This window comes from Hylobates moloch, unplaced genomic scaffold (genome assembly GCF_009828535.3).
Source record: "Hylobates moloch isolate HMO894 unplaced genomic scaffold, HMol_V3 SCAFFOLD_2, whole genome shotgun sequence".
Lineage (NCBI taxonomy): Eukaryota > Metazoa > Chordata > Mammalia > Primates > Hylobatidae > Hylobates > Hylobates moloch.
Window position 1 is genome coordinate 13,190,223 of NW_026652277.1, and position 144,179 is coordinate 13,334,401.

General features: G+C 43.7%; 1 protein-coding gene and 1 long non-coding RNA gene across 25 annotated transcripts; one reads left to right on the forward strand and one right to left on the reverse strand.

The window, feature by feature from the left end:
* Nucleotides 1-21,636: 21,636 nt before the first annotated feature.
* Nucleotides 21,637-22,627, reverse strand: LOC131382022 (uncharacterized). The gene is made up of 2 exons (XR_009211172.1): nt 22,099-22,627; nt 21,637-21,880 (listed from the first exon to the last, which is right to left on the reverse strand). It is a non-coding gene; the product is annotated as an uncharacterized LOC131382022 (long non-coding RNA).
* Nucleotides 22,628-22,819: 192 nt separating this feature from the next.
* BEND7 (BEN domain containing 7) lies at nt 22,820-109,578 on the forward strand. 24 transcript variants are annotated; one of them, XM_058431741.1, is made up of 10 exons: nt 23,798-23,931; nt 25,555-25,638; nt 27,719-27,846; nt 51,687-52,028; nt 54,895-55,017; nt 58,906-59,171; nt 70,618-70,843; nt 98,279-98,398; nt 103,381-103,434; nt 103,803-104,357. In XM_058431741.1, exons 4-10 carry the CDS (start codon nt 51,698-51,700, stop codon nt 103,994-103,996), a joined length of 1,314 nt encoding a protein of 437 aa, XP_058287724.1. In that variant the 5' UTR covers nt 23,798-23,931; nt 25,555-25,638; nt 27,719-27,846; nt 51,687-51,697; the 3' UTR covers nt 103,997-104,357. The 24 variants fall into 24 exon arrangements, with proteins under 24 accessions (XP_032014940.1, XP_058287677.1, XP_058287688.1 ...); XM_058431748.1 differs by having other exon boundaries at nt 23,821-23,950; XM_032159049.2 differs by lacking the exons at nt 23,798-23,931; nt 27,719-27,846; nt 103,803-104,357 and adding exons at nt 22,820-23,306; nt 107,268-109,578 and having other exon boundaries at nt 103,384-103,434.
* Nucleotides 109,579-144,179: the final 34,601 nt, after the last annotated feature.

Genomic DNA, 144,179 nt, shown 5'->3' on the forward strand with positions numbered 1-144,179 from the left:
CTCCAAGATGGAGTTTATCCAATAGATGTTTACTAAGGAATATCCTTGGCATCAAAACCTATGGGAAAAAGAAGAAAGTAAGAGTGGTCAGAAGGAAAAGTTCATCTGTGATGTGTGTCCTATAATAGTCTCAGCTGACCACGCGGGAAGATCTGGAGCAAGAACAGCCCTTCAGATACGTCTTGCCTTGGACCAAGATGGTCAGGCCCAATTGACTGATCCCTGAGTAGGCACCTCAGGAAGGGGTATGACCTAGAGTGAGGCAATTCTCGACAGCTGAGGCAATTCCTAAAGAAGCAGACAAATGAAAGTTATCTACTAACAGCACTCTTCACGGCTGGGGCAAGAAGTTTGTCACTGAAGGTTTCCTGGGTGTGTATCACAGTCTTCTGGCCCCATTGTTTCTGATGAGAAGTTGGCCGTCGTTTGTGTTATTGTTTCTGTTTATGTAGTGTATAGAGATGTTTTTTTTTTTCTTGGCTCCTTTCTTTTCATCTTAGGAATTCAGCAGTCTGCCACATCCTTAGTGTAGTTTTCCTTGCATTTCTTCTGCTGTGGTTAACTAACCTTTTGGATCCCTAAGTTTATGTTTTTACTAAATCTGGGAGGCTTTGGCCACTATTTCTTCAAATTTTTTTTCTTCCCTCTTCTCTCCCTGTTCTCTAATTCTGGAAGTCCAATTTCATGTGTTTGACTGCTTGGTATTATATTACGGTTCCCCGAGTATCTATTCACATGTCTTCTATCTTTTCCTCCTCTTTTCTTGAATTTGGATAATTTCCATTCATTATTTTCAGATTCACTGACTCTTGTGCCACCTCCAATCTGCCATTAAATATATCCAGTAAGTTTTTCATTTTGTTTACTGTATTTTTCATCTAAAATTTTGTTTGGATCTTTTCATTGTTTCCATTTTGCTGCTAAGATTCTGCATCTGTTCATTCATTGTATGTATTTTCCTGTAAGTCCTTGAACAGTCTTATAATAGCTGCCTTAAAATTCTTGTCTGCTAAGTACCACCTAAGGTTTGGTTCTCACTGCCTGGGGTTTTTTTTTCTTCTTTTGCATATGTATCATGTATCATATTTTCCTTGTTTCTTATGTGTTTAGTCATTTCTTAACTTATACCAGACATACAGAATGATACATTGTAGAGTCTCCGGATTCTGTTACATTGCTAAGAAGAGTGTTGATTTCTGTTCTAGTAGAGAATTAATTTTAATGTGCATATTTCAGTTTTCAGACAAGAATTTCAGCAATGTATATGCAGATTTTGGGGCTTGTTGCCTCTATGAAGCCCTCCCTTCTAGTCTTATCCCCAGCTTCCTAGCTGCTTTTCAATCCTGAACACTGTACTCTGACACCACAGTCCAGTAAGGCTGCAACTTTCTTCATCCTGAGCCACCTACATGATTAGTGAACATTTTAGGGCAAACACTACAAACTCAAAAATCACATTGGTATAGTTCCAACCTTTTAAGGGTAGACTTTTCTCCAATTTTTGCCTGCTTTCAGTCTCTGTCTGGTATCTTCCGATAGGTGATTTTTAATACTTTCATCCAGAGGTTATCATTGTCATCTGTGGGAAGGTTAGTCACACCAAGTTACATAATTATTACCAGAAGCCAAATTTCCTGATATTATATTTTGCTCCATACTGGAATCATGTCCCCTACCCCCACCCAATTTTTGTGTTAGAACAAAAGTTTTTCTTCAAATGTTAATCTTCCCACATATCTTTGGGGGTAGGTCGTGATTACGCTGTCAGTTGTTATAATTTATTGCCTTTGCCTCAGTCATGTTTAGGAAGGTTCATATATTAATCAGGAAACCAGAAGCTACTCTGTGTAGCCTAGATATTAAGGGTTTTGGTATAGGGAATTTGTGGTTTACACCCCAGGGCCCCCCACCCCAAAAAAAAACCTAAGGGAGCATTGGTAACAGAAGCTACCTGATATGGTTTGGATTTGCGTCCCCACCCAAATTTCATGTCGAATTGTAATCCCCACGTTGGAGAATGGGCCTGGTGGGAGGTAATTTGATCCTGGGGGCAGACATTTCCCTTGCTGTTCTCATGATAGGGAGTTCTCACGAGATCTGGTTGTTTAAAAGTGTGGGCAGGGCACGGTGACTCACACTTGTAATCCCAGCACTTTGGGAGGCCGAGGTGGGCGGATCACGAGGTCAGGAGATCGAGACCATCCTGGCTAACACAGTGAAACCCCGTCTCTACTAAAAATACAAAAAATTAGCCAGGCGAGGTGGCGGGTGCCTGTAGTCCCAGCTACTCGGGAGGCTGAGGCAGGAGAATGGCATGAAACCCAGGGGGCGGAGCCTGCAGTGAGCCGAGATCGCGCCATTGCACTCCAGCCTGGGCGACAGCAAGACTCTGTCTCAAAAAAAAAAAAAAAAAAAGTGTGTTGCACTTTCCCGTTGCTCTCTTCCTCCTGTCCCAGCCATGTAAGATGTGCCTGTTTCCCTTCCACCATGATTCTAAGCTTCCTGAGGCCTCCCCAGCCCAGCTTCCTGTACAGCCTGTGGAACTCTGAGCCAATTAAACCTCTTTTTTTTTTTTTAATAAGTTACCCAGTCACAGGTAGTTCTTTATAGCAAGAATGGACTAATACACTACCACTGACTTTCTCAACCTGAAGCACTCAAAGCAAGTGGTTCTTAAAACTCACCTTGACGTTTTCAGTAATATCACACCCATTCATACTTCTGACTGCAACTGATTCTAGAGAATGATCTCTTCATCACTATGGCTCAAGGGTGCCTCTCGTTGTTACATTCCACCCTGGAACCATATGACAAAGGGGATTCTGGCAAACATAGTTCCAGGCTTCTCTTCTTCAAAGCAGAGGAGACCTTAGAAGGGGTAGTGTCGAGGCCAGGCACGGTGGCTCACGCTTGTAATCCCAGCACTTTGGGAGGCCGAGGCAGGCGGATCACGAGGTCAGGAGATCGAGACCACGGTGAAACCCCGTCTCTACTAAAAATACAAAAAAAATTAGCTGGGCGTGGTGGCGGGCGCCTGTAGTCCCAGCTACTCGGAGAGGCTGAGGCAGGAGAATGGCGTGAACCCGGGAGGCGGAGCTTGCAGTGAGCCGAGACTGCGCCACTGCACTCCAGCCTGGGCGACAGAGTGAGACTCCATCTCAAAAAAAAAAAAAAAAAAAGAAGGGGTAGTGTCGATATTGAATTGAGAACAGATGATCCAACACAGGGCATGGGACCCAAATTAGCCAAAGGAACATGAGGGGAAGGGAGGTGGAGAGATTCTGGGAAAGACTCAGCTGCTAATAAACTGTACAATACAAACAGACTCACAAGAACAGTCCCTCTTCTTCTTCCACTGAATTCGTTGTTGTTGTTTATTTTTGCATGACTCTTGGAATAAAAGCATGAATCTTGTGATGATGAAAGGAGCTAGCTGAGATGGAGGCAAACACAGTGTCTAAAACCTATCCAACCTGGATTTCTTGTTGTGTGAGAATAAATATTATTTAAGTCATTTTCAGTTATTTTTTCTGTTACATGTAACAGACATGGCTCATTTTGATCAAGGGGGTAAATCCCAGAAGGAATGGTTTAAAGGGGTGAAACTGGTAGCCTTCAGAAAACCAGAATAGGAGTGAGGAGGTGTGGTACAGGGTACTTTGTTATTCTATGCCTTGTGCTATTTTTACATTATAAAGAAGATGTACCACATGGATTAAAAAATTAAAGAAGAGACAAGTCGACAACTTGCCTTCACATCATGCTTTTTGTTTTGTTTTGTTTTTTGTTTTTTGAGATGGAGTCTTGCTCTGACACCCAGACTGGAGTGCAGTGGCAAGATCTCAGCTCACTGCAACCTCCGCCTCCTGAGTTCACACCATTCTCCTGGCTCAGCCTTCCGAGTAGCTGGAATTACAGGCGCACGCCACCATGCCCTGCTAATTTTTGTATTTTTAGTACAGATGGGGTTTCACCATATTGGCCAGGCTGGTCTCGAACTCCTGACCTTGTGATCCACCCGCCTTGGCCTCCCAAAGTGCTAAGATTACAGGCGTGAGCCACTGCGCCTGACACATCATGCTTTTTTTTTCATTCACTCTGACCTACAGTGTAAAAGAAAATGGTAGCACTAATTCTGGTGATCATCCATTCTAGCTGCCTACTAAAGAGCTTCCTGAGTGAATCCCATTCTCATTCCCCTTAGTCCACTATCTATCTGCCACCAAAATAATCGCTCTGAAGGACAAATATGATCACATCCTTATTGTGCTTAAAATCCCTAATGGAACTCCAATTTTACCTCTATAGGATAAATTCTAAAGTCCTTAATATGGCATCCAAGACCCTTCCTGATTTGACCCCTGACATTCTCTTGAGTACTATTCCAGCCATTCCAAAAATCTTGCTTTTCTTAGACACTGCGTGCTCTCTCAGACCTCCATTCCTTTGCACATACTGTTTCTCTGGGGTGGAACCTCCTTCCTAATCCCTTCTACCTCTTTTTTGAAGTTTTCTTACTCCCCAGTCCTTCTACAGTCTCTTCTTCCAGACACATTGTGGATACCTACAGCCTTCATCAGCATAGATTATATAACAGTTCAAAAATCACTTATGAGAAATTCTGAAATCCAGAAAATCTCGGGGTATCTTTTGCATGACAAAAATATGTTTATTCATCTCATGACCACACATCATATCACACACATGTTTAACTTTATGAAGAGAAGGGGAGGAAAGGAGATAAAGAGAAAATCCATAATGTCATCAAGGCATGAATAGATAACGTCAATTTATTTTTTAATGTTGCTGTTGGGAATTGCTCTTTTAGCTCTTCCCAGGGAATACTAAAATATTTTTTGAGTAACTCATTTGCTGGCAAAACCTGAATTGAACTATTTATATGTATATTTATAATCTCAATGGATCCTACTTCAAGTGAATATTGGTTAATTTTGTTGCAGATATATTAATGGGTTCCATTACAGAGTGGAGCCTCGGGCCCCACAGATGGTATTATGTAGCTCATTTTTGGACTGGGGCTATAGATGCACACACTTGTACATGTAGAGTTTGTGTATCTGTGGCCCCACTCCAAAAATGGCCACTGCAATACTTCTCATCCCACAAATTCTTCCAAAACGTCCACTTCTCATCAAGAGGTGAGGCCTGTTTCTTCTTCCCCTCGAAACTGGGATTTTATGACTGTCTTGTTGAATAAAAAGCAGTGGAATAGACACTGCTTGACTTTCAACGCCAGGTCTTCAAAGGTCATATGGCTTCTGCCTGTCTTCCTTTTTCTCTTGAACTTCCTGCCCTTGGAACCCAGTCACCATATCCCAGGCCACATGATGAGTTCACATGGAGGTGTTCTGACCCACAGTCCCCACTAAGGTTTCAACCACCAGCCAACACCAACCACTGGACATGCCAGCAAATAAACCTTAATGTGACCCCTGCCCTGGGCATGCAAGCATCCTACCTGTTGGCCAAATGGAGCAAAGAAAAGCTGGTACATTTGGACCTGCCCAAAATGCAGATTCATGAGAAAAGTGAATGTTTTTGTTGTTTTATTAAAACCCACTAAGTTTTGAGGTAATTGTTATGCAGTCATAGTAACGAGAATACCATCATCTTACCTTAAGATGTGAACAATTCTGGATTCCAAAACCTACCAAAGGTTTTCAGATAAGATGTGTACACTATAATCATGCATTTGTATATCTATTTTCAGTGGAATTAGAAGTTCTCTGAAGGCAAGAACTAAGTCTTTTTATCTTGGTATTCTCAGAGCCAATGTCTAAGAGTTAGTAGGTCCTCAAGGCATGTTTGTTGAACTAATGAAAGAATACACCAAAGAAAAAACACAGTTCCAAATAAGTGGCTATTTCAAAATAATTATTTAAGAGTCTATACTTTTATTCAACTCAGTCCATTGCCCAAAAATAACTTAGAATGTCTTATTTTTATAATTATTTTCAGTTTATAAACCATAAAAAAGTTTCATTAGCTTTCTTATTTTGTTTTTATACTAAAATATTATCTATTATGATCATGTATTTTGTCTATCAAACTATGTTCCAAATTATCTTTGGCTGTTTCCAAAAATCAAAAGCATCATTAAGGACAAATGTTTTTCCATTACTGAGACTAATAAAAATAATTTGACATAAACTCTGAAGGTGATTCCAAAACAGGAGATTGCATTGTTTTTGAACAATGCAGTGCTCAAATGCCATGTAATGCAATGAGGTGTTGATGCAAAGACTTCAGCATCCATGGTGACACCTTTAGAAGAGACAAAAACCCCACTAATTTGGAGTGTAAATTCTACATTGCATGACAAAAATATAAGTTTATTCGTCTAATGATCACATATCATATCACACACATACTTAACTTTATGAAGAGAAAGGGAATAAAAGAGATAAAGTCCATAACATCATAAAGGCATGAATAGATAACATCAATTTCTTTGTTAATTTTCCTGTTGGCAATACCTACTGTATTAGTCCATTCTCATGCTGCTAATAAAGACATATCTGAGACTGGGGAATTTATAAAGGAAAGAGGTTTAATGGACTCACAGTTCCACATGGCTGGGGAGGCTTCACAGTCACGGTGCAAGGCAAAAGAGAAGCAAAGACATGTCTTACATGGCAGCAGGCAAGACAGCATGTGCAGGGGAACTCTCATTTATAAAACCACTGGATCTCCTGAGACTTATTCACTATCACCAGAACAGTCTGGGAGAAACCGCCCCCATGATTCAATTATCTCCACCTGGCCTTGCCCTTGACACATGGGGATATTACAATTCAAGATGAGATTTGGGTGGGGGACATAGCCAAGCCATATCACCTACTTTAGCTCTTCCTCGGGAATGTTTGAATGATGAAATAAATAAGGCGCTACTTTTACAGTTTTGCTTCCCAACATTGGTTTGGTTCGACTTTAATAAATCCTTGCTGCCCTGTTTTCCTCCTTCCTCACTTTAAGTCAAGGGCTGGAAGGGGTCGCATGTAAGAGCAGCTCAGCATCATCCACATTCACAGGAAACATCGATGTGATAGCAAAAAGAAAAAAAGTTATTGAAATAAATATAAACACCGTCTCTCAAAAGAATGTCAAAAGGGGGATGAATCTTCCAACCCAGAGCAGAAGTTCTTGAAAAGCTGATTTCACCTTTGCCTTCTCTCTGATGTGGCACAGAGCCCAGCAGGACACCCCCTTCTTTCTCTTCCTTTTCTTCCATAATCCCTCTCTCTACCCCTCTCCCTCCCACACCCCTTCCCACATACGCCCCACTGTGTCCTTCTTTCTGTCCTACCCATCTCATCTTCTGAATCTGTTCTTTTCTCCTGGATGACTAACTTGCTGCCTTTTCTCTATCAACTCAGCTGGCCTTGACTTCATTTAATTCCCTCTTTCTCTCATTAACCCAGTCCTGTACAATTCTGGGCCCAGGAACACAGCACGGGTGACAACAGAATTCTCTTTTTCAAGGCAACGAGTGGGAGAACCTGGAATCCTTAGGCGCATATACATATACATATGTATATGTTGTCATAACAACATCTTACACATGGAATTCTATTTCCCTAAATAGTAGTAGTAATATGGGTAACCTCATCTATATCTCTATAGTTAGGGTATCATAAAATATACCATGGTCTAGGCCCAGTGTGGTGGCTCACGCCTGTAATTCCAGCACTTTGCGAGGCTGAGGCAGGCAGATCACTTGCCATCAGGAGTTCAAGACCAGCCTTGCCAACATGGTGAAACTCTGTCTCTACTAAAAATATAAAAATTAGCTGGGCGTGGTGGTATGCACTTGTAGTGCCAGTTACTCAGGAGGCTGAGGTAGGAGAATCGTTTGAACCCGGGAGGCGGAGATTACAGTGAGCCGAAATGGCCGCACTGCACTCCAGCCTGGGCAACGGAGCAAGAAAAAATATATATATACCATGGCCTGACTCCAGATGAGCAGTTCAGGGACCAGCTATTCACTGATATATATTGCTGCAGATTTGGATAAATTGGTATTGATTTAAATGGATGGGTATCTCATCCAATTGAGAGCTGGCTCATCACTGAGGCTACCTTATTCCTGGGGTCCCCCTTGTTGGACCTGACATCTCAGCACCAATTTCATAGGCCTGGAAATTGCCAAGGACCTGGCAATGAGTGTCAAGTATCCTTTCTTCTATTCCCCAACCCCACTCCACTCTGAACTCTGAGCCCTGGGTGAAGTTCTGGAAAATGAAGGGTGAGCAAGCTGCAGGAGTAGAACTTCCCATTTACGATAGGGTTGCCAAATAAAACACAAGACACCTAGTTCAATTTGAATGCATAATTTATTAGTATAAAGCATGAACCAAATGTTGCATGGGACATACTTATACTTTTTAAAAAAGTATTCATTGTGTGGAATTCAAATTTAACTGGGTGTTCCTGTTTGATTCCCTCCCTAGATCTGGTAACCCTAATTTATGACCTTTGGTGAGAGAATATCAACCAGGAATACCTAATGCTTAAAAATGAGAATTCTCAGGTACACAGTGCCTCTTCAGTTGCCCACAAAAATATACCTAAGACATCAGAATACTTAAAAGTCAGCCTCTAAGTACAGCAGGTCAGACAGAGGCAGTCTGAAGCATAAAGATGCTTAGGTAGCTGAAAGTGTTTTATTGGTGTACTATAGACAGAGATCAAGTCAGCTTGTCCTTAAAGAGTAGATGAGGTTGGAGCCCTGTGAAAATTTACTTGTCAGCATTACTCGTATAGATGAGTTCAAAGTCTCTTCTTATTTCCTGGAAAAGGCGTTGGGAATTTCAAAGCAAAATACTTGCAGGAATGTTTTATTTTATTAATTATTTTTTGAAACGAGGTCTCGCTCTGTTGCCCAGGCTGGAGTACAGTGGCATGGTCTCGGCTTGCTGCAACCTCCACCTCCCGTGTTAAAGCAATTCTCCTGCCTTAGCCTCCTGAATAGCTGGTATTACAGGCACGTGCCACCATGCCTGGCTAATTTTTGTATTTTTAGTAGAGACAAGATTTCACCATGTTGACCAGGCTGGTCTCAAACTCCTGACTTCAGATGATCCGCCCGCCTGGGCATCCGAAAGTGTTGGGATTAAAGGAGTGAGCCACCGTGCTCAGCCCCATTTAGCTTTTAAATAATTAGTTACTCATATGAAGTTACACTGCTGTAGTTTCAATATCTGCTAAGAATTGGGGTGAGAGTACTTTTTTCTTTTTTTTCTAAGAGCAATCAGGATTGAAGATAAGAAAGTGAGTTAGCCACATTAGACTATATTTATCACTTTGAATATTCACTTTTCTACACAGTCTGTGTTAGATTTTCCAGGAAAAAAAATCATGAGCGTTTGAGCACTTTTGTGATGCCTATCACTCTTTAAATTTTCCTAGTCAATGCAGTTCGTTTTATTGTTGTATCTTTGGTCCTTAAGTTTTCTCAATTTGGCAATGTAGATTTCCTTCCAATTTTAAAACATTCGCCGGGCATGGTGGTTCACACCTGTAATCCCAGCACTTTGGGAGGCTGAGGTGGGTGGATCACTTGAGGTCAGGAGTTCAACACCAGCCTGGCCAACATGGCGAAACCCCATCTCTACTAAAAATACAAAAATTAGCTGGGTGTGGTGGTGCGTGCCTGCAGTCCCAGCTATTCCAGAGGCTGAGGCAGGAGAATCACTTGAACCCAGGAGGTGGAGGTTGCAGTGAGCTGAGATGGCACCACTGAACTCCAGCTTGGGCAACAGAGTGAGAATGAGAGACTGGTCCCCGCAGTCAGTCCAGACTAAGGAGTGTGCTTGTTCAGCTCAACAGCAGTCACCATGGTGCACGGAAGCACACAGCCACTCCCCATTGCCTGAATAGTATGGGGCCCCGAACAGGGAGTTTGGGTCAATGATGAGATGGAGCCTGAGTGAACTCAGAGCATCTCAGAGATCAGAGCAGAGAAACAAGAAGAGGCATTTCGGGTGTGTTCAGAGAAGTAGGGCAGGGTGGGGCTTCAGGGTGAATGTTCAGGCAGGAGCAGGAGAGGGACTAGCCTGCTTTTGTTTTCACTGAAGAATTCCAAAAATTATTTCGCATCTTCAACTCTCTGTTTGAAAAGAATGCTATTCTACTGAAATATGACTGCAGAGTTAAAGCAAGTCTGTTAAATGTCATCGAGGAAAATAAACCTAGACTCACCCGACCCGGCAACCTCTTCCTGCCTGTCCCCTCTCCCCATCCGCAAACACTGACCTGTCTGAATTCCATTCCGTGTTGCTTTTAGTGTTTTTGATGTGATGTCTGATGTGAAACACAGCAGGTCCTTCTCATCTTAACAGCCTGCTAACCTGTGCACTCACTGAATGCCGAAGCAGTCTCTTAGATACCCTCATTTCCTACAGGGGCTGGAACCTAGAACAAAGTGCTGTGGACGTTAAGTAGGCATTGAGAATGAATTAATGAATGCAATCTCCAAATTGCTAACATTTAAAAATACTAATTAGTGGCTGGGCGTGGTGGCTTACACCTGTAATCCCAGCACTTTGGGAGGCCGAGCCGGGCAGATAGCTTGAGGTCAGGGGTTGGAGACCAGCCTGGCCAACGTGGTGAAACCCCATCTCTACTAAAAATACAAAAATTAGCCAGGCATGGTGGTGCACGTGTGTAGTCCCAGCTACTCCGGAAGCTGAGACAGGAGGATCACCTGAGCCTGGGAGGCAGAGGTTGCAGTGAACCGAAATCACGCCACTGCACCCCAGCCTGGATAACATAGCAAGACCCTGTCTCAAAAAATAAAAATAAAAATACTAATTAGTATAATATGATTGCTCTCAAAAATAAAACAGAACGGACCAGGCGCGGTGGCTCACGCTTGTAATCCCAGCACTTTGGGAGGCCGAGGCGGGCGGATCACGAGGTCAGGAGATCGAGACCACGGTGAAACCCCGTCTCTACTAAAAATACAAAAAATTAGCCAGGTGTGGTGGTGGGCGCCTGTAGTCCCAGCTACTCGGAGAGGCTGAGGCAGGAGAATGGCGTGAACCCGGGAGGCGGAGCTTGCAGTGAGCCGAGATCGCGCCACTGCACTCCAGCCTGGGCGACAGAGCGAGACTCCGTCTCAAAAAAAAAAAAAAAAATTAAAAAAAATAAAACAGAACGGAATCACAGAGATTCTCTTGCCTTGACAGTTCTCACACAGACACCTTTAGAATGAGACTGAAGTGCAAAGTCAGGGAAGTGTATAATAGACTTCAGTCTCCTGAGTTATCAGTTTGGCAACCTCCACTAGAGTTAAATTAGCCATAAGAAAATGAATGAAAGTGCCAGCATGCTATACACATCAGGAAAAAGAACAAAATGAAACCATATTGACAAAATATGTCTGTCTTTTCTCTAGAATTGTTCATTTGATCTTTATCTCAAACCTTCCTCGACATGATTAACCAAAGATTGAAAATTGAAGATATGAGACACATAAAAGGTTATTTGAACCTGTAATCCCAGTACTTTGGCAGGCCGAGGTGGGTGGATCACCTGAGATTGGGAGTTCCAGACCAGCCTGACCAACGTGGAGAAACCCCCGACTTTACTAAAAATACAAAATTAGCCAGGCGTGGTGGTGCATGCCTGTAATCCCAGCTACTCTGGAGGCTGAGGAAGGAGGATCACTTGAACCCAGGAGGCAGAGGTTGCAGTGAGATGAGATCACACCCATCACACTCCAGCCTGGGCAACAGAGCAAGACTCCATCTCAAAAAAATAAAAATAAAAATAAAAAGGTTATTTGATTATCTACTCTGGTTTTGAGGCCACATGAACAATTACACATTCCCTACAGAAATATTTTCTAGAGCTCTGTCCATTCCATTCTCAGTACTCTAAATGTCTTGAAGTCTTTTTCTGAGGAGCTTATTCCAGTTAGGCTGAAATACCTGACAGTTTTTCTAAAACTTATATTACAATTTGTCTCATTTAAATTTTGCCCCATTACTCCTAGTTAGACCCTCTTCCCGTCACTGCCTTGTAGATAATTTTCATATTCCTTTTTAGGTATAATTTAACTGTGCTTCACACATTAACTTGAGTAGACAGTATATGGTATAAATTACAGAAAACAGCGATGTGTGAAGACATTCTGTGGTGAATAAATTAAGGCATTAATTTCAGACATATCAAACTAACACTTTTTAAATTTGTGGTTCCTATGATTTTCAGACCTGTTTCCAAGGTCTTTGGAATGGTGGAACTAAATGAAAGTGATTAGTCTAAAACTTCTACCTTTACTTCATAGGTTGGAGATTGGCCATTTCTGATATAAATATATTCATATTTAAAAAAGGAAGAATGTTAAAAAGAGAATGTAATGTGGAGGGCCCGTTCAGATTGAAGGCGATGTCGGCACAGGTGAAAAAGATTGGGTTTATCAGGAGGCTGAGGCAGGATAATCGCTTGAACTGGGAGGCGGAGGTTGCAGTGGGTTTAGCAGCGCATCAGATGTAATTGCCTTAGTTGGGCGGTCGGGAGAGAATAAAGATTGTCCATTGGGAGAGGACTTCATCACCCACCGGGTATTTGCTAATGCATCTGAATGTCCTGAAGGACTGAACATGTTTATAATATGAAGGAAAGATTTTTTAAAAGGAGAACCTCCCTCAAATTTAACCAAAATCTCTATGTGCAAAGGAAAAACTTCCCAGCACAGGCTCTCCGGAGATTCGGGAATTTCTGACTTCCACACTGACAGAGAATTACAGACATGGAGCTGGCATTGAAACACACACACACACCCCCCAACCACCACCACTACCACCACCACTACCACCACCCACATTCTTTTTCCGTAATGATGTTGCGAGAAAGGGGTCCGTATCCAGACTCCAAGAGAGGGTTCTTGGATCTCACACAAGGAAGAATTCAGAGCGAGTCCATAAAGTGAAAGTTTACTAGGAAAGTAAAGGGATAAAAAAATGGCTACTCCACAGATAGAGCAGCCCCAGGGCTGCTGGTTGCCTATTTTCATGGTTATTTCTCAATTATACGCTAGACAAGGGGTGGATTATTTATGCCCCCCCCTTTTTTCTTTTTTTTCTTTCTTTTTTTTTTTTTTTTTTGGAGACAGAGTCTTGCTCTGTCGCCCAGGCTGGAGTGCAGTGGCGCCATCTGGGCTCACTGCAAGCTCCGCCTCCCTCCTGCCTCAGCCTCCTGAGTAGCTGGGATTACAGGCACCCACCACCATACCCAGCTAATTTTTTTGTATTTTTAATAGAGACGGGGTTTCACCGGGTTAGCCAGGATAGTCTCGATTTCCTGACATCGTGATCCGCCCGCCTTGGCCTCCGAAAGTGCTGGGATTACAGGCGTGAGCCACTATGCCCGGCCATGCCTCCCCTTTTTAGACCATATAAGGTAACTTCCTGATGTTGCCATGGCATTTGTAAACTGTCCTAGCGCTGAAATGTAGCAGTGAGGATGACCAGAGGTCACTCTCGGGGCCATCTTGGGCCAGCTTCTTTACTGCAACCTGTTTTATCAGCAAGGTCTTTGTGACCTGTATCTTGTGCCGACCTCCTATCTCATCCTGTGACTTAGAATGCCTTAACCGTCTGGGAATGCAGCCCAGCAGGTCTCAGCCTCATTGTACCCAGCTCCCATTCAAGATGGAGTCACTCTGATTCACATGCCTGGGACAGTGAGGCTTGGGAAAGAATCAAGTCCATCTCTGTTCCCAGTTTTTTTCTTCACAGTATTTATCACTGATCCCACATTTTAGTTTATTTATTGTCTATCTCCCCCCGGCTTCCCACCTAGAATTTAAACTCCACAAGGACAGAAAATGTGTTTTGTATTGTTCACTTCTGAGCCCCCCAATTCTAGAAGCCTGCCTGGCTCATCCTAGGTAGTCAGTAGATATTGGTTGAAGGAATGAATTCATTTACTTGGCACTGATTCTCTAAGGAATCAAAGATATGCATACTTCTCTGCTAGAAAGAGCTAGACAAGAAAACAAAAACTTATTATACTGTGGAACGAAGTTCTTTAAATTCCTAATGGTAAGCTTTGAGATCGTATTAATCCCTAATCAATAAAGCAGGAAGAAGCTCAAATCTGACAAATTTTTTTTTTTTTTTTTTTTTGAGACAGTCTCCCTCTGTCACCCAGGCTGGAGTGCAGTGGTGCAATTTTGGCTCACTGCAACTTCTTCTGCCTCCAGAGTTCAAGTGATTCTCCAGACTCAGCCTCCTGAGCAGCTGGGACTACAGGCATGAGCCATCACACAAGCCTAATTTTTGCATTTTGGCAGAGGTAGGGTTTCACCATGTTGGCCAGGCTGGTCTCTAACTCCTGACCTCAAGTGATCCACCCGCCCTGGCCTCCCAAAGTGCTGGGATTACAGACGTGAGCTACTGTGTCTGGCCAAATCTGACAATCTTCTTTTTTTTTTTTTTTTATTGTTATTATACTTTAGGTTTTAGGGTACATGTGCACAATGTGCAGGTTTGTTACATATGTATCCAGGTGCCATGTTGATTTCCTGCACCCATTAACTCGTCATTTAGCATTAGGTATAACTAAAAATCTGACAATCTTCTTAAAGGCACTAGAGATGAGGCTCCATGAGGGCACAGGCTGTGTCTTGCTTGTCTTTTTATATTAGCTCATCCCACAGGCCTGGTATCTTGAATAAATAAGAGCCGACTGGAAGAGCTGACATAGATCACACTAGCCCCTGGGGTAAGCACTTAAGTGCATCAGTTCATTCACTCTTCACAATATGTGAGAGGTACAATTAGTATCCCAGTTTCCAGGTGAAGAAAATAAGGTATAAGAGAACACAGAACTGCCAGTCCTCAATGGCTTGCCTCTCCGCTGCACAGCCACCCTGCTTTGTGACCCTGGAGCTGGCGGCACATTAGGTCTTGTCAACAGAGGGCACCAGAGGGACGCCGCAGGGCCACAGTCCTGGGAAGCCCCTTCCCATGCAGGATCTGGTCCTCCATTGTTCCTGTTCAGTGTGGGAGCTCAGGGGCCACCTTGGTAGAGCTCCAACCGCATGCTCAGGCCACTGTGTTCTTACAGGTAGCTGCTTCTGCAGACTAGCTCTGGCCCTCGCCTTCTGGAAAGTCATTTGCCTGCAGCAGGTTGTGTGCTCTTAAAAAATAAGACTGAATCCCTGCCTGGGGGGTGGGGGGTAGGGGGACCCTCCTCCTTCCTCCTCCTTCCTCCTCCTTCCTCCTCCTTCCTCCTCCTCCCTCCTCCTCCCTCCTCCCTTTAGCATCCCCTTTCCCTCAGCAAGAGGCAGTGGCTGCTTCTGTGCAACTGCTACTTCTGTACCTCTTAGACACCTCTATTACCTCTTTTAGCAACTGTCTTCTAAGAGTTAACAATTATTTACATTAAATTTTCCCTGGATATAGTACGAGTAGGGTAATGTGGTGTATCAGATACAGAATTGGTCAGGGTTGTACCACCACGAAGTAATAAACCTGGGTTTCAAACCCAGGAAGTCTCCAGAGTGTATGCCATAAACTCCTATGCTACGCTGTCACAAATGTTTGGGATAAAATTCGGGTTAACACTGCCTGCAGTCTGAATACTTCTAATGCTGCCAGAGGTATTTACTTACCTAGGAGTTTCAATCAATTGCAACAATGAGAATTGCAATATCATGGTAAGGTGCTCAATTTCATCTCAGGTATGGCATGGACTAATACCAAATGATCCTAAATTTGAATTTTTCAAATCACTTTCACATGCAGGATTTCACCTGCAAAAAACTTGGCGGAGTTGATAAGGCACATGTTATTCTTTCTATAGATAATGAAACTGAAACTTACAAATAATAGAAACTTGCATGGTGAGTGGTAAGCTAGTCTCCCTAAACCCAGCCAGAGTTTCATCTGTAATATCACTGTCTTGTCTCGGGGTTTAGTTGCTCCAGAATCAATTTGACTGGGAGGAGAAAAAAGGAATCTCTGAAAGATCTCTACATCCTAATCCTTGGAACTGTGAATGTTGCCTTATTTGGAAAAAGAAAAAAGGAGGGGGGGTGGTTTGCAGGTGTGATTAGTTAAGGATCTTGTGAAGGGAGATTATCCCGGATTATCTGAGTATGCCCTAAATGTCATTATAAGTGTCCTTATAAGAGATGAGGAGGAGACTTCCACACACAGGAACAGGAGATGGTGATGTGAAGACAGAGAGAGCAATGCAGAGATTGGAGTGATGCGGCCATAATCCAAGGAATGCCAGCATCCTGCAGAAGCTGGAAGAGGAAAGAACAAGAAGAGGCAAGGCACAACTTTCCTCGAGAGCCTCTGGATGGACCTTAGCCTGGAGGATGCCTTGATTTCAGCCCAGTGCTACTGATTTCACACTTCTGGCCTCTAGAATGGTGAAATAGCAAATTTTTATTGTTTTAAGCCACCAAGTTTGTAGTCATTTGTTACAGCAGCCTCAGGAAACTGATACACTGACAAATTCAAGCTTAAGAGAAAAGTTTACGCAGATAGAAGAAAATTTCTTAACATGACATAAAAACATTTGTAAACTTAGCTTCATTAAAATTAAGAACATTAAGACGAAAGCACGAGCTACAGATTGTGAGAAGACATTTGTAATACAAATATCCTCCAAAATACATATCTAGAATATAAAAAGAACTTCAAATGGCAAAACTGCAACTACTTTTGCACCAACCTAATAATTTTTTTTTTTTTTTTTTTAGATGAAGCCTCCCTCTTGTCCCCCAGGCTGGAGTTCTAATGTCGCGATCTCAGCTCACTGCAACCTCTGCCTCCTGGGTTCAAGCAATTCTCCTGCCTCAGCCTCCCAAGTAGCTGGGATTACAGGTGCCTGCCACCACACCTGGCTAATTTTTGTATTTTTAGTAGAGACAGGGTTTCACCATGCTGGCCAGGCTGGTCTCGAACTCCTGACCTCAGGTGGTCTGCCTGCTTCGGCCTCCTAAACTACTGGGATTACAGCTGTGAGCCACCGTGCCCAGCCCAACCTAATAATTTTCAAAAGACCAACAACTCAAAAATTTTTGAATGTGCAAAAGATTGAAAGTGCTCATTACAAAAGAGGATGTCCAAATGACCAATATGCATAAGAAAATGTGCTTAATGTCACTGGACAATTGGGGAATGCTTAAAATCCCAGTGAGCTAAGATACCACTACACCCTCTCACGATGGCTAAAATTAACAGGACCGATAATATCAAGTGTTGGTGAAGATATGAAACAACTAGGACTCTCATACACTGTAGGTGGGGGTATATACAGATAGAATTACTTAGAAAAATGGCTGAGTGCAGTGGCTCATGCCTGTAACCCCAGCACTTTGTGAGGCTGAGGCAGATGCATCACTTGAGGCCAGGAGTTCAAGAACAGCCTGGCCAACAGAGCAAAACCCCGTATCTACTGAAAATACAAAAAATTAGCTGGGCGTGGTGGCACGCACCTGTAATCCCAGCTACTAGGGAGGCTGAGGCAGGAGAGTTGCTTGAACCCAGGAGGCAAAGGCCGTAGTGAGCCAAGATTGCACCACTGCACTCCAGCCTGGGTGACAGAGCAAGATTGTCACAAAAAAATAAAAAAGGAATTACTTAGAAAAACTATTTTAATAGTAGTCTACTAGATCTAAACAAATGTATATACTATAATACAGCAATCCTACTCATGGATATATGTGAGATAAAGTGTGCTTATGTGCACCAAAAGACATGAACAAAAATGTACAAGAATATCCATCAACAGTAAATTAAAAATTGTGCTACATTCTTATAATGAAATAATGTACAGCAATGAAAAGTGATGAACTACTGCTATAGCCAATGTCATGAATGAATCTCACAGGCATAACATTAAGCAAAAGAAGTCAGACAAAAAAATAGTACACACTGTATGACTCCATTTATATGAAGTTTAAGAGCAGGCAAACCCAAGCTATTGTGATAAAGGTTACAAGTGTGGTTTCCTTAGGGGGCGATCTACTTTGAGGGGCCTCAGGGAAGCCTACTGGTGTGCTGGAAAAGTTCTAAATCTTCATCAGGGTGGGGGATACATGGATGTATATATAAGTAAAACAAATTAATTGAGATATCCACTTAAGGTTTGTGTTCTTTATCATATATAAGGTAGATCTTAAAAAGAACCAAAAAAAAGTATTTTAAAGAACCAAGTAAAAAAAATTAAGGTTAATGCATCATATTTAAGAGTCAGGAAACAGCAGACCATTCTAGTTTCACTAAAAAAATGGACTTCAGAATGGATTTTTCTCATTTGCAAAATTGGAATATTAATACATACCAATCTCATAGAGCTATTAAGAGTTAGATAATGCATACATATGCTTGAGCTATAAAAGAAGCCCCATATAAATATAAGGTAATATTATTGGTGGAACATTCCAACTCTCATTTTCACTTATGAAATCTCTTATAAATACTGCCTCCTTTCTCTTAAATTACAATCACCAAAACCAATGAAGTAAACGGGTGTAGAAACTGCATTAGGCCAGCAACACTTGGGAAACAGCAGCTAAAAGGAGGGCATCTATTCCTTCCATGACCGTCTGATGGGTGATTGTCCTAATGTTGAAAAGTGGATATTTATACATATTAAATCTTCCTGAAGGATTCCCAGAATCTATTTAATGACAGGATATTCAATTCCAGAAAATCCAATCAAAGATTATAAAAAGCCTGAAGCCCAATAACCTCATTCTGCTTATCTTCTTTCTGAGGTGTCTTAATAAAACAGTTAAACAATAATCAAGTTGTAGACATACTACATCTACGTACATAGCATGGTTCAAATCATACATTCCTTCTAAATCTGAGCTGCCCAATATGGTCACTACTAACTACATGTGACTGTGGACGATTTGAAATTTGGCTAGTTTGAATTGATTTGTAATCTGAGGGTAAGATGCATACCAATTTCAAGACTTTGGATAAGAAAAAGCACATAAACTATCTCAATAATAATATTCTCATATTATGTGTCAAAATGATAATATTTTAATGTATTCAGTTAAATAAGATAAATTATTAAAATGAATTTCATCTGTTTATTTTTACTTTTTTCAGTGTGGCTAATAGGACATTTTAAATTATATACATAGCTTGCATTGTATTTCTATTCGACAGCAGAGCTCTAAATAAAGATGAAACTTTTCATAATGCTATTCCTCTCAGGACAGTTTTCAGGAAAAGCATTTCAAGTATTAGGGTTAAGGTTACTTCACGTTTTCTGGCCAAATTATCTGGCTTTGTCAAAGATTGAAACCAACATGTAATCTTTATAATCAAGTGGGTTTAAGCATGGCCATATAATAAAATGTTTGCCCTGCATGATGTCATTGAATATTTGACCAATTATCTCTGATCTCCAGTAACACATAAACCTGTGGTTCTGGAGCTTTAGGGGGCCTTTAAGAATGAGGCAGAGTGCTAGCTTCAGCAGCACATATACTAAAATTGGAAAGAATGAGGTAAAGAAACGATTTCAGTAGATCCCCTAGAAAACTTTCCAGGACCCCCCAATACAGACGCTATATTTGAATGAAAACAAGATGGCTACAGACTGATCTGTGTCCCCCACAAACTCGTATGTTGAATCGCTAACTCCTAATGTGACTGTATCTGGAGACTGAACCTTTAATAGAAGGTAATTAAGGTTAAAAGAGATCATAAAGGCGGAGCCCTAATTTGATAAGATTGGTGGCCTTATAAGAAGAGGGAGAGAAAGACCGCTCTCTTCCTATGCCATGTAAGGGTAGCGGTGTGCAAGCTAAGAAGAGGGCCCTCACCAGAAACTGACCCTGCCAGACCTAGATCTGAAACTTGCAGCCTTTAGAATGGTAAGAAAATAAATTGCTGTTAAGTCACCCAGTATGTGGTATTTGTTAAGATAGCCCGAACAGGCTAATACAGTAGTCCCCCTTTACCCATGATTTCAGTTACCCGCAGTCACCTATGGCCTGCAAATATTGAATGGAAACTTCCAGAAATAAACGATTCATCAATTTAAAATTGTGCCCCATTTTGAGTGGCATGATGAAATCTTTAGCTAACCCGCTCCTTCCAGCACGAAATGGGAATCATTCTTTAACCTAGCATATTCACGTTGTCTGCACTATCTGCTCGTTAATCACTTGGTAGTTGGCTTGGTTATTAGAAAACATAAAACAAAAAAAACATAGCATATATGGGGTTTGATACTAACATAGTATATATGGGGTTCAGTACTATCCTTAGGTTCAGACATCCACTGAAGGTCTTGGACATATTCCCCAAGGATAAGGAGCAGCTACTATATGGATACCTGCTACTTAAAGCAATCTCACTTTATGTTTTATTTTATATTTTAATTTTTTGGTAGAGACCGGGTCTCACGATGTTATCCGGGTTGGTCTTGAATTCCTGGCCTTAAGGAATCCTTCTGTATCCCAAAATGTTGGGATTACAGGTGTAAGCCACCACGCCTGGCCCCAAGCAATCTCATTTTAATTAAACATTATTATTAATCTTAATACTAAATGTGATATATACATTTTTGTTAGATAAGAGCATAGTGATTTGCATAAGATGCTGAGTAAATAGACATTTATTTTCTCTAAAAGTTAATAAGACAAGCCTAGCCTGTGTCCTCTGCAGGCCAACTCACTCATAGACCATCTTTGGAAAGCCAGCTTAAAAAGGGTCAAGGAGAAATGACTACTATTTAAAAATATTCTTACTCAAATATTTTATTCTTAACTATATCAAAAATATTCTCTTCAGTAAATGGAATTTGCATTCCCACTTGAACTGAAAATGCTAAGTTGTTAATACCTTCTCCAGGGATTTACTTCTTGGGATGACACCTTCACTGAGTTCATCATAGTTCAAGCATAATAAAATCTCATTATATGCTCTAAAGCATGAACGATCCGGGAAGTTCCTCAGTCAGTGTAGAACTTAGCCTTATGGCTTTGAGAATAATATTTTAAAAGGCATTACATAAAGAAAGAATGGATCCCAGCCTGGGGAACAAAATTGTATGCTTTGTTTCTTTAAAAACGTCCAAAACAGCCGGACGTGGTGGTTCACGCCTGTAATGCCAGCACTTTGGGAGGCCTAGGCGGGCTGATCACTTGAGGTCAGGAGTTTGAAACCAGCCTGGACAACATGGCGAAACCCCATCTCTACTAAAAATACAAAAAATTAGCTAGGCGTGGTGGCCCATGCCTGTAATCCTAGCTACTTGGGAGGCTGAGGCAGAAGAATCGCTTGAACCCGGGAGGTGGAGGCTGCAGTAAGCTGAGATCGCACCACTGCACTCCATCCTGGGCGACAGAATGAAACTGTCTCAAAAAAAAAAAAAAAAAAATCCAAAACATCTTCAGGTTTTTACGCCTGATTTTAAAGAAAGGGGTGCCAGGGAAGGAAGAAACCCAAATAGGGTAGTTGCTTTAATCACTGTTACCACTAATTTTCTGAGAGCAGCAAGGAGCGTCTAAGAACTCCAATAAATCTATACTAAATTTTATGTGCCCCATACATATTTTCTGGGAAAAAGGCCCTCGAGCTTTGAACATAATCTCAAAGGAAACAGTGACCAAAAAGGTTAAGAACCTCTTGTTGAAGGATTTGCTTTATTGAACGGAAGAAACAGTTCTCCCTCTCCCCTCCACGCCAGCCTTCCGGGTGTGCCGCCTTTGGTACCACCCAAGACTTCGGGATGGGTACCCATCCCTGCCTCCACTGCCTGGTTTGCTGGTTACCCTGCTCTTTGGTTCTGTTTCTCCAGGTGTGTTTCTGCAAGCTGCCTCAATGTCCCCCTTCCTCGGCAGTTGTCCTACTCTGTGTCTCTGAAGTAAGAGCGGTTCCTCAGCGGCTGCCTCATTTGGGTGAGACCCACGTGACACTCATCACATTTGTCAACCTCCTCTTTTTCCTCTACTCTTTTGGGGCCACTGGCCTTTGCCCCGTGCTGGAGAGGTAGCCCCCCATCCCCCGACTCTTTACCCGCTTCCTGGTTGGGTTTGGCAGATACTTTCACGCATGTCCCATCGTGTTCCTGTCGTACCATTCCCAGGTGGTGTGAAATTCTTTTCCTGGCCCACTCGAAAGATGTGAGAAAAATGGTGCCTGGAGCGCGCTGTCTGCTCCTCCGAAAAGAATATTACACAAAACTAGTAAGCGCTTTGTGTTTGGGTCCATGATTCCGACATATGACCTGGAGAAGCATAGTCCCCTGCACCTGCCTTGACCATGGCCTCCTGAGAGTCCCCAGGGCCACAAAAGCCCCCTATTCCAAGTGCTCTGCTTGAATGTGACTCGGCTCTTCCCACCGTCCACCCAGCCTGGGTTAGGGAATGGGAGCTCTCTCTACTATACTCTTCTCCACAATATTCTAAAACCTCCTCTCTGTCCTTGTAGAGAGAGCGCAGATGGGTAAGTTTTTCCCCCCTAAAACTTGCTTAAAATCAGCGCGTCGGGCCCCTGGGCGCCCGGAATGTGAGGGCGGGGAGGTGGTTGCTGGGGCGGTCCGCGCCTCCACGGCGAGGTGCACGGAGGAGCTCGGCCCCGCAAGCGGCGGAGAGACGCCTGCGAGCGGGGTCTGCGAGCGGAGGCCCGGGCGGCGGCAGGCCGCCGGCCGGCCGGGGTGGCCGGGCCCCCGGCCCCCTCGGGGCCAGGGGGCGGCGGCCCCCGGGGATGGGGATGGGGCCGGGTCCGCCAGGGGCCCGGGGTCCCGGCCGCCGCCCCCCCGGCCTCCTCCCCGGGGGTCAGGCCAGCCCCTGTCGGCACCTCCCCCCACCCGCCCCCCCCTCTGCCGGTCTCCGGGGCCCCCGCCCCCGCCCCCGCCCCCCTTCCCGGTGACCAAGGCCGCCGCCCCCCGTCCCCCCCCCCGCCGCCGCCGCCGCCGGCCCGCCCGGCCCGTCCCAAGGAAATTGGAACCCGCGGGCCGGCATGAGCGGGGGCCGCGGGGGCGCCTAGGGCACCGGGAGGCGGCGCCGCGCGGGGGCAACTTCGCCCGGGAGCCCACGCCGCCGGGCCCCGCGCCTGCAGCCTCGAGCGGGCTCGCGGTGGTTCCTCCCGTCCCGCGGCCTCCCCCCGCCGACTCCAGGCGCGGACCTTGGTCCCGGCGGCTCCGCGGCGGTGACACGAGCCCGCGCCGCCGCTGCCGCCGCCGCCGCCTCCTCCTCAGCCCCCGCCGCCGCCTTCCCCGCACCATGGAGTTCTCTGAGAGGAAAAGAAGCAGGAAATCCCAGAGCTTCAAACTGGTGAGCCGAGGTAAGCGGCCGCCGGGGCGGCGGGGGCAGGAAGCGGGCGCCGCGCCCTCGGCTGCCCGCGGGGGTCCACGCTGGGGGGCGCGCCTTCCCGGAGCCCCCGGTCCTTCCCGGTCCCCCGGTGCCTCCGCCGGGCTGGCAGGCAGGGCCGCGGCCGCACACGCCGGGCGGCGGGGAAAGTTGTGCCGGGGGGAGCCGGGGTGTTATTTAACGTAAACAAGTCGGAGGGCAGCTCAGGAAATTAGCAAACAATGACACCGGGGGGCCCGAGCCCTCCTCGGGGCGCCTCCGGGGCTGGGCTGGGGCGGCCGCGGACCTGCCTGGCCATCAGGCCGAGCGTGGACCCTCGGACCAGAGATTTGCTGGTTTTGTTTTCTGGGGTCTTCCCCCTTCCCCCCGCCAAGAGGAGGAGGAAAAAGGATGACTGTTGTTCTTTTTAAGGAGAAAGAAGCTCACGCCGTGTCCAAGCCTAAGGCGGAATTGTTGACATCCAACATCTCTAGCTAGCTGATTTGGGTTGGAAAGGTGTTTTAGACTAGATCACATAGCAGTCAGATAAGTATCCTTTAAAAAAAAAGAAAAAAGAAAAGAAAGAAAAGAAATCCATCTAGTTCCTGACGAATTAACAGGTGTACACCACACTCTAGGGTTTGTATTTTGTCAGGGAGGGGAAAGTGGAATACAGTCTTGTCTGTGTTCAGTTACTTGTTAAAAGTCTTTATCTTCCTGATTTGACTTTTTTTTTTAAAAAAAAAAAAAAGGTAACTCAAGAGCCATCGTGAAAATATATCTCAAAATGCATTGTCATCTTTAATTAGGGGCAGGTGACTTTTTTCATTGTAATGTCACAAGTCCTCATATTGAGTTTAGACCCGCTCTGTTTAAATGTCGTCTTTTAATCAAGTTGAGGTCAAAGCCAAACCACAGCCTGTCCCCTTTTCCTCTGTCGTTTTCTCTAGCATTGGCATCAGGGTAGAAACGCCAACAACCTGTAGAAGTCACGTGTAAACTGATGAAAATTAGTGAAAAATCGTGGACAATTGCAAGTAATCGAATTTTTCAAACTGAGCTAAGCTAGCTAAGCTGTGGATTTGGTTCATCTGAAAATGCTTTGATTATAGGCATTTTGAAGATCCATTCTTATCTGCCTTCCCTAATTTAGTTTGGATACTGTTTAATGAAAGAGGCCTGAAATAGTTTCACGCATTCAAAATACTTGGCTCTTCCCACTTTCTGAGTAAATTTTTTTTTCCACATCCGTGTTGATTACTCAGTGACTTGGACTTTTAAAAGTCTCTGGGTGATCGCCCTGTTGGTGCTATCTGATTCATTCAGGAATGTAGGCTGCCTTCTTATTGATGACCTCAGAGAACTTAACTGCTTTATCTTAAAAGTGAGAGTAGTTTTGTTGACTTTGTCCTGTGAGGTCTAAGGCCAGAGGAAGGGGACTAGGTGTTAAGGAGGAACCTCTATTTTCATGCCTAAGTGACCTTGCTTTTCAAAAATAGAAGCAAAAGTGCAGTAGCCTCCATAGAGAAGCTTGTAAAATACTGTATTTTAAACTTTGACTGACGTAGCAAGTTTTTCCTTTTTTCTTTTTCTTTTTCTTTTAATTGTAGGTCTGATTCTTCTCTTTCTCTGCAGGTGCAGTTTTAGAAAATAAACTGTTGCATATTAAATAAAGTGCAGTAGCTGAATGCGAAAGAGTCACTTGTGTGAAAGATGAAAATCTTGCTTTCTTATCCAAATCATACTACATTTGAAATAACAAATCAGTATTTTTCTTGTGTGCTTGCCTTTAAGCTGCTTAAAGGCTGAGATTTTCTGGGTAAACTGAGAAAACTAGAGTGCTGGCTAACTTTAAAGCATACTGTTGATATGCTGGTGAAAATGGGTTGTGAAGAGAAATTTGGAAACCTCCCCTGCTCTATGATTGGGCAAACATACTTGCCACCTCAAAGAAGAAAAGCCTAAAAATTGGCATCTGTGGGTACAATTTACCGTGAAAATGGTGTGATCAAGCAAAGCTGTCTTCTAAAGCCAAAGTAATCTTTCAAGTTTGCGTACTCCAGAATAAGTAAAGTTTTAGGAATTATTATTGACTACAAATTCTGTGATTAATTCAGTTCTCAAAAAGTTTATTTATAAATTATAGAGTATACGTACTAAATAGAATGAGATTCTAGACTTTACTGCTTATTCCTATCTTGAGGTCCTTAGGATTCTAATTTTTGGTTGTTTTCTCATGCCAGATTATCACCATGAGGTGTATAAGAGCCCAGAATTCAGCAACGATGTTAATGGGGAGGCCAAAGAGACACAACCCATTTTTTTAGGTAGGTTCCTGTGTTAATTAATATCTCAGCAAAACATCGGGGCCATTTGCAATTAGGGGGAAAAAGGAAATTGTTCAGGAACGGGAAATGTCTGCCGTTGCTTAATGTATGACATTCTTTTCAAGACCTTTTATTTTACAGATTGCCAATATATCCCTTATTAACATTGCTAAAAGTTGTAATTTCAGACATAAATGTTTATTAGTGTCTACACACAGTGCTAATTATCACTCACTCACAGAGCCAGATGCTGACTGTGCAGTTTTGTGGCTCTGCGCTCACCCCATTTACATTGCATATTCGCTGGCATGCTTCACTGGCAATAGTTTGTGTAATTGGGGTATTACATCTTTGACATCTGGATAACAGAAATTCAATTTCCAGGAAGCTGCTATTTGTTTGGTTTTGCTTCTGCCTTGGGTGGGATAGAGGATTAATGTGCTGTCTTATTGTAATGTCCCTTCACCTCTGTGGCCCAGTTGCTAATCCTGCCATGACAAAATTAAATTAAATCTACAGTCAAAAAGCATAAGGAAAATAAAAGTGTGGTTGTCTGCCTAACCAGCTCTTGATAGTGCTAGTTATCATCAAGCAGCTCCTCATTTTCCTGGCTTTGTGCTCCTTTCACACCAGTATTTTGGGGCAGGGGGACCAGCGTGCTTTCCTCTTACCATCCTTGTTCCCAGCTCACGTCAGGGACGAGCAGAGCTAAAGCAGCATTTCCGAGACTTTCCAGCAAGTGTAGCTGCATGATGGGTGGGTAGGTAGCCACAAACATTGCCACCTTTTCCATGTGCAGTGTTGGCGCAAATACTGTACAGGAAAGACTTTGGATGTGCAGTTTTTTATTTGCACACCATCAGCCAAAAATGAAACCATGTAGGATTTTGCCTCTAAGAGTGAAGTACCCATAAGGTCAGGGTGGAGAGTAGATGGTGGCGTTTGGCCTCAACCTTGTCCATCTTGGACCTCTGCAATCCCAGGTAGCAGGGTGAGGGCCCAGCACTGCACAGCAAGGAAGCAGAACATGAGAGGGGTCAGAGCGAGAGCGATTACAAGCAAAGCCACAATTACCCCATCAAGGGGGACTTCAGGTAGCAGGACTGCTGCTCAGACCCAGTGTGGGTCAGCCTTCAAATGAAGCTCTCACCAGGATCTCTCTGGTTTTGGTTTGAGGGATAGAAAGGGTGGGTCGGGATGCATTGGGAAGAAGTCAAATATTAGTATATACTTTAAGAGGAAAAATAGGAGGGAAATGTCAGCATTTCTTACATGAGCGATCATTGATGGCACATGGATCTTTCTGCTGAGGGAAAGAATATCACTGGGGCCAGCACTGCTCCCAGTACCTGTTTACTGTTAAGAGAGCTAGGAGCCAAAAGGTTAATAATCAAGTGAAATGCTGTGGCCCAGAAAGAGAATATTCTTGGATTCTAGTCTTTCCAGTCCGCTAAACTTGGTCAGTTGGAATTCTTTTTTTGAGACGGAGTTTCACTCTTGTTACTCAGGCTGGAGTGCAATGGCACCATCTTGGCTCACTGCAACCCCTGCCTCCCGGGTTCAGGTGATTTTCCTGCCTCAGCCTCCAGAGTAGCTGGGATTACAGGCACCTGCCAACACGCGTGACTAATTTTTTGTATTTTTAGTAGAGACAGAGTTTCACCATGTTGGCCAGGCTGGTCTCGAACTCCTGACCTCAGGTGATCCACCTGCCTCAGCCTCCCAAAGTGCTGGGATTACAGGCATGAGCCACCATGCCTGGCTGGTCAGTTGGAATTCTGTATTATCGAAGTACCACTCTATATAGCCATTTGAAATAACGAATTTACCCTTTAGTAGAAAATTTACATTCACCATACAAATGGAACATCATGTCCTTGATTTAGTTCTTCTCCAGCAAGGCAGGCTTTCCCGCGCTTTCTGCTGTGTACTACTAGAAGAGTGATAAGGTCACTATGAAGGAAGTGAATTGTAAGGATAAGAGAGGGGAAGCTGAAGAGCAACAGGATGCTAGTGAACAGGATTCAGTAAGCTGGAAACTCCCAGAGATGATAGACGTTATTGCTTTTCTTCTTCCTAGTCCAAGTTGAGGAAGATACAAGAATTCCAGTGAAAAGCCAGGCTTGAGATAGATACGCTTTCAAAGTGGTTGCTCCAGAAGGCCTTCGGCATCAAGAGACAAAAGATTGAACAGCCTGGGAGTGTGCTGTGGGTTATTTTCAATCTTCTGCTCATTCTTGGGTCATCATGTAGTTGGTTCCCAAATAACATTTTTATTTTATGATCTCTAGGTCAGTTTAGAAAAAGTAACAGAAATTGTCACAGAAACATGATTTCTGGAGCAATTGAGAATAGTTACTGGTGGCATCTGAGAGTAGGAATTTTTTGTTGACAGTGTTATAGTTTATAGTTTTATAGTTACACTTTTCAAAACATAACTATTTCAATTATGTTTATTTTATAAATTGCTAAAGCCCATCCATAAAGATGTAGAATTACATGGGAAGCTTATGACATCCAAGGGGGTTTGGTACCAAAATACTAGAACTCTTTCCCCTATAACAAAGTACTGACACACTGTCCCAGGGATGGTCTGTAGGATTTTCTACATTCAAAGATATGTGTTCCCTTGAATACTGTCTGCATCTATAAGATCAAAGTTTACGTTTTAGGTGAAAAAGAGTCTTCTAGAATGTGGCAGAGGTTCCCACATCAAGTCTACTTCTCTGGAACACTTTTAGGCTGTTAACGAATGTAGTGCATCTCACATGGTAGGGTAGCTCAGTAGTGTAAATGAGCTTGGCCTCCTGCTTTAGCAATTACTCACATATTTTTAATTGGATAATAGAGTCAGAAGACGTTACTTTACCCGTGGACATTGACTTTCTCAAGCTTACTGTGATGGGACTACAATGAAGATTTAAGCACTGTTTGAGGGAAAACAGTTCTCTTAAATCAGTTCAGCCAGTGTCTTTATGAGAAAATACTCCGAACCCAGCACTTTTCTGGAATGGGAGTAGGGTCAGAGATAGTCACAGAAATGGATAGGACAGGGACCCTGTTCTCGGGGATTCAGATCCAGCTGGGGAGGAGACAGGACAAATTCAGGAAACAGGGAGCAGTATTCAGCAATCGTAAGAGCTACAGTTGTTTGAGCACTTAACTGTGTGCAAGGCAGCACGTTGAGCACTTTACATAAAAGACCTGATTTGCTCTTTGCAGCATGTCTGTACGAGTTATCATCAACCCCATTTTGTAGATGAGCCTAGAGATGTCGAGGTGACCTGCCCAAGGTCTCTCAAGTAGGAAGTGCCACAGGTGGGGTTCCAGTGCAGGTCTGCCTGAGCTTTGAACACTCCACTTAACCGCCTCTCTGTGAACAGTAATTAAATGACAAATGTGAATGATCAGGGCAACAGCAAATGCAGAGTTGGAAGGGGTAGAGGGGAGGGCTCTGCAAAGCAGAGATGTTGAACTACAGGAAAGATTCGCTCCTGTATTTCTCCTCCCTGGAGAAGATTCCAGGTGGGAAGGGTGAGGGAGCCGCCAATAAGCATCATTATAGCTCGACCATAAGTATTGCACTTATGGTTTAGAAAGTGCTTTCCCATCTGTTTTCTCGGGATTTTTACCATATACCTGTGGGGTAGTTAGGGCAGATATAATGATTCCTATAATGATGGGAACCGAAGTTCAGTTACTTGACCTGCTCATGAATAGCAGAGGCCAGAGTAAACCCAGGCCTCAGTAAACCCAGGCCCCCTCTCAAAAGATCTTTCCTCTCTGCACTGTGGAGCCAGGCGAAGCCAAGGCTCATGGAGGAGGCCTTAGCTGCTAGCAGGGCACTTTTAGAAGGATTTTAATGAGACAATTAATTTATTATTCATAGCAGTAATGCAAATATAAAATGAAGTCTCTTTTCACACATTGGATTTTGGGTTAGATTTATCATAGTATGTACATTTGAAACATGTTTATCTATCAGGTGTTCAGTCTCATTCATTTATTCATTCAACAGAAATTCATTGCGCTCCGTTTACATCCATGCCAAGCCCTGTTCTAGTTATTCTTTTTAATATTCAGTTCAGTTATTCAGCTTTCCATAGATGAAGCACACAGTGCGGCAGCCATGCCAGCTGAGCCGGGTCGACATCTCTGAAACTGAAATCTCTTTTCAGTGGCTGTCTTGATGACAGCTGCCCCTACTAGAGTCCCCAGAATCTCCCCAAAGAGGACACACTCGAACAATTCCTGTGCACTTTTACAAGTTAGAGAGTTACCTCCCAGCCACGACATCATTCTCCTCCCTGGAGGACTCGGCAGGTGCGTCTGTAAAATGGAGGAGGTCTTCACCTGGAGTCAGGTGGCCTGGGTCCCACCCTGGTTCTTGGTTGGTTTCAAAAGGCTTGGGAGCTGAGCCCCTGCTCCCAAGAGGAAGAAAGGGCTAGTGTGTCACCATACCTGGGGCAGGAGTTGCAACCTCAGAGGAAATGAAGGGCCAAGGGGTAAAAGTGGAACCCCAAAATCCCAGTATGTGGAAGCAAGTGCTTCCCCTCTGTTCCTCCCCACAAAAGCTCCACCTTCAGCACCCTGGCCTCACTGTGTCCTTGTGTCCCTGTGCTCTTTCTTGTCAGTCCTCTCCTTTTTTGGTGGTGGAATGAATGGGACAGATGACCAGGAGTGTCTCTCGGGGTTAGGTACGTGGCCGGTAATAGTGAGTGTTATTTACCCAGTGCTGTGTGCCAGCACTATGTAAAGGACTTTGTAAATGTTATCCCATTAATTGTCCCAAGAAACGTGTTGTTTTTCCCTCTTTATGGATGAAGAGTTTGAGGAGTTCACAGAGTTACTCAGTGCCAGAGCCAGGATGCAAGCCAGGGTCTGTGTGTCTCCAAAGCAAGCCCTTAACCGCGTGGCAGGCTTTGTTCAAACGCGCTCCCAAGCGGAACCCCCAGTATGTCCAGCAGATCAAAGGGGAGCAGAGCTGCTTGAGAAAAGGTCGAGGAGACCCAGAGCGCCTTACGTGCCTTTCACATTCCTCTGTGGGCCTCTGCAGAATGTTAGGGCGCCCCCAGTCACTGTTTTAAAACTCCTGGTCTAGACAGTTCCCAAGGCTTCATACAGCACCTGATTTGTCTGATTATACTCCAGGACCGAAAAATGGCTTCAAAAACAATTGCAAGCGAAGTCGAAGTTTGGAGAGCCTCTTGAGGAAACTTAAATACCGATGGCTTCTTTCAATTTACGTGCACGTATACATATGTTTCGGTAGCTATGGATGCAGAACTTGGTCGTTCTCACTTATGACTCGTTGCCTAAAGTCTGGGAGGCATTTGTAGTTAGGCCATCCGGGCACTCCATCTCTCTTTTAGTTTCTATTGCAGCTACGCTGTGAGGTTGGTGTTGGGTCGGCCTCATGTTTTACAAATGGGAACCTCAACTCAGGGATGAAAGTGATTTGCCCAAGGCTACATGGTCATTAGTAGCTGACCACACTTTCCAGTGGGGTCTCCTGAAATCCACTTCTGAGTTCTTCACCTTGTCAGAGCTGCCACAACTCCTTGCTCCAATCTGCCCACATGGGCTGATCTCAGTATGTAACTTCTCACCCTCTCTCCTGCTTAGAGACTTCAGCTGCCATGTCATGGGTTCTAGAATCAAGGCAAAGCCCTTCACTGAGTGTTTAGTATGCACAGTCTGACCTGACCACATTTGCATCTCCCCGTCTGCAGCTTTCATGTAACCGCCTTCCCTTGAGCCAACCGGCTTCCTAAAGTAGGACTTCCAGGTGCAGAGAGGGCACCACAGGGAGAAGGAATGGGGTGGGCAGGAGCTACGGCCTGGGAAAGCCCCTCCTGCTGGGAAGAAAGGAGCTAGGGCTTGTTTACTGTCTCCCGTGTGTTCTGGGCACTTCCGAGCTTTATCTCATTTAACACTGAGACCAGCTCTGAGAAGGTATTGTCATTTCTACTTTTATATGAGAAAAATGGGCCTTTAGAATTGTTAATGTACGTAAGGTCATAGAACTAGGAGACAAGAGCCTGGATCTGGAATTTGGACATGGCCTGGCCACAATCTTTCCACTGTACCATGCGGCATTGGAGGAGTGAGGCCACGCTCTCCTCTCTCTTTCAGTTCGCTGTCTGTTTCTAAACCACCTTTCCAGCCCTCTCTTGCTCTTCACCCTCACTGGAAACATGTGCTGTGTCAAACTGGTCGCATCATTCCCTCCTAAAGCACCTTCCCATTCTCATCTCTGCCATTTCACTGTGGCTCCTTCTCCATCCTAGCCTCCTACCATTCCTTACCCCATTTCCAAACTCCTTCTAGTAAAATCCTGTCTCTCCTATCGGTTTTTAAAGCCCAATTCAAATATTACCTTGGCCTGTAAGCCTTCTCAGTTTACATAGCGTAGCAGAGAGAAGTTGGATTTAGAGTCAGAAAACCTTGCTTTGAATCTCAGGCTCCAGTTCTAACACCTTGGATAACACTCTTGAGGGGTTTTCCTCATCTTCTGTAGTAGAAGAATGACATTGGCCCTCCTGACGCACATGCGAAATCCTGTATGGCAAAACGCTTTTTCAAACTGGAAAACATTGTATTTGTGTTTTTATTACCCCATTCTCCCTCCTTCTCCCAGATTTAGGAGTTATCTTTTCTTTTTTTTTTTTTTTTTTTTTGAGACGGAGTCTCGCTCTGTCGCCCAGACTGGAGTGCAGTGGCACCATCTCAGCTCACTGCAAGTTCCACCTCCCAGGTTCACGCCATTCTCCTGCCTCAGCCTCCCGAGTAGCTGGGACTACAGGCGCCTGCCACCACGCCCAGCTAATTTTTTTTCTGTGTTTTTTTTAGTAGAGACAGGTTTTCACCGTGTTAGCCAGGATGGTCTCGAACTCCTGACCTCATGATCCACCTGCCTCGGCTTCCCAAAGTGCTGGGATTAGAGGTGTGAGCCACCGCGCCCAGCCTAGGAGTTATCTATTCTTCCAATCACTTGGGCACTAAGTAATAACATTACTCTTTTCTGGCACTTACCATGTGATGCCCAATATTTACTTATTTTTGTGTGTGGCTTTATTGTGCTCAAGTCACCCTGCAGATCCTTCCCCGAAACTTAACAGCTGCCACATTGAAATGTGGTTGTTTATTTTCAGGACTCTCCTAGTCGTTCCTAATGTAAATTGTCAGATCCTAGAGGGCAAGTGTGACCTGAATTCATTTTGGATCCTTTGAGAACCTAGCACAATGCTGCATCCGTAATAGGTACTCTGCTGATAGGTCCTCAGATACGGGATTTAAACGGATGAATATATTGGACACTGTCATTAGGACTCTGAAGATTTATTGTAAAGTATACTGCTATACTGAGATTTTAGAGACATTTAGTGAGCCAAACTAAAAGATGCCTCATTTAACTTTAAGGTTCTGTGACATACTAGAGTAGAAATTTGGGATTTCTGATGTTGATTTGTGAGATACAACTTCTTTTTTCAAATCTAGAAGAGACCGAAAAGGAGAACTCACATATGAAAGCCAGTGACATGTTGGAAACCAAAATTGGAAAATCACATTTGTTCTGCTCGTTCCTTATTCTGCTGTAACACAGGTACAGCTTTAGAAAGGTGCTTAAGATAGCACTGGCCCGTCTGTAAACTGATGTTGACGTTGTTGACTTCTGAGATTTCACATGAAGCAAGCTTTTCTACCTTAATTTAAGGCCATAAAGCCATGTATTAAAGATCACACCAACAAACCTTAGTGCCTGTCGGGTTTCCGAGGGAGTTGGGCCCCTGCACACAGCCACCCAAGTTGTACCTGCCCAAGGGGGCCCTGTGAGGGGCCAGTGGGGCTGACATGCAGCCTGCAGCCTGCTCGCCATGGCCCGCGTGGGGGCAGCAGCTGTCCTGAGGAAAAGCCACCTCTTTCTGTTTCTCAGGAAGGCTCGCTGTGGTTCAGCAACTGCCCTGTAAATGAAAAGTGTGATATATTGTGGTCTTTTTCTTTTCTTACACTGGTCATGACCAAATCATTGAAAAAGAAATAAATTCATGAAGGATGGAATCTAAGGAAACATGCTGACAATTCAGCCTCCCTGTGGTTTTGTTTTTGGAGGAAAGTCATATGGCCATCTATACGGTGAAATAAGGATTTTGAACCAGTGTGTTTTGCATCTCAAAAGTTAAAAATAGACCTGGGATGTTGGCGCGGGAAGTCTGTTATCCTTATAAGTAGCAGATTATCAGAGAGAAAGTGACCTGGACAGCAGTGCCTCAGCAGCAGCAGGGGAGCGGGGCTGGCGAAGGGCAGAAACCTGAACCTGCAGCAATTGTGATCCACACGGTGCCTTTCGGCTCCTGAGAGTATTGTGTGCAACTTGGGCTGCCCCTCTGCCTGAAATTCTTTTCCATTTTTCAGAGACAGGGTCTCACTCTGTTGCCCTGGCTGGAGTGCAGTGGTGTGATCATAGTTTACCAAAGCCTCCAACTCCTGGGCTTAAGGTACTCAGCCTCCCAAGTAGCTGGGACTTCAGGCATGCACCACCATGCCTAGCTAATATTTTTATTTTTTGTAGAGACAGTGTCTCCCTCTGTTGCCCTGGCTGGTCTTGAACTCCTGGCCTCAAGCAATCCTCCAGCCTTGGCCTCCCACAGTGCTGGGATTATAGGTGTGATGCTTGAAATTCTTTATCATCTAAGTGCACCCAAACTCCCTAGCATGACAGCTGAGACCCTGCATGACCTGCCCCCATCTACTTCTTCGAGCTGATTCCTGACACTCCCCTCTTGCCTCCATGTGCAGCACTTTTCATTCCTGCAGCAGTTCTCCTTCCTTATGTTTTAGGCTGTGCACTTCCTCACCTCATTGACATGCTTACCACTCTTCTGCAAAAAAAAAAAATTCTACAAAAAAATACAAAAATTAGCCGGGTGTCATGGTACATACCTGTAGTCCCAGCTACTCAGGAGGCTGAGGTGGGAGGATCAGTTGAGCCCAGGGGGTGGAAGTTGCAGTGAGCTGAGATAGCACCATTGCAGTCCAGCCTGGGCAACAAGTGAGATCCTGTCCCCCCCTCCCAAAAAAAAAACGCCACCAGAAAACCCCAATAGGGCAACAAATGCTTGCTTAATTTATTTGTTCTGCTTGCTTCTTAAAGAATATATCCAGATATTCCAATCAACACTTATTTTTTGTATGGTCACATATATCTTCAATGGACACTGAGAAATACAGTCTTTTACTTAAACACTTAAATATAATGGTCTTTGGCACGGGAAATCCAAAAGCCTCCTTTGGTGTCAATTCTTCAAAGCCTGTATGTATCCTGCTATCATCTAGCCTGATCTCTTTGCATTTTTGTTTGCAGAACAGGGTCTGGCACATTCTAGGAAATATCATAAGTATTTGTTAAATAAACTTTTTTTTCCTTTGAGTTAGAGTCTTGCTCTGTCGCCGAGGCTGGAGTGCAGTGGCGCGATCTCGGCTCATTGCATCCTTCACCTTCCAGGTTCAAGTGATTCTCCTGCCTCAGCCTCCCGAGTAGCTGGGACTATAGGCGCGTGCCACTGCGCCTGGCTAGTTTTTGTATTTTTAGTGGAGACAGGGTTTCACCATGTTGGCCAGGCAGGTCTTGAACTCCCGACTTCAAGCAATCTGCCTGCCTTGGCCTCCCAAACTGCTGGAATTACCGGCATGAGCCACCGTGCCCAGCCTGTTTTCTATTTGAATAGGTAGCAGTCTCCCTCCTTTAAAGTCTAACTCTGAAATAGGATGCACTCCTGTGCCCCTGTATGTCACCAGCCTCCGCGCCACCCCCGGGCCTCACAGACTCACATGACACAAGGGACAGCACCCCTGGAATCTTGCAACACCAGGACCCTGGCATGTGCTCTGCCGGCCTCTTTGCCTAGAGTGACCTTGACTACCTTTGCCTCCGTGATCTTTTATTTATCCTTCCAGTCTCAGTTTGAATTCCTTCAGGGCAAGACTCTGAGTGTTCAATGCTGTATTCCTATTGTAATATTCCTTTGCGCAGAGTAGACTCTTAATAACTATTCTTGAGTAAATGAATGAGTTCCATGTTAAACCATGTTAAAGGGTAATGTGCCTCCAGTTATTAGTAGATCAGAGTGGGACAATTGATTGAATGAGGCCGTTTCCTTGTGCAGGATTGTCCCATGCGGCGCGTGAGGTCTTCATCCCACTCTCCACATGCTGGCAGTGTAAACGTACATCAATGTTGATAGCACCCCATCTACACATTGTGTCCATCAAATGCGCTCTCTACGAATGTAAGCTACAGCATAGTCCTTAGCAGGCCAGGGTTGTGGGATCAGTCATCCTGAAGGCAATTTGGCTTTAAACAGGAAAAAAAGCTATTCCAATGCCATCAACTGAACCTCCCTCGTCCATTGTCTCACAGATGCTAGGATGAAGGGAGAGCGGATGAGAGGCTATGCTGAACATTTCGGCCGCATGACCATAGTTAGGAGAGAGAGGTCAAAGAGCACATTCCACTGGGGGTCAGGTTACTGTGCCTCATTTCTCTACAAAGGATAGCTTATCGCACGCATATTTCATAATAGGTTTTCAAATCATCACAAAGTCGAGACAGATTTTCTTTCAGTATTCCATACAACCTTGTAAATAAGAATCCATAAAATTGTTTTCTTAGTATTGCATTTTTTTTCAAACAAGCAGAAATATACTGTGTTATTCAGATTCCAAGGGGTTTACAATGTTTTTTACTTGAAATCAAATTTTATATCTGAAAGGTTAATGGAGAAAACTAATTATACTGCTATCTGGTAACCAAATGTGTGATGAGACATTTGTCTCTGTAATTAACAGCAAGGAACTTTTATAGTTCCATAAAATCGAATGCTACATAGAGTATTCTGTGAGCATTTGTTTGGCCGAGGTGTCCAAAACAGAGATGTTTATGGATGATATAAACTTGAGCTGAAATGTAATGCAGGTGTCTGTGTCTCTCGCAGCATTTCTCATTGTTGAAATGGAAGCCAAAAGATTAATACCTTTACATTGTCATGATAAAATAAGTGATGTGTTCTTGGAACAGTGGAACACTACATAAGTTACTCAGTAATTCCAAGAATTTATTCTGTTCCAGGAATAATATCCTTAACAATTTATTTTTACAGAAAAAGTTGATGCAATAGAATAGACTATGAAGTTTCTTGCATGGTGAATGGAATTATATCTCAAGTATGACTTTACATCTACATAGGAAATGTAAAGAACCCCACAAAAACACAAGGTTCAGGTACCTCTTTAAAAAGTCAGGAGATGCAAAAGTTAAGGTTCCTCTGTTGCATTAACTCATTCTCATTGCACATAGATAATTTTTTCGATTACTAGCAAGACTTTAATGGGTACCTTAATATGCACAGCATGAAATGTGCCTGAGGAGTTGCTGCAGGAATATTAGCTTTAGCGTTTCTCTACAAGTTCTTTTTAACTCTTTTTAACTCTCCTCTGGGAGGGAGAGCCTGGTGCCGGCACGCAGTAGAGCAGGGTGGCCCATGTCCGACCCAACTTCCCTGGTTTACTTGATCATTCTGGACATCCAGGCAGCTTTGTCTTCCCATTTGTCGAGGCAGGGGAAACTGAATTTCCCACCCGTCATCTGTGATGAACTGGGAAGAAGATGGAGATGAGACATGTCCCTCGGGGAAGGCTTTCATGGGAAGATGTGGCCGAATTTAGGCACCAAATGGCCTCTGCTTGCCACCCCGCTGCACGCTCTACAGAAAGAAGGAGAACTGCACAGATGCCTCTGATGTGGGTTTATCTCTTGCACATCAGTGGTGGTGTTTTTCCGTCAGCTTTCCTCAACCATATCTTCTCGTCATATCTGTTATTAGAATTGACGTTAATATATTCATATTGTAGATATTTATTGAAGTCACTATGCCACGCTGGGAGGTTGTAGAACCCACTAGGTTGTGATAAGAGAAATTAAAGATTCTGAGGGAACATGGGACAGGAGCCCTCCCAGGCCTGGGGAATTAAGGAATATGGCCCTTGAGCAAATGACCTTGAAACTGAGACCTGAAGGGCCAATCTGGTGTTGGGGCTGAGGACACAGAAGGGGCGACATGTGGGGACCAGCTTCTGAGACACAGGAAAAGGCCTTTGGCAGGGCCAGGGCTGCTTCTTGGACAGTCGCTTCTTGGATTCTGATTGAATTGTTCTGAATGGAGTCCTGGGCACTTTTATTTTTTAAAAGTTTCCCCAGTGGTTCTCATGTGCAGCCAGACCCAAGAGCCAGACACCACCATAGAATAGGAGAAATGCAGCAGGAGCCAGGGCTGGAGCAACAGCAAGGAGGCCCGGCCTCTCGGGGAGCTGTAGCTCCATCCTGGGGATATTGGCACTCCATGGAGGTCCACAGTGTAACTCGATTTGCATTTTTGAAAGATCACTCTAGCTTCAGGGTGGAGTAGAATGGGAGGGGAGAAATCCTGAAGGCTTGTGACAGTAGCCCCATCGAGTGATACCAAGAATGGGGTGGTGGTGGGGAGAAGCAGTAGGATTCTAAAGTAATTTGGAAGTTATAAGAAGCAGAACTTGGTGACTAATCAGCTGTGGGAGGGAGGGGAAGAGGAATAACTCCTAGGTTTTTGGCTCAGACAGCTGAGTTGGCCCATTTACTAAGGCTAGGGGATGGTCGTGATAAAATAACATTTTTAGACATGATGTTAAGGTTGCTTTTGAGATGTCCAAGTGAGGCTATCTGGTAAGCAATTGGATATATGGCTCTGGAGCCTTGAGGTGGAGTCTGGGCTGGAGTCCTCTTGTACAGATAGTCAGTGGAGCCAGGAGAGAGGACAGGTGAATCCAGGAAGAGCATGGAGGGCAAGAAGACTGCCTAGGCCAGCGTCCTAAAACTGTGGACACTGAAGGCAATGTTTTGCACACCAGTGGTTGTGACCTGTAAGTAGGTCATGATATCAATTTAGTGGATTGTCACCGACACTACAACAGTAACAATAGCAAGAAGAAGAAGAAGAAAGAAATAGAGTAGAATAGAAAACATCAAAGTGCACTGCATGCAGGGAAGACAAATTCCTCCCACTGTTGTTAAGAGGCGTGTGCGTGGTGTACATATCTGTATGTGTGTTCTAGGTCATCATGAAAAATGTGGTTTTTGCTGTGAACCATGGTCAGAAAAGTTTGGAAGTCACTGATTTAAGTTACTGTTGCCTTAGCCCCAGAGATTTCCCAAGAGACTCACTCGGGGAAGGCTGCCATTATCCAGGTCCCTTGAGCCCCAAGTTATCCAAATCCCTTGAGATCCTTGGAAGAAAAAGCCATTGTGAATGTGATCTATTTGTCATCATTATTAATAGTATTTACATTGAAAATGAAATTGTGCCATAGCATGTGTGTTTAACTTGGAATATTTAAAAAACTGAAATGACTGAGGAAATATAATCCAGACAGTACTTAATGATGTTCATACTTAACTGATCCATGAGGTAGATGTGGAATTAACATCTCAGGAACAAGGGGAAATTTGCATTTCTGTGTCGAGACTCCCTTAGAAGTTTTCTGTACAGGACAGCAGAGGATCAGCGTTTGAACTTATATTCAAAAGGGCGTCTCTTTGCAAATAGTAAATTATGAACATTTTCTTGTTGAATGAAGGCAAGACTTGTGTTACTGTAGGAATTCAGAAGCAGCTCTTAATCTACAATCTTGTTCTGTTTTTCCTAGGTGTATTGTCAGCCTTTGGAGACTTTTGCTGTGTGTTTCATAGAATCGTGAACACAGACTTTTATTTCACTTTTCTGAAGTTTTCATCTTTGGCTTTTGTAGAACTAACAGGCTTCACATGGACCAAGTTTCCAGTTTGTTTTTTCCTAAGAGACAGGATCTCGCTATGTTGTCCAGGCTGGAGTGCAGAGGCTGTTAACAGGCGTGGTTATAGCATACTGCAGCCTTAAACTCCTGGGCTCAAGTGATCCTCCTGCCTCAGCCTCCCAAGTACAAATTTCCAATTTAAAAGGAAATATCAGCCTCATTCTTCTTAGTTTGGAGCAGTGCAGCTAAGTCAGAATCCGTAAAGATAGTTTGGTCCAGTGATTTCCTTGTTTCCACCATGTGTGCTAACATTTCTAGGTCGTTAAGGTACCAACTAGTTCACACGGCACCCACGTCTTGTTGTAACAGCTCCCTGGACACTGGCTTGATGGTCTCATGAATGGAGCCCTTCCTGCCATTCAGCTAGTTCCTTGGGCAGCTTAGTAGAGCGGTGCAGCACAGGGACCCGGAAGCCTGATGCATCCAGTGCAGATCTCTAACCTCACAGTCTCTGCATCTCCTGGGTAAAATGTGTACGTCAGTGCTCAAATCTCTTAGCTTGGTGTCAGGATTCAATGTAGGCAGGGTGCTTGCCAGAGGCCTGATATATACTAAGTGCTCTGTAAGTGGTATTCATAGCTTTAACACTCTTTCCCTTAAATACATCCAAATTCCTTTTAAGGACACATGACTTGTAATGAGTTTCAAGAGAAAGTGGCCTTAGCATGTATTCCAGGGATTACAAAACATACTACACCCCAGCACCTCCCTGCTTGACTTTTCTTGCTGCCGTCTAGCTGCTGGTGAGTCAGTCGTTCCTGCCCAGTTTCACTGTGATGTTTTCAGGTCCACAGCTACATCTACCAGTTGCCTTATACCCAGCTTGAGAATACCACAAGGAAAAGTTTGTAAATAATTCTTGTAGATTATTTTTCCTTTAAAACAGTCATATATATTCATTTTGAAACCATTTTTTAAACAATTTATAAAGCTGAAAACAAAAAGTAAAAGATCCCAGCTGGTCTGAAGTTAGCGAGTTACCTCAATTGATTGTTCACGGTGAGTTGTAGGTCAAACTCCTTCTACTGTTACCCCTTCTCACTAATACAGTTGACTAGTTATTTGGGGTTTTGGGGTTGTTTTTTTTTTGAGATGTAGTCTCACTCTGTTGTCCAGGCTGGAGTGCAGTGGCGCAATCTCACCTCACAGCAACCTCCGCCTTCTGGGTTCAAGCGATTCTCCTGCCTCAGCTTCCTGAGTAGCTGGGATTACAGGCGCCCACCACCACACCCAGCTAATTTTCGTATTTTTTAAGTGGGAATGGGGTTTCACCATGTTGGCCAGGCTGGCCTTGAACTCCTGACCTCGAGTGATCCGTCCACCTCAGCCTCCCAAAGAGCTGGGATTATAGGCGTGAGCCACCGTGCCCAGCTCTTGACTAGTTTTTTTTTTTAATTAAAAATTAAAAATATCTCATCCCAATCACACTCTCCAGTGATAGCTACTATTACCAATAGAGGTATGCGTGAAATATGTGTGTGTGTCACAGAAAAAGAAAATAGAATTATGCTATATAACATGTTGCAACTTTTTTCACTTAACCTAATCTTTATTTATTTCACCCATATTGACTGCCTATTTGGAGCCAGGCAGATTTAGCCCCTAGTTATCCTGTAGTGAATGAGATGATCATGATCTCCTTTCTTGAAGCTAATAATTTGTCTTTCACATACTTCCAAATGACTCTAGAAGGGTCTATTTCCCTCTTTACAGATATGAAATGATATAATTTCTTTCTACTGCTGTACCATAATTCATTTATCTAATGTTCTGTTGATAAATGTTTACATTGTTCCCAATATTTCCCTTGTAAAATGATGCTGTAGTGAATATTCATAGGTACTTGTTGGAATATTTCTGTAGCATAAATTTTGGTAAGTGGAATTGCCATATTCTGCCCCAAAAAGGTTTTGCCAAATTACATCCCTACCAACGGCATATAAGAGTTACTGTGACCCTAAACTATCACCAAATAGGGACTTTTTGAATCTATAATTACATAGAAAGGAAAAGAATTTTATGTTAATTTTCATTAATAATTAGGGAGACAAGATACTTAAAATATTTATTGATCTTTTTTTTCCTCTTGTGAATTACGTGTTCACATCCTTTGCCCATTTTTCCATCATTAGTATTCATCATCTTCTTTCTTGATTTATAAGACCTCTTCCATGCATTTGAGATTTAACTCTTTGACTTGATTATTCTTGAATATTACTCGAAGTGGTGGTTTCAGAGCTAGTGGCTTAGTGTTAGATGCAGCTACTCAGCGAGAAACACTGGACAGCCATGCTATATTGATTATAAAATAAAACTTTGCTTTCCACAATAGAAGAACATTTGGAGGAGAAACAAGTAGACAAAAATCTTTGGATTCTCTGGGTAGTTCTAACTGCGTCCTATTGCTCTTACTAAAACCTTCATTGATCTCCTGTCACTCTGAGGATAAAGTCAAAAGTGTCAGGGTCCTTTTGTTTTTGACTTTGCCCCATTCATTGCCTTAACTCCAGCTAAGTTTGCTGATTCGCCATTGCCCACTTCACTTCTCTCTGCCCTCAAGCTTTGTTCAGTGCTGTTCTCTTTTCTCCTCCCCAGAGTGCCCGTGGAAGTGCTGGTGTTGTTTATTGACCACCTCCAGTCTTGCCATCTTTGTGAGGTGTAGTCCTCCCAGGGTAAAATGATCTCTTTTTCTCTCTGTAATTCCTGAAACACTTGTCACTTACATGATTTCTAAGGCATTGATCATGCGTTCCCTTAGTTTTGTCTGTTCAGTCACGGACACCATAACTGTGCTCCTAGGAAGTGTAGCTGGCGACACTGAAGAGCCTGACTTGCAGGCACCAGCCCTTGCCTCTAGGATGGGCCAGCCCACCCACCCCTGGCCTTGCTTTTCAGCTGGCAGACATGTAACTGTGGGTGCCCAGTGCTGGGGCCCAGGGTCTGTGGGAAGCTGCACATCTTGGGGGGTAGAAGATTGTTTTAAAATTAAATGCAAAAACAAGGAGAGTATAGGGCAGTACTTGCATTTACTTTTTAAGAGAAAACATAAGGATGTCTAAGAAAATTGTTCCTTATTCCCCTCCTAGGACTCTGCCCCCAAACTTCTCATAGATACTTACTCTCCTTTGGCTTTCTGTGTTCTTTTAAGGAAAAGTTTGAGAAGCTATGTGATAGCTCATTTTGCACAGCTGTTTCTTGCTTCATTTCCTAGCATTTCTTTGCTCCTTTTGACCCTAAATGCCCATCTCAAACCCTTTGTGCCTGTTTGGTTTTCAGTACCTGTTTTCCTGCCAGGATCCTTGGTGTTCCTTCTTGGTACCTGTTCTGGCTTCACATCTTCAGCCATGATTACAAGGTGCTCCTGCACCCTGTCTGTGGTTTACCCCCTGTGCCGCTTAGGCCTGCCTGTCCATCAGAAGAGTGCCATTATATTCTTAGAGCTGTGTACACACTCTTTTGTCTCCTGTGCTAGGCCGTAAACTCCTGAAGGGAAGAGACTGTGTATTATATTTCTTTTGTTTTTTTTGGTCACATTGTGTCTCATATTTAGTAGTAGTACAATAAATATTTATTAAGTGGATGAGTGAACCTGATAGTATGTCAACAGATTTAAAAGGATCTTAGCTATCCTTCAAATGTAAATGCCATGTATACATTGGGCTGCTTAATTATTTTCTATCTGTAGTTCTCAGCTGAACAGGACCCTCAAGCATGTGGAGATATATTTGTGTCTAGATACTCCTTTTCATGGTGTTTGATTCATCCAATTCAATGATTCTATGGCCACTTTTTGGCCTTTCCTTTTCCATGGCATTCAGCCTATGCAGTGTGGAGCCCTTGGAGTTCTTGAGCATCCTCCAAGGGCGGCTTCAGGAATCGGGTTCTGGCGCAGTCTCCTCAGCAGAGCTTTGCTTTTCTTTCTTTATTGGGGTTCCACTTTAGATTGCACTTGGAAGAAAAAGGGCTTGTTTGGAAAACCGCTGCCCTGTTCCATAGACTGATGCTTTTCACACCGGAGTTCGACTCCCAGTCTTGTGTGTCCCTCATAAACATGGTTGTTGTCCCTGCAGGCTGCCAGCCGGGACCTTGATAGCATCTGCATGTTAATGGGGTCTGGAAAGAGGTGCCAGCCTCAGGTCCTCAAAGCACAGGATCCGCTTCCGATTCCTCTTCTTTCATCTCACTTGTGGAGGTTGTGTGGAGAGCTGCCCACAAGCCTGAAGGCCCCGGCTCCGTGCTCCCACTTGACAGGCTGCCCATCAGTCTGTCCACAGCATGGCTCCATGCCAACCTCTACAAGTTTTTAAGAGGAAATGTTTTGGACCGTATAGTATAATCCTGGTCATCTTATTATTTCTCACTGATAAACTCTTTCTCTTTAACATGCGATTACCCGCCCCTTAAACAATGCAAGGAGTTTTAAAGCATTTTTCTTTAAAATATGTTCACAGTGTTGTGCAACCACCTCCAGAGCTTTTTCATCACCACAAACAGAGATGCATTCTCATTGTCACCTCTCCTGCAGATGCTTCTGCACTGTTTCTGGTGTTTACGAACTGGAAAGTCCAGCTCTTTAAGACCATCTGTGGCCTCACCTCCAGGCTGGAAGCTGCATTTTCAGTTCATTGTTTTTCTTTTTGATAAAAAACAATGTCCTACCCATAATACTGCATAGTATATTTAGAGGTAATGAAGTCACTCAGTAGCCATTTATTTATGAGTGAAACAACCCAGCCCCCCTTCATCTTTCCTTGTTCCTTTAATCTGTTCAATTGGCTTTTTCATTATCTCCTCACGTTTCTCAATGGCCTCTTTAACATAGGACAAAACGGGACATGATAGTGTAATACTGAGTGTAGCGGTAGGATTGGACCCCATTTCTTTCAGACGCCCTCAGTCCATTCTGCTCAGGTAAGTCACCGAACATGACATCCCTGAGTGATGGGTTTGAGACTGGCGCGGGGAGAGAGAGTCAGTCAGTTCTGATCAAGAGGATAGTTGCCTCAGGGGTTGGGAATTCAGGAGGGATAGGTTTGACTCACTTTACCAGCTTGGAATCATATGAAGTCATATCTTTTTAAATATCTACTAATAAATGAATGTTTTGAGTTCTTTACATGCTAGATTAGTAGATCTAATATCTCTCTATAAGATGTCCTCCACCCCCCAAATTATCCATGACCCTCAGGGGCTTACTCAGTCCAGAGGGGCCAGCCTACTAATGGATAGAACCGAAATATGGCTTCATGCTCAACCTCATGCACCCGGTAGCTGCGTTTCCCGTTGCCTGCTTTTATCCAGATTTTCTTCATCAAAACTAGACTCCATATCTCCACTCTCTTGCACGTATCTTTTTCCAGTTCTCCTACTGGTGTTTATATCTATTCAGTGACCCAAGCTGGAAACCTTGGGGTTATCATTCATGGATTCTTCCCGCCTCCACCCCCTGCAAATCCAGCTAATCCCAAGCCCATTTGATTAAACTTCTTCAGTGTCTCTCTCTCTCTCCATCTCTCTCCATTTCCATCCTGAAAATCCTGGTAGACTGACGTTGCCATTCACAGAGCCTTCCGTGATAACATTCTAGCCAGGTTCCTCTATGCCATACCAGTTTCACCATAATTTTGCCAGAATTGTTTTTGTATAGGATATATCTGATTATTTACTATCTTTATATGAAAAGAGACCTGAATCTTAAGTTATCCAGTGATAACCCATTGGCTCCAGTGTACAATTCTTCTCCCTTCACCCTGCATGTGGTGCCCTAGCAGGGTGGCCTCACTATGCGCTCCAGCTCTGTTGCCTGCCTCATCTCATGAATCTTAAACTCCTGGCTCGCAGAACTGCTGCTTGGGAAGAGGGATGCAAGGTAATACACCTCTGTGAGCTTCTTCCAGGGGTTAAAAGAGCAATGTTTCGAGGAGCAAGAGGAAAGCCCAGTCTCCTCCACAGCCTCAAGGGAAAGGAGAATGAATAATTTTCATGCAGGGGCCACAGGGAAGGCAGGATCCACAGGGAAGAGGCGAGTCTAGCTCTAGCAAGGAAGCAGAGCGTGCCATCTGCAACCAGGGGGGCAGTTTACCAAGTAGAGTTCCAGGGCACACAGCTAAAAGAGGCAGGGGTCAGTGGGCCGGGAAAACCAGGACCATTGTTTGGAGCAAGAGATCAATGTAAAGGGATTCAGGTAAGAGATGTTGAGAGAGTTGGGGTACCTTTCAATTTGTACCCGATGATCTTTGTATCTCTGGCGCCTAGGAGGTGCTTGATAAATATTTGTCAAATAATTTATTTCTGATACGTTTTCATTCTTTCCTGTTATTTGTTTACTATCTTAGTGTTGCGTTCTGGACTTCATTCTGTTTTTGATAAGCCAGGTTTTTTTAATTACTTAAGAAAGGTTTATGGAATGCCTGCTGTACATCAGCACTGATACATTTGTAGGGCACAGATAGGGTAACTGTTACCAGGAATTTTCCTAATAAGGAGGCATATAGATGGGCACACGTGCAACTGCTGATTTGGATGGAACTCTTTGAGTTTCATTATTAACTTAACTGATAGCATTGTCCTCAGCAGTCACCAGAGGCCCAAACAAGCGCCAGCAAGAGATCCACAAGCACAGGTCCCTTTGGGGCAGGCTGCCAGTCAGGGGTTGGATTATGGGCCTTTAATGACACAAGCACAGTGTGAGAGTTTAAGAAGTTTTAGTACTTATGGACCCCGGGGGATATAGCACACCCCTGGAGGCCACACACACACACAGGCCAGAGCGGGTGTCTGCCCCACGTGGCCTGGCAGGGGAGAGAAAGGAACCCATGGCCAGTACCTTTATTGGGTCTAGAGTGTTATCCAGACAGGTTTCTTATAGGGAGCTGTAATTCATGGGCTGAAAGCAAGCAGGCAGGGGTTGCAGGAGGTCACACAGTGACTGAGAAGGAGTCACTGTGGCATATCTGCACGGTCCACGTGGGGTGCGAGGGCCAGCAGGCCGCATCTAGCTGTCCTATAGGGAGGTGGTCACCAGGCAGCAGTTGTCTGGATCAACCACACTGAGGAACTGGGAGTGCAGCGAATAGAACTGGAAACTGTCAAGGGTGACAGAGCCTCGCTTCTGGAATGAAAAACTCCCACTTATATTTAAAATGGATGCCAAGGCAACATAAAATTATGAGCATTTGCTGCACTCTCTCTCAGTTTGTTTGTTACCATCTTTTATCGTGATTACCTGTGAATAATCATGTTCCACGTAGTGGATCCTTCTCTCCTAGCCAAGTTAAGGGAAACCTTGTGTGGTGACTTCTGTGTTGCCCTCACATTTATCAGATCCTGCAAGATTATGTGTCATAAATTCTTTGTGTAAAGGAACATGATCTAGCAGAGTCTTGAAATTTAGTGAGGGGGAGAATCCAGCATACAATCTTTTTAGATCTTGTCCAAGAAGTATAGTTACTAAACTCCAAAGGATTTCAGGCTGCCAATAAGGTAGCCACATGGCATGGATCCATTTTAGTAAGATTTCTTTGTGTTTGTTTTTCTGAAAAGGATTCAGCGTCTTGGAAAGAGATCAGGAAAAATGCACAGGTTTCCTTACAGCGTCCTGTTTCGCTAGAGAGCTCATTGCTCCAAAGAGCTTCCTTTTCCTGGTATCTATACCTGGTGAAGTCATTGACTAATTATAACTGGAAATACCAATAGAAGTCAATGAATGCTTCCATTCTCAATCTCCTATATACTTTTCACCAATTTTTTTTAATCAAAGAACTTGGATTCCACTATGATAGAAGAAGCCCATCTTCCGAAAAGGACGCCTGTGACTTCTAGAGCCACGAAGTGCTTGGTTAACACTTTGGTGACGAAGAAAATCCTGTTCCCCTCCTGGACTACCATGTACTCCCCGGGTTATGGTTCAGACCGTTGCTTTAGGATTTAGGAAACCAGAGAATATTCAGTGGCTTGTCTAGTATCCAGTAGCAGGTGGGCATAGTTAGGAGGCGAGTCCAGGTGTGGGTGTAATAGCCCAGCCTGTCCTGCCCCACACTAACATTGCACCACACTCACCGAGCTTCTATGGCTTGGCCTGCTCATCTGCTCCCAGCAACCACTGTCCCCAGATTATTTAGGTTGGCTCAGCTTTTTTGTCATTGGCACTTTGAGTCTTCAGGCCTCGTTTCTGATCCTCTGCCCCGTCTGCCCCAAATGTGCAAGGAAACCTCTTTCTTCCTGTCTGCCAAAGCCTGTCACTCATCATTCCCTGCTGTGGAGTGGAGCCCCAGGACTCCCTCCTCCTAGGCAGCAGCTGCAGGGGTGACCTGCTCAGCTGCTCCTGCTGCTTTGGGTGAACAGAGTGCAACTCAGTAAACCCCAGAGACCATTCCTGAATGTCCTGTCATCTCCCCTAAGAAACTTTCCCCACAGGCCGGGCGCGGTGGGTGGGGGACCTGTAGTCCAGTTCGAGAGGGTGGGCAGAAGAATGGATGAACCGGAGGTGAGTTGTGGCCGAATTACCATGAGCGAGACTCTGTCTAAAAAAAAGAAACTTTCCCCACTCTGCCCTTCTTCAGCCTTCCCTGCCACCTCTCAGCTCTCCTCTCAGCACAGACTTCTGCAGTTACTGCAGTTTTCTGTGTTCCATCCTTTTAGTTGTTGTTGGGTTTTTTGTTTGTTTGTTTGTTTTTTGAGATGGAGTCTCACCCTGTCGCCCAGGCTGGAGTGCAGTGGCACAACCTTGGCTCACTGCAACCTCCGCCTTCCGGGTTCAAGTGATTCTCCTGCCTCAGCCTCCCGAGTAGCTGGAACTACAGCTGCGCACTGCCATGCCCAGCTAATTTTTGTGTTTTTAGTAGAGACAGGCTTTCACCATGTTGGCCAGGGTGGTCTCGAACTCCAGATCTCAGGTGATCCACCCACCTCAGCCTCCTAAAGTGCTGGGATTACAGGTGTGAGCCACTGTGCCCGGCCCTGTGTTCCATCCTTTAAAACATGCCACAGTGAGCTAGGCCGTGAACTTACTTCCTCTGAGGACGGACCTGCTTCTGGCCTGCCCTCTTCCTTTCAGCACTGTTTCTTCCTCCTCAGTACCCCCACGTCCTGATTTTTTGTGTATTTGTTTCATTTTGTTTTGCCTTTGGGAGACATGTTTCTGCACACGGCAGGCACAGCCCACCGCCAGAACCCCTCACACCTGCCGCCTTCCTCCTACATTGCCACCTGCAGCTTAGGATGCTGCTTGTCAAAATGAAAATATAAAGTTACACAAAACTCAGGTTATATTTTCAGCCATGTACTTTTCATAGGCACAAGTTCTGGAACTCTGAAACTGAGGTCATGACAAAGCAGATTTGCCCTCAGAAGGTTCCAGAATCCTTGTGACGCCTTCCTGTTCCTAATGGTAGCACTGTATCTATCCTAGCTTTCTATCTACAGAGCAGAGGCAGGACCTTTGGCAGGAGACACATCCCTTCTCCTGTGATGTGTCAGTTAGCGTGGAGAAGCAAGCTGGCACGGACTTGAGAGCTGGGGCGGGTGTCTGCCCCATGTGGCCTGGGTATGGCTGCTCTTTTCAGGGAGCCTGGGGTCAGGGGAGGCGGCCACCCACCTGTGCCAGAGAAGGCCAGTCTCTGCATGGACTTCAGTGCAGGCGTACCCGGCCTGATGGGGAGGGCTGTGGGTGGAAACCACACAGAAAGGATGCCTCCTCTTGCTTGAACTGTGGTGTTAACTAGCCAGGAACGTATGTGTCTGGTTGCTGAAATTAATACCGCATTTGCCTGTGGGCTTATCTTTCAGGATTCCTCTGGGGCCTGTTCCAGGCACGCCCTGTTCCGTAGCCTCTTGAGAAAGTAGTAGATTTTGCTGACTCTGCATTATTTAAATCTCACTTGGTCGTTCATTCTCATAAAATCTGGAATATGATTTATTGTTTATATATTGTAATTTTCACAGAGGTTTGAAGTAGAAATAGTTTTATCTCAAATTAGAATATTTCTCCTCTCAAGCATATGCCAACAACACATAGCAATATTGTAAATTTGGAAATCTGTGTTATTTCTGTGTTCACTCATGTTCAATTAGACAGAATTAATATATTCTGTAATGTTTTTAGTATCATTTTTAAAAACTGAAGATATTTATTTCAAAATAGTGAACAGTAAATTCAAAATAAACTTCCTTATTTAGTAACATAACATATATTAATAAGCTAAATATCTAACTGGAAAGCACAAAATGGCTAGGTTATTGTGCAGTTACCAGTTCTACAGAGAAACCTGGCTTATATGATCCTAAGTGCAGTCATTATATTGAATGTGCTGTATTTATTTGTAGGAGCTGTATTTTTCTTAACAGATGCTGTCTGTTAGCCTTTTCTTTATCTTACAGTTTAAATTTCAAGCATTTATTAGAGTAAACGGCATGAATGTTTACGCACACATACCCTGGCCTAAGATTTTTTTTTTTTTTTTGAGACAGGGTCTGCCAGTGTCACCCAGGCTGAAGTGCAGTGGCACAATCTCGGCTCACTGCAACCTCTGCCTCCAGGGCTCAAGCAGTCCTTCCACCTCAGCCTCCAAGTAGCTGGGACCACAGGCACACACTACCATGCTGGGCTAACTTTTGTACTTTTTGTAGAGATGGGGTTTCTCCATATTGCCTAGGCTGGTCGCAAACTCCTGAGCTCAAGTGATCCGCCCATCTCAGCCTCCCGAAGTGCTGGGATTACACGTGTGAGCCACTATGCCCAACAGTGGCCTAAGATTTTATCTTCTGGGTTTGAGAAAAAAAAATTAATTTCTCTTCATCTTTATGAAGATACTGGCTGATGCACAGTTTAAGAAGATAGTGTGTTTGAAATAGCTCCTAATAGATATCAGCATCCTCTGATATTATTATTGATAGAAAATATTTTCTTTTTCTTTTCTTTTTTTTTTTTTTTGAGATGGAGTTTCGCTCTTGTTGCCCAGGCTGGAATGCAATAGTGCCATCCTGGCTCACTGCAACTTCTACCTCCTGGGTGAGCCAGGTTCTTCTGGCTCAGCCTTGTGAGTAGCTGGGATTACAGGCATGCGCCACCGTGCCTGGCTAATTTTGTATTTTTAGTAGAGTCAGGGTTTCTCCATGTTGGTCAGGCTGGTCTCGAACTCCCGACCTCAGGTGATCTACTCGCCTCGGCCTCCCAAAGTGCTGGGATTACAGGCGTGAACCACCACGGCCGGCTGAAAATATTTTCTATCTGTACAATATTATAGACATCTTTAATATTTATTAAGTACTCCCAGTACAGTATAGAAGTTCTTTTATTTAAAAAAAAATTTCCTGAGGGGGGAGAAAAATCTTAGAGAAGTCAGCGTAGGTGAGTGAGGTGGGATTTCAAAGTGGCCTGTGACCTTACACCGCAGGGGAGGTGGCAGTGCATTTGGCTTGGGAGGAGGGCAGGGTGGGGAGGCTGCACTTCTGCCCTTCCAGTGCTGGTACCACCAGTGACCTTGAGGGGCAGGGACCTCTCAGTCATCACCAGGCTAATGTGATGGGAGTCAGGGTGCCAGAAAGACAAAGCCCCCTCGCTTGCCACGCTGCCACCCTCGGCACCTCTCTGTCTCCTCGGCCATCCTCTCTGAAGGTGATGTCTCCAGCGGCAGCGTGTCATCCTGGAGGACATCGTGTCAGTAGTGAAGCCCTGCGTCCCTGCCAGTCCAGGCTTTCTTCTTTGTCCTCGCCCCACCTGGTGAAGCTGACAGACAGCGAGCAGAGCACTTTAGTGACTTGCCCATTCCTCGCGGGTGGCTGTGGCACATCAGAGCAGAGGGGTTCCGCGGTCCAGTTCTATCCTTGACCTTCTGTCTCAGCCTGTTTCCTCAGCACCTTCTCCCTCAGAAAATACTTCCAAAGAGGGAATGTCATGTTTGTTCCTGATGACACACTCTCAAGAAACCTCTTTCATCATAAGAGACTTGCAGAAAGAGACTAAAATGAGATGCACCAGGAATAGGATGGGTTTTTTCAGACCGTAGTCAGTTTTCCTGCCTTTGCGTTTTACAGATTAAGTTTATAGAATCAGTCATCTTTCCCATTTCCAAAGAGGGTTGTTTTTTCTTTCTCTTCTTTTTGGTTAGTGAACTGTTTAATCTTTCACTAATTTAGAGTGCTAACTTTGGCCCTGTTTCCATTAGGAGATGAAAGCATGGAAATAAAAAAGCAAATTACAGGGATGAGAAGATTGCTGAACGACAGCACTGGGCGGATCTATCAGCGAGTTGGCAAAGAAGGAGAGAAACTAAAAGAAGAGCCCCAGGACCTGGATTTAGTCTGGCCTCCGCGTTTGAACTCTTCTGCTGAGGCCCCGCAGAGCCTCCACCCGTCTTCACGTGGTGTGTGGAATGAGCTACCGCCCCAGAGTGGACAGTTCTCAGGGCAGTATGGCACCCGTTCTAGAACCTTCCAAAGCCAGCCCCACCCTGCTGTGAGCTCCAATGGTATGGCTGTCAACAAACATTCAGAAGGCTCTCATGGGGGTTTGTACTGTTGTGTTTTATTTCTAAATATTCAGTGTGTTGAGTTCAATTTATTAAACCCTCCCATAATTACCTGGCTTTGCTGAGTTACTTTAAAAGACAGGGAGACACAAAGGAAAGAGTTGAAGACTATCAAAAAACAGAATTGAGAATTAGGAAAGACAGGGGCTTCTATATTATAAGTGGAGATTTCCTGGTAGAGATTTTAGCCCTTTAAGAAGTTAAAGCAATCATTTTGTGCCCATGTACAGATATTATTGTCACAAAAAAAAACTGAACATTAGGGCAGAACGAGCTCCCCATTGTCTTTAAAGAAGCTTCCTGGTCCTATGGTGTGTTAGTAACATATCCTCTTGGTTACTCCTTCACCTTACTCATTATCAGAAGAGTCCCAGATAAAGGCGGCGGCGGACGGGGGTAGGGGGCCGATAACCCAGCATCCCACATCAGTACTGAACCCAGTGATCCATATTTTGTAACATGCTTCATTAGCAATGGAAAGTATTCCTTTAAAGTAAAATTTTCTTAATTTAAGTTTCCTAATTGTTAAGAAAAGAATCAAATGACAATTTTTTTTCAAAGCTTAAGGAAAAAAACCTGATGCTTTCTGTGGTCATATTAGTTTTCTATCCAACCACACTGGATGCTATAATATTTGTTCTATAAACTCTGTAGAGATGTGCAGATCTATAGTTTTCACAAAGAGAACAAGAAAAAGGTAAGAAAGCATTTTCAGTTTCCTTAAGAAGTTAAGGATTTTTTTCCATTCATTTTCATTTCACAATATCCTTCAAGAAAAAGAGAACTGTTTTGACTTTTTTTTAAAACACAATTTGCGGTTCAGAGGCGTGAAAAGCCATCCTGAGACGTTGATGAGACAGCGAAGGACCCTAGAGATGTATGGGTGTCTTCTCTGCCTCTCCGTATTACATAAGCCAGTATCAAAGTTCCCATGCTGGCATGCGTCCAGGTTAGAGGGACACAGCTCTTTAATGACTTCTCCATAAAAGTAAAAAGTCAGTTCTCTTTAAAATTAGAAAATGATTTATAACAAGCTGAAAAGGTTTGGTTTTGTCTTCCAAAAATGATAAAGATGGTGCTTGGAATAGTGACTATTCTTTAAGACCTTTCTAACTCTACTACCATGGAAGAGACAATAAGAGAAGTAATACCCTTAGGTATGTATGAAGTTAATAAACCCCACATCAGTAACTTTTGGGTAAACAGTGTTCTATTTCCCAGTATACAACAGGGACAGTGGGTTTACTTTGAAAAGTATAAAGTTAGTAAAAGTTACAAACATAAATTCCGCCATATCAGTTTGAAAATAGATACTGATTTTATGTTTTCAGTAGAAATATGGCTAGGCATAGTGGCTCATGCCTGTAGTCCTAACGCTTTGAGAGGCCAAGATGAGTGGATTGCTTGAGGCCAGGAGTTCGAGACCAGCCTGGCCAACATGGCAAAACCCCATCTCTACTAAAAAATAGAAAAATTAGCTGGACGTGGTAATGCATGCCTGTAGTCCCAGCTATTTGGGGGGCTGAGGCATGAGAATGGCTTGAGCCTGGGAGGCGGGGGTTGCAGTGAACCAAGATCATACTGGTGCACTCCAGCCTGTGCAGCAGAGCGAGACCCTGTCTCAAAAAAAAAAAAAAAAAGAAAAAAAAAGAAAGAAAGAAATATATTACATAAAACTGTGACTACTTTGTATTTCATTGGGATCATTTACACTTTTAAAGTTGTAACATTACAATTTTGCTGCAATTTTGAATGTAAATAATTGTACCACTACAATCACTACGTTACCTTGAAGCATTTCATGGTTTTGCTCTGGTGAATTTTTCTATAGTATTCCCAAATAATGCCTATTACAGGATATAAGGTATATAAAGTATAATAAAACATATAATTGGAACAAAACCATGGAACTTACCTTGCTGGCCTGTGAGACAGTGTAAGTGCTGGAAGTCTGTAAACTGCTCCATTTTATGGTGGTCAGGTGAACAGGTGCTGGAGGGAACCCACTGTAAGAGCAATGTCCAAATGTCCCATTTTATTCTAAGGACAATAGGAGATACTTGCTTACCTATGAGAGAAACAGAATAAGATAGGTTTACCAAGGAAAAGGCATTAAATTTAAACAGTGCAAAAGAGGCTGTGGCAAGGGAAAGATAAGACACGGGAATGGAGAAAAGAGGTAAAAAGATTTTCTTTATGAAGTTGAAGAAAAGCCCGCCAGCTCACCAATACCCTCGAACGCATCCAATTCGAATATATCCTCCCATCCCTGCTCCTCTGTGCTTCCCCACCCCAAACGCTACACCCAGAGAGTATTCTAAAAGTTTTCATGTGTGCACAGTTCTTTGTTTTTGAAGTAATGTGCTTAATATCAAAACTATTTTCAATAGAACTCATTTAATTTTTAATATGAACTCTTAAACACAGCTACCAAATTTTTTTTGCAAGGCTGTGCTCAGCGCTCATTCTTTGTGTGAACTAGCGTGAGTGTGTTTCGAGTGAGTTTTTGAGGTATTGTTATTTGAGATGAACAGCTCTGACAATAGGGAGGCCTGCTGTGCCCACTCATTGTGTGCGTGTGTGTGCGTGTGGGCTCCCGCACCGCGCCACAGCATGCACCTTACAGTATAGGAGCCTGGATAATTAGATAAAGTCAGACCCCCAGATTTAGGTTGTGATAATTAGTGGGTACGTTTTCCTTAGGCACAGCTTCATCATAATTGCACATGCTTCAAAATCCTGCCAAGATACTTTCTTTTTTCTCCCCACCTCTTTATGATTTTTTTTTTTTTTTTTTTTTTTTTTGGTTTGTTTGGAGTATGTCATTCTTTTCTTTCATGCTCAGGAGAACTTCCAGTGGTGAATTCATCAGCTGGATCAAACTGCTGTACTTGTAACTGCCAGTCAACGTTGCAGGCCATTCTACAAGAGCTCAAGACCATGAGGAAATTAATGCAAATTCAAGCAGGTACAAGGATCAGGCCTCGGAATGAGTCCTTTGATTTTTAATGCATATCTGACATCTTCCGTTGGAATGTTCATTGTGCTTTTATTAAAGCCGCCTTCTCACCTTGCTGTCTTGCTGTGCCTTTTCAAGTATCTGTTTTTTCAGCTTTCTCTACAGTCCATTTTTCCTTTAGCAAATCAAACATATTTTGTTTTGCTACTGATACAGCTCATATAATTATGTGTATGTACTCGATAGACTTCATTCCATGATATCCTAGTACTTCACAGATGTCAGTTAATTAAATTTGGGAGCAACTGTGTATGGAGGGGTCCTTTAGGAAGCATGGGCTTCAGTGTTCAAGGACTAAGCAGATAAGAAATGTGGAGCCCCAGGCTATGCTTTGTGGCTTTTCTTTCTCCTGTTCAGGATGCGGAAGCTCAGAGATCCTCCCTGTTCTGTCGTCTTTGTTTATGTGACTCCTTTTTGTTTTCACTGCCATCAGGCAAGTTGAGGGACGGAAGAGCAGTGGATTTGTAATTTGGGATTGGACGCCAATTTCTGCTTTTGGAGCTGTGTGGCGCGTCTGAGCTTCCTGTTTCACATCTGTAAATGGAGAATTCATATCTAACTCACAGGGCTGCTGTCAAAATAGAATGACGTAGTAGATGTAAATGAACCTTATAAGGCGTGGTACAAGCCTAAGCTGTTTCGTTAGCATGGTCTTAAAGTCCATGGAGCGGTCTACAGAAGTCAGGAAGTCTAGGTCTTCATTATAGCAGCTGTATTTTCTGATCTGCACAATTGAGGGAAAACAGAATTTTTTTGTCACAGGTACAAGAAAGAAATCATTGTATTAAGTTTTCCCTCTTGTCAAGGGACATCACCACTTGATCTAAGCCATGTCGTGACTGGCTTTCCTGCCCTTTCATCAGAATGGTAGTCCGGAAGGTCGTCATTCAGAAGCTGTTCAGGATGTCATTTAGTGAACTCTAGTATAATTTTAATATTCAGTGATGTGGGTTTTGATATAAAAAGCGTAATACTTAGATAGATCAGTCACCCAAGATCACATTGAAGTAATGTGAGCTACTTTCTGAAAAACAGCATCTTTTTATTTGAGACGGAGTTTCACTCTTGTTGCCCAGGCTGGAGTGCAATGGCACGATCTCGGCTTACCGAAACCTCTGCCTCCCAGGTTCAAGCGATTCTCCTGCCTCAGCCTCCCTAGTAGCTGGGATGACAGGCATGTGCCACCACGCCTGGATAATTTTTGTATTTTTAGTAGAGATGGGGTTTCTCCATGTTGGTCAGGCTGGTCTCGAACTCCCGACCTCAGGTGATCTGCCCGCCTCAGCCTCCCAAAGTGCTGGGATTACAGGCGTGAGCCACCGCGCCCAGCTAAACAGCATCTTTTTAAGCACTGAATTTGGTTTTACCCCAAGGAAGCATTTTGCTCAGGTCAGTAAGCACTGGACTCACCTTGTTCCACTACGATAATCTGTGTTCTTATTAACCTGGCGGAGGTTAACATCTCCTAAATAAGGAGCTCAGAAAGAAAGGTTACTTTATGATGTTCAGATTCTTTTCTCCAAGGAGGAATTTGTTAGCACTTAAGAAAATATGCATATGAAATTGTAATGATTTGTTTTGTCACTTAAGCTCCTTACTACTGAAATGGCAAACTACAAATTGCAACCATTTAAATCCTTGACGGAAGCCTTTTTAGAATCTATTAAGTAAATGCCACTTTGTCGCTATGTTTTCTTTTCTGAACCTTTGCAGATTAGGGAGGTAAACGATTCCAAAGCTGTAGGATGGCACAAAGGATAAACTGAATAAATTACTCTCCTTTAATTTTCTTAAACTTAAAAATTTGTGTCATGTGGGTAGATTTACTTAAGGCTTAATGCCTGAAGACTTAGATTTAAATTACATTTGGAAAGTTTCACCTTTCTTTTAAGAAGACAGGGAATAAGACCTAGAGGTAAGATCTGGATGCCAGAGACTTGGGCTGTGTCTGGATTTGCAAAAGGAGAAGAAAAACTCAGATAGTCCCTGTGTTCCTTAAACCAAAACGTTTTCATTTCTAATTTAGAATCATGAGGCTTAGCAAGGCCTGGGGCCTAGACCATCGTGATCATTATTTGAGGTCCCTTTGACCCTGAGGGTGCAGACCCAACCTTGAGGGGGAATGCAGATAGAGCAAAGAGAAGTTCCCAACTCTGGCTGCACAGCAGAATCACTGGAAGAGCTTTCAGACAATGCTGATTCCCAGGCAGCATGCCTGGAAGTGTCAGTTCATTTAGTCTGGGTGGGGCTGAGGCATTTCAGTTTTTTTGTTTGTTTTTGTTTTTGTTTTGAGACACAGTCTCACTCTGTTGCCAGGCTGGAGTGCAGTGGCATAATCTCGGCTCACTGCAACCTCCGCCTCCTGGGTTCAAGTGATTCTCCTGCCTCAGCCTCTTGAGTAGCTGGGACTTCAGGTGCCCACCACCATGCCCAGCTAATTTTTGTATTTTTAGTAGAGACGGGGTTTCACCATGTTGGCCAGGATGGTCTCGATCTCTTGACCTTGTGATCCGCCCACCTCGGCCTCCCAAAGTGCTGGGATTACAGGGGTGAGCCACCATGCCTGGCCCGGCATCTCAGTTTTTTTAAACTCGAGTGATTCTAATGTATAGCCAAGGTCGAGAACCATTGAGCTAGACTAATTACTGGTTTAAAAACTTCTGTGCTTTTATGTAGTGCAATTAGTTTGCTTCTAATATTTATGAATTGCTTTTGAATTTGGAGACAAAAATATCAGGATCAAAGTGTAAATATTCTTTATTTTCAGACTGATAAGAGGTAAGAGGAGGTGATTCATGTTTATATGCGTTTAAAGACCTTCAGTTTTCACTTGTCCTATAGGTTCATTTCTGTTGAAAACAGGGACATCCTATAGTCATATTAAGAAGCTATATTAATACTTGAGGATTTAAACAATGATGCCATGTTTTCCAATTACACTTTTCCAAGAGAGTATTTTTAAATGGCTAGCAAACATTACTTCCCAGAGTGCACCTGTGAGAACTGTAATTTACCATCCTGGATTTCTTTAAGTATAGAATCAGGTTGAATACTTGGTTCCTGTACTGTGCTTTTCATGTTTGGAGCTGTTTCTAGATTTCACTGATTTGCTTGACTTGTACAGAAAGATATTGCTCCTTCAATTATGTGAAAACGAGGTCTAGAGAAGTAGCCTTGTCTGAGGCCATGTAGTAGGGTGCTCTGGAGGTGGTTGATGTGTGGAGAGTATTTGTTTGGTGAGGAAGGATTCACTGGTCCTAATTAAGTAACTAACAGGCTTTTCCCACATGCTTACTGGTCCCTAATATAGAGTCATCCCAGACTGCTTCTTTTGATCAGTCTTGCCCAAATGATCATCACTGTCTCATCTTTGTCAGTTTTGGCACCTGTAGATTATTAGGAACTGATCAGTCTAACCCCGAATGACATTGGAATAGTCCTGAAACAGGCTTACAAGGAAGCACAGCCGTCTCCATCCAAATTTAAATTCCGAAGTTCTTATTGATTTAGAAGCGTCCTGTGATTTAGAAAGCCATGCTCAGGTGTTTTCTCACAGCTCACGATCCTTTCCCTGCATTGAACCCCACAGCAGTATGCTGTCCCGATTCACCTGCAGTAATGCTTTCTCCTGAGTATTTCTCTGCCTTTAGGACTTGAAAGCGCTTCAGAGCCGGCGTTTGGTAACCTTTAGGTCCAGTGGGAGATTTATTTAGTGTGCTTCATCCTGGAGTTTTCCTCGTTTCGGTTTCAGTTTGTAGATCACATGCATAGACCGGAGATAAGTTTTCCTAAGTCAGACACATGTGCCTGTACCATATTTTTGTTTATTATTTGCAGTTGGAACTCAAAACAGACAACAACCCCCAATTTCCCTTATATGCTCCCAGCGAACTGCTGTCTCACGAAAGAGAAATAAAAAGAAAAAAGTGCCCCCAAAGACTGTGGAACCTCTTACTGTGAAACAGAAGCCCAGTGGGTCAGAGATGGAGAAAAAGGCGGTGGTGGCCTCTGAGCTATCTGCTCTCCAGGCAGCCGAGCACACCTCCCCGGAGGAGAGCCACGTTCTAGGATTCGGCATTGTTCTGGAATCACCTTCCTCAGATGTAAGTTGCCATTTTCTGGCTGCTGACTCTAATGCTATGTAACTTTCAGGAATTTTATAGTATTTATAGATTTCCCTTTTGACAACTAGAGAAACTTGCAGAATATATGTGGGAAAGAAGAAAAGAAGACTGGTAATAATTTTCTTGTCTGGAGTTTTCTTTTCTGAAAATGTTATGCCTTATTTATTTAGACAGGTTTCCAGTCTTTGTCTCCGAAAGGAGGAGGGTGATGGCGTAAATAATCTGCCCACTAATTTCTTTTGCATTTTTAATTTTGCAGTGGCAGTTTTCAATTTCCTTAGTGTAGAGACCTAAAAGAATATAATTAAATCCTTTGTAGATGGGCATAAATGAACAGAACCATACAGATAAGGTCACACCTTTCTGGAAACACAAACTAATAATAAAAAAGGAGCAGTCATACTAATTCTATTTTATAGATGCAAGCCACACTGCTAATTAGGTGGCAGCGCCATGCCATTTACTCCGTGTAATGATAGGTTAACACTCTGCAAAGGTTTTTCTATTTTAATATCATAGCCAGAATGTTGCCGCAGTCCAGAATGTTGGATGACATCCGAGATAACCATCTGACTTGCTATTTTACATTCATAGGACCATAAACGAATTTGTTTAATAGTGCACTATATTTGCAATTGCATTTCTATTTACAATGTCTTTCTCTAAGTATGTTTGTGTTGTGAACCTTAACTTGTTGGGTGAGTTCTTAAAATAAACAAGAATGGGGGATCTATTCTTATCAGATTGCACAGGATGAGAATCCTGCTGCGAACTCCCACAGGCCTGTATAGGATTGGAGGTTGGCCGTACCTTTTAAACTTTAAGTAGGAAACAAATTGCTTTTTAAAAAAGTGTTTTAAAATTTTTGAAAGAAATTGTGGGAAGACAGTTTGCTAGGGTATATCCACGATGGGTTTTTAACAAAGGGAGGGGACAAAAATAATCATCTTGTGACTTTTTTAGATTGGAAAGTTGTTAGAACTTTTACCTAATTCTCGGTGTTAAAGTTTCTTTTTTTTTTTTTTTTTGAAATCTATAAACACTTGCTACAATTGTTAAGAAGTTCATCTAGACTAAAAATTTAATTTTAAATCATCTTTAATGATGATAACGTTCTATTCTGGACCAGTCACCTTATGCAATGATATCATATTGCTATTGCAACTAGGGCCCTGAGTCAAACTCCAGGTAGATCACATATTCGGAAAGAGAGGTAAATTATTCCTCAACACAAAGTACATTCAGTCCTTAAATTTTCTAAGCATTTTTTTTTTTTTTTTTTTTTTTTTTAGACAGAGTCTCGCTGTGTCGCCCAGGCTAGAGTATAGTGGCATGATCTCCACTCACTGCAACCTCCACCTCTCGGGTTCAAGCAATTCTCCTACCTCAGCCTCCTGAGTAGCTGGGACTGCAGGTACTTGCCACCACCCCCGACTAATGAAAACTCAGTTAGCTGTTGATTGTCTTGGAAGAATAACATGCTTCTAAAGAAAAGTGAGGCCAGGCACGGTGGCTTACGCCTGTAATCCCAGCACTTTGGGAGGCCAAGGTGGGCAGATCACTTGAGGTCAAGAGTTCGAGACCAGCCTGGCCAACATGGCGAAACCCGTCTCTACTAAAAATACAAAAATTAGCTGGATGTGGTGGCACATGCCTATAGTCCTAACTACTCGGGAGGCTGAGAACGAGAATCGCTTGAACCCAGGAGGCAGAGGTTGCAGTGAGCCGAGATTACACCACTGCACTCCAGCCTAGGTGACAGAGGGAGATTCCGTCTCAAAAAAAAACAAAAACAAAAACAAAAAAACAAAATCATAGGCTTGGGCAAGTGGCCCAGTGTTGCTAGAACAGCTGTCTGGCCGGCATTGATAAAAGTAGGGTGGGGTGAGAGAGTGAAAGTCCAGGTGAGGCCTTCAGCCTTTATCTGTGGGCAGGAGGGAGCCATTCCAAGTTTCCAGTAAAGGAAGAATTGTGCCTGTATCTTAGAACCATAGCTAGAACAGCATGCGGCTGACAGAAAGATAGAGATAGCCAGAGGAAGATGCGTGCAGCCTGCCAGGCAGGAGATCAGGAGGGCTAGACAGGAGCAGTGAGCCTGGAGAGGAGAGCATGGAGAGACATTCAGGAGGAACACGGGGACTGAGTGGGAAATGAGCCCTGGATTCCCATCTGGGAAACTTGCTGGGTTACAGCTGCAGCTGGGACTTCAACTGAGACGCGGAGAGCAAGAGCAGTGCAGGCTTTCAGCTCTGGATGGGAAGGAAAAGTGAATTTCATATCCTCAACACGTTCGCTAGACACCTCGAGCACAGGAGAAAGATTAGCACTGGAAACGATGAAAAGTGACACTGGAAACCCATGCTTTATCGCTTTTGTAAATATAAAAAACTCACAGTGTATAGAGTTCCCGTTTTGCGTTGTGACTCGTAGTGTCACCCAAATGCCAATGTATATACCCATGGCACAAACACAAACATAAGGCCCGACAAGGGGCTGTCAATCATGGCAGATCAGCCACTGTCTTCAAACTGATAACAATAGTCCCTACTCAGATGCAGAAACACACTAAGTTCTAATCAGAACCAACCAAAATGTCAAAAATGGCAGAGTGTTATGGGCATCAAATGAGATGCAGTATATGGGAAAATCCTGTAGCAGTGCCGGGCACATAAAAGGTACTCAATAAATGTTATTTGTTTAATCTGCGAAGGAGGAAACATCTGCATTTGCATTAAGCACAATATACAAAACAAACTTAGGAAACATTAAGTCTAGGACTTAGCTTTAAGGAGAGCCTCCTCCTCAATTTCACTGCAGTTTACTTGTTTTTTCCTGTTCCTCCTCTCTGTACCCACCCACTCCCCTTCAAGGCTCTACTGTGATTTGAACGATCCTCCTGGATAGAACTTCCTATACTGTTTGGTAAATATTTACACGTTAATGCATCCTTCCATCCCAGCTTCTCAAGAGCAGAGACTGATTATTAATAATAATAATAGTAATAGTAATAGTATTCATGCGCCATCTTTGAGGTATTCTTCTTATCCGCTTTCTATGGGCAGCTTGCACAAGTTCACACAGCCAAGAAAAGTGGAGTGTGTCCCCCAACCCAGGTCTGTCATCTGCCCTTGTCCGCTGCGCAAAGGACTTGCGGGTGCCCATTCTAGCCCAATGCCTGTGCGTGACGAACACTCAGTCACTGTTGAGGGGATGATTATCATATGAAAGAACTGAAAGTTTCAGCTGTGGCTGTTGATTCTGTTTACTTGGAAGTTTCTTGGGGAGAACTTCATGGGTCAGGGAGCAGGCTCTGAGGTCAGGCTGCCTGGGTTAGACTCTCAGCTGTGTGACCCTGAGCAATGAACCTGACCCTTCCCCACTCCACTTCTCTCTGTAGAATGGGGATAGCAAGTGCTTCCCTCCTGGAATTGGCTCATTGGAGGAATTAGATGAAGTCATCCTTGTGGAGCACTTAGAACAAGGCCTGGCTCATTTTAAGCACTCAATAAATATTAGTTCTTTTTTTAACCTTAGCATTCTTACCTCAGTGTCTTTATGGGAATAAATATTTTAAAATAAAACTTATCTATATCTATCAGTGAAAAAATACACGTGAACAAGTAGTGTTTTTAGAAAGGGAATAGACTGAAATACTTCTCTTTTGGGCAGGAGTATTTCACCCTTTTAAAAGTAACATATTAAATAAAATTCGAACCTCAATTATACACAGAAGCAGAAACCCAAAACTAAATTTCAGATTTAAATACAGTATTTAGGCCGGGCGCGGTGGCTCATGCCTGTAATCCCAGCACTTTGGGAGGCCAAGGCGGGTGGATCAGGAGGTCAGGAGATTGAGACCATCCTGGCCAACATGGCGAAACCCCGTCTCTACTGAAAATAAAAACAAATAGCAGCATAGTGGTGCATGCCTGTAATCCCAGCTACTCGGGAGGCTGAGACAGGAGAATCGCTTGAACCCGGGAGTCAAAGATTGCAGTGAGCCGAGATTGCACCACTGCACTCCAGCCTGGCAACAGAGCGAGACTCCATCTCAAAAAAAAGAAAATACAGTATTTAATTCTTTCTTCATGAGTTCACAACCCGATACTCTACCAATACTGAGAGAAGACAGTTGTTAATTTCTTATGGTCGCTGTTTTTCAAGATTATATATATTGATTTGTGTTTTTCAGAGCAGATATACATGGCCTAAGTTTGTTTTGTTGTTGTTGCTTTTCGTTTCTTGTTTTACAGCTTGGTGAAACAATCAGATTAGTTTTTAACAATATTTAAAAATAATTTTTAATAATAGGAAATGTTTTTCTATCTGTTGTAGTTACTATAAATAATCTCCAGTAATCCTAGATTATGCCAGTTTAACAGTTTTCAGAAGATAAATTGTGGATATTCATCAAAATATCTGTATTGGAAATCTGCTTGCTTTTTTTTTTTTTTTGTAATTGAGACAGAGTCTTGCTCTGTCATCCAGGCTGGAGTGCAGTGGCATGATCTCAGCTGACTACAACTTCCACCTCCAGGGTTCAAGCAATTCTCCTGCCTCAGCCTCCTGAGTAGCTGGGACTATGGGTGCCTGCCACCATGCCCAGCTAATTTTTGTGTTTTTAGTAGAGACAGGGTTTCACCAGGTTGGCCAGGCTGGTCTCGATCTCCTGGCCTCAAGTGATCCATCCACCTCGTCCTCGCAAAGTGCTGAGATTACAGGTGTGAGCCACCATGCCCGGCCTTGAAATCTGTTTTCTTAACACCTTCTTGGCCCAATAGATAAAGCGATCCACTGGGATCAAGTAAAGTAAACCAAGCAAATGATTTTTTAAATTCACTCATCGACACATTGAAATTGAGGCCATTGGCCAGGCGTGGTGGCTCACGCCTGTAATCCTAGCACTTTGGGAGGCTGAGGCGGGTAGATCACCTGAGATCAGGAGTCCGAGACCAGCCTGATCAACATGGAGAAACTCCATTTCTACTAAAAATATAAAGTTAGCCAGGCGTGGTGGTGCATGCCTGTAATCCCAGATACTCGGGAGGCTGAGACAGGAGAATCACTTGAACCTGGGAGGCAGAGGTTGCGGTGAGCCAAGATCGCACCATTGTACTCTAGCCTGGGCAACAGAGCAAGACTCCGTCTCAAAAAAAGAAAAAAAAGAAAAGAAAAGAAATTGAGGCCGTGTATGCCTGAGAGTGTAAGTTCCAGCACAGGCTGCAGGAGTTCAGATCTTTGCTTCATCATATATTAGCTGGATAATGTTAAACAAGTTACTTCACTTCTCTGAGCCGTAGTTTTTGCATCTGCAAACTGGAAAAATAATAGTAGCCATTTCATAGGGTGAAAATCAAATTAGAAAAAATCTGTGTGATATGTGTTAGCCTAGGGCCTGGAATATAGTAAATAGCAAATAAATGTTAATTATATTGCTGTTTTCCAGGGCATACTGAAGTGTGTGAAATAGTCCCTGCCCTTGAAGGAGCACATGAAGGAAAATTCACAAACAGTAATTATAATAGCGTAGGACGTCAGCTGTGGCGCAGGCAGTCAGGTCACCTGGGAGCCTGGATAGTCTCTCAGAGTGGACATCTTGGAGGAGCCATTTCAGTGGCCTTGGGAGAGAAGAAGCTAAATTGCAGTGGTTAGACTCTTACATATTGCACATTTTGGCTCAAATATCTTTAGCATAAATCAAGCCCTAGTCTTCAGAGTCATTAATTTATTACCTGAAGAAGGAAAAAGCTAAAAGCATCTCTAAAAGATGGGAATGTCTCATTATGCAAGTACATGGAGAAAATTTCAAGGGACCAAATTGTATTCTCTTCTAAAATTGAATGCTTAGCTCTACCAAAATATTGTCAACTAAAAATGTCTATAAAGAATTGGCTGTTGGATGACTTCTTGTCATTTTTATCCCATTCAACATTCGCTATAGGCTATCGTGTAAATTACACCTACTTTTGGATAGGACTTTTGGCTGAGCATTTTTTGCTTAATGAAAAGAGGGCAGCCACCTTCCACTATGAGCCTTGACGTAGGACACGAGCATGCTTCCGCCCCATCCACACTGCAGCTCAGGCCCGCTATGTCTCCAGGCCACCTCTGTTCTGAGCTGCTCAACAGGAACAGCCATGCTGGTGAGCGTCTAGTCCCACACGCTCTTGTTGCTACCCTCCTCATGGGCTGTGTTCTCAGCATAGCATTTAATAAATGACAGGCTGTGCATGTTGCCTCCCGCCTGTAATCCCAGCACTTTGGGAGGCCAAGGCAGGAGGATTGCTTGAGGCCAAGAGTTGAGATCAGTCTGGGCAACAAAGCAAGACCCCCCTCTCTGCAAAATATATAAATACATACATTTTAAAAATTTGCTGGGCATGGTAGCACATGCCTGTAATCTCAGCACTTTGGCAGGCTGAGGAGGGAGGATCACTGGAGACCAGGAATTCAAGACCAGCCTGGGCAACATAGTGAGACTCTATCTGTACAAAAAAATTTTTATTTAAATTAACTGGCCACACACTTGTAGCCTAAGCTACTCAGGAGGTTGAGGTGAGAGGATCACTTGAACCCAGGAGTTGGAGGCTGCAGTGAGCTGTGATCCCACCACTGTACCCCAGTTTGGGCACCAGGTTGAGATCCTGTCTCTAAAAAATAAAAATAAAATTTAAAAATAGAAAATAAATGATAATAGTGATTCTTGCTATGTCCGCCTGGGGCAGACCTGAGTTACAGGAACATTTAGTTTTTATCAGACAGAAGCATATCACATTTATGAGCAAAATTAAATCAATTATGGGGGAAGTTTGTGTTTTAAAAATTGTTTTCTTAAACTGAAGCACATTTTCCTCAAAATACATCTAATATACTACAAAATAAACACAAGAACCAAAGATCATTATATATAGTGGTATGGACATAGACTAAATTCACATCCTTTAAGCACTCTTATGAATCCTTTTATAAGCTTTTCAGCCCCAAATCAGTTAGTCTTGTTCAGCAGGATCCTGCCTCTTCGTCTGTAGTTTTCTTTCAGCTTTTGGTCCTGAGCCAGCCTGAGACTGACCAGCCAGCCCAGCGCCCCAAATCCCCACCAGCATATGACCTCGTCCAAACAGCCCTGTGCACATGCCTGCAAAGGTGACCCTATATAATACACAGAATCTGTACACTATTAATCTGCCATCGAAAATCTGGGGTTAATGCACAGTATGATTATTTGTGCGCTTCTTTTAACCAGTGACCACATGTAGCTTTTTATGTATCTTACTGTAATTTACTTATTAATACCTTACTGATACCTTATATAGAATAGCCTATGGTAGAAATAGTCCCTCGGTGGTTAACTAGCATGATCTTCTAAAAATTATCTTACTTTGTATTCTTTCATTTATACAGGGGAGTCACGTGATGTGCTCATGGGGGCTTGGGAGTGTAACGGGGCAGAGGGGTGGGGAAGGACCATCTTCATTTACCTAGTTAGGAGATTCCCCAGCCAAACTAGATCTTAACCCCAGCTACTTCTAAGCAAAGGGAGACCACAGTTGATATGCAAAGAGACAAATTCGTGAAAGTCCACAGGCCTGGATCCAGGACATTTTCAAGAGTGTTGGTGACTGTCTATGCAGTGTTTGCCTCCAGAACTTCACCCAGTGTGAGATGAATAAGGAAAAGTCAGCATTTGATACACATTGTTGTACTAAGTGGCCAAGGTACCTAAGATAGGCAGGACATAGATGAAAATCCAAATTTATAGTGGGAATTCAGACTCCCAACTCTTAAAACGATGACTCTAAGTGTCTTAAATCCTGCCCCAACTTTAGATTGTTATTTTGAACTGTTTGTTTAGACATCATCATTTAAAAATCGTATTACTTCAGTAATCACTAAAATCTGTAAATTAACACATTCGCTTTCTGTTTTGGCTTCAGTATCAAATTGTGAATCTGTCAAGAGAAGTCTAGTTTTCAAAATGTTACTCATTTGGGAGAGTGTTGGTTTCTGTCACAGCTATCAGTAAGCAGAGAGATCTCATTTAAACTAGAGCCAGTAAACTAAGAGATTCAATGATACAATTAAAGAAAGAGCTTTATCCTGTTTTTAAATATATGTACAAAGATGTGGATCATTATGTGATAGTAATCCACTATGATTATATTTATCAAATGGAGGAAATAAAAAGATTTCATAGTGAAAATGTGAGATTAGTGAACGTCATCTTTTCTTCGTGTTTCAGAAAACAAAGCTGCCCTCTTTTGTTCTTTTAAGGCGTTGTTGCCTTGCGGCACCTGGCACACGTAGATAGCATTGGCGCTCGTTCACTCCTGGCTCAGAAATCTGAATAGGAGACAGGCCGAGAAGAACAGGAAGGACAGAGCCCAGTCACCTGTGCCCCGGCTGCCGCTGCCACCACCGCCTCCACTAATCAGGCTACTTCCTCCTTTGTAAGGTGCTTGCAAGGGGGTGAGTTCATGTTCCTTGATCTGGAAAGAACAGTTCAAAATAACAGTATTTGGCAGTAGAAAGTGGAATGGAAAGCAGTGACAGCGTCTGCATTGGAAGTCTGTTAGCTCTCAGAAACCTCCAGATACTTAGTTGTTAGGAGTTGTGGCAGATACCAGAAACAGCAGCTATACCTGTCTCCTGAATCCGACCTTCAAGGTCCTGTTAAAACACTGTCCTATCCCCTCCTGAGCCCCAAGAGCCCCCTTCCTCCCGCACCCCCAGCAGCCAACTCCTGCCTGATGCTGTCTCAGACAGCACTTGCTCTGTTCTCTCTCTTGTTTTATCACATTCGACTTTATAGGATAGGTATTTGTGCATATGTCTTGCCTGCAGAACCAGCCTTCAGATTCCTACACATGGAGGGGGCTCAGTGAGTAGGTATTGAAACAGCTGGGTCACTGTTCTCCAGGTCACCCAGCTCCTGGAGGTACCACATGAACTGTTAGAAGACACAGGTGTGCTGAGCACAGCGTGGCAAACTTTCAAACCCACTTTCTTTATACAGGGATAAAAGATCTGTGAATCAACACCAGTCATTTTAAATGAGTTCTTACATATTGTTTTGTTTATTCTGACAAGTATCCATTGGGCAGTCAATGGGTGTTTGACACTCCAAATACAAGAGTCCTCATCCCAATGAGAAATGCAAACTCCCAGCTAAGCAAATGCTGCGTAAAAAGTGCTGTAAACAGAGTTCTTAGAAAATAGTATGAGCGCATGAAGAAGGGAGTGGCCAGTTCCGCCTGGTAGCTCATTCAGGTCAGTGTTTTTCAAACTGGGGTCCACGTTCACGGGATGAATCAAAGGGGAAGTATCAGAGGTCGCGTTTTAAGTACCTGTTTAATGGTATCAGAATCAAACTGAGATTTTATGAGTAACTAGTGTCCTTCCCCTTCCTCTCTTGCCATTAAGGGCGTCTGAACCACCCTAGACCCTCAAATAGCTGTGAGTAGCTGCTTCTGTAAGATAAACTTGTATTTTTTTTAATGGCTTTCAAATGATACAAGAGCACTTAGCAAAAATCCAAGATCAGTTCATTTAGAACAAAAGTTCTAAATGCAGCATAGGATATGCAAAATAAAACTCTGGTTATGAATAAAACTTCATCTTAGATTATGATGGTAAAATTCTCTCAATCCTAATATTGTCTACATTGAATCATTCAACAAAGACTTACTGAGTGCCTGGTATGTACCACCTCTGTTCTGGGAACTAGGGATGCAGCCTCCAGCTCAGACCACCTCCTCTGGAGACCTGGAACCAGCAAGCAGCAAGATGCAGAAGTTAAGGGGAAAGCCTGACAGTATGGCTCTTATAGTGATATTCACCAAACATTCAGAGACCAAACATGGAATGGCAAAGTGAAGCAGAAGCGTGAGATAACTTTCTGGATATTCCAGTTAAAAGTTCAATTTTGGAGGGACCAGGCCCAAACTCCTTCCTTTGTCATCCAAGGAATTTAAGCTACGCTCTGAGCCCTGTTTACTTTGACCATAGGTGGGGTGGCATGTTGAAAAGTGATAGGACAAAACCAAAAATAACCATTTTTACTATACAGGAGAGAAATTAATCCCAGATCCTCACATTTCTGGTGTGATTTAGAAACTGCAAAGCAGGGCCAGTTTTGCAGAGTGATGAATAGGAGATCTAAGAATCAGCTTTGATAGCATGTCTTAATTCAGTGAGGTTTTCTTCAGACTTTTTTCCTAATAACAGTTTACCAATTGCATTTCTTCATATTAAAGTTATTATTTTATAGCTACCATGTCATAACCAACAATAAACTAAATGACTTAGTAGTGCAGGTTATGACTAATGAACTTTCATCTATTCCACAAGAAGTTATGGAGTGCCTGCTATATGCCAGATCCTAGAGATACAAAGTCTAAGCTTCAGGATCAGGAAGGGCTGCAATCTAATAAATAATTCTAATACAGTGTAAGAAATAGAATCATATGTCTGCTAAATGAACAGCAGGAACAGAGAGTTGTAGCCACCTCCATGGGCAGGAAGGAGTTAGGAGATTAGTTCATTTGGAAGGCTTTGTAAAGGAAAGGGTATGAACTGGGTTGAAAGATTCAAAGGTGAGTTGTAAACCTCATGGCGTGCTGTTGGAGAAGGTGTGCTGAGCGCCGAGCGTGTGCGATAGCGTCCAAGTTGAAAGGCACCTTGGACGTCTTCTGATTCCATATCCCAGTCAGGATGTCCCTGCCAGGGAAGCAGTGTGCTAGCACATTGGTTTTCCAAGGGTGATCTGGGATATAGTTTCACATTTTCCTCCCAAAATTAGGGATGGGGAGTGGATTTAAATGGCCTGGGAAACCTGCTTATCATTTTTACTTATTTTATGTATTAGTTTACAAAAGTTTTTATTGGGGGAAAAAATAGCTCTGCAGCTAAAAGCCACTGGCATAGTAGAAGGAGCCAGGGGCCTTCTGGGGTAGCCCCGTATTTGTGTCCTTAGGTGAAAGAAATTAAGTTATTTAGTGTATGAGAAAGTGATCTGTAACTGTACTGCACTGAGCACATTTGAATTATTTCTCAATCTTTTTTTTTATGATCTCTTTGGGCCTTAGTTCCTTTGTTTACAAAATGAGGATATTTCATCGAGAAGTCTCAACTCCCTGTTAGCTCTAGAATGATAGGATTTTGTGGTTATCCAGCCTTCTCTTGGCTATTTTCTTTCCATTGGTTTTGACAAGGCTCAATATTGGAATTAGAGCATCTTGTTTTGTAAGTTATAACTAGTCCTTGGTTTTATAAATAGCAGATGCTGGCACACAGAGAAAGCCAAGAGTGTTTTCATTTGTAGAATATGTACATTTCAGTAGCTAGTGATGTTTTTTTGTTGCTTATGTACCCAAAGTCAAATGCTTCAAATCTTGCTTTTAATGAAATATTTGTGTTCTTTTGGTAGCCAGAAGTACAACTTGCTGAAGGCTTTGACGTGTTTATGCCTAAATCTCAGCTGGACTCTATATTGTCAAACTACACTCGCTCAGGAAGCCTTCTGTTTAGGAAACTGGTGTGTGCGTTTTTTGATGACAAGACTTTGGCTAACTCCTTACCCAATGGGAAGAGGAAAAGAGGACTCAATGACAACCGGAAAGGACTAGACCAAAATATTGTGGGTGCAATAAAAGGTTGGTCTGCATCATTTCATTTTGTGGGTTCTTCGTTGAGCTTTTCCTTCATTCCATAACGATGCAGCTGAAATTGTAGTAAACTGACTAGTGGCCAGTTTCATTTGCCGTTGGCAATTTAGCCATTCACATGGCTTTCGGGTGTGAGCTCTGTAATTCACCACCCCAAATACCACTAGAATTCATTATTCAAGGTAATGTTAATTTGTTAATAATTTAAGAGCCAGTTTGATCTGCTGCAGAACCAAAATGAAGTTTTTTCTTGACTTTTAAAATGCAGGTAATTTGTAATTTCTAACTAAGAGCTTCCTCAAAATATGACTTCAACTTAAAGTTTTAGTTAATGAGAATAAAGTTATGATGCTTTAAAAAAAAAAAAAGATAAAGTAAAATGGTTCTCTCCAAAGTTTAGAGTTGCTTTACCAGGTTGTTGCTTCTAAAGACATTTTAAATCTAAGTGACCTTACTGTGACACCTGTGCGTCCCCACACGTGCCTGGCCTGCTCTTCTCCCTCTTGTTTTGTGCCATGGAGTCATGCCAGCTCCATGCAGAGACCACCGTGGGTCTCTCTCCCTTGAGCATGCGTCTGTATTCCACTGCACTACGATGACCATGCAGGGGCACGTGGGAGCACCTCTGCATTTATATCCAGTGCCACATCCTAAACCTACTTCTCTTAACTTTAAAATGTCCATAATCAGCAATCTGATGAATATAACTTTAGGAAATAGAAGTACTTAGTTCTTACCAAAAAGAACATAAACCATGTCTCAAATCTAAACACAACTCCATGAAAATGAGATTCTGTATCAGGCCTTGCTTAAAACTGGAATAACGGATAGGGGTGCTATGCTTCCTAGCTCAGTTCCTGCACTGTTCAGTTGTGAAGTGGGACTGCCTCGGAGGGCCTTCTCTGCCCCCTTCTGTTCCCCATTATCTGGCAAAATGAGTAAATGAATTCAATAGTGTTTAAAGGATGCTTGAAAGTCCACAATTAACTTTATAAAATAATACGGTATTTAAATGGAACTAGCAAGTACCAAGCACCCTTTGTTCATGGCCAGAAGGACATAAGCCTTCATTAACAGAGAATTTCTCATGCTCAATCAGAATTTTTTCACTTAAAGTGACAGTTGTATTAAATATGAAAAGCTACAGAGATATCACAAACTGTGCCATTTCTGAAAAGAATGATTCAGCCTGAAGTGACACTACAAACAACATGACAGAATTTGAAAAATGGTCAGTGATGTAAGTAGGACTTCCTGAAGTGAAGAAGGGTCCCTTCTCAAAACAGGAAGGTCAAGGCTACTGATGCTTTTCTGAAATACAGCAAGGAATTGTTTTAATTTTCTTTTTTTTCCCCAGGGCAGCATATTAATATTATGAAAGCATTTGGAAATTAGGGAACCATAAATGACCATAGTCCATTTTAATGACAGTAGAAGAGTCATCCTAATAATAGATAGTAAAGAAGTAGATCGTGACAAATGGATCAATGTGGGTTTCTTCTGCCATTTTCCATCTAGACTAGGTATCATGCAAGAGTTTGAAAAAGTATATTACAGGCCAGGCGCGGTGGCTCAAACCTGTAATCCCTGCACTTTGGGAGGCCGAGGCGGGTGGATCACTGCACGTCAGGAGTTCAAGACCAGCCTGGCCAACATGGCGAAACCTCGTCTCTACTAAAAATTTAAAAAAATTAGCCAGGCGTGATGATGCACACCTGTAGTCCCAGCTACTTGGGAGGCTGAGGCAGGAGAATCACTTGAACCCGGGAGGCGGAGGTTGCAGTAAGCTGAGATCGCACCATTGTACTCCAGCCTGGGCAACAGGGCCAGACTTGGTCTCAAAAAAAAAGAAAAAAGTATATTACAAATAGAGGACACATCTTCATTTCCTTCACTGCTGTACTCTATAAAAATGGCAAATGAGGTCTTTGCTCCCAATGTGTAATAAAGTAGATTATTCCAATTGAAGAACTTAAAATTTCCATACACTTTTATTATTGAATTAAATCTATTAAAATTCTGTAATAACGACCCAGTAACTTTAAAACAGATGGAAATCCCATAAGCCACCAACAACCTAAATCAACAAATAGTTTATATTTATCTATTTGCAGTGTTTATTCATAGACATACATTTTGATTTTGATTTTTTTCCTGATTACAAAAATAATATGTATTTTAAAATGCAAATGATTTAAAATGTATTGAAAACAAAAAGGCCACCCTAATCTCACTCTTCCAAGATTATGGTGTACATTCTTACCATTTTTGTTCAAATGTGAATGTGGTATCATATTTGACTCTTTTATAAGAACATTCCATTCATTCTGGCTAGTCAACATTTCTACCTGACTTATTCTGATAATTTCTTGTAAGTTTCTTAAGGACACGCTTTGTCTTAAATATGTTTTTATTACCTGTTGCTCATGAAAGAGCTCAGGAGATGCTACCTTAAGAAACACTGCTTTGGTATGCAGGTTATTTCAAATTGGAGGCACCTGGGGAACAGCAGATGCAGGGAGGGGCTCTCTCTGAACTCCCTTATCTGCCCAAAGACTGATCCTCCAAAGGGAACTCAGTTGTGAACTCCCTCCCTGGAAGTGTCATGAACCAGGGGGAATTAACTCTGATCACAGGAGAGGACACTGGAGGTGACACCACACCCAGAGAGACTTTGTCACGGGCTGTCACCTATTCTTCTGAGGGCCCATTCATCATTCCCCAAAACCATTTACTCTCCCCTAATTTGTCTGCTCCATCCTCCCTCCCCTCTCCCCTATAAAGAGGGTATATATGCTTCTAGATCTCACTTTTCTTTCCTGCGGTGCCCCTGTGTACCTTAAAAATGTGTACTTTTCTCCTGTTAACTTATCTGCCGTCGGTTTAGTTCATAGACTCGACTGAACCCTCAGAGGGTAGAAGGAAAGTCTTCCCTACCCTGCGCACATGTTGAGAGCTTCACATTGACCAGGATTTCCATCAATGCACATGGGATGAGTGAAGAGGCATAGGTTTTTATTTTTCATCTTGACTTTGATGTTAATTTATTGACATAATGGGTCTAGTATTAAACATCCATCCTCACATCTTCTTGAATAACTAATCTGGAATGACTGACATTAAAACATTGTTGTAAATTTCTACCAGTTAATAAAATGCCAATGAAAGCTAAAACATAGAAACCAAAATTGAATATAAATTTGAATACAACTCTCTTAACTTGTTAATACATTTTTCTTTACTATATTTTCCTTAGTTAAAAGTGGGTTAACCCACATATTACAATACAAAGCGGTTTTCAGAAGTAGCTATTAATTGAAGGTCTTTTTTTCTTTCTTTCTTTTTTTTGCTATTGGTAGATTTTTTTTAAAAATTTCCCTAACCTGAGTCTTTTGAATCTGAGTACTATGAGAAAGTGATAAAATGGTTTCTTTATGCATAATAGTGCCAAGGCTATCCTTGCTATTATTACTGTCTACCACCCCTTGGAAACGATTTTGTAAATATTAAATATGCAGTCCTTCTTACTCGATCTCTTGTGGGATAATGTCCCAATAGTGTATTAATTTGAAAAGTCCTATTATCTAGGAATATATGAAGACTGGCTAATTTTACAAAATCTCAGAAATGAAAATAACAGTAGGAGTTCAATTTTGTTTCAAACAAAAGCGATTATTAGAGTGGTTAAAACAACAATGGGGAAAAAATGAATGAAAATCTATAAAATGCTTATAAGTAGGAACAGAAATGGACTGAAAAAAAGTTTGTTTTGGGGATTATTAACAAAGCTTTTTGTAGTGGTAATTAATATTCCCCATGACAGTATCTTAAAAATAAAATATAAGCCTCTTTTATAGAGATTGTATTTTTTACATAACCTTATCTGTCTTATGGTGACTAACACTTAATGATAATTATGACTCAAGGTATTGCTGATGAAAGAGTTTTTAATTAGAAACATTCACCTAAGCATTTTGAATTTAAGAAGAAACAACTTATGATCTTACCAAGTAGAGTCTTAGGTTTTAGTGCTGGGGATAAAGTTTAGTATCTTGGATTTGATTCAGAATTGATGTTATAGCCATAGTGGAGGTTAGCACCCAGGTATGTTTTCCTTACCTGCTGAGGCTAGAATTGGTCCACATCTAGTTCTTGCTGTAATATACTCGGTAGACCATGCAGATTAACGTGGTTAGAGTTGTCTAAATATGATAGAATCTTTGAATCCCTGAATGCTGTTCAGAAAATACAGTTGCAGTAAAGCGATTTTTAGAGCCCCCGTTGTAGGATTTTTAATTCAACTTCATAGTGATGAGTTGAGAGAGTTTTATTACTATCAAACTGTCCTGGAGTCTTGACTCTTCTTGCATTCAGTGGAAATTACATAGGCATGTCAAGTGAAGACCTTGTTGGGGGTTCTTAGTTCATGCCACACAGCACAAACTGCCACTCTCCTGAGAGGCCAGCCTTGATGATCTGTCTGGACAGCCACGGGTATGAGAACTTCTCTGGGAAGTACAAACACTGCTTGTTTGGTAGCCCTCCAAAAAATAACTGTGCTTCTTACAAGATTAGAATGGGTGCCTGGCTGCTTTTGCTGTCACACTTTCACAGGCTCTGCAGAAATGACCACCAAAACCTCTTGTTTTATTCTTGTGACACTAGGTACCTGTAGGGTCCATATTTGTCATTTTATAGTATCTCTATTTCCATTAGGATTTAACCCAAAAAAGTGAATAGCTGTTTTCTATTTGATCTCACGTAGATTTAAATTAATATGGTTGGGGTGGAATTTGCATCTGATTTATTCATTGATAGTAACTTATCTGTGTCCTCAGAACTTTTTATAAGAACAAGGTTGAAACATTAGCTTGGATTTGAGTACCCTTCCAATGTTGATTATTTTATTTCCATTTATAGGAGAGGACACTGAGGCTATGAGAAATTAAGTAACCCTATTTAATTTAAACAGCTAGTAAGTGGTGGAATCAGGACTTCACCCAAGGCCTGTCTGACTCGAAAGCCATTTTGCAGCACACTAAACACTTCATTCTTTCTAAAAGGAGTATTTGAAAAGAAAGATTTCTCAGTTTTTAATTTCTATCTTAAACTCTAGCATTTTGGATTCTTTATAAATTCCACTAGGAAATACAGATGATTTCAGATGACCAGTCAGTTGTTTATGCAAAGCATATTCAAAGTGATTTTCTGTTTAAAATGTAGCTATACATCAATTTTTTTACTAGTGTCAGGGCAGGTCTTTTCTTGAAAATAGTGAGAATCAGCTCCATTGTGCTTGGGAGGAAAAAAGAAGTTTGATCCCTTCTGTCAAGAAAGAGATACTTCTGAGACTCTTCAGTACATAGAACCACAAGGAAAGAGTTTGGGAGTAAACACTTGATATAGCTTGTGTTCCAAAGTTGTATGTAAATCAAATTCTAGTTTAAATGTTTGGCAACCAGAACCAAAGTGATGAATGCTGAAAGAATCCTTTGGGAAGATGACTAATCACCTGTTAATTTACCTGTTCATATTTTTACATATCAGATCTGCTTAAAACAGGATATAATTACATAATACATAACATCAGTATAATTACATCAGAAATATAGCTTGCCTCTCGGCTGTGTTTGTAACTCTCACCTAGTTGTTGTTGTAGTTTGTATTTTCCCATGTTTTATGAAGGCCCAGTGACAAACAGGTCATGTTGAATCTTGGCTGTTCTCTGTGTGTAGCCGTCTACTTCCAGCCCCTTCCATGATGGTTCTCATATTTTAGTGTGCATCAGAATTTCCTGGGTGTTGGTTCGAAATTCAGACTTCTGGGTCCCATGCTAAGAGATAGATTCAGTAGGTTTAGGAAATCTGCATTTTGAACACACAGCCACAGGAGATTCTGATTGCTTTCAGATGCCCCATGGAGCAGCAGCCCAACAGTCAGAGCTCCTGAGTCCAACAGCAGTGACAGGTATCAACCCGAGTTTAACAGCAATCATGGGTATCGACCCGAGTCCAAAAGCGATGACGAGTATCAACCCGAGTCCAACACTGATGATGGGTATCAACCCGAGTCTAACGGCAATGACGAGTATGGACCCGAGTCCAACACTGATGACGGGTATCAACCTGAGCCCAACACTGATGATTTGTATTGACCGGAGTCTAACAGTGATGACGGGTATCGACCCGAGTCCAACAATGATGACGGGTATCGACCCAAGTCCAACACTGATGATGGGTATTGACCGGAGTCTAACAGTGATGACGGGTATCGACCCGAGTCCAACACTGATGATGGGTATCAATCCAAGTCTAATGGCAATGATGAGTATCGACCTGAGTCCAACACTGATGACGGGTATTGACCTGAGCCCAACACTGATGATGGGTATTGACCGGAGTCTAACAGTGATGATGGGTATCGACCCGAGTCCAACACTGATGATGGGTATCAACCCAAGTCTAATGGCAATGATGAGTATCGACCCGAGTCCAACACTGATGACGGGTATCGACCTGAGCCCAACACTGATGATGGGTATTGACCAGAGTCCAACGATGATGGGTATCGACCCGAGTCCAACACTGATGATGGGTATCAACCCAAGTCTAACGGCAATGATGGGTATCGACCCGAGTCCAACAGCGATAACAGGTATCGACCCTGAGTCCAACAGTGATGACGGATATCGGCCCTGAGTCTAACAGTGATGATGGATATCAACCCCAAATCTAACAGTAATGACGGATATTGGCCCTGAGTCTAACAGTGATGACAGATATCTACGCCAAGTCTAACAGCAATGACGGGTATCAGCCCCGAGTCCAACAGCAATGATGGGGGTCAACCCCAAGTCTAACAGTGATGATGGATATTGGCCCCGAGTCTAACAGCGATGACGGATGTCGGCCCTGAGTCTAACAGTGATGATGGATATCAGCCCCAAATCTAACAGCGATGACGGAATGTCGGCCCCAAGTCTAACAGCGATGACAGATATTGGCCCCAAGTCAAACAGTAATGACGGGTATCAACCCCAAGTCTAACAGCAATGACGGATATCAGCCCCGAGTCTAACAGCAATGACAGATATCGGCCCTGAGTCTAACAGTGATAACGTGTATTGGCCTCGAGTCTAACAGCGATGACAATATTGGCCCTGAGTCTAACAGTGATGACAGGTATCAGCCCTGAGTGTAACAGCGATGACGAGTATCAACCCCAAGTCTAAGAGCAATGATGGGTATCGACCCCAAGTCTATAAGAGCGATGACGGGTATCGACCCTGAGTCTAACAGTGATGACAGGTATCAACCCCAAATCTAACAGTGATGACGGATATCGGCCCTGAGTCCAACAGCGATGATGAGTACCAAGTCTAACAGCGATGATGATATCGGCCCCGAGTCTAACAGCAAGGACGGGTATCGACCCCAAATCTAACAGAGATGATGGATATCAGCCCCGACTCTAATAGCGATGACAGATATTGGCCCTGAGTCTAACAGTGATGACGAGTATTGGCCCCGAGTCTAACAGTGATGACGATATTGGCCCTGAGTCTAAGAGAGATGACGGGTATCAACCCCAAGTCTAATAGTGATGATGGGTATCGACCCCAAATCTAACAGTGATGATGGATATCAGCCCCTACTCTAACAGCAATGACAGATATCAGCCGTGAGTCTAACAGTAATGACAGGTATCGGCCCTGAGTGTAACAGCGATGACGAGCATCAACCCCAAGTCTAAGAGCAATGACGGGTATCGACCCCGAGTCTAACGGTGATGACGGATATCAGCCCTGAGTGTAACAGCGATGACGGATATTGGCCCCGAGTCTAATGGTGATGACGGATATCGGCCCTGAGTGTAACAGCGATGGCGGATATCGGCCCCAAATCTAACAGTGATGATGGATATCAGCCCCTACTCTAACAGCGATGACAGATATCAGCCCTGAGTCTAACAATGATGACAGGTATCAACCCCAAATCTAACAGTGATGACGGATATAAGCCCCGAGTCTAACAGTAATGACAGATATCGGCCCCGAGTGTAACAGCAATGACGAGTATCGACCCCGAGTCTAACGGTGATGACGGGTATCAGCCCTGAGTGTAACAGCGATGACGGGTATCGACCCCAAATCTAACAGTGATGATGATATCTAACAGTGATGACAGGTATCAGCCCCAAGTCTAACAGCGATGATGGGTATCGACCCCAATTCTAACAGTGATGATGGGGATGATGGGTATCAACTATACACAACAGCCCCTGTGAAGATTGGGCTTCTTCAGCTATTTCTGTCGAGCACCTGGTTTTCTGAAGGCGGCTCCACCTCTGTCCTGGAATCAGTGAGAAGGAAGGTAGCCTTGTCTCAGCTGCCCTCATTCTTTGAACCTTGGGGATTTAAAACTTTTTTTGTGTTATGTGACACAAGGGTCCTGGTTTCAGACATGGCTACAGTACCAAACCAGGACTAGACAGAATAGCTGCCCACTTCCCCAAGGTGGAAGAAGGCATTTCCAGACTCCAGCACAGATCTCACTTGTGGATCACTAAACAAATGCCATTTCATTTTCCTTACAACCTTGTCATGACAGTCTTGAAGAAAGTGTAGAATCTCTTCTTGGCATTGGCCAAAGTCTCCTTGATTGCATATTTGAAACACCTGGTCAGCTGACATTTCCCCAAACAGTGTGTTAACAGAAGACATGATCTTTGCTGCTTTTCAGGTACTGGATTAAGTCATGAGAACACTAGAATCTTTGCAATATTTTCATTGATATTATAAACCTAGAAATCATCAGCAGGCTTGAAATTTCTGCTAACAACATATTTATTGCCCCAAGCCGGTGACTGACTAAGGCCCTAATGTTAAGAAATGTGCAGTCTAGTAAGACACATCAATGATGACCCCTAACAGCCATGTTCCAAGACAGAATAAAATAAATGACAAATGTCTATTACCTGGCAGGGGGAGGAAGAAGCACAGAGGATGTAAATCTCACTAGGAGAAGACCTCACAGAATAGATGACATCTGAACTAGGCCTTGAATGAAGAGAAGTATATCAAATGCAGAGAGAATGGAAAAGGTTAACTACAGAACATGTTTAATGAAGCTTAAATTCAATAAAACATTGAGTGAAAGCCTTTTGCCTCCAGAACTGTTTAAGGCTCATGCTCATTGGTGGACCTTAAGTCCTCAGCGACCTGTTTACCTTAACACGTTTGACTTCATGAATATAATGCCAGTGAAATGGACTCAGATATAGATTACCTCCAAACGTTTTCAGCCAGAACTGTGCTTAAAGTTGCTTCTGAAAGCTACCTCGGCCCCATCCCAGACCTGATGAATTCGGATCCCTGCCATTGGGGCCACAGTGAGTCTACGCATCACCACTGCTTCATCACCGGCCTTCCATAAGCTCAAAAAAGGGATCTCATCTCCTCAAAACTGTGAATTCATATGTTTACTACATAGGAAGCAAATGGAAATGTGGAGAAACTTGTTAAGAAGGGTGTGGCTTTTATTGATCTTTCTTCAGCCTGTCACATAATGGGCAGGAACAAGTTGTGGATTCACTTGCAAGGATTCCACTCCAACTCCCAGTTACTGAATTCTTACAAAACCTGCATTTTACCACCACCACTTGACAGAAACAGCCTCCTGTCAAAAAGAGATGTTTCTGGAGCATAAACAGGACCACTGCAGTAGAATGTGCGTGGCACAACATTGTGGGCACCATTGCTGTTGTGGACACTGTCGATTTGTATATTTATTGTGACAGTTTCCCTGCAGCCTAAAGTACAGTGTCTTGAGGAAAGACACCTTTCTAATCTGAACTATGGCTCCATATGGACCAGCTGTGGCCCTGAAAATAGAAAGCAGTGTTTTCTGCGTAGTCCATCTCTTCTTTATTTAACTCCCTGAATTGTGTGGCTCATTGAAGATGCTCACCAGCATCCTAAGGTAATGCCACATCCTCCTATTTTCTCTCCTCTTGTGGGGAAGCAGAATTGTTTAATAAGTTCAGAGTCAGTCAGATTGCATTCCTGGTGGCTTTTCTGGTAGCTTTTCTTCTGGACCTACAATTGGTGCCGGTAATCTAGCAAATGTTTCAATTCAGTTCCATAACAAGTATTGACTGTCTCCTACAAGGTATGCATCAAAAATCTGAACGACTCAGGAATTGGTATTTGCTAGTATTTCTGCCCTAAAAGTGCATTGCAAATGATCATGGAATACTCACAAAAAAACTGAGAGTGTATGCAAGCTTCCAATAAGAAAACCCCTTAAAAATTCATAACTTCCGGCTGGGCACGGTGGCTCACTCCTGTAATCCCAGCACTTTGGGAGGCTTAGGTGGGCAGATCATGAGGTCGAGAGATCGAGACCATCCTGGCCAACATGGTGAAACCCCGTCTTTACTAAAAATAGAAAAATTAGCTGGGCGTGGTGGCACGTGCCTGTAGTCCCAGCTGCTCAGGAGGCTGAGGCAGGAGAATCACTTGAACCCGGGAGGTGGAGGTTGCAGTGAGCCGAGATCTCGCCACTGCACTCCAGCCTGGTGACAGAGCAAGAATCCATCTCAAAAATAATAATAATTCCATAACCTTCATTTAAAATTAACGGAAAGCTGTAATTGATTTTGGCTGCCTGTCAGACATTTTTGTATAAGAGCAAAGCCCAGCTATACCTATCTGTAAAAAACCCTTAGCAGAGAGAGGCGTTTCTTTTTGGAATTAATCAGGTCTTCCCACTGACTGCTCCCTGCAGTCAAGTCTTCTGCTGTATGGACCGTGTTTCCAAGTCATATTTCTTGCATCCTGCTCTTGGTTAGATTTTGACACCTCTCCATGGTCAGCTCTTAGTATTTATCAGAAACCCTTTTATACTCGACCCTAGCATCCTCCTATCAGCCCTGCCCCTTGGATCACAGAGTAAATCCAATCTTCATTATTTTAAGCACGTTGCTCTCAACACCTCTTGATCACTGCATACCATTTTGAATCCACTTAGCCTGGTACAACTACCTGGGGGCAAATCCCAATTAGAAATGAAGGCAGGACAGTGGAGACCAAGACGCACATATAGGACATTCAAGTCTCCTGCAGGGCATGGGGTCTGATGCTGGCCTCTTTCTGAAGAGTCAGCGGTAGCCCTGCTTACCCACACAGCAGTCATCTTGGCGGTGGCATGGGCCACCTAACCCTGATACCCCCTGGTGACTACATTATTTTTAGCAGAGGCATCAACTAACTCTTCAAGTTTGAAAGCTCAGAAACACCTTGAATGCCTTTTTTGCTTTGCGACTCACCCTATCAACTCCTTTTGTCCCTCCTCTCTCATTCAGTGCCCTTTGGCTTCTTTGACACCATCCTGGTCCTGCTGTGCATCACTCTGTCCTTGAAATTCTGCAAAAACACTTTTGAAGTGTCCTCCCTAACCCTCCTTTCTCCTTCCAGTTCATAATGTAGCCTAACAACCTAGTAACACCCAGAAAACCAAATCTCATGACATCATTTTCCTACTTACTTCCCCTTGGCCTATTCAGTCCGAACTCTGGCCTTTTCCAAGGCTCCGTAACTTGAATTTCTCTCTCCTTGTGAACTTATTTCCCGGTGCTTCCTCCCAGGTGAGCCAGCGACACTGTTCCCCAAGCACCACTCGTTCATTGTGGACTCTGTGTTATGCTGTTCTCCACAGGGCCGTGGTGCCCTTCTTTCCCCACTCTTTATAGACAAGCCTGACTCCTTCTTCCTGGTTTACCCCAAGTCTCATCCCCTGTACCATGAGACTTTTTCAGATGCCCTAACCTGTACTGATTGCCCCTTTCTCTGAGTGCCAGTAGCACTTACTGCCTTTAGACGGCTTAGCAGGGCATCTTAACTCTCCGCCTTGCTAGTGATGACTTCTATGGAGGATGAGCATGTCATTTACTGTGCACACTGGGACACTCTTGAGGGTCAGTATGGTGCTGTTAATTATCTCATTGGGAAAACAGGTGCTTTATACTTGAACTTCCTGGGCAGATCGGGATACATGGTCATGCTGTTTATATTAGGGCGTGTTGTCTTCCCAACAAGACTATAAGCTCCTGTGGGCAGAGATCATGTTTTATGTTTGCTTTGTATATTCCTTGTCCCGTGAAACAGCACCACTCACATAACTAATGATCCATAAATACAGGAAGGAAAGAAAGAGGGAAGGAAGAAATCAGTCAATTTATCTTCTCTGAAAAAGGTGGTTTCTTAAAAATCAAAACAGCACTCCCACATTGGATACGTACAGGGCGTGAATAACAAGATAACTATACAACTTCTCCATGACAAGTTGGAAAAGGGCAGCTGAAATTCAGGGAGGCAGAATATAAATTTGAAGATTAGAAGAAACAGCAGCCACAGACAGATCAAATGACATATAGGAATTAAGGGTAGTGTAATCTTGTCGATCAAAAACATTAAAGTAATCTAAAATAAAAAAGCTAAGTTTGTATTTAATGGGGGCTGTGAAAGCATTGATCATTGTTAAATATCGAAGAGAAACCTCCATGGTATGCCACATGGAAAGTGTAGTGTGTCATGCTTTCATTCATACTAGAGAGGAATCATCCTCAAAAAATGAAGCGTAATCATTTTATTGTGGGATTTTGGTTTAAATAAACCTAATAACGGAATCCATAGTTAGGCTAAATGTGCCGTTTACCTAGTTTTCCTACCTGAAGACTTCTTGACACATCCGTATACTTCCCCCCCAGGTATATTTTAGCCTTTGTCCTAGCAACTTGGTGCCTAAAAGAGTGAGGATCAGATAAAAGTCTGAGAACTGTCAGCCTCAGAATGTGAACCTCAAATTTTCCTACAGCTGATCTCAATGAGAAGGGAGTTGCCACGGTGTAAAAAAGAACAGGAAATTGAATCCTACCTCTGAGGCATGGGCCCTGTCCTAACGCCCTAGCATCTTCCCCCGGTGTCCACGGTGGGACAGTGCATAAATCTCCACTGATAGGTGAGACCCCTGCCCCGTGCCCGCCTTCCCAGCCCTTCACCCTTCCTTCTCCCAGCCTCTGTCACCCCTGGGTTGCGGTCTGACCTGAGCCTCCTGCCCATGTTATAATTTACCCTGGCACTGGAGGCGTTCAATTCCAGACCTCCTGGCGAGGGGGTAAATTCAGCGCCTCATGGAATGACTTTGAAAGTTCATATACTGAAAAACCCTCACTTTAGAAAGAGAAAAACGCATGACTTTTTCCTCATTCATTTATCTAAAGAACAGTCAAGCCCAGTAACGTGTGGAGGGAACGCATGTGTTTTATGCCACTTGCCTAAGGTCTCTGAGCTGGTGATTCCCAATCTTTTAAATTTTGTGTTGCTTGAGCCTCAGCCTTCTATTCTATAAAATAAATAAACGAGTTATACGAAACATAATGCACCTTCCAAGTAGAATTTCTATGAATCCATAATTTTTTTTTTTTTTTTTTTTTGACAGTTTCTCACCCTGTGACCCAGACTGGACTGCAGTGGTGTGATCTTGGCTCACTGCAACCTCTGCCTTCCAGGCTCAAGCAATTCTCATGTCTCAGCCTCCCGAGTAGCTGGGATTACAGGTGTGTGCCACCACGCCCAGCTAATTTTGAATTTCTAATAGAGACAGGGTTTCGGCACGTTGGCCAGGCTGGTCTCGAATTCCTGACCAGGTGATCCGCCTGCCTCAGCCTCCCAAAGTGCTGGGATTACAGGCATGAGCCACTGCACCCGGCCTATTAAATCCATAATTTTGAAACATTTTTCTTTGCCAAAAAAAAAAAAAAAAAGGATTCAACAGTCAAACATCGTTACACTAAAGCTTGTTATTACCCAGATCTTAATACTTAGTAAATATGATGTAACCATTGAAATATACCAACCGTGTTAAACAAAAGGCATGGGCGCAGCTCACCAAAGGAAAGTTCTTCTTGTTTCCCAACAGTTGTATTATAAATGGGTGCTTCCTTAAATTGATAGAAATTAAAATTAACCTTGTTTAATTTGAGAAAATACTATCAGCACTTTGTGGCACTTCCTTTTAGACAGAAATGTCATAGTAGCAAAACTGAATGAAGGAAGACAAAGGATATTGTTGTCTGTCCCCCCACCCCTGCCACCACACACACACACACACACACACACACACACACACACACGCAGAGAGAGAGAGAGAGAGAGAGAGAGACAGCTCTGGCCTCAAATCAGTGAGAATCACTGGGATTCAATAAGACTCTTCAAGCCTCAGAGTCCCACCACTGTGGGGATAATGAAGGGAGCACTGTGGGACGTAGATTCACTCCTGACTGTCATTCAAGCTCTTGAACCATCACTTTCTCTAGAAAAAAAAAAAAAAGTGTGGCTTGACTAACTTTTAAAGTCTCCAGTTAAAACAATAATAATAAAAGCCTCCAGGTCAGAGATTCTGTGGTTCAGAGATTATAGTCCAAATTTTCAGAAGTAAACCTAAAGAACTAGATAAATATGGCTTGGAATCAGTTTTATGGATATCTAGGGCCCTTTTCATTACATCAGTCAGCTGAAAATAACAGCCCCATAGAGTAGTGGTCAGCACTAAGATGAGATGGTCCTCACGGCCAGCTTTTGCAATCCTTGACTTTTGTATCTTGTACGTCTGACTGCCCCGCATGCCGGCTCCTGCTAAAGTCTCATGTCTGTAACTCAGTAGGATATTTTCATTTCATCAGTAAATACCTTGTCTGCAATACTTTATTTCCTTAATTTAAAGGCATCATTTTTAGGTGCATTAGTTGATGAACTGTGCTAAATTCTGATTGTCAAACCGAATCTGAAATGAACTTCAGGGCTCACTGAGACCTCTGGCTATTTACTGAAGAAGTGCTTCCTACAGTTCCTTCAAGTTAAGTAACAGACCAGAGAAAAAACTTTCTCAGATTTACTCTTTCACGAACCATACATTCATACCTGCCTATTATGTGCCAGCAGTGAACGGAAGACGTGATCTCTGCCCTTGCTTTGAGCTTGCAGTCTTGATGAACACTGGACATTGTTATTTTTAAAAATCACTGGTTAACGAACTCAGGCAGGCCTTATCGGGGAAGGTCACATCTCAGTTGAGACCTGAAGGATGAGATGTACTGCTGTCTTCTCTGTTATTCCCCGAAGGCAAATTACTGAGTCTTCTCCCAGCTCCCTTTTAAAGGTAGCTTTTGGTGCTTATCCCAAAAGAGTGTGTGTGTAAGGAGTATAATTGAAATCTAGTCAGCATTGACATTTCTGTGGCATAGCCCTAGGAGAAATTTTCTGATTTGTTCACAGACTGAAGAACGACATTTGTCCCCATTAGCAGTAGTCTTTAGGTTAAAACGTTGAAATAATAGTGTTCCTTTTCATCTTGAATGTGGTAAAGACATTTACCAAGAATTTGTTTTCTCTGCCTTCCCCTAAGATTTAAAACAGCTATTATTAATAATTTATTTCATATCCCCTCTCTAAGAATCAAGATGTTCCTCTCCCTTCCATTCTCTCTCTTCTCCGCCCCAGAGTAACCTGGAGTTGGTGTGTATCTTTCCCATTCATTCTTATTTTGCCACTTGTGTTCTATCAATCCTATTCATTATTGTTTTGTGTCCTGCTTACAGATCTGTGGCCACAGCATCACACTGTACTTTTGCAACTTGCTTGTATTTCACATGTCCTTTTTCAACTTTTTAAAGATTTGTCCATCTCGGCACATTCTAACTCTAGCTTAGCCATTTCATCTGCTAACCACTGCATGACAAAGCCCTTTCTTCCTCCAGGCTTCTCATAAGAGACAGTGAGGCTGGCTCTTCTCTTTCCCTGTCACCCAAGGCAGCCGTAATCTCTGCATTTCTGGGTGCCCATGTGTGAGTTTCTCTAGAGAACACACCAGGCAATGAAACGGCCGAGTAACAGGGAACAGCGTCTTCAGCTTCACTGGGCATCATCAAGTGGCTCTCAAAACTGATTAATTAATTAATTAATTCTGCCAGCAAGGTAGAAGAAATCCAGCTTTCCCACATTCTTGCCAAGATCTCTTGTTACCAGACTTTAATTTTCACCAGTCTGATGGTTCTCAAGTGAGACTCAGTGGTAGAATCTCTGATCACTAATGAAGTTCTGCATCCTTTCCTATTTGTCATTATTTAGTTATTTTTCCTCTGTGAATTTCCATCCTTTTCCTGTTTTTCCACTAGGTGGTTCTTCTCTTACTGACTTACCAGAGTTTTTTGGTCAATGACATGCATTTCAAGTATCACCCCTTATTTTCCAATTGTGAAGACGTTGCCTACAATGTCTTTTATCTTACCGAAGTTGAGATTTGACAGGCAGGTAGATTTTCTTCATGCTTTTTGCCTTTTTTTGCCCATTTTGAAAGATCCTCCCTACTCAGATGATACAATGATATCCTCTTATTTTTTTCCAACAAAGTTTTATTTTCTATATTCAGGTCTTTAATCTACCTGGAATTTACTTTTACCTAAATGTGAGGTCGAGATTTAATTTAATTGTTTTTCACTGTGGATAGTCATTTTAACAGCATCCATTTTTGACTGATTCGTAATTCTATCTCTGTCATATGCTGAGCTCCTCTCACACATGTTTGCATTTGGTCTTTTATCAACCTTCGTCTTTGAGCCATCATTTTCATTACTCTGGCATTGTAATAATTCTTAAGATCTTACAGGTCATGCCCTCTGTGCTCCTCCTCCCCTTTCTCCTCTGCAGTTCTTTGCCTCTGTGTTGTTTTCTTCTTCCCATAAATGGGAAGAAGAAATGGGTTCTTCTAGCCCATAAATGAGCTGAACCCATTTCTGCCTAGTGTTCCATTATTGGAACGCTAAGCTTGTGGGAGTTATGTATATTCTTCTGTGCAAGGTCATCACCAAGGTCTGATTTTTCACAAAAACATTTGCAACCTCCAGCATAAATGGGTTAAGCACATTGTTTAGTAATTCTTTGATTGAGGGTCTTCGAGTGTTTGTTCCAAAATTTTCCTCATCTTATCACTGTGGAATGATGTGAAGTTTAGCTGGGTGATTTGTTGTAGATCAAGGATGGTGTTTCATCACGATTTGAAGATATTCCAGTGTTCTGTAGATTCAGTTGTTGTGGAGTCTGATCAACCTGTTGTTCTGTAGATCATCTGTCTTTTTGCTCTAGTTGCTTGCAGGATCTCTTGGCCTTCGGTGTTCTTCGGTTTCTTTATTACAGGTCTAGTTACGTTATTTATTTTTCTTAATCTGCTTGATTGTTGTGCTTCTTAGAACCAAGGATCCATGACTCACCAGTTGTGAAGACTTTTCATCTACTCTCTTTTTCCTGTCCTTCATTCTTTCAATTCTCTCCCTCGGAAACATCTATTAGTGTTTACTGGACCCTTTTATTCTGTCCTTTGTATCTCTTATCTGTTCTATTTCTGTCCTCATCCCTGTGTTACACTCTGGGCCATTCTCCAGATCTGTCTCCCTGTTCCACTCAGTGATATTAATTTATTGATTAACCTGTCCTTTGAGTTTTTATGTTTCAATTATGATATGGTTTGGCTGTGTCCCCACCCAAATCTCACCTTGAATTATAATAATCCCCACATGTCAAGGGCAGGCCAGGTGGAAATAACTGAATCATGGGGGTGGTTCCCCCATACTGTTCTTGTGGTAGTGAGTAAGTCTCACAAGATATGATGGTTTTATAAATGGAAGTTCCCCCGCACAAGCTCTCTTGCTTGCCGCCATGTAAAATGTGCCTTTGCTCTTCCTTTGCCTTCCGCCATGATTGTGAGGCCTCCCCAGCCATGTGAAACTGTGAGTCCATTAAACCTCTTTCCTTTATAAATTACCCAGTCTCAGGTATGTCTTTATTAGCAGCATGAGAACAGACTAATACAAGATACTATATGTTTAATTTCTGTAAGTTCTATTTGGTTCTTTTTGAAATCAGCCTGTTATTTTCCTGGTGCGTTGAATTTTTCCTTGCTCGTTTTAGGCACACTTACTTTGCCGTCCATTGCCATCCGCAAGGGGCATCTCACCCTGCAGCTCCTTAGCCCACTGCCTCTGTTATTTGCTGGGTCATTGTATGTGTTTCATTATTTTAAATATGAGCTCATCTCTAGCAGGCCTGTTTTTCTTTTCTTTTCTTTTTTCTGTGAGAATCTGTTGTGGCCCAGGTTTCAAGGCATCCTTTCAAACTCATTCTGCATTTCCCTCTCCCTGGAGCCCAGGAGTGTCAACAGCAATGCTTCTGCTCACTTACAGTTTTATGCAGTGGTACAACCTCAGATTCCAAACCTTTGTGAGGTGCAGGCCAAGCATTTAAATTTTTTTTTTTTTTTAGATGGAGTGTCGCTCTGTCTCCCAGGCCGGAGTGCAGTGGCATGATCTTGGCTCACTGCAACCTCTGCCTCACAGGTTCCAGCAGTTTTCCTGCCTCAGCCTCCCAAATAGCTGAGATTACAGGCGTGCACCACCACACCTGGCTAATTTTTGTATTTTTAGTAGAGACGGAGTTTGGCCATGTTGGCCAGGCTGGTCTCAAACTCCTGACTGAAAGTGATCTGCCTGCCTCAGCCTCCTAAAGTGCTGGGATTACAGGTGTGAGCCACTGTGCCCGGCTGCCTTTAGAATTTTCTAAGGAACCTTTCTTTTTCTCCCTCAAAGTCTGGACAGAGCTTGCTCATTGCCTCCCTGTACTCGGGGGTAGACCCTTGCCCTTCACAGCCTCACCAGAGGCTTTCGTTCCAGCTCTCCCTTCACATAGGCCCAAGACTTCCTTGCCCTTGCCCTGTGGGTGTAGAAACCTGAGCTTCATGTGAGACTGCCTGTCCCTCACCCGCCTCAGGACAGTCGCAGGCTGTGCCTTTGGAATGCACATACCCTTCCTTGTGGCTGGAGCATTCTCCACCTTCTTTCTCCTTTCTTCAGCTCACCTCCACTTTTTTCTTTGGTTTCAGCTCAGCCATCACTTTATCTGAAAGCTTTCACCGCTACCCACTCCCACCCAATAATGGGTGAGGTGCCCCTTGGCTGTGTACCTGGTGCTCGGCTTGTGTAATCGCAGGTGTGCTCTGGGCTGTCCATGACTTCTTACTGCCTTTATCCTCCATTTCACTGCAGGATTTCTGGGGACAAGGGACCATTTGTTCAGTAACACCTAGCATAGTCCTGGCACATTATGTGTGGTGGATAAATATGTCTTGAATTAATGTATTTTATTTTTGTAATAAGGTCACAATGAGGTTTAAGTCCCAGATGTGTAACCCTCCCCCCAGTTTGTATACAGTATCAGAGAACATCATCTTCACCATAGTTGCACTTAATAAGAATCAACAAAAACGTGAGAAAAACCATATGCTGAAATAGATCACATCTCAAGAGATCACTTGTGACTGTGTGTCCCATGATGTGCCTCTAAGATTTGTGGGTGCACAAAGGCCAGTGGTGCCCACTCAGTGTGCTGAGGCTGAGGGGCATCCAAACACGGGGGTCATATGCCATTGAGGACGCATGAAGAGTCAGGCTTGCTGGGCATCCCAGCTACTCAGGAGGCTGAGGCAGAAGGATTGCTTGAGGCCAGGAGTCCAAGGCCAGCCTGGGCAACATAGCGAGACCCCCATCTTTAAAAGAGAGAGAGAGCGAGGCTTTACTCCAGCCTGTTTAAAATGCTCTCTTCTAGAAGGCTCTTTGGTTTCTAGAGTGGAATGTCACTCGGTTCCCTTAGGAAAAAGATGTCTCGTGGGGCTGCAGGTGGAATTGGGCAGGAACCGGGCTGCTGTAAGGCCTGGACTCTGCATCCCTCTCCATGAGCTTTGTCTCTGTGTCTCTGGTCCCTGCCTGTCTTTGCGCATCCGCTTCATCCTCTCCTCCCTGCCGGCTGACTTCCTCCTTTTGCTTGCTGGCTCCTCACAGTTCTGTTTGCACACAGTAGGTGCATCATGCTACTCGCATTGTGACATTTTAGCATCACTGGCTCCTGCTAAACCCATTGTTCCCTCATCGCCTGCCATTCTCAGGAGGACAGGAGAGGGCCCAGCTCATCACTTGACACATCTGCGGCTTGGCTCCCCTTAGGTCAAGGGCACATCATCTTGCAGCCAAGCTGTGCCTTAGAGGGCACTGGGACAAAGCAGTCCTGCCCATTTGGGCAGCAGGGGCGAGAAGTGGGCAGTTTCCCGTGAACATCCTGATCTTTCTCCACGTTCACAGTCAACCTTCTGTTTGGTTGGTCCCCCGCTTCTAGCCCCTTGACCCCAACAAGTACTGGGTTATGACATCAAATGTTCCAGATATAGAAAGAGAATCCTTCACCCCTGCATTGCATATTACTTAATTGTCATTCTAGTTGATGTGTCAACCAAGTATTGTGTGTAGGTTTAGGTTTAGGTCTCAATTTTCTGAGTGGTCTGCTAAAATCAGATTTCTGAGCCTGCATGCTGAGAACCCATTCCAAGACTAGAACAATTGCACCAAGATGTGGAGGGCCATCAGGCCCTGCCTAAACAACCAGCCTTGATTCTAGCTCTTTCCCACCCTCTCGTAGTGTTTTACATGCCACAGTTACGGTTATTTTAATACAATAGATGGATATCAAGCCTACAATTTATATGTTTCCACTTTCTCCTTGAAAATGGAGAATGATGCATTAAATGTTTTTGGAGAAAAGATATGCCGTATTAGATCCAGGTAAAATTTGAGCCACAGTCATCAAATCGCAGAGTTCAAAGTATGTGTATATCCATCCTACCCACGGCCCAGTTTCCAGGCACAGCTCCCCTGCCGCACACTCACCTGGCCTCCTGGGGACAAGTAATCCGCCAGCCCCTGCCCTGTTCCTCTCCCCAGTTGGCCACCATGCTTCTGTTTTGTGAGGTTGAAAGTAACACCCAGCATTCTCAAATTCAACATGGGAGGATGCACTTAGCTATGGCTTTGTTTGTTTACCATTCAACCATTTTTCTTGTACAATCACTGTGTGCTCGAATACAACTGTAAACGTAAGTCATTTATGTGGAAAATAACTCCTGTCAGCTGTGCAGTCTCAGGCCAGTCATTTAAGCTGCCCATACTTGGATTTTGTCATTGGTAATTGAGGATCATAATACCTACCCCCGCTGGTTGTTGCGAGATTAAATGAGATGTGTATAAACTGCCTCGCACATGGGGACTCTCAAATGATAGCTCTAAGACAGAGGAAAGAGAGTGGGAGGGACCCTGGTTGCAGTCCGCCCACTCAGATGTGCGGGCGGGCTGCCTCCCACGACTCCCTCTCCCTCTGCACATCCCTGGCTGCAAGTGCTCCTCAGTTGGGTCCCTCTGCTTGTCCCCTGGGACCCGGCAGCAGAGACTATTGTCCCTTGCCCCTTTGCAAGCTCTAGGAGTTTGGCAGATCTAATGAGGACCCGGTTTTCAGTTCTGCGTGCTGTAAACCTTGATTTCCATGCATGATGTAAACTTTGATTTGACCACAAGTTAAAACTGAGTCATCAAATCTGAAGCTGGGCTGTGACTGCCAGCCAGAGTTCTTAGAGGATTTCACAGCGATGTGAAAGATCTTCCCACCTGCCCCTGCTTCTTAAAGTGTCTGCTAGACACAGTGACTTCCTTTCAAAGTCCATGCCACGTTCTTCTTTTCCCAGCACAGCAAGCCAGAAAAACCCAAATTAAAAGTCCCTCAGGAGAACAACAGTGTGGATAGATCGCTGTTTGGGGAACATGGCCAGTCCGCCTTGTTCACAGAGTGGCACATTCAGCATGTCAGATATGCCACGTGCTGCCGCCTTCACTTGATGATGATTACATGAGGAGCAGCATTCTGAAGGAAGGGTTTGCCCAGCCACCACCAGCTGATTCATTATTTATATACAATTAAAGGGCAGGATTCAAATGAATGCTAGCATCTGGGAAAAGTCATTATTCATGGATGGATCAGATTGAGCATTTGTCATTTCTCTGGTGACTTAACATACACCCTGTGCCTTGGGACTCAAATTATACTAAGCAGAAGAGATGCTTTAACTCTTTTATTTAGTTTAATTGTTGATCTTATTTCACTTTTTCAGATTATCTGGGCTCGCTTAAAAGTAGCCCTTGCTGCTTCTTCATATATTAAAATAGGAAAGGAGGGAAATTTCTTTTTAGAACCTATTGCATTCTCAAGATGAATGCAAATGATTCGACTATGATTCTTAATGACCCACTATTAACATAGTAGAAAACTCAGTGCATTAACGGAATGCCTCTTTTCACATCATTACTCCTAATGAAACTGTTACCAGGATAATAGCTTAACCTTTAGCTATAGATTCAGGTAGCAAAAATGCATTCTGTCTCCCCAATACCTCTATTCACATAGCATATTGACTGTTTGCAGATCAATGCAATGACAATCTTTTGGCCTTGTCCTTGAGGCCTCTTCTGCTATCATAATGGAGGGAATAGGATTTCTTCTTCAGTAAGTAAATTCTAGTTAAAAGTCTCTTTTAAGTTTAAACGTAATCCATGAACTAGAGTGTCAATAATGTGCCCAGTGGAAGTACTTATTTGTATAGGTGTTTTTCAAAAAGCCTATTGCTGCACCTTCAAAGATCTTAGACACAGACCCAGGAGACAGTGATTTTCTTGGCTTCTTTCTTTTGAAACCAAATAAATTTTCATTGAAACTAGAAAAAAAATAACTAGACACGGCTGCCCTTTTAGTGACTGAGAGAATATTTGAGCTCAAGGTTGGACTAGAAAGGTCTGATCTGAACCCCCTCACGACGTGGGAGCAGAGTCCACAGCCTCCTTTGGCTTATCTTAAACTTGCTTGTCCGCACACATGGGAATCATTCAATGTGGCATAGTCCAAATCCACTTTGTTAATTTGGAGCCATGACTTTCTGGTGTGTGCTAATTTGGACACATGCATTTCACAACCCAAGAAAAGAGGGGTTGCTATGGAAATTAACTGTATAAATAATATTACAAGGGGGGAGATGTGTACCTGCTATGACAGTGGATTCAGTCATTTTTGTAGTACACATTTTTCTATAAACGAATAGGATGCTAAATAGAAATATTTTGTTCTGTTTATTAAAACAGGACTTCAAGAACCTTTTGGAAATTATCTGATTAGTAAATGTTCTTGTGGGTATTTGAAAGCAATAAGACCTTGCTTCTTTAAATAGATCCTATTAATTAAAGACTTCCTGCTAATTCAGATAGACCATTTTCCCCCAATTAGCCTAAATTTGTAAGCTAATGTATTTGCTTCCATTAGAAACAAAAGTGGAAAATATGTTTGCTTATTTATCAAATGCTTGAGTTCTTCTTCAGAAAAATGCACTATAGTAGGTGCTTTGAGGGAGACAAAAGAGATGAAGACCCTGAAGTTGCTTAGAATCTAGTGGCAGAGATTTGAAAGCATGCGCAGCCCCAGGGATAGCCTTTCCCCTGCACCTCCCCACCTTGCTCTCCCGGTCCCCCCATATCATACATCGGGCAGCCTGGTTGACTTTCTCCCCAATCATTAATTCTCCTTTCCAAGTATCACTACCCCTCTCCCCAGGTGGAGCTTTGATGGAACTTTTCCACTAAGACTCTCAGCCCTACGTCTTCCTCTCGCTGCCCGGTCCCACTGTCATCCGGATCACTTCTCTGTCCACATGACAGACGGCCTAGCCTATGTAGTGGCTGGACCTCATCCACGGTGACATTCACTTCTGCTGCATTTCAGCCCCGCACTGTTGGCCACACCTGAGCGTCCTCACGCGCGGTTGCTCCTCAGCTGCTGCTGCATGCTCCAGTATCTCAGGGGACAGTTCTTCCAGCTCCATGACCCCTGCTTGCCAACCCATTGACACCTGCATTCCCTGATCTCTATAGATAGCTCCAAGCCCATGAGCCTTTTTCTGTATTCACGTCCTTCCTAGATTTGGAGAGTGAAGGAGAGGGGAGGAGTAGAGAGGTGAGTTCATTCATGCCCGCTCATACCTTCAGCATTTTCACTGGCTTATATCCCTGTTCTTCTGCCAAAACTGTCCAGCAAAACCCTGAGCCTAGACCAGCCCTACCATCCAGTGTCCTAAAGCAGCTGCAGGAGACGGAGGTGGAAAGCCTGTAGACTCTCGCCACGCTGCATAGCCCTACCACGTAGCCCGTCTGCGGTGTGGCAGCCGTATTGTCCGTGGTCTGCTTCCTCTCCGAGTCTTCTCAGAGATGATCCCACACCTCCCCTACACCCTCCATCCTCCAGAGTCCCTCACCCCTGAGCTCACTGAGGCCTCAGGAGTGTTTGCTCCAGCCTAGAACCACTTCTGAATCGACCATCTTCCCTTCCTGTGGGTTCAGAAAAGGACATTTTCCTCCTTCTGTTGGAGGCAGCCCCTCCATTTCTATTCCAGATCCATCAGCCCCAGCCCCCCAGGGTGATGCCTTTGACCGTCTCCTCCTTCTCCCGGTATCCTGTTCTCTCCTGCCACACCACTGCTCCCTCAGCCTGCACGCCACACCCAAGTCCCCATCCCTCAGCCCTCCTGTCTCCCCTCTTCTTCCAACCTCCCCTCTGGACCAGGTGTCCTGAGAGTGGCCACCCTTCCCGGCCCTCGCTGACCTTCAGAGGGCACCAAGCTGCCCCTTCTGTCCCTCTTCTGCAGTGCAGCCTGCTGGTCCCTCCTTTTTATCGGAACCACTCACTGGCCTTCCCACCACTCTCCCCACCCCTCCTGCCTGGCCTGCCGTGCTTGGGCCCCTTCATGTGCTCTTCTGCCTCTACCTTCTCCTCGGCAGCGTGGCATTCCCCAGGGCTCCCAACCCAGCCTGTGCCCTTTCCACTCTCCATGTTCTCTCTGGTGAACGTTCTCTCTCTCACTGTTTTGTTTTGTTTTGTTGTTTGTTTGAGTCAGAGTCTTGCTCTGTCGCCCAGGCTGGAGTGCAGTGGTGCGATCTCGGCTCACTGCAACCTCCGTCTCTCAGGTTCAAGCGATTCTCCTACCTCTGCCTTCTGAGTAACTGTGACTGCAGGCGCGTGCCACCATGCCCGGCTAATGTTTTTATTTTTAGTAAAGATGGAGTTTCACCTTGTTGGCCAGGCTGGTCTTGAACTCCTGACCTCAAGTGATCCAACCACCTTGGCCTCCCAAAGTACTGGGATTACAGGCATCAGCTACCATGCCCGGCCTCTCTCACTGTTTTAACCACCACATGTATGTCTGTGCCTCTTAAACCAGTGTGTTCAGTTTGGCCCCTTCTCTGAAATGTAGATTTCTCTGTCTAAATTCACTTGGCCTCCTTGTCTGCAGATTCCACATCCACAGATTCAACCAGCTGCAGATTGAAAATATTCAGGAAAAAAAAATTCAATGCAACAATAAAAAATAATGCAAATAGGCTGGGTGCCCCTCCACTGCTGTTGTGTGCTCCGGTATCTCAGGGCACAGTTGTACAAGTCGCTTAAAGTCTCCCTCAATTGCCCAGGCTGGAGTGTAATGGTGTAATCATAGCTCACTGCAGCCTTGAACTCCTAGGCTCAAGAGATCCTCCTGCCTCAGCCTCCTGAGTAGGTGGAACCACAGGCTTGGACCACCACTCCCAGATTACTGATTGATTGATTGAGACAGGGTTTCACTGCGTTGCCCAGGCTGGTCTCAAACTCCTGGTCTCAAGCAACCCCCCGCCCCACCTTAGCCTCATAAAGTGTTGAAATTACAGGCATTACCCACCATGCCTGGCCTATATCAGGGACTTGAACATCTGCAGATTTTGGTATCTGCTAGGGGTCCTGGAACCACGACTGTATCTGCCATCTCCACATGGGTGCTCCACAAATACCCCAAACAGCATGCTCCAAACCAAGCCTGCGACGTCCTTTCAGCTCACACACCTTCCCTTTCTTCTCTTTTCACCACATCATGTGATTAACCAAACAATGCCAGTTCTCTGAGAAGCCCTAGATGCGTCACTAGCTCAGGCTTTCGCAGTAGCTTCCTGAAGGGGAACTCCCTGCTTCTCTCTGGGCTCCTTGAAATGTGTCTGCCATGCTACTGACATCGATCTCTTCCTGCACAATTGGATTGTTGCCATGTCTTTGATAGTAGAGATCACATATAGCTGCTTTTCTCTTTCAAATTATTTCCTTAGGATGAATTTCCAGGAGTAAGATTACCAGTCCAAAGGTATAACAGTTTTATGTCTCCCATTAAATATTTCTCTTATTTCTCAAAAAGGTTTTCCCTGTTTGCACTAACAGTAATGTTTGAATGTGCCAATTTTATCAGTGTCAAGTATTAGCTTTCTAACATTGTTTTTCTAATTTTAGTAGGTATAAAGTGTGTTTTGCAGTTCTTTGGTTTACATATCAATTGAACATTTTTCCTAACATTTTTTGTTAAATATTTTTTGCCCATTTATCTATGGGGACTTTCGAAGTTACTCTTTTATTTGAATGAGCTCTTTATCTGATGGTAGATAGTGAACCTTTTTGGTCACATTTAGTACAACTAGCTTTTCTCATTCTGATGAAATGTCTTATTTTTTATTCAATAGAAATTTTACCTTTTTCTATAGTTGAATCTGTCAATATTTTCTTTCGTCTTTTTTTAAAGAGAAACCTTTTAAAACATCGAAATTACCAATATTTTAAATACCAAGGAGGCAATGTGATGTGATGGCCTACTAGATCTTGACCTTACGAAGGACAAGTTGAAAAGATGAGTTTCAAAGTGCTCAGGAGTGTGTGTGAGGCAGAAATGTCAACCCCAGCACTGCGTGTGTGGCCACACACTGTGCACAGCCCTCCCACGATCATTGTCCCGCCCGCCTTGTATCCCGCCATGGGGTTCTCCTTAGTCCCCTTTGTGCTTAATCGGGTAGTCCTTTCCTGGGAGCTCGTGGGCTGTGCAAGGGGTTGACTTGAAGTAGAATTGGAACTTTCATCACGACACCAACTGCATTATTATTTGAGTAGTGATTGAGTTAGTAGCAATCACCGGGAGAAAGACAATCTTTTCGTGTTAATTTTGCGTTCAATTTTGAATTGACAACAAAAAAGTGAACTCTTTTAATACGTTTGCTAAACTTTGTCATAAGGTCAGTAGACCCTTAGGAAGCATTTTCTTCTCTGCCTGTAAGACACATACACATGGATATGGAGCCAGTAGAAAGAGCAGCTTCCACACAAACTACTTAGTGAGTATCACCAGTTTCATTTTGAAGCACAATGCATTGGACCTACCCAGGACCTGTCAATCTCCATCTTTGCCAAAGAAATATAATACAGATACTGAAGATATATTGTGTAGAACTAACCTCCTTTAGAAATCTACTTTTTTTTCTTTTTAGAATGTATTTCTGTTTCCGACCTGCATATTTTACTTGTTAAGGTATTTAACAATATTTTACATTCTCTTTCAGTCTTCACAGAAAAGTACTGTACAGCTAACCATGTGGATAAGCTTCCTGGCCCAAGAGATTGGGTACAGATTCTACAGGATCAAATTAAACTGGCCAGAAGAAGGTTAAAAAGAGGCTCAGGTATGACTAAGGTGCAGAAAAATAATTGGAGAAGCACTTATGAATTCTTAGACTTTATAAAGTGCAATACTTGGCTCTAGGTTATTTCAGCGTCTTGTCTTTTGAAGGAGAGACTGTGTATAATATGCTATGATTTGCTCTCTTAAAGTCTTATTCAAATGAGTTTTGAAACTCACCTTCAGACTAAATAATAAAAATTATGTCAGGCCACTTGCATTGAATAGTACAAGTGAAAAAGATTGCAAATCTCATTTGTGGTCTAATGCTGTCATATATGAAAACCGGGTCTCTCTTTTATGGTTTGCTTCTGTCTGCCTATTGATTTTTATTTGTTTGAATCTGCATGACTTTATAAAAGTACAAGTTGCTTAAGGTTAGAAAAAAAAGAAGAAAGAAACTCTTCTACCAGCAACACCACATCAAGTAAAAGGGATTTTAAGTGGGGGATGGGTGTGTGTGCCCACGCGTCCATGCACGGGTTGTGTGTGGGTTTAAAATTCTGGGCTTGGAGATTCTGGGATTCTTCTTCCAGGAAAAGTGAGCACCCATTTCATTGTGACTGTTCAGATTTGGTTACTAAAGTCTCAGCTTCCCCAAAGTGACAGTGGGGGCCAATTTCCTGGTGAAGAATCCCTGCGTAGTCAGCTTTCTCCCATCAAATAAGAATAACTATCTCAAACACGGCATGTTCTCACTCACAGGTGGGAATTGAACAATGAGAACACATGGACACAGGAAGGGGAACATCACACACCGGGGCCTGTTGTGCGGTGGGGGGAGGGGGGAGAGATAGCATTAGAAGATATACCTAATGTTAAATGACGAGTTAATGGGTGCAGCACACCAACATGGCACATGTATACATATGTAACAAACCTGCACGTTGTGCACATGTACTCTAAAAGTACAATTAAAAAAAGAATAACTATCTCTAGGAGGCCACAAATCTCTAGATAATATTTTTTAATGTCATATAAATTAGTGTAGCCATTATGAAAAGCAGTATGGAGGTTCCTCAAAAATTAAAAATAGTTGGGAGGCTGAGGCAGGAGGATTTCTTGAGCCCAAGAGTTCAAGACCAGCCTGGGCAACATCTCCAGATGTTTTGTGGAGACCCTATCTACACACACACACACACACACACACCAAAAAAAAAAGAAAAGAAAAAAACCTTAAAAATTAGCCAGGCAAGATGGCATGCACCTGTTGTCCCACCTACCTGGGAGGCTAAAATGGGAGGATCACTTGAGCCCAGGAGTTTGAGGCTGCAGTGAGCTATGATTGGCCACTGCACTGCAGTCTGGGTGACAGAGCGAGACCTTGTTTCTTTAAAAAAAAAAAGGTAGAGAAATTCTGTAGAAGGCTATTCTCAGGGACCCAGAAAGACCTTGCTGGCAGTGGATCACGTGACGAAGAACACAGTTTAGATGTTGTTCTGGTGCCTTCCCCATGCTGCATATTTTAGACATAAACACACCTTATTTTCCTTCTACTGTCAGATGCTGAGACCGATTATTATGAGTTCTGGTCTCTATTCCCTTCCCCCATCCCACCAGCAAGCAGGCACGCACCCAGTAGGGATGTGCTGCCACATCCCTCTTCTCTTTCCCACAAGCAGACTGGCCAGGGAACACATTCCCTAACCATGTCTCATTTCTATTAATAATTCATATCACAAATGCCCATTTTCCCCCCAGGTTTGCCCACTTCTACAGGATGAGACCCAAGCCATAGCCAGCTCCCCACCCTTCCCCTCCTTGAGGAGCCTCCACTCACTTGCCCACTCCTGCCCCTTAGACATCAGAATATTTGATGTTGGACATTGTAACTTTTGACCACTGGTTTAGATAATCTGCCCAGATACTTGTGATCGGCTCCCTTGGCCCTTCTCTTCTGCGTTCCTAGCAGGTTCTATTAGCAACTGAGAAGTAGAAGGTGGCTGTAAGACAAAACCAACCCTGACAAGCAGACCCAAATGATATCACATCAGCAATGACCTGCCAAATACAGTTTGTCTCCCCATTTTGTCAAATCCTGTTCCACATCATTCTCCTCTAGAGCACAGAAGTGGGGCCCCAGCAAATTGAAACTAGAGCCACTTGTATATCCTTCCATGATGCCGATAGGAACCGAGAGGTCTGGATCAATAATAGTACTTGCTCTCATGCTTTTTGTCTCGATGATTTTCAGTCTAAATGATAATACAAAGTTTCTCATAGAGATTTCACAACTTCCACCTTATTTATCATATCTGGCTCCATTCCTGGAATGAGGTAGAGATTCTGACTCCACAAGCTAATTGGCTACCGCTTAAGGAAGCCTGCACTGCCTCTAGAAAAAAAAAAGTGCCCCACACAGATTTGAAAGGCCGTTAATGCAAATCCAAATAGAAATTCATGTGGGGCTCTCCTCACATGGAATAATTTTTATTCTATAGCTCCAGTGATTCCTTTCCTGGTGTGCATTTTTATCATTGTCATCAGATGATTTTCTCAGAGCTGAAATCACAATATATCGTGTTAGATCTCAGAGTAAAGATGTCACTGCTGTTAAATGTTTATTGGACTTGCTCAATCTTTTCCAAATTTACCAACTTGATTGTCACCGGGGAAGAAAGACTGTGAGCTTGTTGTTGCAGATAGATGTTATAATTAAATTTGAGTAACACAACAGTGCCTTCCTCCTTGACTCTCGGCCCCTATTCATGCAGCTAGCATGTTCTGATTTATATATAATCATCTATATATTTTTTTGGTTATATATGTTCTGTTCTTACTAAAGCACATAATTGCATACGCCTGTTTTTTTCAAAGGGAGAATAGCTGAATTACAAAAGAAAGGTCAGTTTATACCCAAAACTGATCTTGTTATAACTAAATGAAAAGCAATTATACACGTAAAGAAAGTTGCTAAAATATAAAATGAACTAGAACTCGAAGATTTAAGAAATTAGCTCATATTGATGCATATGGTATATTTGGACTATTAATAGCAAAGAGATGAATAGCCCAGACATTAACCCGATTCACGTCCTTGGCATTGTTACTTACTAGCTGTGTTACCTGGAGTGAGTTTCCTAACCTCTGTCTCACTTTCCTCATTTGTTAAGATGGGCAGAACAACAGACCCACCTTGTAGAGTTTCCTAAGGGTTCAATGACACATTGCATGTCAAGTGCCCAGTGAGCATTTAATAAATGGTGGAGATTATCATTGTTATTATTATTGAAGGATTTTTAAAATCCTAGGCAATGAGAGAAGTACCATGAAGACCATCTGTCTATTCCAACTCACTCAAACCAATTAGAAGAAAATAATGTCTTCTAAATATAAACATAACATATGTTCATTATTTTTCACATATAAAATAATTTCTAAAAGCCATAGAACAAAATTTAAAATACCTAAAGCCTTTCATCCAGAGGGAAACAGTTAACATTTTAGTATGTGCAGTATTTTTTCTATAAACCTGTTTCCAGAATTTTAATCACACCATTTATCCTATGGTTTGACTGAATATTTTTATGTTATTAATATTCATCTACATCTTTTTCTCTTTTTTTTTTTTTGAGACAGAGTCTCGCTTTGTCGCCCGGGCTGTAGTGCAGTGGCGCGATCTTGGCTCACTGCAAGCTCCGCCTCGCGGGTTCACGCCATTCTCCTGCCTCAGCCTCCGGAGTAGCTGGGACTACAGGCGCCCGCCACCACTCCTGGCTAATTTTTTGTATTTTTAGTAGAGACGGGGTTTCACCGTGTTAGCCAGGATGGTCTCGATCTCCTGACCTCGTGATCCACCCTCCTCAGCCTCCCAAATACAACATCATTTTTAGCGGTTGCTAATCTAATCCAACCTAGATTGGTCTTGCATATTTCATCCCTTCTCAGTGATTTTTCTTTGTGGTGGATCTAACAGGTCAGCAGACAAGGGGTCTTCCATTAATGCTAGTGAGTGTCCATCTGAGGACAAGATGTTGGAGGATGAAGCAGACAGGGGAGCCTTACAATGTTTCTAGCCATAGCTAAGCCCTGATTATGTTTAAAGCAACAATAAAAACAAGTACATAGTACTAGTTTAGGCTTCTACTGACTCAGTGTTACAACATGGTGCCAAGGCTGACCTCATTCAACAGCCTCACAAGGGCTGCCCACGCACATTATGCAGTCAGCAGGGGCCTGCCTGTGGGGACCACAGGCCCTGGGCCATGGAGAGCACCACCAAAACTATCCCGGGGGCCGTAATGTGATGTTTTCCATCACCACGTGTTACGGGAGACTAACAAGCCCATCCCTTATCAAGGGACACATGAGCACCTTTTTTTTTTTTTTTTTTTTTTTTTGCATTTAACAGAAGGTTTTTTGTGACTGAAGGATCTACCTTTGGAAAACTCCCACGGAGATGGATACATTTATCAGAGACGAGCAAAGGTTTGCATTTTAAAATGTAGAAATGGAGAATCTTTTGAAGCAACGCCTATTCCTTCTTCATGACCACGTTGATGCCAGAGTTAGATTGGCAGCTCTAGGATCTGAATCAGTCATCTCCAAAGAAAGGTTCATTCTCAAAATTTCCTAAGCTGCCCCCCAGGAGTGGCTCTGGCGATGCCAAGTGCAATTCTGCAGCAGGAATTCATTGACACATGCCCTCCATGACCCTATTTAAACAATTCACCCCACATGCTGGTTCGATATTTAAGCCTATGTAAATAAGTGAAAATAAACAGAAACCATCAGTGATCAACAGAATGAGATTCATAAGATTTTAAGAAATTTTAATACAGGAAAGTTGATTTTATATCACCATCATCAAAAAATATTCAAATAATGATATTAACATCTGTAATATGAACCAACGGTAGCTGAAAAGGGAAAAGAATGGTGAAAACTGTTATGTATACTGGAGTTTTTAAAATTACATCACTGTTTCCAGTAAAATGAATGTGCTCCCTGAAACTAATGAGATTTGTGTTTTATGTCTGTAACCAGCAGAGATCGCGGACAGTGATGAAAGACTGGATGGCATTTCTCTACCACCAACAGGTAAATAAAACGCATTTACATTTTCATCACCCCCTGGAAAATACAGCCCACAAAAATATTTGCATTGAAAATGATTTTAATGTTAGACATGCAGACACTTGAGCAAACTGCTTCTGCAGTGGACCCAGGCCCCATCATTGGAGCTTCTCAAGGCCCCCTACTCAGAGATGTTTTTCATATGGAATAGAAAAACATTTTTCTCACACTCTTATTTTCATAAAAATCTCAGAAGAGCAAATCCTCAGAACTAAGTATCACAACATTTTGCCTCCCCAAACCTTTGGACATTACAAAATATTTTTAACGTGAAATGAGATTTCACCTTAAAACGGGGACCACTAATTTTGTGTGATCAAATTCATGGCTAGGCTGTACTCTCCCACCTCCTCCAAACGGCCTTGGAGCCTTGAGCAGTCAGTGGACACCCAATGAATACTGTGTTTTAACTGAGCGATTTGAACAAGCCCAGCCATCCGGCGTGAGTGGCACATTCCTAATACCAGGACCAGATCAGCTGAAGACACCCTTCCATGGAAGCATTTGCTGCACGCTGTTGTGTTAAGCCATAGACATAATTCCAACTTCATATTATTTGACTCTCAAGTAATGCTTCTGACCCTGGCTTCCTACCTGTGTATGGGTTCATATCTGAGAGCCAGAGGGGCAGGTGTCTGATCAATGAGCCTTGTGGAAAACAATTTATCCCCTCCATTGGTCACAGCACTCCACTGACTTCCCTCCAAAGGATATCTGAAGATTCTCTGCCCACAAAACCCAGGTACCCCCAAAAACCCTCTTACTGAAAAAGCCCAACCAAATGTTTTTTCCTCTAGATTTGGGGTGGTCTGTGTTGATTAAATTCAGCAAATATTAGTGGAGTCTCTAGGCTGTATAGGAACTTGACTAGGCCATGTATTCATTGACGGCACATATCCCAAAATGGCAAGGAAAGCCACGATCACAGGCATAGGATGGGCCTGTGCTAGTGAACCTCAGAGCTTCAGAGCAACAGGAAAATTCAGCCGTGTAAGAGACACATTGCTTCCTCTGCCACTGAGTAGCTAAGCAACAGATCAATGAAATGAGCTACATAGTGCAAAAAGACCTGCCTACATCAAGTTCTTCCCATATAGAGTCATTATATAAAAGAGATTTCTCTTCTTCTTTGGCTGTGTTTTCACATTTGTGAATTAAGAGAATTGAAATACGTGATCTCTGTTGTTCCTTCCCAATTTGTCATTCTCTGAATATCAGGGCACTCATATCAGCCTCATTCTTATCACCTGGGCCCAATCCCAGCCGATCCATGAAATCCTAATCATAATAGACCTAGCCTTCAAAAGGCCCTTCAGGGGAGCACCATGCCTTTCTAGCTGTGCTTCCCAAGTGCCCTCCCACCCCGGGCATCTGCACTGCCTGTCCTCCTGTGTCATGTGACACGGTGAGCTTTTATTATTTGAAAACCACTCCCCTTGAAGTTTATATTCACCCCCAAGTGGTGAGTACGGAATGCATTTGTATTTTCCCATCTGAAGTTGGATATACGTTTCCAATGAGAAAATTGAGCTCAGAGGGTGCTAGAAGAGCCTCATGGAACTGAAAGAAATGTCAAGGAATCTGAGAATGAGAAGGAACTTGAGAGATCCTCTAGTCCAATCCCTTCTTTTTATCCAGTCCTTTTATTTTACAGGAAAAAAAGCCTGAGGCCCAGAAACATTAAGTGGCTTTCCCACGGCCTCACAGCTGGTTGACGGCCTGGCCAGTACCCAGGTCCCTCGACTCCCAGCCATGATACCGTATAGCTTTCTCATACCTAAGCCAAAGCCAGCTTTTCTCTGCATGTTTCTTAAAGATCCTAAGAGATGATGGATGTGCTAATCCCTTTAGGAGTCCTCTTCACTGTCTCAGTCTTCACAATTAAAATGTTGGTCGTCAGTCGGCCCGGTTCACTGCAGCTGAAACTCATTTCTTCCAGTCTTGTCTCCAACTTTACTCAAGGCTGTGAGGTCAGAATGAAGAAAATAATATAACACACCTGCAGGGCTTTTCACTCAACTAGTGATAGATGTTTGATACAAATCACTAAGCAGCATGATAAATAAAAACGTTTATCATTTAGAAAAGAGGAAAAGAGGCCGGGCGCAGTGGCTCACACCTGTAATCCCAGCACTTTGGGAGGCCGAGGCGGGCGGATCATGAGGTCATGAGATCGAGACCATCCTGACTAACACGGTGAAACCCCCTCTCTACTAAAAAAATACACAAAAAATGAGCCAGGCATGGTGGCGGGCGCCTGTAGTCCCAGCTACTCAGGAGGCTGAGGCAGGAGAATGGCGTGAACCCGGGAGGCGGAGCTTGCAGTGAGCCGAGATCGCACCACTGCACTCCAGCTTGGGTGACAGAGCGAGGCTCCGTCTCAAAAAAAGGAAAAGAAGTTTCAGATTGGTGCTCAAATTTTGCAGTAATAAATAATCTTGATATTCACCTTGATAGCGTGTCTCGTGATTGCCTCCAAAGTAAAAATCCTCATTCTGGTTGGCTTCTTTGAATGCAGTGCTGCTCCTAACACCCCTCCTCACATGTGCCCTTTAAGAACTCCACCTTTCTCGCACATGTGGTTTCATCCTTGAACTTGAGCCTCACTGGTCAGAACCACAGGATCGACCAAGGGCTGTGATACACACTCTCATTATCCCATTTATCTGAGCTAGCAACAGTTAGTTCTTTTTAAAGATTCAACAATGCCTTTATTACTTTTTTAAGGTCTTTTTTCCTTCTTCCAAAGTTGTGTATTTGGGGGAAGGGCAGGGAAAGGGGTGTAAATGCTTAAGTGTTTCTATGAACCAGAAGTGACTAGGGTAGGGTTACAGGCAGGTCAAATGACATTTGTTTGGATGCATTACATTTAAGCAGCCTTCTGTTCATCAGGTTTTAACAGAAATGGATTCACCTTCTATAGTGCATCTATTTTATTTTCACTTAACCGTATTCACTAAGCCTTTTTGAGCAACTACCAAGAATCAGCCCTGTGTTGGGTGCTGGTGTACAAATGCCCTCAGACTAGCGTGAGAGGCAGAAGGAATTACGTAAATGCTACAGCACAGATGTGGGGAGAGGGCCTGGGGCTCAAGAAAAGCCACCCAGGAGCTGGGGACAATTTGCATTAAAAAAAGTATAGAGAAAGTGGAATCAAAACCGTGCTTTCTAAAATTTAAAATGGGGCTTCCAAATTTGAAATGGGGATGTTCATCTAGACTTAGCAATTGTTATAAATTGGCATTTTACATACTTTTAAAAAATTAATAAAAGTGTAAGGAAGAACATTTCAATTGCTTTTACCACCCACAGACAACCATTATTGGATGATTTTTCACAAACGTTTCTCCATTTTATTTATTTATACGGTGGAGATCAAATATGTAAAATTTTGTTTCCTACGTGTTTTTTAATTTTTACCTAACAAGCGTTGTTCCACTTTATGGCAAATCTTCATATGCATTGTTTTAATAGCTGCATAATATTCTGTTTTGCAGGGAAATTATCTTTTAGGCCATTTTCCATGACTGGACAATATGTGGATATACTCTAATAGTAACACACATTCGTGGCCTTTCTCATAAAAAATCATTACAAATTTCCAATTTCTACAGTTGCTCATGGAGGACAACTAAAGCCTTGGCTAAAAACTTAGCGACTTAACTGTGAAACACAGACACCTCCCCAGTAAATTCTTTACTGTCCAGAACGCCCACCTCCAGCCATGTCACAGAAACATGTACAACTCTTCCTTAGCGAAGTGGCTCTCCGCCTTCATTTTCTTGTCTCTGTTGTAGGTAATATATTTGACACCAGGAGAGAAAACACGGAGGATACAGAACCAGGTTTCATTGCCTAGACCTTTATTTTAGTGACATTGTTCAGTGGCATACGTAACTTCCATTTGAATTTCCGCAAAGATCCACGTAGCATTTCAGGTTCCTGCAAAGTGTGGATGTTCTGTGAAGTTTACCTGTCATGTTTGAATAGTTTCATATACTTTCTTTGTAATGTGTGATAACCAAGCCTCCAAATTTGGTATAAGATTTTTTAAATCATTTTTAGGGTTGATTTGTTACCCTTTAAAAGTCCAGCATATGATTCAGTTAGTTCATTGTCCATGATAAAGAAGTGGTTCTCTCTTCCCTGTTTTCATTCAAAACCTCAGTGTGAATATAGAGCTTTGAAACATATTTATTTTAATGTAAATTGCTTAGATGCGGTATAAAGGAGAATGGCTCTTTCCAGTGCTGAGAGAGCATTTGTGAAGGCCAAAATTCATTAGACCATCATCTTAGAAGATGAAAAAGTTGTTTTGGGAGATAGGATAGCTCTGACCTATAAGATGAAATCATTCATGACATCAGTGCCCCCCAAACAGCCATTTGTAACTGAGTAAGTGCAAATGACCTATGAGTTCTTAGGAAAGAAAAACCTTTCACCTAAGTTACGTCAACATAATGACAAAATAACTAATTAAAAGGTGAGAAAACCAGTCAATTATCTACATGATACCTGACAGCCATTTTAACAGATGGTCTTAACTGAGTGGTACAGGGTTTTGGCACCATGTGGCAAATAGCTAAAAATGTACTTAATATTATATCGTTTATTTGGTTCCTAGTATACTTGCTCTCCGCTTTATATAAAACTAATTTATGAAAATCTGTATTTATTTTAAAAAGATATCTTGCCATGAAGGTATTTGTTTTATAGAAATATTTACCTCCAGATTTCTTTCTCTAATAAGATGGTGAATTTAAAACACTGTGTTATTTAGAAACATTGCATTTACACTTCATTTATTGTATAAAGCAAATTGCATTGAATCTTTGCCACTTGACCCAAAGGCCAAAAATTGGCGTGAAAACAATTTGGACTACAGATCACCAAACCCGGGGTTCACACCTGTCCACTAGCAGTTCCAATGCCTTCCCCTAGCCCTGGATTTGGCAAAGCACAGAATGTTAAGAGCTAAAAGTTACTGTAGAGGCTACTCAGTCCCACCCAGGAAAACTGAGGATGAATGAGGGTAAGCGGTTGCCCAGAGCCCGTTAACCCCTCCGTGGCTGGGGCCCTGCCTAGAACCCGAATTTCCTGACTACCCTGTCCAAGGTGTTCATGTCACATCACACTGAAACGCTAAACCTAGAGGTAGGAGGGGCCCTCTGGGATAAATCCCTGTTCCACCAAAGACCAGCTAGTCATCAAAGATGAGAGAAGGCATCCCTGTACTGTGACAAAAAGCTGGCCTTAGGCGTGGCTTGTAGAATCAATCTAACTACTAGACAAGTTACATCTCATATATGTGTGGCTTCTTTTTCTTCTTTTGGGGGGCTACAAGGAAGTTTTGGAGAAATTATTTCCATCATACCTTTTCGTTAGCCTTTTTCCGTTTCTGGCCAGTAAGTAATCCCTTTCCTGACAACAGTCCCTTTGTTTTATCGAGTGGTCTGATGAAGTACTGCAAACCGCGGCTCTTGTGTTTCTTGCACCATGGGTTTTAAAATCTGTCCTCTGCCTCCCACAAGGAAATATTACCCGAGGGAAGGGAAAAGGTTAATTAGTGACCTTTCGCTCTGTTAAAATAGGATGAGTATGTTGCTGGTCAAGGCAGAAACGCTAACTACCAACTGTGGTCTGTTAGAGATTTGCTGGGAACCTTCAGAAGCACTGCCTTCCAAGGCGGGGCCGCAGCTTGGAGTGTTCAGCACTTGAGGACGGGTGGGGCTTGTTCAACCCAAAGATATGTGCAATGAATGGATCCACACACTGGAAATGTATCAAAACTGCAACAGTAAAATCATATTTTGTAAATTAAAACTGTGTTTACTTACTGTGACTACTGTTCAGACTTTATTCAGAAACCCTTTTTATAGGCTTTCTTAGCAAAAAAAAACCATATCTATGGATAATGTCTCAATCTTCTGTATATATGTTTTATTAATATGTAAATATTTAGATTTTTTTAAATTACTATGTTCTTTAAAAAAGAATTCACTGCAAGCCTGGTTGTGAAAATGGTGTACAACATTGTGTTGTGGTATCAATTCCCAAGATGCTCTTTATGTCTGATGTGGAAGAATACAATAAATTACTTTAATTGAACGTGCGTGCGGATCTTGCCTGTGTGCCGGTCTTCCTGTGTTTATGAAGAGAAGTCAGTGCCGTTCATTAATTAAAAGGTATTATTAATACTCTGATGATCTCCCACAGAAGTTATATCTCCTGATGAAGTTAATTTTAAAAAATAAAGAGACCACCTAGATTGCTGCCAGAGTGAAAGAAAGCCTTCAGACGCTGGAAAGGCTCTGTCTGGCTGTTAGATCAATGGCTACAGCAAGTCCCACAGAAACACTTGAGCGTTAAGTACTGAGATGCTTGAAGCCTAATTTTAAATGAATTAGGTAGCTTTATAATCTTCACTTAAAAGGTTAAGCCCTGCTTCTATGGAAACAACACATCAGACGGACAAATCAATCTTCTCCGATGCAGAGCGGCTGCCGCCGCAGAATCGCTCGCTTCCCCTCATTGAACACAGGAGGGCGCCACTCCTCGCCGGGCACCTGCCCCCCGCCGCCTCCCGCGGACGTGCTCTGTCCCCTGCTCTGAGCGGGCCGCACCAGCGGGCTGGAATCCAGCCTCTTCGGAGATTCAATTCAGGGTCTGACTCTGGGCCCCTGGTTTTAGAGGGGCCTCGGACAGCTGTGAAGAGAGGCGGGCGGGTAGGGGCAGGAGCTGCTGCCTGGGAAGGCACCCGCACCTGGGCAGGGAGCCACAGGGCGAGCTGTTGCAAAAACAGATGTGGGCTCCAGCCCGTGAGTCTTGCAGGTGTCTGCGCTGCTCTGAAGCTGGAGTCAGGCTCCAGTCCTCGCCTCTGCCCTGACGCCCCCAGCTTCCGGACCCACGTCATATCTTTTGGCCCAAGGCCCCTGGGATGCCCTTGATCCCACAGGGCTGGCAGGGATGGGCGTTTTGAGGTATCCTGGGAGAACAGCTCGAAGACCTCTCTAACCCAATGGCCAGGGGACCCCATTTCGCCACAGGAGGCTCCCCTGGAAGACGCTTGCACACCTGCCTCAGTTGTCACCTCTCCTATCCTCCACCCCCCAAACACCCCTCCCCAAGGATCTGGGGACACAGCTGGCTCATTTCCCAGCAGCACCCGAGTTCAGCTGCACCATTTTACTGAACACCAACTGGGCAGACACGGTGGGTGTTTAGGGCGACTGGTTTCGGGATAAAAGAGAAAAGAGGGGCGAGGGGGAGGCGCGGCCACGTCCTGGCACTAAACTGTGCTAGCCTTGCACCATCCCGAGGGTCTGGGACGGCGTGGGCAGCCGCGGAGCATCTGAAGGGAAAGGTCTTGATCGGAGTCCTATCTTAGGTCGATCCACCTGGCTGAAGCAGGGAGCATTTGCAGGAGGGGGCGGGCTGAAGACAAGGGATCCCATGAAGAGGCTGTTGGAAGGGGCTCAAAACCCACAAAGCCACGCCTGAGAAAGAATCAGCTCAGGCTGGAGGAGGGAGAATGTGTCAAAGTTGACACCAGGTTTCTGGCTGGGGAACCAGGAGGGGTGTCACTTGCACTCACTGAGATAAGGAACACAGGGTGTGACGATTTGGAGGAGACAGGTGAGTTACTCCATTCATTCATTCCACAGGTGCTTGTGGTGGGCCCTGCACTGTTCTGCCGGGTGGGAGTGCAGCGGTGACCCTAGTCTTGCAGAGCTCACCTCAGACAATGTCACAAGAAAAGGGACAGATGGCAGAACCCTGGGAGGAGCATCATCTTGTGCTCCTGAACAACCTTACCAGAGAGAGAGCTGAAACAGGAGCTTTGTCCCAAACCAGCCAAGACTTCAAGCACCATTCATTCCTCATAACTCAGGTCTCAGCTACACTTCATCATCAGAGAGGGATTCGCAACTTTCCCACGCCAGGCTCAATCAAGTCACGGTCTCTTACCCTTCATGTGGCTTGCCTCTCTCTGAAATTATCTTGTTTATTTATATGTGTGTGTATCACCCATCTTTCCACTGGAATCTGAGCCTTGTGATGTCAGGCTGTTAAGATTTCAGGTCCTGGTGAAAACATATTCAGGATGCCCTCTCTCCCCTTTGCCCAGCAAGAGTGGACTGATTAAAGTTGGACCTGAGGTTTCCATGAATAAATATGCGACCGAGTCGTTCTGACTACAGTGAGTCCTGGCCTCCCAGTGCTGCCAGTTACCAGAAGTGACACCCCTTCTCCCATCAGCCCAAACCCAGAGCCTTTATCACAGAACCCAAGATTGAGAGGAGGGTTAGGCTGGTTGGACAGTGGCCGTATCATGGGATGGATCAGGAGACTTTTACAGCGCTCTCCTTTCCGCTGTGTCCCATTGTCTTAGATCACATGGACTTGCCTTTTCCCCTAATACCGCCCCCTCACCGCTCTTCTATAATTGGAGAAATTGTGTCAATAGATCGACCAAAGAGATGCAGGTTGTACTCCGTGAGAATTTAATAAATGCTAGCGATTCAAAGCAACTTGAATTTACACAGATCAACTCCTATTATGTTTTGTAACCTCAAATGCGTGAAATTGATTATTCCCCCAAAAGTAATATGTACAGATATGTGTGTATATACATATTTGTTTATTTCTATTTTGTTACCGGTAAAATTAAAAAGAATATTTAAATGAATCACAGTTTAAAAAAAAAAGGATGTTCTGGCCGGGCACTGTGGCTCACACCTGTAATTTGGGAGGATGAGGTGGGCGGATCATGAGGTCAGGAGTTCGAGACTAGCCTGACCAACATGGTGAAACCCCGTCTCTACTAAAAAATACAAAATTAGCCGTCCTGGTGGTGGGTGCCTGTAATCCCAGCTACTCGAGAAGCCAAGGCAGGAGAATCACTTGAACCCGGGAGGCGGAGGTTGCAGTGAGCCGAAATTACACCACTGCACTCCAGCCTGGACGACAGAGTGAGACTCCATCTCAAAAAAAAGAAGAAGAAGAAGAAGAACGTTCTAGAAATGGAGCTTAGAGTGGGTAGTGCCCCACATGCTTTACACACATTGATATTCCAAATAGACCTGATAGTTAAAGGCCTTTTTAATTGTTTTATTTTTGGCCATTTTGGACTGTTCACTGAAACATGGAAAGGCATTTTAAATCTAAACTTTGAAACTAAGCTACTTTATCATTCCTTTCAAATGCTTTCCAAAAGTGAAGCTGATACAAGCGCGATCAAAGGAGGAGTAGTCGGAAACCAGCCGTCTAGCCTTGCATTTGTGTGTATCCTCCAACACGGTGCCAAGACATTCAAAACATGGAGGGCCCTCCCCGCTAACATGGAGTGAAAAACAACTTTACACGGGAAATTAAGCATCCTGAGTTGTTTCACTGAAGTGGTGGCCCAGTTGCAGGTTCAGTTAGAAAAACTATTTTCTGCTATACTCTAGCAATGGAGGGAGAAAGAGAATACATTAAAATAGAGGACACTTATTCTGTGTATTATCAAATTAAGTACCTTCCAAAATGATGTATTTCTAACCACCGGACAGAGAACATCAGAAGTGACTCAATTAACAACAGCCAGGCTAACCCCGCCCCCTCTGGTGATGCACACGGTAACGGTGCTCTGTCCTTCTGGGAAATATTTCACTAGTGTGAAGCTGTACCACCTTCTCCCCCTGCTGCCTCTCACTGATGCTTCCTAGAACACGGACCGATAGCCACAGACAGCTTTGAGTCTTGTTAAGATTTTGTGTTTGTTTCTATCATCATACCATGCTGTGTTCCCGTGCGTTTGTCCTTCCTACTTGCCCTCATTAATGTTGCCTGGCAACCTTTAACCACAGCCCGTTCCTCCTGTGCCTCGCCCCAGTAGGATCGGTTCACTAGACATGGCACAGTGGACTTATGTTAAATGTTCGACTGACTCCCAGACACTGGCTGGACACTGACTCCTAGCCAAGAGCCTGCATGGACCTAGCATGCAGCTTTAGAAAGTAAACACTCTGGCCGGGCATGGTGGCTCACGCCTGTAATCCCAGCACTTTGGGGGACCGAGGCAGGGGGAGGATCACAAGATCAAGAGTTCAAGAACAGCCTGGCCAAGATGGTGAAACCCCATCTCTACTAAAACTAAAAAAATTAGCCAGGCGCAGTGGCAGGTGCCTGTAATCCCAGCTACTCCAGAGGCTGAGGCAGGAGAATTGCTTGAACCTGAGCAGCAGAGGTTGCAGTAGCTGAGATGGCGCCACTGCACTCCAGCCTGGGCAACAGAGTGAGACTCCGTCTCAAAAAAGAAAAGAAAAAAAAAGTGAACACTCTTAAAGACCAGGAGACAACTTTTGACTGGAAAGCATCCAGTGACTTTGGGGGTAGGGATGAGGAGGTGGCGGAAGCTGGCGAAATGAGTCGAAGCCACTGGAAAGATTGAATGCAGGTGTGTTCATCCAGTTTCACACTGCTATAAAGAAATACCCAAGACTGGGTAATTTATAAAGGAAAGCGGTTTCATTTACTCACAGTTCCACGTGGCTGGGGAGGCCCCAGGAAACGTACGGTCACGGCAAAATATGAAGGAGAAGCAAGCACCTTCTTCACAAGGTGGCAGGAAACAGAAAACGAAGGAGGAACTGCCAAACGGAAAACCATCAGATCTCGTGAGAACTCACTCACTATCACGAGAACAGTTTGAGGAAACCACCCCACGATCCAACCACCTCCCATCAGGTCCCTCCCTTGACACATGGGAATTACAATTCAAACTGAGATTTGAGTGGGGACGCAGAGCCAAACCATATCAGCAGGAGAAAAGCCCCTCCAAAAAAATGCTTTAAAAAATGTGAGAGAGTGGCTGAGTGCAGTGGCTCAAGCCTCTAATCCCAGTGCCTTGAGAGGCCAAAGTAGGAGGACTGCTTGAGGCCAGGAGTTCAAGACCAGCCCGAGCAGCATAGTGAGACACCCTTTTTTTTTTTTTTTGAGACAGAGTATCGCTCTGTCACTCAACCTGGACTGCAGTGTCATGATCTCAGCTCACTGCAACCTCTGCCTCCCAGGTTCAAGCAATTCTTCTGCCTCAGCCTCCCAAGTAGCTGGGATTACAGGCATGTGCCACCACGCCTGGCTAGTTTTTATATTTTTAGTAGAAATGGGGTTTCACCATGTTGGCCAGGCTGATCTCGAACTGTTGACCTCAGGTGATCCACCTGCCTCAGCCTCCCAAAGTGCTGGGATTACAGACATGAGCCACTGCACCCAGCCAAGACCCCGTTTCTTTAAAAAAAAATTGCTGGGCGGTGGTGTGAGCCTGTAGTCCCAGCAACTTGGGAAACGGAGACAGAAGGATCCTTTGAGCCCAGGAGGTTGAGACTGCAGTGAGCTACGATTGTAACACTGCACTCCAGCCTGGGTGACTGAGTGAGACCGTCTCAAAAAAAAATCTCTAAATAGTATGTGCTGCTTTTGCATTGAGAAGGGAAAGTTTTCTTTTTTTTTAATATATACTAGTGTAGAAGAATATTGAACGGCATAGAGGAATGTTCATGATATACTTACTGTTAAATAGTATGTTCTGCCTGCTCATATTTTTTAAATTTCAAAACACTTATTTTTATAAAGTTAGCTATGATTGTAACTACAAACAGACTAATTACAGCATCCAAAAACTATGTACCAATAGCTGCCTACAGCTTTAAAAAGGTATAGACAATGTGTTAATTAACCTGATCCCTTATTTTTTTTTTTTTTAAGACAGAGTCTTGCTTTGTTGCCCAGGCTGGAGTGCAGTGGCACGATCTCGGCTCACTGTAACCTCCGCCTCCCGGGTTCAAGCGATTCTCCTGCCTCAGCCTCCTGAGTAGCTGGGATAACGGGTGCGTGCCACCACAACTGGCTAATTTTTGTATTTTTAGTAGAGGCGGGGTTTCACCATATTGGTCAGGCTGGTCTCAAACTCCTGACCTCGTGATCTGCCCGCCTCGGCCTCCCAAAGTGCTGGGATTACAGGCAGGAGCTACTGCGCCTGGCTGCCTGATCACATTTTTAAGAGCAGTATTTACAAGCATGTACAGAAAAAAGAAGGAAGTTGTTAACAGTGGTTATCTCTGGCTGGTAGAATTGCATGTGATTTTTAAAAATTATATGTTTTAAGTTTTCTAAAATGATCATGTATCATTTACTGAAAAAAAAAAGAACGTAAAGGAAAAAAACTCAGTGATATATGTATCAGTATATATGTAATGCTTACTGCTTGGATACTGTTATGAAAACCTGAAATATCTTGAAATATAACAGGCTTCTCATGTATCACATAAACTCCAATGAAAATTTCAGCTTCCAGCTCCTTGTTACTCCGATAATATGTACATCAAACCCATTTACAGAACTCTGGAGGTTAATGCTTTACTTTGAAGGAAAAAAAATCATTCTGAAGCTTAACAGGAAAAGGATACCCTCTGTAGTTTGAAAGGAAACTGGAGACAGCTGTATAAAAAATGCATTGGTTGCAAGTCGAGAAGAAACCCATCCGAGGTGTGAGTGCATTTGACACACCAGTTCAAAAAACAATACAGCCAAGGCCTTTGGAATTTGGAGAGAAATACTAAGAAAAATAAAACGTGGGGTGGGTTGCTGTAAACAAGTCCAAGAACCCAACGAGTTCAGGCCACGATTGTCTGTGCTCTCGTATGCTTCTTCCTGATCTATGCAGTTTTACACAGACCTGGCAGGTGATGTGCTTTGGAGAAACAGATTTGCGACTCTCAAGCCATGTGTAGTGTCAGCTCCCTCTGAATATCGTCAAACACATATCAGACTTGCAGTGCATGTTGGACACTGCTGCTTTTTTTGAGTTTTGCTCTTGTTGCTCAGCCTGGAGTGCAATGGTGTGATCTTGGCTCACTGCAACCTCCACCTCCCGGGTTCAAGCGATTCTCCTGCCTCAGCCTCCTGAGTAGCTGGGATTACAAGCATGAACCACCATGCCTGGCTAATTTTGCATTTTTAGTAGAGATGGGTTTTCTCCATGTTGGTCAGGCTGGTCTCAAACTCCCCACCTCAGGTGATCTGCCTGCTTCAGCCTCCCAAAGTGCTGGGATTACAGGTGTGAGCCACCACGCCCAGCCACTGGGCACTGTTCTTAAGCTTCATTCCTGCAGTTTAACTCAGGTCATCCTTGAAACCATCTGTATTAGGGTTCCGTTGAGGGACAGAACTAACAGGATGGATATATATTATATTTAAATATATATAATATTTAATTATAATATATTAAAATATATCTATAATAGGATGGAGAGATATATATACAGAGAGAGATATATATATAAAGTGGAGTTTATTAAGTATAAATTCACATGATCACAAGGTCCCAAAATAGGCCATCTGCAGGCTGAGGAGCAAGGAGAGCCAGTTTGAGTCCCAAAACTGAAGAACTTGGAGTCTCATGTTCAAGGGCAGGAAGCATCCAGCATGGGAGAAAGATGTAGGCTGGGAGGCTAGGCCAGTCTAGCCTTTTTACATTTTTCTGCCTGCTTTATATCCTGGCCTCACTGGCAGCTGATTAGATGGTGCCCACCCAGATTAAGGATGAGTCTGCCTTTCCCAGCCCACTGATTCAAATGTTAATCTCCTTTGGCAACCCTCTCACAGATACATCCAGGATCAATACTTTGCATCCTTCGATCCAATCAAGTTGACACTCAGTATTAACCATCACATCATCCTGTGAAGTAGATACCACTCCTGTCCCCACTTAACAGATGAAAGAAATTAGGCACCTTCTTCTAGCTCACATAACTAAGAAGGAATTTTTCAGCTCACATAACTAAGAAGGAGTTTTTTTAGCCAGGATTGAACCTAGGGAATATGACTCCAACTCACATTCTTAGCATCTGTTTTGCCTGTCAGGTAGCCTTATTAGTGGAGAGAAGCATCCAGAATAACCCCAGTGGGGGCCTAGCCCATGTGATTTGCCTTTACAGTGATCTTTATACTTCAGTTTGCGCAAAAGCATTGAACTAGGAATGATAGCACATGTTGATTAAATGCTTCTTATGAGCCAGGCATTGTCATAAGTATTTTACAGATAACGATTCTGTTATCCATTATAAGCCTGGAAGTACTATTATCCCCATCCCCACTTCACAGGTGAGAAGACTGAGTTACACAGAGCTTAAGTAACTTGCCCAAAGTCACATAGTTAACAAGTAGCAGAGCCAGGATCCAACCCCAGGCCTTCTGATCTAGAGCCTGTACTGCTGATCTCTATGCTGTGGGATGTACTTCCAGCGAAATGTGTTGCCTACTGGTTCTGTGTCAGGCCTTGTTTAAAGTGTGTTATTTGAATCATCTCTTTGGAAATGTCCCTAACTAACACACTGCCAGAAAGAGGCTGGGAAGTAGTGTCTTCAACCTGACAGCTGGTTCTCTATTAAAATGTTTCCGGACCGAGCGCAGTGGCTCACACCTATAATCTCAGCACTTCGGGAGGCCAAGGTGGGCGGATCACGAGGTCAAGAGATTGAGACCATCCTGGCCAACATGGTGAAACCCCATCTCTACTAAAAATACAAAAATTAGCTGGAGGTGGTGTTGGGCGCCTGTAATCCCAGCTACTCGGGAGGCTGAGGCAGGAGAATCGCTTGAACCCAGGAGGTGGAGGTTGCAGTGAGCCGACATCAAGCCACTGCACTCCAGCCTGGCGGCAGAGCGAGACTCTGTAATCCGGGACCTAAAGATGATTCCAAGGGTTTTGGATCAAAGACGTTAATAACTTGCTATATCTTTATTTATATAATAATATATATATATAATTTTTTTTTTTTTTTTTTTTGGACAGATAGAGTGCAGTGGTGCAATCTTGGCTCACTGCAACCTCTGCCTCCCCAGTTCAAGAGATTCTCCTGCCTCAGCCTCCCGAGTAGCTGGAATTACAGGCACGTGCCACCACGACTGGCTAATTTTTGTATTTTTAGTAGCGATGGGGTTTCACCACATTGGCCAGGCTGTTCTCACACTCCTGACCTCAAGTGATCCTCCCGCCTCAGCCTCTCAATCTAACATTTATTAATAAAGCTCTGGTACCTTTTTTTCCTTCATTCCCCACCCCCCGACCCCCTACCCTCTCCATCATCCATCCATCCACCAAAAGAATTAGGGGAGACTGAAATGGCAGGCAAACTACCCCCAGAATGGTGAAAACCACCAAAATCACTGGGAACCCCCACTTCAGTGGGGAGACATTTGCTGCAGGTGGCTGGGGGAGCAGGAAAGAGGTGAGGCTGTTGAACGGTGCTCCTGGAAATGGGATTCCCTAGACCAACAACATCGGCATCACCTGGAAATACATTAGAAATGCAACATCTCTAGCCCCAGCCCAGACCAAGAGCTCAGAGGCTCTGGCAGTGGGGCTGGTGTGTTTCATGACGCCCTCCAGGTGATCCTGGAGCACACTCAAGTTTGGAAACTACAGCCCTAGGAGATGTGGAAGATAGGGCGAGGCCCCAACCTCAGAGCCCTGAGTGGGATATGAGTAACTTGGAAGTAGTAATAATTAGGTGGGAACTCTCCCTCAGTGAATTGGAGCAAATTCAGTTATCCCTGTGATAGCATCACTGTCCCTTACCTTCTGATGGAGACATCTAGGTGGCATGACAGAAGCATCTGGAAGGGCCAGCCCCCCCCGGGTGAACCTCTGGAGGTGGGTCAAGCCTGGGAGTGCAGTTAGTGTTGCTATTGGGAAAAGTTCAGCACTCGGTACCCTCTTTGCTGTTGGGATTGAGGCCCAGCAAGGGCAAGGAAGAGGCAGAGCCAGGACCCGACACCGGAACCTCTCCCTCCCTCAGGCCGCATAATCTGCCTGTCACTGCCCTTCCCCAACTCCTTCTTGGGCCCAGTTCTGTGTTCCTTGGACCTCGCTCTCTCCCCTCCCCTTGTACGCGTTCTCTGGAGTGTACGTGCCCACCTAACTCCACTGGCCTTGACCTTCACTCTGCCCTCCAGAACCACCCTGAGTCCCACAGACATGATGCTCCAGGAGGCCTCAGTTCCCCTCGGTTCCTCTAACAGCTCTGGCAAGTGCTCAGGGGAGACAGAGGCGCCGAGGGGAGGCGGAGCAGATGAATTTGGAAAGTTCTCCTGAAGAAAAGAGTAGGGAAGAGGAGCATGGCTTGGCAGAGAAATGTGGAAAGGCAAGCCATAGAGGAGAAACCCACTGATATTTACAGAGGCCATTTCTTAATGCAAAGGAAAAGTACTAGTAATATAAAAACAAAACTTTCGCTAAAGTATATGGGCTATATGATCCCACTTTATTTTCCAGAGATGTATAGATTTACATAAGAGTCTGGAAATCTACATCAAAACATTTGCAGTGATTATCTCTGGATGCTGCAATTGCAATTTCTGTTTCCTTCTTTTCTTATTTTCTGCATTAAGCATTCATTGACTTTTTTTCAGATATAATTCACATACCATAAAATTCACCACTTTATTTTACAGCGTGCAATTCACTGGTTTTTAGTTGATTCACAAAGTTGCACAATCTTCATCACCATCTAATTCCAGAACATTTTCATAACCCCAAGAAGAAACCCTGGCCCCCTGAGCAGTCACTCCCCAACATTGCTCCGTTCCCAGCCCGAGGCAACCACTAATTACTTTCTCTCCCTTTGGGTTGGTCTCTTCTGGACATTTCATATAAATGGAATCATACAATGTGTGGTCTTGTGCGACTGGTCTCTTTCACTCAGTATGTTTTCAGGGTTCACCCATGTTATAGCAGGTATCAGCACTTCATTGCTTCTTATTGCCAAATAATATTCCATTATATGGATAGACTGCATTTTATTTATCCATTTATCAGTGATAGACCTTTGAGTTATTTCCACTTTGGGGCTATTATAAATAATGCTGCTCTAAACATTTGTGTACCAGTCTTTGTGCAGACATATATGTTCAATTCTCTTGGGTATATGGGTAGGTGTGGGATTGCTGGGTCATTTGGTAACTCTATGTTGAATTTTTTTTTTTTTTTTTTTTTTTGAGACAGGGTCTCGCTCTGTCACCCAGGCTGGAATGCAGTGGCACCATCATACCTCACTGCAGCCTCGACCTCCTGGGTTCAAGCAATCCTCCCACCTTAACCTCCAGAGTAGCTGGGACTACACCACACCTGGCTAACTTTTTCTTTTTTAGAGGCTGAGTCTGACTATATTGCCCAGGCTAGTTTCAAACCCCTGGGCTCAGACCATCCTCCTGCCTCAGCTTCCCAAAGTGCTGGGATCACAAGTGTGGGCCACCACACCTGGCCTATATTGAACTTTTTGAAGAAATACCAGTTTCCCAAAGAATTTGAACCATTTTACATTCCTACCAGCAATGTATGAGGGATCTGATATCTCCACACACTTGCTAATACTTGTGATTTTCTTTGTTTTATTATAGCCTTCCTAGTGAGTGTGATATGGTACCTTATTGTGGTTGTGATTTGCATCTCTCTGGTGATTAATAATGCTGAGCATCTTTTTAAAATATATATTTTTACATTTTTTTATATTTAATTGACAAATAACAATTGTATATAACTATGGGGTATGATGTGACACTTTGATATATGTGTACATTACGGAATGATCAAATCTAGCTAATTTACATATTCATCACCTCACACACATCATTTTCTGTGATGAGAACATTTGAAATACATTCTCTTAACAATTTTGAAATCTACTATACGTTATTTTTAACTACACTCACCATGCTGTGCAATAGATCTCAAAGACTTATTCTTTCTATGTAACTGCAACTTCGTATCCTTTGACCAACATCTGATTCCCTCCCCACTCCACCATCCCCCACTCCCAGCCCCTGGTAACCACCATTCTACTCTACATCTAAGAGTTCAACATTGTTAGGTTCCACATAGAAGTGAGGTCACACAGGGCCGGGCAAGGTGGCTCACGCCTGTAATCCCAGCACTTTGGGAGGCCAAGGCGGGTGGATCACCTGAGGTCAGGAGTTCGAGACTAGCCTGGCCAACATGGTGAAACCCCGTCTCTACTAAAAACACAAAAATTAGCTGGGCATGGTGGCGCATGCCTATAATCCCAGCTATTAAGGAGACTGAGGCAGGAGAATCGCTTGAATCCGGGAGACGGAGGTTGCAGTGAGCTGAGGTCTTGCCATTGCACTCCAGCCTGGGCAACGAGCGAAATTCCATCTCAAAAAAAAAAAAAGAAGTGAGGTCACAGAGTATTTGTCTTTCTGTACCTGGCTTATTTTACTTGGTATAGTGTCCTCCAGACTCATCTGCCTTGTCACAAATGACAGGATTTCCTTCTTTTTAATAGCTGAATATGCCCCCATTGTGTATATAGACCACAATGGACACTTAGGTTGATTTCCCATCTTGGCTGCTGTGCATAGTGCTGCCATGAATATGAGAGTGCAGGTATCTGTTCAACAGACTGATTTCGATTCCTTTGGATATATACCCAGTAGCGGAATTGCTGGATTTTGGGGGATCTTCCACACTTGTGTCCGGAGTTGGTTCCTGCTGGTGGGTTAGTGGTCTCGCTGACTTCAAGAATGGAGCCACGGACCTTTGTGGTGAGTTACAGCTCTTAAAGATGTCATGGACCTAAAGAGTGAGCAGTAGCAAGGTTTATTGGGAAGAGTGAAAGGACAAAGCTTCCACAGCGCGGAAGGGGACCCAAGCGGGTTGCCTCTGCTGGCTGGGGTGGCCAGCTTTTATTCCCTTATTGTCCCGTCCCATGTTCCATTTCTGTCCTATCAGAGTTTCCTTTTTTCAATCCTCCCCACAATTGGCTACTTTTAGAATCCTGTTGACTGGTGTGTTTTACAGAGTGCTGACTGGTGTGTTTGACAGAGCACCGATTGGTGCATTTTACAGAGCACTGATTGGTGCGTTTTACAACCCTCTTGTGAGACAGAAAAGTTCCTGATTGGTGTGTTTTACAATCGTCTTGAAACACAGAAAAGTTCCGCAAGTCCCCATTCGACCCAGGAAGTCCAGCTGGCCTCACCTCTCACTGTGTTCCATAGCGGCTGTACCAATTTACATTCCCGCCAACAGTGGACAAGGGTTCCCTTTTCTCTACATCCTTGGCTACATTTGTTATCTTTGATCTTTTTGATGATAGCCACCCTAACAGGTGTGAGGTGACAGCTTGTTGTGGCTTTAATTTGCATTTCTTTTTTATTTCAATAGCTTTAGGGGTACAAGTAGTTTTTGGTTACATGGATGAATTGTAGAGTGGTCAAGTCTGAGATTTTAGTGTACCCATCACCCAAGTAGTGAACACTGTACCCAATATGTAGTTTTTCAATCCCTCGCCCCCCCACCCCCCACTTTCTGAGTCTTCGATGTCCATTATACCTTTGCATATGCCTTTGTATACCCATAGCTTAACTTCCACTTATGAGTGACAACATGTGGTATTTGCTTTTTCATTCCCAAGTTCCTTCACTTGGAATAATGGCCTTCAGCTCTATCCAAGTTGCTGCAAAAGACATTCTTTCTTCCTTTTTTATGGCTGAGTAGTATTCTATGGTATATGTATATTACATTTTCTTTATCCACTCATCGCTTGATGGGCACTTAGGTTGACTCCATATCTTTGCAACTGTGAATTGTACTGCAATAAACATATGCATACAGGTGTCTTCCTGATAGAATGACTTCTTTTCCTTTAGGTTGATACCCAGTAGTGGGATTGCTGGATCAAATGGTTCATCTGCTTGTAGTTCTTTCAGAAATCTCTATACTGTTTTCCATAGAGGTTGTACTAATTCACATTCCCACCAGCAGGACATAACCATTCCCTTTTAACTACATCCACACCATCTATTGTTTTTTGACTTTTTAATAATGGATATTCTGGTTGGGTAAGGAGGTATCTCACTGTGGCTTTAATTTGCATCTGCCTGATGATTAGGGATGTTGAGCATTTTTTCATTGTTGGCCGTTTGTATATCTTCTTTTGAGAAATGTCTATTCATGTCATTTACCTACTTTTTGATGGGATGATTTGGTTTTTTTCTTGCTGATTTGTTTGAGCTCCTTGTAGATTCTGGATATTAGTTCTCCGTCAGATATATAGTTTGCAAATATTTTCTCCCATTCTGTGAATTGTCTGTTTACTCTGATGATTATTTCTTTTGCTGTGCTGAAGGTTTTTAGTTTAATTAGGTCCCATGTATTTATTTTTGTTTTTATTGTATTTGCTTTTGGGATCTTAGGCACAAATTCTTTGCCTAGGCCAATGTCCAGAATAGTTTTTCCTAGGTTTTTTCCTAGAATTTTTGTAGTTTCAGGTCTTAGATTCAAGTCTTTAACCCATCTTGAGTTGATTTTTTTATATGGTGAGAGATAGGGATCTGGCTTTATTCCACATGTGGCTATCAAGTTTTCCTAGCATCATTTATTGAATAGAGTGTCCTTTCTTCAATTTATGTTTTTGTATGATTTGTTGAAGATCAGTTGGTTGTAAGTATTTGGCTTTATTTATGGGTTATCCATTCTGTTCCATTGGTCTATGTATCTACTTTTATACCAGTACTATGCTGTTTTGGTAACTATAGCCTTGTAGTATAATTTGTAAAGTAATATGATGCCTCCAGATTTGTTCTTTCACTTAGGATTGCGTTGAACTATTTGGGCTCGTTTTTGGCACCATATGAATTTTAGGATTGTTTTTTCTAATTCTGTGAAAAAACAAAGTAGGTATTTTTATATGAATTGCATTGAATCTGTAGATTGCACTGGACAGTATGGTCATTTTCATGATATTGATTCTTCCAATCCATGAGTATGGGATGTGTTTCCATTTGTTTGTGTCATCTGCGATTTTGTTTAGCAGTATTTTGTAGTTCTCCTTATAGAGAACTTTCATCTTTTTGGTTAAGTATATCCCTAGAGTTGTTTTCGTCTTGTTTTGTTTTTTGCAGCTATTGTGAAAAAGATTGAGTTCTTGATTTATTCTCAGGCTGGCCACTGATGAGTAGCAGTACTACTGATTTGTATACATTAATTTTGTAACCTAAGACTTTACTGAATTCATTTATCAAATCTAGAAGTATTTTGGAGGAGTCTTTGGGGTTTTCTAGGTATACGATCATATCATCAGCACACAGAGATAGTGTGACTTCTTTTCCAGTTTGGATGTCCTTTCTTTCTCTTGCCTGATTGCTCTGGCAAGGATTCCTTAATTTGCATTTTTCTGACCTGAACATCTTTCTCTGTGCTTATTGCAAAACAGAATACTTTTCTCTGTCTTGCTTAAGGGGGTACTGATCCTCAAAAAGTTTACATGCCTTCCCAAAAATCATATAATAAAAATAGAATAATTGTTTAAATGCAGGCTCTGGAGCCAAAATCCTGGCTTTTCTACTTATTAGCTGTGATGCTCAGGCCTCAGTTACCTCATCTGTGAAATGGGAGCAATCATAACTGCCTAAAAATGTGTTGTGAGATTCAGAAATAAAACAGATCACATTACCACCACTACCTGACCCCTAAGAGAGTCACTGTATAAATGGCAGCATGATTATCATCTTCCGACAAGGCAGGGTGAAGTCTGCATGATGTGAGGCGGATTCTCCTGACCATTCCTGCCTCTGCATGTTGGTGGACTGGCCTCTCGCTTTGCTGAATGTTTTTCCCACAGATATTAGATCAAATCTAGAGTTGTTGTTCATGGAGGGAAACAGACAAATGGGAAATCTGTATCTCTCTTGATCCCAGATCAATTGTTTAGAGAGCCCAAATAAGCTCCCGTGGTGGTACCTGAGCGCCAGAATCAGAAGGAAAAATAAAAAAAAGAGTTCTTATTTTTGGGGATGATCTTTGTTTTTGTCATTCCAGGTTGCTGTAACAAATTATCATAGGCTAGGGGGCTTAAACAATGAACATTTATTTCTCATAGTTCTGGAGACTGGAAGTCTGAGATCAGGGTGCCAACATGATTGGGTTCCAGGCAAAGGCCCTGTTCCTGGTTGACAGACACCTGCCTTCTCACTGTGCCCTTACATAGTAGAGAGCAGAGAGAGGAAGCAAGCTCTTTCCTTTTTTTCCTCAGGCCCGGAGTCTCACTCACTCTGTTACCCAGGCTCGAGCGCAGTGGCACAATCTCAGCTCACTGCAACCTCTGCCTTCCACGCTCAAGCAATTCTCCTGCCTCAGCCTCCGAAATAGCTGAGACTACAGGCATGCACCACCATGCCTGGCTAACTTTTGTATTTTTAGTAGAGACAGGGTTTTGCCATGTTGGCCAGACTGGTCTTGAAGTCCCGACCTCAAGTGATCCACCGCTTTGGCCTCCCAAAGTGCTGGGATTACAGGTGTGAACCACCTCACCCAGCCTTTCCTGTCTCTTTTATAAGGGCACTAATTCCATCATAAGGGCCCCACCCTTATGACCTAATCACCTCCCAAAGGCCCTACCTTCTAATATCATCTCCCTGGGGGTTAGGATTTCAACCTGTGAATCTGCAGGGGACATACAAATGCAGTCAATAACCATCAGAATCCCAATGAGCTCCTTCTAGCCAATGGTCATTGGTTCAACTTTAGTTTTCTGTGCTACAATATGACACAGTGATGTGGAAAAAAAGGATAATAATATTATTATAATTATTACTATGAGACTGGCTCGGTGGCTCACACCTGTAATCTCAGCACTTCAGGAGGCCAACACGGGCGAATGACTTGAGGTCAGGAGTTCAAGACCAGCCTGGCCAACATGGTGAAACCCCATCTCCACTAGCCAGGCATGGTGGCGCACGCCTGTAATCGCAACTACTCAGGAGGCTGAGGCAGGAGAATCCCTTGAACCTGGGAGGCGGAGCCGAGACCATGCCACTGTACTCCAGCCTGAGCAACAGAGTGAAACCCTGTCTCAAAAAAAAAATAATTAACTAATTAATTTTTTTTTAATCATTATGGAATTTGGAAAGATTGGGGCACTGGTAATTCAATTCCGGTGGGTCTTCTGATCTTGCAGTTTACAAGTTATCAAGCCAAATGCTGAAGCTACACAGGGAAGACAGAAAAAGTGAAACCTCTGTGCGTTTCCTCACCCTGCTTGCTAACCGGCCCCTCCGTCCTGCCGGTTCCATGCTGGGGGTGTGGGCAGACAATGTCCATTCTTAGAATTGAGAAAGAGCACGTGCTAGGGAGGCCTGAGACTTACTCTCCTTTTTTTTCAATGAATTTAATTCTTTTCCAAAGATGAAATATAAACCTGCAAAGATTCTCTGTAATAATGATGATATATGAGCTAACATTTATTGGATTCTTAACCCTGGGAGGGCCCACACAGATCTCTCAGCATGCATTATGCCATTTAATATTTACAGAAAACCCTGAGTTCAGAACCGATGCTAGAGATGGAGAAAATGAGGACCAGAGGCAAATAATTCGAGTATTATAACATTGCCCCAAAGCTGAAATTTTTAAGAATCCATCGTGACATCTAAAAACCCGGCCTCCTTCCTTTCTGCTGAGTTTCTCTGGCTCTACACCTGAATAATAGTTTCAATAAACCGCGCCAGGTGTCATCTACATATTTTTTCACGAATAAGTCAAGGTACAGTTTATCATCCTCTGAATGCTAACAAATTCTGAAGATGCAAAACCTACAGGGTGTGTATAAATAATTTCACTCAGTGGTATAAATATGAATTCAATGCTGTTTTAAAAAAATGAACAACCTTGTTTGCCTAAGTTGTTGTGTTACCTCTTCTCTCCTGGACTTTTTATTGGCTCTCTGGTGCCAATAGGAACCTGTTCTAAAACTGATTAGCCCCGAGAAAGACTCTGTAATCAAATAAATCTGAAGTTATGCGTGCTTTCAATTTTTGTTAAGAACTGAGTTTTTTTTTCCAAACAGGACGTGTTTCCCAAAGAAAGCTTGGTGTCTTTTGTATTCTAAAACATGTCTGCTTCTGTGATTTCAAAGGACAGTAGAACCAATTCTGCTTGTAACTGGCCAATTTCAGTTCCTGTGAAAGACCTGTGGAGGAAGTGGTTTGTGAATAAGATTTGAATAAAGCGTATTATTAGATCTCAAAGAGAATCAATAGATTCTAACGTAGTTTTTCTTCCATTTCATCAATAAAGCAATGTTGTTATGAAAGCACTGCAATCATGTCTTCTCTCGTTGGTTTTAAAGCTTGTTTTTTGTTGCTGTTGATCAGCCTTTGGATGGTCTATCCTAAGGACAAATTCGTTTGGTTCTGCAATGCGTCATCGCTGCAACCATACCTTAAGGCTCAGAACACCTAGGGTTTTGTTTATTTTTGAGACATGGTCTGGCTTTGTCACTCAGGCTGGAGTGCAGCAGCACGATCTTGGCTCACTGCAGCCTCAACCTCTCATAGCCCTAGTTTAGTGGAGTGACCTTGGGCCAATCATTTAATCTGTCCACTGATTTTCTCATCTGTAAGCTGGAGATCATAATACTAGTGCCTGCCTCATAGGGTTATTGTGTGCAATAAATGTGTTAATTTGTGAGTGTTCAGAGCAGTGCCTGGCGTACAATAAGTGCTATGTATGTGTTCACTATTATTACAATTAGGTAGAAGTCATTTTTCCTTCTCTAGCCTGTATTCTACTGAAACAGTTTTTAAACTACTTTTTTGGGATATTCCTTTGTGAAGGAGGTATTTCAAGACTTCCATAAGCATCTGACTTACATTTAATTTTTTTTTTTTTTTTTTTTTTTTTTTTTTTGAGACAGCGTCTCACTCTAGTGCACAGGCTGGAGTGCAATGGTGTGATCTCAGCTCACTGCAACCTCTGCCTCCCAGGTTCAAGCAATTCTCCTGCCTCAGCCTCCTGAGCAGCTGGGAATACAAGTGCACGCCACCAGGCCCAGTTAATTTTTGTATTTTTAGGAGAGACGGGGTTTCGCCATGTTGTCCAGGATGGTCTTGAACTCCTGACCTCAAGTGATCCACCTGCCTCAGCCTCCCAAAATGCTGGGATTACAGGCGTGAGCCACTGTGCCCAGGCTGTTCCAACTGTTTACCACAAAACTAAGCCTTTAGCTCTGGCCATTCATTTCTCAATTATCTTGGGAGAAATAGGGACGAGGCTGGGGGTATAGGAGAAGGACCTCCTGACTGGACAGCAGGAAACCAGCCTGCCATTAACCACCCAGTGACCTCGGGCAAGTGCATGAACCTCCCTGCCTCTGAGGGTTTGGGGCTCTGCCATCCTCTGTATCTTGAGGCAGGTGCTTTTGACAGCAGCCCCTCCTGTCCTTTAGATGAGTGGTCCCCAACCTTTCTGGTACCAGGGACCAGTTTCATGGAAGACAATTTTTCCATTGTCCTGTGTGGGGGAAGGTTTCAGGATGATTCAAGCACACTACATGTATTGTTCACCTTATTTCTATTATCATTACATTGTAATATATAATGAAATAATCCTAGGCCAGGCGTGGTGGCTCACGCCTGTAATCCCACCACTTTGGGAGGCTGAGGTGGGCAGATCACCTGAGGTCGGGAGTTCAAGACCAGCCTAACCAACATGGAGAAACCCCATCTCTACTAAAAATACAAAATTAGCCGGACATGGTGGCCCATGCCTGTAATCCCAGCTACTAAGGAGGCTGAGGCAGGAGAATCAATTGAACCCAGGAGGTGGAGGTTGCTGTGAGCCGAGATCAAGCCATTACACTCCATCCAGCCTGGGCAACAAGAGCGAAACTCTGTCTCAAAAAAAAAAAAAAAAAAGAAAAGAAAAGAAAAAAAAAAGGAATAATTCTACAACTCACCATAATGTAGAATCAGTGGGAACCCTGAGCTTGTTTTCCTACAACTAGATGGTCCCATGCAGGGGTGATGGGAGACAGTGACAGATCATCAGGCATTAGATTCTCATAAGAAGCCTGCAACCTAGATCCCTGGCTACACAGTTCACAATAGGGTTCATGCTGCTGCTGATTTGAGAGGAGGTGGAGCTCAGGCTGTAATGTGAACGATGGGGAGCAGCTGTAAATACGGATGAAGCTTTGCTTGCTCACCCGCCACTCACCTCTGGCTGTGTGGGCCCGGTTCCTAACAGGCCGTGGGCCAGTACCAGTTCACAGCCCAGGTGTTGGGGACCCCTGCTTTAGATAACCAAACAAGCAGCCAGGGCCTGACATAGACTCATGTAGAACCTCACCCTCTTCCCACTCCATTTTCGAGGCCATCCTGTTAATAAGAAAGTAACCAAAAGACAGCAAAGAGAAGGAAGAGGCCCTGCATGAGGATCTCACCCCGAGACCAGGCTACCTGTGGTTTTGGGCTCCTGTCATTTGCCTGGGAAACCTGGGCGTGTCTTTGCAGTTGCTCCCATCCACAGGCCTCTGTCCAATTGGCTTTCATCCCAGCCCACTTAAATTTCCTGCCCAAGAGCTACCTGTGGTTTCCACCAGCCGCATGCTACTCCCCCTCCTGAAATGCCTCTACTCCTTCCCTGCCCTCAGGGACCAACCAGACCCGGCCTGAAGGCCCAACTCAGTCCCTCCTGCTTCCCTGCCTCCCTTATCTCCTTATTGTTTGTGGCCCTGTTTCACTCCTGCCCCTGTGCTATCCCACAGACCTGACATTTGCACAGCATTCACGGTTGAAAGGGCATGTTCACAGAACCCTCAAAATACATTGATCTGTCAGCTTCTAAAACAAATCACCAACTCTGGCATCTTAGGGCTACTGTAATGAAACACCATACATTGGGTGGCTTCTCAATACAGAAATCAATTCGTTCTGGAGGCTGGGAAGTCCAAGATCAAGGCAGATTTGGTGTCTGGTGAGGGTGTGCTTTCTGGTTCATAGACAGTGCCTTTATGCCGTGTCCTCGCATGGTGGAAGGGGTAAGAGGGTTCCCTTGGGCCTCTTTTATAAGGGCACCAATTCCATTCACGAAGACTCCACCCTTGGGACCTAATCACTTCCCAAAGGCTGATCTCCTAATACCATTGCCTCAGGGGTTAAGATTTTAACACAGAAATTTTGAAGGCACACAAACATTCAGACCACACACCCAGGGAGCTGAGTGGGATTTTTGCCCCCACCTGCCTGTCTAGTGTCACTGGATAGCTGCCTGAAGTAGAGGGCTGGTTAGGGACTGTTGTGCGCTTTATGTACACACACCACCTCCTGTGAGCTTGGCATAACCCCTGTCAGGTGGGTGGTAGCTTCTTTTTTAGAAACTTCAAAAGTGAAGCTCACTTTCAGTCTGGGCTCAGACTTGACATCTGGTATACCAAACTGTCTTACAAAGAAATAAGCAGAAGCTGATCACATGCTGAAGCTCAGGGCCAATGCAGAGCCCGTTAAGAGTCAGAGATAGGTCCAGCCCTGTCTATATGATGCCAAAGCCCCTCTCTTCCACCTCAGTCTCAGCCAGGCCTTGCCAGTCCACCCTTCTCCCTCCTCTGTCACCCCTGCCCTTGACCCTCAGTGGTTGAGGCTCTACAAAGCCCCTGGCAGTCAGGGAACACGGAACCCTAGAATCCTGCAAGGAGGGTCTGGACAAGACAAATCAGTTCTTTACCTGGGAGGCACAAAAGGCCTCCTCTCCTCATAGAGAGCAAATCAGAGGCAGGGCTGTTGGGTACCAAGGGGGCATCTGTCCACTAGGAAATGTGCAGGGGCGTCACTTTTGTTTAGGGTTGGATTTGGGTTGGTCGGCACAGTGGCTCGGATCCAGAGCCACTCGGATATTTGATGGGGTTGAGGACAGCCCTGCCAAACATCCTGCACCGAGCAAGTCAGTCCTGTAGAAGGAAGGTCTGCCCATGCTGCTAGTACGGCCCTGTGAGGAATCACTGAGTCCCATCAGCTAGCTTTTCCTTTAGTATCCTCTCCTTACTGTTTATCATCTTGACATTGGCCCAAAGGGCTCAGTCCAGCACTCTAGACTCTACTGCCTGCTCTCAGGCTGCTGGAGGAGACAGGCATCCAGAAACACGTGACCAAGCCTCTGTGCACTCGGGATTTTTAATCTCCTTAATTGAAATTGATTGGCCTCTTGGGAGGCAGCTCCGCATTGGCCCTGAGCTTCAGCATGTGATCTACTTTTGCTTATTTCTTTTAAAGACCAATGGACACAGCATGGTATCCAAACTTCTCCCCGAATACCAGACCTATTTGCCAACCAGAAGCAAAACCAGAAACATACACACTTAGAAAAACAGCTCAGGAAACAAAAGCGCCTGATAAAAATACGGAGGGAAATATTCTGTCTCATGGTGACTTAGCATTATACAAAAGGCCAGTCAAAACCCCATTACCAAGGAAAGATGCAGTCACATGGGAAAGGAGAGATGGGAGAGGTTGGGGGAAGAGTAAGCTGCCTGAAGCTCACAAGATAAATAAGCTGGGCTGGAGAATATCTAAGAACCAGCTGCAAAAAAAAAAAAAGATAAAAAGGGAAGAAAAGTGAAACACTTTTTTTTTTTTTTTTTTTTTTTTTTTTTTTTTTTGAGACAGAGTCTTACTCTGTTACCTAGGCCAGAGTGCAACGGTGCGATGATCTTGGCTCACTGCAACCTCCATCTCCTGGGCTCAAGCAATTTTCCTGCCTCAGCCTCCCAAGTAGCTGGGATTACAGGCATGCACCACCACGCCCAGCTAACTTTTGTATTTCTAGTACAGACAGGGTTTCACCATGTTGCCTAGGCTGGTCTTGAACTCCTGGCCTCAAGTGATCCGCCCACCTCAGCCTCCCAAAGTCCTGGGATTATAGGCGTGAACCACATTCCCAGCCAAAATATCTTTTTAAATTGAAAGAAAACCAAACATCAAGAGATTCGTTTGAGCGTCCAGATTTATGTTCTTCCAGATACACCACGATCACTCCGAAGCAGCTAGAGCTGGTTTACAAACCAGCTTGGCAGGTCATATCTCTTGGCAAAGCCTCTGATAAGGGCCCCTTACCTACCAGACTGATCGTATATCCTGGACATATCTCTCTGGGGCTCTCCTGTGCAATGCTGGTGGGTCATTTCACCAACTGGGCACTGGGCTTCAAAAGAACAGTTCTAGTTGGGGTGGGGCCACCTTGTGACTTCCAAGCTCTGGGTTCTGTTTCTGCACCAGCTGCATGAGGTTAACACCAGGGCAAAAGAAGCAAGAGGCAGGACCTTAGAGGCAAGAAAGCACAGCACTGATAAGTCAGTTAATCACTATTGTGCCTGTCAAACTCAGTGCAAACACCTTGCTTCCTGATCCTCTGAAGATCAAGTCCAGAGTCCAGATTTTAAAAGCACAAAGATCCAGCTGTTTTGCTGCTGGAAAGTTCCACTTACAAATCAATTCAAGGAAAAAGTACTTCTTAGTCTCCATGTCCCCTACATAGAGGAAGAAAAACATTTTGTCTACCCTCTTATGTTCAGTTACTGAAGCTTGCAAATTACACGGATAAAAGCCAGATTAAGAAGAGAAATATATAAGAATTTTATTTGATGCTAATATTTTTTTCTTACACAGGAGGCCTCACAGAAAATAAGACCCCAGGCTGGGCACGGTGGCTCTTGCCTGTAATCCCAGCACTTTGGGAAGCCGAGGCGGGTGGATCACAGTACCATTCACCTTGGTACTGTCTCCAGTGATAAGTCATCTCCAGTGATTAACAGTTATTCTCCTCTTCTGGTATTGGAGAGAGGCACCACTTCGCAATTCCTTTACAGTGGAAACTTATGTTACCTTTACAAAGGGAAACGTGGCCTGCCTTTAGGCAGAAAGGAGAAGGACAGAGAGCTTTTCCTGTGGCTGTATTTTCCCAATTGCCTTCAGCTCAAAATAATCCTTAAACCAAAGTGGCATATTCTGGGCCCCTTCACCTAGCAGCAAGAAAGTGATGTAATGATGAAGGAGAGGGTGAATGCTGTAAAGACAAGGGCTGTAACATCATCCATCATCACTGAACCAGGGTCTAAGGGTGCTGAACACATAGTAGGCACTCAATAAATATATGTTGAATGAATAAATAAATCAGTGGTTGGCTGGCTGGCTGGCTGGCTGGCTGGCTGGCTGGCTGGATGGATAAATATTGAATAAAATAGGATTGGAGCAACTACATAGTGTGGAAAAGAAAATTGCAGCTTATTGAATGCTGGCTCCCATAAAACACCACCAAGGCAATATGTTGATAAAGCAAAGCTCATGGCAGTAAGAGAGAGCACTACCCTGGTGGTCATAACAATGTCTGAGTGGGACAGATAAATTCAGGGTGTTTATGATGTTTAAGAGTCTGGTTTAAGGAAGGTCTTTCAGTGTGGGGCAGTCTAAGATTGAATAGGATTATGATATGATCCAAGATCATGGAGACAGCAAGGTGAGTTAACAGTCATTTGATGCAATCTACCAAAGTTAAACAGTTTTAAGTAAGTTTAGGGGAAATTCCTAAAACAAACACTAAAGTTACTTGCAGTCTTTATCTTTCTGGGCAAGTGTTTCCTGCCACAGTGAAATCATGTTGGTTGATACAGTTTGGATATGTGTCCCCGCCCAAATCTCATGTCAAACCGTAATCCCCAGTGTTGGAAGTGGGTCCCAATGGGAGGTGATTGGATCATGGGAGTGGATCCTTCATGAATGGCTTAGCACCTTCCCCTCCGTGCTGTTCTCATGATGGTGAGTGAATTCTCACAAGATCTGGTTGTTTGAAAGTGTTTGGCAGCTCCCCCACCACATCCTCCTGGTCCAGCTGTGTAAGATGTGCCTGCTTCTCCTTCACCTTCCATCATCATTGTAAGTTTCCTGAGGCCTCCCCAGAATCAGAAGCCACTATGCTTCCTGTACAGCCTGTGGAACCGTGAACCAATTAAACTCCTTTTCTTTATAAGTTGCCCCATCTCAGGCATTTCTTTATAGCAATGTGAGAACAGACAAATACATTGGTAAAGAGAGTGGAATAGTAAAGTCATGTTATGAAGACCACATGATATTAGTCATATAATGCAGACATAAGCAAGCTTATGTAGGTTTCGGTGGTTTCAGTCCTCAAGCTAACGGCCTTAAGTAAACTGTTTTCCTTCCACAGTGTGGCACATACAGACAAGTAAACCAAGTTTGTCCACAGGAAGACAAGCAAACCTTAAGTCGGCCCCAAGATAGAGGTGACGGTTAATTTCTGGTCATCGAGGCTGAGCCATATAAAGGAGAGGTAATTCAGGAGGCCGGGCACAGTGGCTCACACCTGTAATCCCAGCACTTTGGGAGGCTGAGGCAGGCAGATCACCTGAGGTCGGGAGTTCCAGACCAGCCTGACCAACATGGAGAAACCCCGTCTCTACTAAAAATACAAAAAAATTAGCTGGGCATGGTGGCACACGCCTGTGATCCCAGCTACTCGGGAGGCTGAGGCAGGAGAATCACTTGAACCCAGGAGGCAGAGGTTGCAGTGAGCCAAGATCGCGCCATTGCACTCCAGCCTGGGCGACAAGAGGGAAACTCTGTCTCAAAAAAAAAAAAAAAAAGAAAAGAAAGAAAGAAAAGAATTGAAAACAAGGACTGAAATACGTACCTGTATGCCAATGTTCATAGCAGCACCATTCACAACAGCCAAGAGGTGGAAATAACCCTAGTGTTTATCAACAGATAAACGGATAAGTGGTATATCCATATGATGGAGCCTTTTCAGCCATCAAAAGGAATGATATTCTGACACATGCTGCAATATGGATGAACCTCAAAAACATTATGCCAAGAGAAATAAGCTCAACACAAAAGGACAAATATTGCGTGATTCCACTTCTATGAAATATCCAGAATAGGCAAATTCGTAGAGACAAAGTACTTTGGAGGACACCAGGGACTGAGGGGAGGGGAAATGGGAGTCACTGCTTAATGGGTACAGAGTTTCTATTTGGAGCAACAAAAAGTTTTTGAAATAGATAGTGGTGATGGTTGCACAACATTATGAGTGGAATCGATGCCACTGAATTGTACACTTAAACATAGTGAAAATGGCCAGGTGTGGTGACCTATTATCCCAGCACTTTGGGAGGCTGAGGCAGGCAGATTGCGTGAGCCTAGGAGTCTGAGACCAGCCTGGGCAACATGGCGAAACCTCATCTCTACAAAAAAATACAAAAAAAAAAAAAAAAAAATAGCTGAGTGTGGTGGCACACGCCTGTAGTCCCAGCTACCCAGGAGGTAGAAGTGGTAGGATTACCTGAGCCCGGGAAGTTGAGGCTGCAGTGAACCGTGATCACGCCACTGCACTCCAGCCTGGGTGACAGTGTGAGACCCTGTGTCAGAAAAAAGACAGTCTCACAATTAAAATAAAATGTCTCACAATTAAAAATTAAAGTGCACACACACACACACACACACATATAAAACTGCACGTGTCTGTGCCTTCTTGTTAATTGTGGCAAATCACTATATTATATGTATTTTATCACAATTTTTTTTAAGTCGTAAAATAAGAAAAATGAAAAATTCCAAGATTGCAGCAGCAGAGCATTAACCAAGTCCGGGGTCCTTCTGAGCATGAGCTCTGTGTGAAGCCAGCCCCACTGAGAGGACGCAGAGCCCAAATCTAGGTGTCATTCCAGCTCCTGGAGACCAAGAGAGTGAAAGAAAGTGCCTCACTGGGTCACTGTAAACCTACTTCTGGACTCCAGAATCTACTCAGTGATCAACGAGGACGATCATGTGGCTCACGCCTGTAGTCCCAGCACTTTGGGAGGCCGAGGTGGGTGGATCGCTTGAGGTTAGGAGTTCAATACCAGCCTGGCCAACATGGTGTAAACCCCGTCTCTACTAAAAATAAAAACATTAGCACGGCATGGTGGTGCACGCCTGTAATTCCAGCTACTCATGAGGCTGAGGCAGGAGAATCGCTTGAACCCGGGAGGCAGAGGTTGCACTGAGCCGAGATCGCACCACTGCACTCCAGCCTGGGTGACAAGAGCGAGACTCCATCTCAAAACAAACAAACAAACAAACAAACCAATAAACCAAAAAATATATATATATTAGTACCAATGAGAGGTGGAGAAGGGAATGAAAAGGTGGGCAAGGCAAGCTTTGTCCCAATAAACCTAATGAAAATGAGATTGCTTGCCACCTTGCCACCTTGGCCACTTGCACCTTTGATGATCAATCCTTGATCTGGGCTTTACTGAGTAAAAAGAGTGCCCTGGTGGCAAGCCAGACCAAACCAGTGACCTCAAGATGAGCTTCCAGAGCCCGGAGGCTACCTCTTGCTTGCAGCAAAAATATACACATTCAGTTGCGGCCTTCAGCTCTTTCACCTCTGGGTGGTCACTCAGCGGGAGGGTGGGGACTCCTGCCTGCTGGCAGAGACCAGATCCCAAACCAAACATCCCCCGTTAAAGTTATAAGAAACAGTTCTCTGGCTCCAACCCTGTCTACCATTTAAGTGCCCCAGACACCCAAAAGCTTCTCTCATCATTTCTGGGACATTCCATGGGTATCTGTGATTCTCTCAGCAACCCCATAGTACGCAAAACTTCCTCCAATTCTAACACTGGTTTTCCGCAAGGATAGGCGCTGCCTCAATCTCTGAAAGCCTGGAAGCCCCAGGAAGGTGCCTCACCCCAGTCCTGCCTCCTACACACATGCCTGTGGCCAAGCAGGACATCAATCCAGCCCCTGTGCTATGCTCTTCCTCCCTAAATAAGAGAGAATCCTGAATCACCCCCAGCACCCCCAGCACCCCAGCGTGGAGCCATGGCGTAGGTTCTCAGGTACTCCTAAGATCCTGAGGAAGGTCTGGGAGGACGATGTGTGGCCTTGCTGGGCTAAAAGTTGCCTTTCCGGGTTGGTGCCAGGCCTGGGATCTGCCCCAACAGCCCTCCAGGCAAATCCAGATGGGGCCTGAATCCTGGAGATTTCAGTTTGATTAGCAGTTCCTGACATACCAGAAGCCAAAAAATCACAATACACCTCCAGTCCCGATCCCTTCTCCTCTAACGCAATAGGACTACCGATATCACAGGCACGAGCCTGCCTTGAGAGACGGGAGCATAAAACAGCACAATGTTCCAGTTACCGCCTTTCAGGGTTTTCGAGTCAAATCACTCTTCTTTTAATAAGGTAGTGAACAGATCGGCTTTTTCAAATTTTTTTTTTTAACCAATAGATATTAACTTTTGTAAAATGTGCTGAAATAGTGCCCCCTAACAGGGGTCCTTCACCACCACACTCTGCTTTCATGTTGCCACCACTGTTATAGGAAAGGGATCTTGATCCAGACCCCAAGAGGGGTTCTTGGATCTCGCCTAAGAAAGAATTCAGGGTAAGTCGATAGAGTAAAGTGAAAGTTTATTAAGAAAGTAAAGAATCAGGCACAGTGGCTCACGCCTGTAATCCCAGCACTGTGGGAGGCCGAGGCAGGCGGATCATGGGGTCAGAAGTTCGAGACCAGCCTGGCCACAAGGTCTGGACTTCGAGAGCAGCCTGGCCAATATGGTAAAACCCCAGCTCTACTAAAAATACAAAAATTAGCCAGGCGTGGTGGCGCTTGCCTGTAGTCCCAGCTACTCGGGAGGCTGAGGCAGAAGAATTGCTTGAACCTGGAGGCAGCGGTTGCAGTGAGCCAAGATCATGCCACTGCACTCCAGCTCGGGCGACAGAGCTAGACTCCGTCTAAAAAAAAAAAAGAAGAAATAAAGTAAAGGAATGAAGAATGGCTATTCCACAGACAGAGCAACCCCCGGGGGCTGCTGGTTGCCCATTTTTATGGTTCTTTCTGGATTATATGATAAACGATGGGTGGATTATTCATGCCTCCCATTTTTAAACCATATAGGGTAACTTCCTGACGTTGCCATGGCATCTGAAACTGTCATAGCGCTGGTGGGAGTATAGCAGTGAGGACCACCAGAGGACACTCTTGTCGCCATCTTGCTTTTGGTGGGTTTTGGCCGGCTTCTCTACTGCAACCTGTTTTATTAGCAAGGTCTTTATAACCTGTATCTCGTGCTGACCTCCTATCTCATCCTGTGACTTAGAATGCCTTAACCATCTGGGAACGCAGCCCAGTAGGTCTCAGCCTCATTGTACCCAGCCCCTATCCATTCCTGGGAGCTTCCTTTGCCAAAAATGTGCCTTTAACAATAAGAGCTAACATTTACTTAACACATTCTTTGTCTGAGGCTTGGTCGCGTGATCTCATTTCATTCTTACAACAACCCTGTAAGAGAAATATTCTCTCTCCTTTGCAAAACAGAGAGCACGTTCAGGAAGGTTAAGTGACTTCCCCAACATCACAGGCTAGTTTGTGGGGCTAAGATTCTTCCTTATCCATATGCTGTCAGGATCCAGACGAGATGTTTATCCTCCTATACCCGGGCTTGAATTCCAAGGAACCACTGGGCAGGCTTCAAATGTACAAATGTAGGCACAGTGAGCTGATTTGTAAAAATAACAGCCAATATCTGAGTACCTACCATGTGCCAGGCAATGTACATGGAGTCTTTCATTTAACAACTCAAATGTGTCTATATATATATATATATATACACATACATACATACATACATACTTTTTTTTTTTTTTTGAGATGGCGGAGTCTTGCTCTGTCGCCCAAGCCAGAGCGCAGTGGCGTGATCTCAGCTTACACAACCTCTGCCTCCTGGGTTCAAGAGATTCTCCTGTCTCAACCTCCTGAGTAACTGGGATTACAGGCACGCACCAATACACCCAGCTAATTTTTGTTTTTGTTTGAGACGGAGTTTCGCTCTTGTTGCCCAGGTTGGAGTGCAATGGTGCGATCTTGGCTCACCGCAACCTTTGCCTCCCGGGTTCAAGCTATTCTCCTGCCTCAGCCTCCCGATTAGCTGGAATCACAGGCGTGTACCACCATGCCCAGAAAATTTTTTTGTATTTTTAGTAGAGACTGGGTTTCTCCATGTTGGTCAGGCTAGTCTTGAACTCCCGACCTCAGGTGACCCACCTGCCTCAGCCTCCCAAAGTGCTGGGATTACAGGCATGAGCCAGCCACTGTGCCTGGCAACAAGATATATATTTATCCCCATTTTACATATGAGGCTCCTGGAGCTCAGAGTTTGAGCAACATCCCTGACTATGAGGAGTCATTGACAACTTGGGCTCTGCAGCCCAACTGCTTAGTTCAAATCCACCTCCCCTACTTACTAGCTGTATGACCTCGGACAAGTTAGTTGACTTCTCTGTGCCTCCATTTCCCCATCTGTACAACAAAGCAATGATAGTACCTATCTCATAGGATTACTATGAGAATTCAATGAGTGCTCAGAACTGTCCCTGTTACCTAGTCAGAGCTCCATAAATAGGTGGGTTGTTGTTATCCTCCTTCAAAGTCCATGCTTTTGTTCCAAGAGATGGCTTTGTCCCCCACTCTCTACTGAGAGATTAAGAATATACTGCACATTAAAATAAACAGGTTTCTTTTTACTGCAGTAATGCTAAATGCTTAGATGACGGAAGAGATCAACGGCAGTCCAAATTCACCTACATTACAATTCTCCCTGACGTTCTCAGGGCAGTGGCGCTAAGCCAAGAGAATGAGCTCCATTTACACCTCTCTTCCTTCCACCCACATCTTCCTCCTTTCCCTTCTCACTAGGCTCTCAAGGGTAAATTCATCTTTTTGGAATTGCAAGGGCAGTTGCTGCAAACGTCTACACTCCCTATGTCTTACTAAGTTAGTCCCTTGTCTGGTACTAGGAGAAAGGTCTGAAGATCGGAGTTGATTTCTGGCCCAGTTATTTACTGTGTGACCAGCTATAAGTCCCCTAATCCTTGAGCTTCTATTTTGTCATCTGTGTAAAACAACCACCTCCCCAGACTTACATGAGAATCAAATTAATGATGTGTGTTAATACGCAAGATGGGGGCCAGCAAGGTGGCTCACATCTGTAATCCCAGCACTTTGGGAGGCTGAGGCAGGAGGTTCGCTTGAGCCTAGGAGTTTGGGACCAGCCTGGGAAACATAGCAAGACCCCACATCCCCATCTCTACAAAAATAAAAAAATTAGCCAGATGTGGTGGTACACACCTGTAGTCCCAGCTACTTGGGAGGCTGAGGCTGGAGGATCTCTTGAGTCCAGGAGTTCCAGGCTGCAGTGAACTAATTGCATCACTGCACTCTAGCCTGGGTGACAGAGACTCACCCTGTCTCAGAAAAAAAAAAAAAAAATTAACATGTAAGATGGTTCGTAAACCATAAATTATAGTGCCTGGGAGAAATCAGGTCCCTTTGATTCACCTGGCAGGAAATCTTGCGTCTTGGCTTTCCCAGCCATTGCTCTCAGTTGCAGTCAGCTTGCTGAGAACATTCTGTAAGAAGCTGCCTAGATTTCACCTTCCTTGGGGCAGGCTGGGGATGGGAGAGTGTCAGGGAGACTCCTGTGGTAAGCACCTCTCTGCTGAAAGAACTTTTAGCAGTAACAGAGTGTGAAGGAGGAGGCTATGTGAGGATGGAGAGGGTGGGGCAGGGAAGAACCCTACTAGTGAAATTGGCTTAGAACAGCCCAGTGCCTATGGGGGTAGATTGGGGAATACATGAGATGCCTAGCCAAGTCTGGAACAAGCTTCTCAGGAAGGGGAAACTGACCCTGCTCTGGGGAGATTGGAAAGCTCTTAGGGATAGGGTTAAGTGAAAGCATTTGTTTTTTGACACTGAATCTTCCAACTTAGGTGAAGGATAAATGTCAAAGAAGAGATAAATGTCATGCATCACTCTGGAAATGCCCAATCCACCTACTCCAGAGTAGTGATCAGGGACTTAAGAAGGGAAAAATTTGTGATTTGATGACTTGTCACAAGAACTATGGACCCTGCCCAAGTTACTGTCAACGGTGAAATCAGTGAGGACACATCTGGGCTCCCTATTAACACCAAGTGTGTATGTAACAATGGACATGTGGACAGAAATAATCAGGTATGTGAGGGCACCTCACCCAGTAAACGCTTGGGGGACAGTGATGAGAAGGCAGAGCTAAGCGGGCGGAGAGAAATGGCAGCCCAGAACAGCAAGAAGATGGAGGAGCCTGAGGAATGAACCTCTGTCAGGTTCTCTGTCCCTGACAGAGAACCCACAGTGTGCTCCTCACCATGCCTTCCACAAAGCCACGATTATGCTCCTTCCAAATTTAATTGCATCCTTTCAAAAACTCACCATACCCAAAGAGTCCATAAAACCTCTTGCCAATCCTGCTGTCAGATGTGACTACTGCCGCACGAAGAACAGAAAAGCTACAGAACTGTTCTTGTTCTTTTTTTTTTTTTTAGAGACAGGATCTCACTCTGTCACCCAGGCTGGAATGCAGTGGTGTGATTGTAGTGAAGCAGTGTCGTTGTCTGGAGTAAATACCCAAGTTTCGTTGTTTCACACCAAGGGAATTGAGGAGGTGGACACACAAGAAGTGGGTTTAGGAGCAGAGGTTTAATAGGCAAAAGAAAGAGAAAGGATAATAGCTCTCTCTCCTGTGAGGGCCAAAGATAGGTTGGATCAGGTGTGACGTTTACATAGTGCACAAAGAAGCTTGGCTACCCCACCCTAATCTTTTTATGATGCAAATGGATTTTCTACTTGGCCGGCGCCATGTTGTCTGCTCCTTACTGTACACGTGGTTGGCAAGGAAAGGGAAGAGGGAGCCTCCATGTTGAACATGCCTAGCCCCAGGTAGCCTTTTCCTATTGGCACAGCTGCCGGCATTCACCCATGCAAGTTTCTAGCTTGCTTATCTATGTCTGCAGCTCAATATTACAGGCTGATCTTTGTTAGAAAATAAATAATTTGGGGGCTGCTTTTCAGTAAAAGGAAAACTTTTAAAACCTTACCGAGGACTTCCTTACCCTCACTAGCTACCTAAATAATTTCTTTTTAACTCCTATATCAATAGCTTAATGCAGCCTTGAACTCCTGGGCTCAAGCAACCCACCCACCTCAGCTTCCCAAGTAGTTGGGACTACAGGCATGTACCACCATGCCCAGCTAAATTTTTTTTTTCTTTAGAAATGGGGCCTAGCTATGTTGCCCAGGCTGGTCTTCCTGCAGCTTTGACTTCCTGGCCTCAAGCAATCCTCCCAAAGTTGGGGGATTATTGGCATGAGCCACCACACTCTACTCACAGCTGTTCATAAAACTTCAGATGATAAGCAGTTTTAATGCCCAGAATTTAACTACGTGGAGTATGTTCCCAGCTTCCTGTAGTTTCTAATCTCTGGGTAACAAAACTCTCCCATTTTTGCTCTCCCAGTCCTTCCACCGGCTTTATAACTTAATTCTCTGCATTCAAGCTGTCTCTGTTTGAAATATCTAAGGTGATTTCTGCTTTTTTCTACCAAACACTTACTGATAAACCCTTTTGCTATTTCTTTTCCTTTGTAGATTTGTGTAAATACCCAAGGTTTTATTATTCAGGTGCCTGTCCTTTCTCCTTTTTGCTGAGTTCTTTAATGTGACCTTGCTGATTTCAATTTTTTTTTTTTTTTTTTTTGAGACGGAGTCTCACTCTGTCACCCAGGCTGGCATGCAGTGGCGTGACGTCGGCTCACTGCAACCTCTGCCTCTCGGGTTCAAGGGATTCTCATGTCTCAGCCTCCCAAGTAGCTGGGACTACATGCACTAGTCACCACGCCAAGCTATTTTTTTGTATTTTTAGTAGAGACGGTGTTTTGCCACGTTGACCAGGCTGGTCTCAAACTCCTGACCTCAGGTGATCCTCCTGCCTTGGCCTCCCGAAGTGCTGGCATTACAGGCATAAGCCACTGCACCTGGCCCTTTCTGGTTTTAATTTTTTGGTTATCCTAATGTTTTGCCAACACCCTCTCAACACTGACAGGTGAGAGTCGACGCTTGCCTTTCATTGCGCTCCTCTGCTCTTAGATCCCTGTTACATTAAACTACAAAGTAGCTAAAGCACTGGACAACCCAATCCCTTCTCTGGGACGCTGCCACCTGGGAGCATCACTGAACGTTTTCTCCCACTGAGTCATTAGAAACAGGATCTGCAGGCTGAGTGCGGTGGCTTATGCCTGTAATCCCAGCACTTTGGGTGGCTGAGGCCAGCATATCACTTGAGGTCAGGAGTTCAAGACCAGCCTGGCCAACATGACGAAACCGCGTCTCTACAAAAACACAAAAAAATTAGCCGAGCGTGGTGGCACATGCTTGTAATCCCAGCTCCTTGGGAGGCTGAGACAAGAGAATCGCCTGAACCCAGGAGGCAGAGATTGCAGTGAGCCGAGATCGTGCCATTGCACTCCAGCCTGGGCGACAGAGTGAGACTTCATTTAAAAAAAAAACAAAAAAAAAAAACAAGATCTGTCATAGGGGGGCTCTGCCCCTGTTGAAGGGAACCATGCATAACTAATGAACAGGAAAGTTAGTAGCAAAATGGCCTGATCCTTCTCAACATGCTTCTAATAACTTCCAAATTCCCCAGTCTAGATTTCCTTATATATCTTCTTTTCTTCCTAAATGATTACTCCACGCCGTCAAACTCAGACATTTTTGAGTCTACATTTGCTCTTCCTTTCCTCCCCATCGTATGGCACCTTTCTCTGCCGAGGATTAACCCAGCTTCTCGGTCACACTGACATACTTGATTTTTTTTTTTTTTTTTTTTTTTAGATAGGGTCTCACTCTGTCACCCAGGCTGGAGTGCAGTGGCGTGATCTCCGCTCACTGCAACCTCCGCCTCCCGGGTTCAAGCGATTCTCCTGCCTCA

Coding starts and splice junctions, on each gene's coding strand:
- BEND7 (XM_058431694.1), top strand. CDS start 23,246: ATGGAGTTCTCTGAGAGGAAAAGAAGCAGGAAATCCCAGAGCTTCAAA. Junction 23,307..25,554: donor CTTCAAACTGGTGAGCCGAG/GTAAGCGGCCGC, acceptor TTCTCATGCCAG/ATTATCACCATGAGGTGTAT. Junction 103,435..103,802: donor CATTTCTCTACCACCAACAG/GTAAATAAAACG, acceptor ATTCATGGCTAG/GCTGTACTCTCCCACCTCCT.